The sequence below is a fragment of the Dromiciops gliroides genome, chromosome 6 (genome assembly GCF_019393635.1).
Source record: "Dromiciops gliroides isolate mDroGli1 chromosome 6, mDroGli1.pri, whole genome shotgun sequence".
NCBI classification, from domain to species: Eukaryota; Metazoa; Chordata; class Mammalia; order Microbiotheria; family Microbiotheriidae; genus Dromiciops; species Dromiciops gliroides.
Window position 1 is genome coordinate 250,521,912 of NC_057866.1, and position 144,179 is coordinate 250,666,090.

General features: G+C 39.6%; 1 protein-coding gene across 3 annotated transcripts; it reads left to right on the forward strand.

The window, feature by feature from the left end:
- The first annotated feature begins 288 nt into the window (after positions 1-288).
- Positions 289-66,730, forward strand: GPAT3 (glycerol-3-phosphate acyltransferase 3). Of its 3 annotated transcripts, none has more exons than XM_043970078.1 (12): positions 289-424; positions 9,151-9,217; positions 38,069-38,339; positions 41,267-41,341; positions 47,420-47,509; positions 49,893-49,986; positions 51,045-51,160; positions 57,499-57,554; positions 58,293-58,378; positions 59,187-59,315; positions 59,853-59,932; positions 63,532-66,730. In XM_043970078.1, the coding sequence occupies exons 3-12, from the start codon at positions 38,095-38,097 to the stop codon at positions 63,641-63,643; spliced, it is 1,083 nt and encodes a 360-aa protein (XP_043826013.1). In that variant the 5' UTR covers positions 289-424; positions 9,151-9,217; positions 38,069-38,094; the 3' UTR covers positions 63,644-66,730. The 3 variants fall into 3 exon arrangements, with proteins under 3 accessions (XP_043826013.1, XP_043826012.1, XP_043826011.1); XM_043970076.1 differs by lacking the exon at positions 289-424 and adding an exon at positions 798-1,220; XM_043970077.1 differs by lacking the exons at positions 289-424; positions 59,853-59,932 and adding an exon at positions 789-1,220.
- Positions 66,731-144,179: the final 77,449 nt, after the last annotated feature.

Consider the following 144,179-nt stretch of genomic DNA (forward strand, 5'->3'; position numbering starts at 1 on the left):
GATTTCCTGGCCATATTTTACTTTCTTCCCTGGCCATCGGCATTCCTTGCTCCCCAGAACAGCGCGGGCTCTGAGAGATCAGGACTGCAGGGGAAACAGAGTTTGCATTTGTATCCTCTTCCCGGCTGCCTAAAGTGTCGCGGGTGGACCTGGAGCCTCGGGGTGGGTGAGGGATGAAGCAACCATTCATTACATCCCTGTCTGGAGTTTTCTGGCCATATCTTACTTCCTTCCCTGGCCATGGCATCCCTGGCTCCCCAGAGAGGCGCAGGGAGGGGTCAAGACTGCAGGGGAAACACGATTTGCAGTTGCATCCTCATCCCCGGCTTCCTGAAGTGTCTCGGGGGTGGAGGGTGTCAGGAGCCTGGGGTTCGGTGAGTGACGAAGCTGAGCTGGCACTTCTCCAGCCGGGATCCAGAAGGAGGTAGGTGGAAGGACCTGGGTTCGAGTCCTTCCTCCCAAGTTTACGTCTCTGGGTGGAGTGCGAGCGCTTCCATCTCCGGCTCGGAGCTCCTTGGACCCACGGCTTCGAGTGGTGTGGATTTAAGCTAAATGATCGGGGCGGGTGTGATGGGAATCACCGCTGGGGCCGGGACCTGGGGAGAAGCCAGGGCTTGATGACACGGGACAGCCGCCCACGCGCCCTGCAGTCAATCTTTCCCTTATTACTCGGACTCGGTCACGCAGGGAAGGGCACGGAGCAGCCGGTCTGGGCGGGCGCCCTCCGGGGAGGAGGGCGCGGGCGGGGCCGGGGGCCGCCCCCGGGGGGCGGGGCTCGCCGGGGCCGCTCCCGCCGGCCTTTGGGATCTCTCGCCAGAGGCCCCGGGAGTCCCAGTCTCCCAGCGCACTGTAATTGGCGGAGCGGAGGGCGCGCCGGCACGTGCCTGCCTCCCTCCTGCGCCCCGGGGCTGCTTCCTCGGGGCCGCAGCGCAGGCTCTCTCTCGGGGAGGGGAGGGCGAGGACACCGAGGAGGAGGAGGAGGAAGGAAATCGTCGCAGTCCGAGACTCTCTCCTCCGCCTCCTTCGCTCGGGGCCGGTGGCCACGGGCAGCGCCCACCGCCCCCCGGCCGGCCCGAGGTATGGAGAGCGCCGAGCTGGCCGTTCAGGTCGTGGGCACCTGGCTCGCGCTGGTGCTGAGCCTCATCCTCCTGCCCTCGGCGTTCGGAGTGTCGCTGGGCATCTCCGAGGTCTACATGAAGATCCTGGTGAAGACCCTGGAGGTGAGTGGGCCGGGGACCGGGAGCCGGGAGCCGGGAGCCGGGGGTCGGGGTGGACCTCGGTCCGCCACCATGAATCAGCAGCCGCGGAGGCGGCCGTAGTCGGGCCGCTGCGGAGGGGAAAGGAGCGGGGCGGCAGGAGAGCGCAGGGCTCGTGGTTGCCTCTCCCTGTTGTCTTGTAAAAGGTGACCCCTGAAAGACCTCGCGGTCCTGCCCCCCCCCCCCCCCCGAGTGTCCCTCTGTGATCGCTCACTGACCTGCAGATGACCGCCAGACATTCCCCTTGATTGTGCCGGGCACTGACTTCCACTTACCTGGCCTGCTTTGAAGTTATCCTCGCTTCATGTCTGATGCTAGTCTAGTTCCTCCTTTTCTTCCTGTAAAACACGTCTGAGGTTGACCCGCTTGTCTCTGATTCCGTAATCCCAACGCAAGCTGCGCTCGCTCACTTTATTCCTGACATTCTTCTCCCCTTCAGCCCACTTCCTTGCAGCTTCCTTAGGTGTGTTAGTCTCTTACTCACAGCTCTAAAGTCATTTGATATGTACAATGACCTCTTAAATCAGAGTTTTAATTACTGTTGATCACTTCCTTACCCATACCTGTTTCCCTCACCCCATTCCTGAAGTTCTCCCAGTTTGAATAATTATAATGACCCTTCTCCAAAACCTGCTCCCTCATTTCAACGTCACTGTTTGTCTTTGGTTTTCCCCTTTGTTTTTTTTTTCCTTTTTATTTGTTTTTTAATGTGTATGCCCTTGAGAACAAAATTGTTTTGAGAGCATAGGCTAAGCAATGCCCAAGAAAATAGAGTAGGTGGTATGTGGCACAGTGCCATCCACAGTTGCCTCAGGTGTAAAAAGTACTGCTTATTCCTCGATCAGATGATGAATGCCCAGGTCACAGAAGGCACTAAACTAATGTTAATTGATTTTTCCTCCATTTTTGTCCTTTCCCCACCAAAGTTTCTAGTAATATTGATTAGGGAGGAAAGAGCTTCACATTTTTCATTGGTAGGCAAATTTAATTTGTCTTGTTGAAGATCGTTGTCCAAGACCCCAAATCTATACGAGGCTTTTTTCTCTTTGCTCTGTGGCTTCAAGGGCTTGAATAGCCCAATATATACACTAGCTCAATAATTCTTCTGGATTCCCTTTGCTCCCCACTGTTTTGTCATATCCACCTTCAAAAGATGTTCTGCTGGTTTGCTCATCTCCAATCTGCCGAGTACCTTCTGTAACAGGAGACAAAACAGGGGTTTCAATGTCGGCGTCTTGAACAGGCTACTTTGAATTGTAAGTCGCTATGTGGATGCTAGCAAATTTATTAATTGCATTCGTATGAATTACAAAAGTTTGAAAGCAGCCTGACCCAGATGCCAAAATCAAAACGAGAGATGACAGCTATAATTTGAGTAAGTCTAACAATTTGTCTTTGGACAGTTTAAAAGAAAGGGAAACAGTAATTGAATTCCCAGCCCTTCAAAAAAGAAATTATTCCTCAAGTTTCCATTTAGTTAAATGCTGTGGATTTTAATTGACCAAACAACTAAATACAATGGTGTAGGTATGCATAATAAACTAAATATTAACTTGGTACTATGATATTGAATAATTCAACCGGTTGACAATGTCATGTTTTGTTATGAGACACCCTTCAGCTTTGAAAAAAAGTTATTTTGAAAGTGTGTGGCAGGAAAAATGACAAACCTATTCATTTGGAAACAGTAGTGGGATAGGATTGGATGTGAGCAAGCATCTTCCTTTGGGATTATAAATTCTCTTGAGGACTGGACAAATATCTGTGATGGGTCTTTCAGAAGAGCTTCTGGAGGATTAGTTTGGAGTTCTAAAACGGCTCTTTAAAGGAAATAAAAGGTGTTTGGGCCTTATCTCATTGATTAAAATGATGAAGGCCACTTGCAAATAATTGCTGAGCTTCCTCGGTGGAAGTTGTTTCTGAGTGAGGGGCATTGCATATTTATAAAATCACAGATTTGAACCAAAAAAAAGTTCTAGAAAAGAATGCCCCCAGATTGGTTTCTGGAACAGACTTGTTAACAGCTACAATGCATGTGATTTCCTCTAATCATGAAATATTTTAATCCTCTGTTCAGCTTAACTTCTATGGGGCACATTTTGGAGTTCTTTTTTCCAGTAGTCATGATAGTTTGAATTAACCTGTACTTACTTGGCTGAGCAGGCAAAATGATGAAATAATTGAAGGCTAGCTTTTAATAGAATAATCAATTTTCTAATTGAAGTACTGAAGATTTATAGAACACTCAAGTGCAGGTGGCATGTTCTTAAATGTTTGGTTTAAAATATTTAGCTAAAATATTCCGATATATTTCCGATATATATATAGCCCCTTATAACCCATTAATAATGATAGAAGCTTCTCTTTATGCCATGATACTTTAGGGAGAATTTTAGACAAAGTTTGCTGGTGAGTATTTAACAACTGGCTTTTTGGGCCATGACGTGTTTTTAAGTAATCTTATTTTCTCCATCATTTTCTCAAGATTAGATAATCAATAGAAAAATAAATCAAGTCCTGATTTGTTTTGTTGTTGATGTTTAGTCATTTTCAGTCATGTCTGACTTCTTTTTTTTTTTTTCTTTTTCTTTTTTTTTTTTTTGAGTGAGGCAATTAGGGTTAAGTGACTTGCCCAAGGTCACACAGCTAGTAAGTGTTAAGTGTCTGAGGCTGGATTTGAACTCAGGTACTCCTGACTCCAAGGCCAGTGCTCTATCCACTGCGCCACCTAGCTGCCCCATGTCTGACTCTTCTTGATCCCTTTTGGGATTTTCTTGACAAAGATAGTGGAGTGGTTTGCCCTTTTCTTCTCCAGATCATTTTACAGATGAGGAAACTGTTAAGTGACTTGCTCAGGGTCACATAGTAAGTGTCTGAGGATTTGAACTCAGGCCTTCCTAACATTAGACCTGGCACTCTAACCACTGCACCACTGAACAGCCCTGATTTGGAGCCTTTGCTGATTTCTAAGGTGTAAATGCTTACATTGAAAATTTAAGGAATTCAAGAGCCAAGATAATGGAGTGAAGGCCAGGACCCAACTGAACTCTCCCAATATTGCCCTCCAAACAACTTTAAATTGATACCTTAAATCAAATTTTGGAGTGGCAGTGCCAACAAAAGGTCAGAGGGAAACATTTTTCTAGCCTAACACTGGAGATCTGCAGGAGAGTTTTGTAACACTGGAGTGGGCTCAACACCTTGAGTGTGGCAGGAATACCAGTGCTGGGTCTTAGAGGTAGTCGCTGCAGCAATGCCCACACCCCAAAGGGAGTTGAACAACCATTCAGAAAGAGATTACAGGGCACTCTTTCGTGACTTTGGGTACAGCTGGCACTGATTGGTAACTCTATTGCTGTTCCATAAGCTGTTCTGGCTAACAGTTCCAGAATGGGGAGTAGCGCTTATGATCAGTCACAAGGGAGCAGATGCCTTGTAATGATTGGAATGATACCACCTGCTGGAGACTTACTGTAGAAAAGCTCTGCCATGAAGTGAAGGTCTTGGAGGGCAAGACCAGGAGTCTTTTCTTTGGCGTCAGGAAGTGACGTTTGCTGGTGGGAGGAAGAAGTGGGGAGCCTGGCGCTCTGACTGGGGCTCTTTCCTGGGGACTCTGGCGGAGAGCGGAGCTAGAAATGCACTCTCCCTTTAATAGATAAATATAGGCCTTTCTCTCTCTCTTTACCAAATTCTTATTCTCCTTAATAAATGCTTAAAAGCCTAACTCTTGCCAAAGCTTATAATTTATTGGCGACCACTCATTAGATATTTTAGGCAGACTAGCTAGAATTTTAGCCCTTAACAGCCTTGATCCTAGTTCCAGGGCCAAGAGGAGCTCGAACACTGGTGGCTGCAGGGGAGCAGGGGTCCTTCCTAGGTAAAGACCAGAGCACAGACTGGGAGAACAGTGACCATACCTCTCCCTGGATCACACCACCTTGGAAGCACTGAAAGTTTACTGATACTCCTCCACTGCCCCAGAACTAACTCTAAAAACAGTAGCATGAAAAAACCTGAAGCTTGGGATGGTACCTTCCCACCCCCAGGTGATCAGAGTCCAACTTTAACAGAAATTTCAAAGTGAAGAAATAGGTTGGGAAAATGAACAAGCAACAAGAACAAGAACTTGGTCATAAAAAGCTACTGTGGTGGCAGGGGAGATGAAGACATAAACTTAGAACATAACAGTGTGAAAAGAGTTACAAGCAAAGCTTTAAAGAAAAATGGTAACCAGATCCAAGGCCACTAAGGATTTCTGGAAGCATTAAAGAAAGAGATGAGTGATAGAGGAAAATTTGGGAAAATAATGAGAGTGATACAAGAAAATTATGAAAAGAGAATTAACAGCTTGGTAAAAGCTGCACAAAAAGTCACTGAAAAAAATATCACTTTAAAAACCAGAATTGGCCCAATGGTAAAAGAGGCACAAAAGCTCACTGAAGAAAAGAATTCCTTAGAAAGCAGAATTGGCTAAATAGAAAAAGAGGTACAAATGCTCATTGAAGAAAATAATTCCTTAAAAATAGAATCGAGCAAGTGGAAGGTAGTAATTCCATGTGACTTCAAGAAACAAAAGTCAAAAGAATTAAAAAAAAATAGAAGAAAATGTGAAATGTCTCATTGGAAAAAACAACTGACCTGAAAAAGAGATCAAGGAAAGATAATTTAAGAATTATTGGAGGTGGGGCAGCTAGGTGGCACAGTGGATAGAGTACTGGCCCTGGATTCAGGAGGACCTGAGTTCAAATCCAGCCTCAGACATTTGACACTTACTAGCTGTGTGTCCCTGGGCAAGTCACTTAACCCCTATTGCCCTACCAAAAAAGAAAAGAAAAAGAATTATTGGACAGTCTGAAAGCCATGATCAAAAAGAAAATCTATATATCATATTTTAAGAAATTATAAAGGTAAATTGCCCTGATATCTTAGATCCAGAGGATAAAATAGGGATAGAAAGAATCCACTGATTACCTCCTGAGAGATCCAAAAAATGAAAACTCTCAGAGATATTATAGTCAAATTCCAGAGCTCCCAGGTCAATATATGTATATATATTTATACATACACACATATATGCATATATATGTGTATGTATGTATGTATATATATATCTGTATCTGTATCTATATCTATATCTATCTATATATCTCTCTATATATATCTCAGCCAGAAAAGAAACAATTCAAATATCATGGAGCCACAGTCAGGATCACACAAGATTTAGCGGCTTTCATGTTAAGAGCAGAGGGCTTGGAATGTAAAATTCCAGAGGGCAAAGGAGCTAGGATTACAATCAAGAATAACCTACCCAGAAAAAACTGGGGGGTAGGATTGGGAAAAAATATATTTAATGAAATATAGGACTTCCAAGCATTCCTGATGAAAAGACCAGGGCTGAATAGGAAATTTTACATTCAAACAGAAGACTCAAGAGAAGCATAAAAAGGTAAACATGAAAGAGGAGCTCAATGGAGTTAAACTGTTTACATTCCTATATAGGAAGATGATACATCTAACTCCAAAGAACTTTATCATTATTAGGACAATTAGGGACCATGGGATTATGTTGGGATGATCTCCAAGAAAAGAATGTAGAGGTGAGAAAGAGGGGAGCATTAGAAGAAGCGGAAGGAAGTGGTCCAATGGGGCAAATGTTCTCATATAAAGGAGGTACAAAAGGAGGAGCTTCTAAAATGAGTATTGTCCATCTCACTCTCAATTGAAATTGGTTCAAAGAAAGAAAAATATATATACACACTTGTGTATAGAAATCAATTTTACCCAGTAGATAGATGAGAGGGGAAGGGGGATAAGAAGAAGGAAAAAAGTGATAAGGAGGATGATAGATTGGGGGAGGTAGTGGTTGGAAGCCAGACAGACTTTTGAGGAGGGACAGAATAAAAAGCAAAAGCGAAGGATAAACAGGAAAATGGGATAGAGGGAAATGCACAATTAGTGATCATAACTGAATGTCAATGGGATGAGTTAAGCCATAAAATAGAAGAAGATAGCAGAATTGATCAGAAACCAGAATTCAACAATATGTTGTATTCAAAAGACATACTGGCAACAGAAGGACACAAAGAATTGAAATTAAGGGCTAGAGCCGAGTTCATTATGCTTCAGCTGATGTGAAGGAGACAGGGGTTGGCAATCATGATAGCAGACAAAGAAAAAGCAAAATTAGACCTAATTAAAAGAGATAATCAGAGAAATTACAGTTTGCTAAAATAGATGATGAAGTAATCTCAAAAATTTTACAGCAAATTTCTCTTATAAAGGCCTCATTTCTCAAATATATAGGGGACTGAATTGAATTTATAAAACTAAGAACCATTCCCCAATTGATAAATCATCAAAGGATATGAACAGGCAGTTTTCAGAAGAAGAAATCAAAGCTATCTATAGTCATTTGAAAAAGTACTTTAAATCACTGTTGATTAGAGAAAGACAAATTAAAACAACTCTGAAGTACCACCTTACACCCATCAGAAATGACAAGTGCTTGAGGGAATGAGGGAGAAATAGGTATATTAATGAATTTTTCATGAAGTAGTGAACTAGTCCAACTATTCTGGAGAAAAATTTGGAACTATGACCAAAGGGCTATAAAACTGTATACCCTTTGATTCAGTGATCCTGCTGCTAGGTCTGTATATCAAAGAGATCAAAGGAAGAGCATATGTACAAAAATATTTAGAGCAGCTCTTTTTTTGTGGTAGCAAAGAATTGGAAATTCTGGGGATGCTTATCAATTGGGGAATGATTGAACAACTTGTGGCATAGGATTGTGATGGAGTACTATTGTGCTATAAGAAACAGTAATGGGGGTAGTTTCAGAAAAATTATGGCAAGGCCTATATAAACTGATGCAAAATGAAATGAGAAGAACTATGCACAGTAACAGCAGTGTTGTAAAGGTGATCAGTTGTGAAAGACATGGCTACTCTGACCAATACAGTGGTCCCAGACAATTCCAAAGGACTTCATGATAAAAAACAAAACAAAACAAAACAAAAAACCCACTATTCACAGAGAACTGATGAAGCCTGAGTACTTATTGGAGTTTAATTTTCTCACTTGATTTTTTGCCTTTTTTTTCTGGTGATTTGTCTAATATAGAGATGTGTTTTGCATGATTTCACATGTATAATTGATATATTGTTTGCCTTCTCAGTAGATAGGAAAGGAGGAGAGAATCTGGAACTCAAAATTTAAAAAGGGGGGCAGCTAGGTGGCGCACTGGATAAAGCACCAGCCCTGGATTCAGGAGTACCTGTGTTCAAATACGGTCTCAGACACTTAACATTTACTAGCTGTGTGACCCTGGGCAAGTCACTTAACCTCCATTGCTCCTCAAAAAACCCAAACCCAAAACCAAAACCAAAAAAAATTTAAAAAGAAAAGAATGTTAAAAAATAATACTTTAAAAAATATTAGCAACTGGATCTTCAGTTCAAGCTGATTCCAGTACATCCCTGATTTTTAGAGTTCTTTCTCTACATGGGGTAAAATTAATATTAAATGTCTATCACCAATGCCTACCTGGATTGAATATTTTATACTATAATTGGTTCAAATATGCACTCTGTTTTAATGTTCATTTCACTGTTTTTTCCTTCCTCATTGTTTAAATAGAAAATGAACATTGTTACACTGTCTTTTCCCAAACCTGGTATTTTTGAAAACCTGTGTCATCCTGTATCAAGTAGTGCTAATGAGAGCATGATTTCCTGAACCTTATTCCCTAGGAAGTTCTAAGTATTATGAATAGGAAATCTTTTAAAATGGTAATTGTGCTATTTTCTCTTCTAAAATATTAACTTTAATGGATCAAAATGTATCAAATACATGTAGCACTGTATTGACTTAAAACTTTCTTATTTTTGAACAGTGGGCCACATTAAGAATTGAGAGAGGCTCTCCAAAGGAATCTGCACTTAAAACCTCAGCTTCTGGTGGTAAGAGTATTACTATTGCTTTTATTTTCTCTACAGTTTACTCAAGATACTAGTGTGGTGCAAAGGAAACAATACCTGCCTTGTATAGATGTTATTTTATTTTATTATTTTATTTTATTCTTTGCCATTTTGTTCATAATTTTGTGGGTTGTATACAAAGATAGCATCTACCAATGGGCCACACATTCAGTTTTTTGATTGTAGGAGTGAAAAATGGTTAACTTACCTCTATGATCCCACTGGTTCATCTTGTTTCAAGGGACCTACATTCCTGAGATACCGACTGAACAGCTTACCTACCTGCTAAGAGATTCAAAGCTATGAATGGAATAATATCAGTTTGCTGTGACCAAACGCATATAACTAACCAGCCCCGCATGGCTGTTGTATGAATTTACTATTCTCCTCAAGGAAAGAATTTTTAGAGCTTGTTTAAAAAATAAAAAAAAAGCTCTGTAGGGGGTTGAAATGGTTTGGGGACATACATGGATGAAAAGAGTAACTGGATTTAGCATTTTGCACTTCAATAAAATGCAGTTTTCAGGGGCAGTGGATAAAGCACCGACCCTGGATTCAGGAGGACCTGAGTTCAAATCTGGCCTCAGACACTCGACACTTACTAGCTGTGTGACCCTGGGCAAGTCACTTAACCCTCATTGCCCCACCCCCAAAAAATAAATAAATAAAATGCAGTTTTCAGGTACTTTGCAGAGATGTGATAAAACCAATGGGGGGGGGCAGGGCAATGAGAGTTAAGTGACTTGCCCAGGGTCACACATCTAGTAAGTGTTAAGTGTCTGAGGTCAGATTTGAACTCAGGTCCTCCTGACTCCAGGGCCGGTGCTCTATCCACTATGCCACCTAGCTACCCCCTCTTCCTCATTGTTTAAATAGAAAATGAACATTGTTACACTGTTTTTTCCCCAAACCTGGTATTTTTGAAAACTTGTGTCATCCTGTATCAAATAGTGCTAATGAGAGCAAGATTTCCTGAACCTTACTCCCTAGGAAGTTCTAAGTATTATGAATAAGAAATCTTTTAAAATGGTGATTGTGCTATTTTCTCTTCTAAAATATTAACTTTAGTGAACCAAAATGTATCAAATACATGTAGCACTGTATTGACTTGGAAGTACCAGGCTTAATGTTTCCAGGTTGATTTTACTTCAAAATTTCCTTGACATCCCTTAACCCTGAATATAATTCCTTACCCCTGGTTGCCTTCTTTTGATCTTGCCCAAGCTTTCATAGGTTCCACTAATATATTTCAAGCTCCAAATTCCTAAGTCAGTTTGGGGAAAGTAACAATAGATTTTAAAACAGTGAAGTGAGCCATAAATCTAACTTTAAACAAGTAACTTCAAGTAAAGTAGGTTAGGGAGATCCACAACTTGCCAGGTTTTATTTTTATTTTATTTTATTTTTGGTGGGGCAATGGGGGTTAAGTGACTTGCCCAGGGTCACACAGCTAGTAAGTGTCAAGTGTCTGAGGCTGGCTTTGAACTCAGGTCCTCCTGGATCCAGGGCCAGTGCTTTGTGCACTATGCCACCTAGCTGCCCAACTTGCCAGTTTTTACCCAAGTGATTATAAGAGCATCAGGAATACATGCAGCTGTTCAAGGTTTGATGAATATTTCCCATAATTAGCTAGTAGGACTAAATAGGAGAAACTATTTTCCCTTTTTTGTTGCTTATTTTCCTATGGTGAAGTCTAAATGGCAAAAAGATTCATTGTAATTTCTTTGAGCAGGGTTATTTATGTGGGTTTTTCCCCCCATGTGAAACTGGGCGTTTTATCGGCAGAGAAATGTCATATTCCTCTTTTACCTCATTAACAATCATCTGCCCTTTAGCCAGTGTAGTTGATTTTGTAGCCAGCCAGTCAGCTGCTATTCTCATTCTCCATGTTGCAGTAACAGGCCGTTAACTGAGTGCAGCCTGTATTCAATTCAGTAGTTGTGTCACAATCTTAGTCTGGTAGGGGGTGATGAAATAACTACACTTAGCACACACACTTGACTAGTATAATCTGGCATTCAGAGTAGTGTTACTGAGACAATGCCAGAGATCATCTGGGCAAGTCATGGCTTCTGCTTTGGCCACAGATGGGCCAAAGGCCCTAGAGCTCTGTTGGGTTACCTCTGGGTTTGAATGCAGATGATTTTTACAGGGTGCTGAAGAGGAGAGATGAGATGACATAGTGGGATCATCCAGACCCGCCACCTCCCCCCCCCCATAATGGATGAGAAAAATGAGACCTAGAGATTTTAGAAATATTCTGACTTTTTGATGGTGGATTTACATGTATATCGCAACTAACTCTTGAACTAGATATTTTCTTAACTTCTAAAAACAGGGAAATTGTGGGTCCTTTGTGACTATACTTCTGTCTGTGGCAATATAGTTGTCCCTTCTACATTGTAATTTTCTCTATTGCAGTTTCAGTATATTGTGGGTCAGCATAAAAAATTAAATGGGAATTTTCGGGGAGTTTTGCAGAAGCCTCAGACAACTTGCAAAGGCTAGCCGATGACACAGAAAATGTTTTAAAACTCAGAAGTGCATAAAATATATGCATAGTATGATATAATATCAACATATTTTATCTTTTAACACCATAATAATTCAGATGTCTTTTCTGGTATGAAGGGAGGGTCAAAACATTTTATGCAGATTTTCCAGATTGCTGGGGGTTGGGGTGGGGTGTCCCAGTGCCATAACTTCCTTGAAGTGGAAGGGATAACTGTAATTCAGCTTTTTATTGTTTTAAAGTTTCAAAATGCTTGGGGCAGCTAGGTGGCACAGTGGATAAAGCACTCAGGAGGACCTGAGTTCAAATCCGGCCATAGACACTTGACACTTACTAGCTGTGTGACCCTGGGCAAGTCACTTAACCCCCATTGCCCTGCAAAAAAAAAAAAGTTTCAAAATGCTTCCTAGCCAGGATTCTATATAGGATGTGGGATGCAAGTATTCACTTTTTTACAGGTGAGGAAAATTGATGCTGAGCACTTAAGTAATTTGTCCTTAAATAATCTTTGTGGCTAGTAGATGTGAAAAATCAGTATTTGATCCCAAGACTCGGGATTCTAAGTTAATTTTCCTTCTGCTCTCTTTTTGTTGTTTCTGTGGGACTAAAACCCATTTGAAAACATTTTTGTTGGTTCTTCTGTATTAAGCCTTTGTGCTTCTGTAGTCTGAACTTTCAGGTTAGTAAACTGACATTTATATCTGGCTTTGTTATCTGATGCTGACATTTCTCTTATCCATTGTTTAGCTTTATTCAGGAAGCTACTGCTTCCTGAAATATTGGGTAAAAGTTTACAAGTTATTAAATAATGAGTAGACAGAGAGGCCTGATTTGGGGGCTTTAAGACTTATGTTTACTCAGAGATGGAGAGAGACATGTTGGAGGGAGCTGTGTATTGAAATCAAAGACTAAAGAAGTTCTGACATTTTTGGGGAGTATGGAAGGGCAGAGGGAATATGCAATTTTTCTTTCTCAGCTTGTTTTCCCATCACTAAATGTGCAAGTACTATTTTAGTAGAGGGCTAAAATACTGAAAAAAAAAAGGATATTTCTTTTCCTTTTTGGGTAGACACATAACAGAACTTGTTCCTAGAGTTGGTTTTTTCATATCTTCCTCTTGTTTTTTTCCCCCCTTCTCTCTAACTTTCTCCCCAAATTGAAGGTAAGTAGCCAGGAAAAGGTAGGAAAGGAAGCTTGCTTTTCCCCTCTATTTCTTCATTGCTTTTCCAAATCAGCAAGGCCAAAGTTCTAATAAGGCATTCGAATGCCAGGTCTTTTTGGAAAAAAGTAGATTGCTTAACCTCTCCCTCTTACTCTACTTTGGAAGTCCTTTCTTCATTTGCCATTTTACTGACCATTCATGTGGTGGGTATGGCAGGATTGCCTGAAAATCCTTGAACTCTGAAAAGTCTAAGGAAAGAGAGAAATTCATTGAACGACAAAATGGAAAGAGGGTTCTTGGACTTGGACTTGGAAGTAAGAAGGCCTGGGTAAAATCTTGCCTCTGTTTACTGCCTTGTAACTTTGGATGAGTCACTGGATATGCTGAGCCTCAGTTTCTTTATTTTTTTTTCCCTCACTTTTTTTTTTTTTTTAGTGAGGCAATCGGGGTTAAGTGACTTGCCCGGGGTCACACAGCTAGTAAGTGTTAAGTGTCTGAGGCCAGATTTGAACTCAGGTACTCCTGACTCCAGGGCTGATGCTCTATCCACTGCGCCACCTAGCTGCCCCTCTCATTTTCTTGAAATAAAATGAGGCTAATGATACATGTTGGCCTGCTTTTGTGGGTTACTGCATGAATTCAATGAGAATGGATACAGAAATGCTTTGTAAACTTCCATTCTTTTTTATTTTTGTTTTGTTTTGTTTTGTTTTTGCTTCAGACAGTGAGGGTTAAGTGACTTGCCTAGGGTCACACAGCTAGTAAGTGACAAGTGTCTGAGGTCGGATTTGAACTCAGGTCCTCCTGAATTCAGGGCCAGTGCTTTATCCACTGCGCCCCCTAGCGGCCCCCTGCTTTGTAAACTTCCAAACCTATACAAATGGAAGGTGAGTTGTAGTAGTTATTACCCCGTTATTCTAGAAGTTTTTCAATAATTAGCACCAAAAATGTTGAGAAAAGTTTTTCTCTTCTTATGTAGATGATTTCATTGTTGTTGTGTCGTTTCAGCCATGTTTGACTCTTCAGGACCCCTTTTGGGGTTTTCTTGGTAGAGATACTGGAGTGGTTTGCTATTTCCTTGTTCAGCTCCTCTGACAGATGAGGAAGAAACTGAAGCAAACAGGCTTAAGTGACTTGCCCAAGGTCACAGAGCTAGGAAGTATCTGAGGCAGGATTTGAACTAAGGAAGAAGCCTCTTTTGACTGCAGTCTTCGTGCTCAATTCACTTTACCACTTAGCTGCACCACAGGTGATTTTATACCTTTGAGTTATACCTAGTCTCCCAACTTGGATAGGGGCTTTATTTACTCTCTGTTGTCCCAAGAGATACTGTAGGTTTTTCCTCATTAAGGTACAGTAATGTGAGATCTGTTAGTGTCTTAACTGGAATCTGCTTTTAGTGCTTGCCTCCTCCTAATCCAGTATAACCTTGGACTCCAAGTGAAATGAAATCACTTCACTTCAGTCCCATCTCTTTTCTCCTACAACATGATGCCCCCAGTGGTGCAAAGCAAAGGGTCAAGGTTACTGTCCAGGCTGTTTAGCCTGGCGTTCAGGGCACTGCTCAGACTGTCTTCAATGTGTCTTTCCAGCTTATCTCCCAGAACTCTCCTTTATGCACCTTATGTTCCAGCCAAATTTACTGTTCCTGGAATAGCTCTAGTGATCTGATTACTTGTGCATCCTCTAGGGTCCCGCTCAAATGCCACTGCTTCCTTCATGTACTCTTCCCCGATTCTCCCCAGTGAAGACTCACCTACTTTGTCGTGCCCTTCTTGTAGCTTCAGTTCAGAGAATCTGAGATTATAGGAATTTAGAATTGGAAGGGATCTTATCGATGAGGTTACTGTAGCCCAGAATAGTTAAGTGATTGGAGATTTAATGACAGCTTTTCTCCAAATTAAGTTCTTTGTGCATATACTGAGAAACAACCTGGTGTAGTCTATGGAGAGCAAGCCTTAGAGTCTGAAAGACTCCTGGGAGTTACCAGCTGGCCTTCCTATGTAAGGTTTACATGGCGTTTTATGGATATTATTTCATCTGAGTCTTCCAACAAGCCTAAGGGAGGGGTTATTATTAGCCTGATTTTACAGATGAGGGAACCAAAGCTCAGGGGTTAAGTGACTTTCTTGGGGTTCCACAGGCTTAATTGAGGTGGGGTTCAGCCTCATGTAAATCCAGTGCTCCCCCCATGTGCCATCTAACTGCCTGAAAACCCTGTGAGAGAGACAGAGAGACAGAGAGACAGAGACAGAGAGAGTGAGAGAGACAGAGACACAGAGACAAAGAGAGACACACACAGAGACAGACACACACAGAGACAGACACAGAGAGGGAGACACAGAGAGAGAGAGAGAGAGAGAGACAGACAGAGAGAGACAGAGAAAGAGAGACAGACAGACAGACCTTGGCCAAGTCACTTAACCACCTAGTGCTCTAGCCAGTGTTTAGGATTATAAATGGCTGAGATGATGCTGATCGGTGTGAGAGAAGGATTTTCCTCATCTAAGAATTTACTGCACTTAATAAAAGTGCATATCCAGTCCCTGTCATCTCAGGGCCATGGATCAGGCCATAGTGGTAACTTAGGTTCAAGACTGGAATGAAATGAAGTGCTTCAAGTTCTTTCACAAGAGTTAATGGAAGGAGATTCTCTTAGCCATAGCGTAGAGACATTCAAGTAGAGAAGGGCTATTCATTGAGGAGACAGCATGGATCCAAGCTGCAACCTTGCTGGTCTCAGGATGATCCCCCATTACTCAGGGTATGCCCCCTTTTCTGCTCAGCTACCAGGGAGTTATAACATGTCTTCAACCTTAGTTCCCTGAACCAGCCAACGTGTGAGGATGATGTCAGAACCTAGTAAAGAAAAACCAGACTTATCTGCATGGGTTTGATCCACAAGTCCAGGGGCTTCTACCAGGTCTCACTCCTAAAGTTCATGGAGAATCTCTCACTTCTTCAGCAGTTTGAGGGCTGACAGAGGCCAGGCCTCATCTTTGCAATGTTAGAAGTCTGGGGATAGACTCCCTGGAAAAGATTAGAAGCTCTGCCCTCCCAGAATGAACGCTTTGACCTTCATTGGAATCTCACACCTGGTTGGGGGAAAGTCTCCCTTGCCTGATTGGTTGCCTCTGGAGCCTGCTTCCCTCTGGCCCTGGTCCCATTCATGCCTTCCTCGCCAGGCCTTTTATTTGCCAGCTGCTTTGCTGCCACCGACTTTCCATAATCAAATCAACTCTGATACTGCTTCTGGAAAGGGGATGTCATTCTGATCCCCTATATAACTCAGCTTGCCATCCCTGTAATATTGCTCTCTTTTTAAAAGTTAAATTTAGTTTAAAAATGTTAAATCTTATAAAAGACTTCCCGAATAAAATATGCTGTGCTAAGTCATATTCTCCTGTAGCTTACAACACAAAACCCACTGCATTAAATACAGGAATACGATAGGCTCAGTGACCTCCATACAGATCATCTCTGTTAGGAGTTGAGTGTTTATTCCCACCATCTTGTATCATGTAATTAACACCCTCAGCAGTTCTTTCTATTAACAGAGCCAAAGGCCAGGCATTTCCATCCACTTTGGATTGCTCTTCCTTCAGAAGCTTGACCCAAGTAACCAGGAGAAGTGACCGCTTGGTGCGAAGTAGGGAAAGCCATCAGTGTGAATTCATTACATATTTGTTGAATGTGGCTATTCCTTTCCTTCCCCTCCCTCTGGGATCTAACCGGTCTGCCCTCAGGCATGACATTCCATTTTCCACTGTTGCTGGCTGTCTGTTATGCCTAGAATACTTTACCTCCTTAGCTCTGCCCGGGAGAATCCCTAACTTTCCCTAAGACTCACCTCTCCAAAATGTTTCCTGATTCCCCCTCCCCCAGCTGCTAGTGCCCCACTTCCTAAACTGCTACCTTGTATTTATTATATCTGTTTGTATAGCTGTACATATGTGTACACACTCACATGTGTGTGCCTTTTTACATGCTTATATATAGTCTCTCCTTTCTGCCTTGAGAGCAAAACATTTTCATTTTTGTCTTAGCATCGTACCTGACCTATAGGCACTTAATACTTATCGGTGCTCTATTTCCTCAGTAGACTCTGTAAAACTTCCCTGAAGGCAGATCCTTTTTTGTTTTTGTCCTTATATGCTTAGCACCTTGCCCAGTAGGAGCAGCTAGGTGGATAAAGCACTGGCCTTAGAGTCAGGAGGACCTGAGTTAAAATATCAACTCATACACATACTAGCTATGAGACCCTGGGCAAGTCACTTAACCACAATTGTCTTAACATCTGAGGCCCTAGTCATCCTGATACATATCTTGCCCCATGGTTGCCAGGCTGGACTAGATGGTTCTGGAGGGGAGAATGAGGTTGGTGACCTTGCACAGCCCTCCCTCACTTAAATCCAATTCAGTGCAAGTCATGACACCACCTCCTGATGTCATGATCCTCTTTGAGAATGAAGGACAAACAACCACCTTGCCCAGTGCCTTGCATGTAGTACATAGTAGGGGTTTCCTAAAGGTCGATTAAAGTAAATTGAGGGGGGGGGGCAGCTAGGTGGCGCAGTGGATAAAGCACAGGCCCTGGATTCAGGAGGACCTGAGTTCAAATTCGGCCTCAGACACCCAACACTTACTAGCTGTGTGACCCTGGGCACGTCACTTAACCCTCATTGCCAGCACCCCCCCCCCAAAAAAAAAAGAGGGGTTGGAAGGTAGGATTTTAGCTGGAATTTAAAAGAAGCCAGAAAAGTCATTAACGGAGTGGAGCAGGGAGAGTACCAGGCATGGGAGACAGCTCCAAAGAATGCCCAGAACCAAGAGATGAAGTTTCTTGTTCCTAGAAGAGCCAGGAGGCTGGATCAGAGAATATGTGGCTGGGAGTAAGGTTTAAGAAGACTGGAAAGGCAGGAGGCACTTGGACTATGAAGGTCTTCAAGTGCCAAACAGAGCATTTTGTATTTGATCCTGGAGGCAATAGGGAAAGACAGGAGTTTACCAAGTGGGGGAGTGACATGATTGGACCTGTGCTTTAAGAAAATAATTTTGGTGACTGAATGGAGGATGGATGGGAGTGGGCAGAGGCTCGAGGCAGGCAGACCCAGCTGTAGGCTACAATCCAGGCGTGAGGTGATGGGGCATGTGGGACATCTGTGGTTAGAGGGTGGGGCCTGGATGAGGATCCAACAAAGGACCCTGAGGAGAGCCAGGGGAGAGTGGGGTTCCAAAAACCTGGAGAGAAGAGAATATCAAGGGCAAGAGGGGGATCGACAGTGGCAAGGGCTGCAGAGCAGACAAGAAGGAGGAGTGACGAAAGGCATTGGATTTGGCAGTGAGATCATCGGTAACTCTGGAGAGAGCAGTTTTGGTGAAATGATGAGGTCTGAAGGAGGTCCTTAGTGCAGCACCCCAAAGATTTGTCCTGGGCTGTATTCACTCAGTTGAATATTTTTTTCCAGATAAAGGTGTCGATGGCATGCTTGGCAGGTTTTCAAATAACAGAAAGTAGGAATCAATCAACAAGGTTTTTTTTTTTTTTTTTTTTTTTGGACAGGGCAGTGAGGGTCAAGTGACTTTGCCAGGGTCACACAGCTAGTGTCAAGTGTCTGAGGCTGGATTTGAACTCAGGTCCTCCTGAATCCAAGGCCAGTGCTTTATCCACTGTGCTACCTAGCTGCCCCCAACAAGTATTTATTAAGCACCTACTTACTGCATGCAGGGCACTGCGTTGGGAGCTGGGAATACAAATACACAGAATGGAACAATACCTACTCACCAAGAGCTTACATGCTAATAGCAGAGACAAGGACATATGGAAATATCTAACAGGAAAATGAAGTTAATAAATACAAATGTCTACAAAGTAATAAAATACAAAGCAGTTTGGGAGGAAGGGCACTAGTGATTGGGGAAATTGGAAAAGGCTGCATGCAGAAGATGGGGTTTTGACTGTGTCTTAAATTAACAGCCTGTAGGAGGTTAGGAAGGAGTGATTGCAGGCATGTGAGAGACCAGCACAAAGGCAGGGAACAGAGTTAGCTTTGCAGAATGGCAGAGTTGGGGCAGGCGAGAGTCATCATAAACAAGGCTGTATTTCATTAGGTGCAGGCTGCAGGCTACAAAGTCCAGGCGTTCTGTTCATTCCAAGGCTCTCTCTCCATTGTGCATGCAAGTTATGGCTGTATTTCCTTTTTTAGGTGAGAGGTGTGCAGGCATGGCCTCTGGGACATGATCCCTCTGCTATTTTCTGTCACCAAGTGCCTCTTGGTAATTCATCTGACCAGTGGGGGATGGAAAGGTTTGGTTTTCATCTTTACTTCATAGTTGAACATCTGTGTTAATCATATGCTTGGCTTGTGAAGTGATCATGAACTTCCATTTCTCACTCGGGTTGCTTTTTAATCCATCCTGAGGGATATCTGTCTTCTATTGGAGAGAAAAATAATGATTTCTTTTCAGGTTACATTCTTCTACAGTGAGAATACAGGGCAAAGCCATGATAACTTAAAAAAGTATATTTGGTATTTTTTTAAACGGCACTATAATTTGTCCTAACCTGTATGTGTGTCCTCAGAATCAGTAGAAAAAAGCTCAAGGGAAGGGAGCCAACTCTGCTGACCTCCAGAGACCTTGAGTATTTTAACCCCATGCTGCTTATAAAACACATTTTAAGATTATTCTTAGTTTGACTTGGGATACAGTCTGCTAATTTTGAGGATGGATTCAAGGAGGTAGGGGTGAAAGGTTAGACCTGAGGAGAAAGGCGCAAAGTAGTCTAGCCTTTTCAGTTTCTCATTTGACCTTATGGATGTAAGCTATTTTAGTTTCAGATATCAGATTATGCAGTGTTACCCACAGTGCAGGAGCAATTGTAGTAGTTAGTAGCAGAACTGTTTCCAAAACAAGACACAGACCTTCCATGACATCTGACAATATTTTGCTATTGGCCCTTCTCCTCATTCCAACCTGATTGTAGGGTGTAGAGGTAAGGAGCAGCGGACAAGGTCTTGACCTATTTCAACAGATAGTATGTGGTGGAAAGTCAGACTTCTAAGTTCAAGGTGGAGCCTTTTCACAGATCTAGGATGAGGGGGTATGAAAAAGGAGGAGGATTACAGTCTTAGAAATAACTTCCTTTTGGTTGGCAGTGGGAATGGGTATCACTAATTCCTTCTCCTTTTAAAAATTTTATTTATTTTTAATTTTATTTTATTTTCACGGGGCAATGAGGGTTAAGTGACTTATCCAGGGTCACACAGCTAGTAAGTGTCTGAGGCCAGAGTTGAACTGAGGTCCTCCTGAATCCAGGGACGGTGCTTTATCCACTGTGCCACCTAGCTACCCCCCCTTCACCCTTTTTAAAAATAATATTTTGGGGCAGCTAGATGGCGCAGTGGATGGAGCACCGGCCCTGGAGTCAGGAGTACCTGAGTTCAAATCTGGCCTCAGACACTTAACACTTACTAGCTGTGTGACCCTGGCCAAGTCACTTAACCCCAATTGCCTCACTAAAAAAAAAAATAATAATGATATTTTATTTTTTCCAATTACATGGTAAAGATAGTTTTAAACATTCTTCTTTTTTTTTCCAATCTTAATACTATTTTTTTTGCCAGTTGCATGTCAAGAATGTTTTCAACATTTGTTTTTATATTTTGAGTTCCAAATTTTTCTCCTTCTCCTTCCTTCCCTTCTCCTCCCCAAGACAGCAAACAATCTGATATAGGTTATATATGTACAATCATGTTAAACATATTTCCACATTAGTCAAAACATTACTTTTTTATATAAGATTTTAAGTTTGAAATTTTTCTCTCTCCCTCTCTCCCCTGCCCCTTCCCAAGATGGCAAGCAATCTGATATAGGTTAAACATGTATAATTATGTCAACGCATTTCCACATTAGACCTGTTGTGAAAGAAGAAACAGAACAAAAGGGGAAACCACACACACACACACACACACACACACACACACACACACACACACACACCAAGAAAAAGTGAAAATAGTATGCTTCGACCTGCTTTCAGACTCCATAGTTCTTTCTCTTGTTTGGGTAGCATTTTCCATCATGAGTCTTTTGGAATTGTCTTGGATCATTGTATTGCTGAGAAGAGTTGAGTCTATCATGGTTGATCATCCTATAATGTTGTTGTTACTGTATACAATGTTTTCCTGATTCTGCTCACTTCACTCAGCATCAGTTCATGTAAATCTTTCCAGGTTTTTCTGGAATCCGCCTGCTCATCATTTCTTACAGCACAGTAGTATTCCATTACATTCACATACCACAACTTGTTCTGTTATTCCTCATTTGATAGATATTCCCTCAATTTCCAATTCTTTGCCACCACAAAGAGAGCTGCTATAAATGTTTTTGTACATGTAGGTCCTTTTCCCCCTTTTTAAAAATGATCTCTTTGGGATATAGACCTAGTAGTGGCACAGTTTTATAGCCTTTTTCGGCATAGTTCCAATTTGCTCTCCAGGATGGTTGGATCTGTTCACAACTCCTTCTAAGAGATTATTTCTCCTCCTCCAGAGTTTTAGCCTTTAACTGGGAGAACCTATGGTGAATATTCCAAATGTGGCCTCTCATCATATACAGTTGCTCTCTTGAAAGCCACCCTGGGTTCAGAATCCACTTTGTCAGCCTCTGCTCAAGACTGGTAGTTCAAGAGTGTTTCCATTGATGTTCTAACCAGAAGATATGTTATAATTTATTTTGCTGTTCTAGTTAATTAAATGTCAAGTAAACTCCCTCTCATACACATGGATTACCTCACCAGTGGGGAAAGGGAACACACCTGACCAGGGAGTATGTGTTGCCAGGGCAACTCTGGGCAAGATCCGTCCCTGCTGAATTGTCATTCTGCAGTCAGCTGCTCTCCCGTAGGGATACTGATGTTATTGGATCGTGTGGTGATGAATTGCAACCTTATGAAAGTGACTCCTTTGCTACAGGGAGGGTCTTATGTCTTTTACCTATATTCTTGGGCCATTCCAGTACTTTTTGATGAGTCTAGGAATACAGCCTATCCTTAGCAACTGCTAGTAGAAGCTCTCAGGTTGAGTTGGTTTTAAATCTTTTGCTTCTGTTTTAGCTGCTACTCCTGGTCTTCTGTTTAACTTCAGGAGACGAGATTCCTTGTCAGCATCCATTGGGTCACTTGGGGTCCACGCAAATCATGACACCAAGGGGACTGCTATGACCTTTTGTTCTGCATCTCCACCATGAACAAAATTGCTGCTCTCCATGTACAAATTTGCTGGTATTTGAATATTTTTGTTTCTCTTCTCTCTGCCCGTTGTGTGCTTTCTGATATCTTTCGACCCCCTTCCAGAGTGCTAAATGTTTTTATTTTTGTATGGGGGAGGAATTAGATTCCTCACTTGTAAAGAAAATATGAGCAGTTTTGCATATAGGGAGAAACAACGGTGAAGGATTGAAGTGACAGGAGTTTTTCATGACTTATCCAGGATTAAAAAAACAACAACCCAACAACCTTGATTTGCTTCCAACCAAGATTTGAGGCAAACAGTATGGTACTAGACATATATAAAGCAGTTAAAATAACTCTATTGTACTTTTCCTTCTCAGCCTTCAGATTCTTAGAATATGCTGGGTTATGATAATGATGTAATCCAACTATGAATTAGGACAGTATTCTTGGTATTATCATAGATAGCATACGAATATACAAGGAAACATGTGTTCGTGCTTATATAAGGGTTTGGGGGGGTTTATTTAGTTTGGCTTTATTTTCTGTGGTAAAAAAAAAATTGTATCTTTAGCAGCCCAATGCTGCAGAGTCAGGGAGAGTGAGACAATTGCATCATTGAGTTATTGCAAAATAGGAAACTGTGGCTGAGAGTAGGTTTTTTTCAGAAATAGCAGAAAAAAAGCCACAATCTACATTGATTTTGGAGAACAATTTCTTATCTCTAATGGATTATATTGATAGCTTTTGGATATTTGCCTCCTCTCTGAAGTGTTTCTTATCTGGGAGGTGGTAAGCTAGTCCTTTAAAAGGCACACAGAGGGGCAGCTAGCTGGCGCATTGGATAAAACACCAGCCCTGAATTCAGGAGGACCTGAGTTCAAATCTGTCCTTAGATACTTGACACTTACTAGCTGTGTGACCATGGGCAAGTCACTTAACCCTCATTGCCCTGCAAAAAAGGAAAAAAAAATCACGCAGAAGAGAAATATGGCAACCACAGGGACACCTATAAAGTATTTACTTGTAGTGTATTTTTTTTAAAAAATCCATATTACACAGAATAAGAGACAAAGTATAAAAGAGTTCTAAGATTTTACTTAATATTCTACATGTTGGGAGAGATGAATAAAAATAGGAACAGTCAATGTTGGAGGGATTGTGGGAGTTTGTACATTAATAGATTATTAGAAAACTATGAATTTATCTCAGCATTTGCTCAATACCCTTTGACCCAGCATCCTTACTATTGCTAATATCTCCAAAGAAAGTCACAGACAAAAACAAAGGTTAAATATATACAATACAATATGTATGTTGTTGTTCAGTTGTTTTCAGTTGTGTCTGACACTTTGTTACCCTATTTGGGGTTTTCTTGGCAAAGATACTTGGGTGGTTTGCCATTTCTTTCTCCAGCTCATTTTACAGATGAGGAAACTGAGGCAAATAGGGTTAAATGACTTGTTCAGGGTCACACAGCTAGTAAGGGTCTGAAATTGGATTTGACCTCAGGAGGATGAGTCTTTCTGGCTCTACGCTCAGCACTCTATCCACTGTGCCACCTAGCTGCACTACAATATTTATAGCAGTGCTATTGATAATGTAAAAGAACTAGAAACAAAGTTAGTGGCCATTGATTGTGTAATGTTTGAAAAAAAGATGGTATGTAAATGTAATGGACAGGTGTTGTAATTAAGAAATGTGAAATATGAAGAAATCAGAGACAATGGAAGATTCCTATGAACTGATGCAGAGTAAAATAAGCAAAATAAAAATACAACATACACAGTATGAAAAAAATGACTAAAAGGAAGCTAAGAGTCTTAGTATCTGAAAAACCAGTGATGGTCCTGGAGACCAGATAATAAAACACACCTATCTTCTTGTGGTAAAGAGGCAGGCTGAGGCTTATTAGGGCAGAATGTTTTACAGTCCGATGAAGTCACTATACAAGGTTTGTTTTTCCTTTTTCTTTTCCAGATATGATTGTGATTTAAAGACAAAAAGCATCTGCTCTTTGTTTTTACATCACAGTCATTTCTGGAAATTCTCCATCCTCCCCTATATTTGAACCTCCCTTGTAACAAAGACAAATAACTAAATAAAACCCTTCGTTAAAGTGATGATGGCTGGTATTGTCTACAACATTTTACCCTAGTAGCCCCCAACCTGAAACCTTGAGGAAGGGGAGAAAGAGTTCTTCAGATGTTTTTTGGGACTCATTGACTTTTTAGTTACTTTAACTTTGGCTTCCATTTAAGTACCTTTTAATTTACACAGTTGTCATTTTGTATATGGTTCATTGGGTTCTACTTAATTCATTCTGAATAAACCCATAGAAATCTTACCATCTTACTCTAAATTCCTCATTTGTTATTGCTTATCGTATGATTATATTCCAATAATTTATCTACCACAATTAAAAAAAAAAGGTTCTCTCTCAGTTGACAGGCACTAGCTTTGATGCCGGGTCTTCTTTACTATGAAAGAGGGATACTATGAATATTTTATGAATACCCTTGCAATATGTGCTTCATATTAGGACTTCTGGGTCAGTTGTTTTGGACAGGTCAGTCGTTTGGCTTGCACAATTCCAGATCGATATCTAGAACAGATGGACCCAAATGGCTCCATCAGCTGTTAAGTGTGCCCATCTTCCCACCGCTCTTCCCAAACTGGCTGATCTTGGGATGGTCCTTCTGATGTTTAGTTTCTAAATTTTCTCCTCCAGAACAAATAGGCAAACTCCAACAAAGTAGCAAAAGTGCCAGACAAAAGGAGACTTAATAATTCATCGTTTGTGTTTGGCCCATTGACGAAGCAAATTATATGAGGCAAGATTTAAATAAATGATTTGATTAAGTAAATGGCCTGTGACTAAGTTCTAAGAAACGCCAAGGCTGTTGACAATCACTCTTTCATTCTTAGCACTTCTTTGTTTTATTCGCCTCTCTCAGTGTAGAAGGTGATCATCCTATGGATATACCACAACACAGGACTTCATTGCAAAACAGCTCGTAGCATAGTAAGAGCAGAGCTCCTAACTCAAAATTGCAATGTAAAGGAACAGTCTTAGAATGAAGAAAAGGATGGGTCAAGGAGGGAACTGGGATAGGATTAAAGGGGACATTCATCCATACTGTTACCAGTAGGGCACACAGAGGTGGAAATCTATGCAACTTTTTGGGCTCTTCAACTAAGATAAATTGGTAAATAATTGGAGTTTTCAGAAGTGGTAAAATTGAGTATAACATTCATAAAAAAATAATGAATCAATTTGAATTCTGTCTGATTGACTAGAGATATGCCTTTAAAGCCCTGGAGAAGTGTTAGGGTAAGTAAGGACAATCCTGGAGGAAGAATGCTAACAGAATGTAATGGAACATGCAGTGTACCTCTTCACCTGATAGACTCTTTCTCTCCTTTCCTCCTCCCTCCCCCCCTCCCATCTTTCTCTCCCCTTCCCTTGTCTCCCCTTCCTTCCCCCTTTTCTTCTCTCTCTCTCCCACTCTTCTCTTTCTGTCTTCCTCCCCTGTTCCTCCCTCCCTCCCTTCCTCCCTCTTTTTGTCTCCTTCCTCCTCCCCCTTTTCTCTCCTCTCCTCTCTCTCCTCCCTCTTTCTTTGGAGTTCAGCCATCATCAACCAGGTGGAAAGCAGCTGTAGCACCAGAGAAGGTTTATTTTCCAAAGCCTGACCCCCAAACATTTTCCACATGTGAGCTTGGTTATAAATAACAGTCAAGTTCCAAAGTACTGTATTTCAACAATGTTATGGGCTAAACAGGTTTTAGGAATAGTCTGTGACCAGACCATTATTTCTGTGGGAAATTGCATACTGAGTTCTTAACACCCACTTAAATTATGTTGTGTTCTCCAAGTTTGGCAATTAAGGAATTCCTTACATATATCCTGGCTCAAGAGATGTTGCCACCCTTGATCTCAGGCACAACTTGAATGTATCAGAATCATAGTATTAACATATTTTGAAAATCTTTATTTATTCCTAAGATTTCTTCTTCTGTTACCTCACCTGATTTAAAAAAAAATGACTTTCACCTTTGCCTTTATTCTTAGAGCACCTTCATACTCAACAGTATCTATGTACAAAAGACTGGCTGCTGGATTTGCTGCTCAGCTTAAGAGAGGAGGGTGAAGAGTGGGTGAGGCATTGTTGCCCTTGTGCCAGACTGAATAATCATTGTTCTGATTGCATTTTCAATTAACTAACCATTCAATCTGCAAGTGTTTAATATTAGGACCAAGCTCAAATGTTTATGACTTGATTTCTTTGTGATACCTTGGGAAGTAAAAACAACAACAACAACAAAAAAACCCCACCAAACCAAACCCAAAACCTGCCATTTCCCACTTATTTCTTAGGTATACATTTTTTTTTTCTGATTAAGTACTGTAATTTGAGAATTTTAGGTTTTTAAAAAATCCCATTTTACAACCATTATGTCCATAATTACTGAACTGATCTTTTATTTATTTGGCATTTGGGCCATTAACACTGAGGCAACTAGCATCTAAATAAGCACCAGAAATGGATTTAGGTGAGTTAAATATTTGACTTGGACTACTTTGCCAACCCATTTTCTGGGAATTAAGTTGCATGCTTATTTCTCATCAAATGACATAGTAGAAGCATTATTTTTTTTTAAGAATTTGACTAATTAGGAAACTCTAGAAGTTTGTATTTCTAGTCTCTCTCAATATAAAATTGTCTCTCACTAAAAATAAGAATAAAGCTTGATAATGCTGGGGGTAGAGAGAGTATTTTCCTTGAATCTTAAGGAGGTAAGACTAGACTCCATTTTTCTTTTCCCTTCTTTTATTTAATAGCAACTTTTGCTGGCATTTCTTTCTTTCTTAGTTTCTTTCTTAGTTTCTTTCTTTCTCAGTTTCTTTCTTTCTTTCTCAGTTTCTTAGTTTCTTTCTTAGTTTCTTTCTTTCTTTCTTTCTTTCGTAGGGCAATGAGGGTTAAGTGACTTGCCCAGGGTCACACAGCTAGTAAGTGTCCGGTGCCTGAGGTTGGATTTGAATTCGGGTCCTCCTGAATCCAGGGCCAGGGCTTTATCCACTGCACCACCTAGCTGCCCTGGCATTTCTTTTATCGGCCCTTCTAGGCAGAGTATCCTTATTCAATTCTCTCCAGTTATCTTTGTATTCTTTTCGTGGAATAACCAGCATTCCCCCAAGAGGGAGAATATATTTGATAACTTATACTCTATTATATATTTGATAACTTTTACTCTATGGCATTTGACCAACTGATTGATCTGCTCATAGAGACATTGCAAATTTTATGAAGCTAATAGGTAATCAGAACATGATCAAACTCTAGTTTCTGTTCCTCCTCTAGTTTCTGTTCCTCTTCTTATTTGGAGTTTAAATGAGATTAGTCACATTAGTCAGTAAACATTTATAAGTACCTACTATTGGGGCAGCTAGGCGGTACAGTGGATAAAGCACCAGCCCTGGATTCAGGAGGATCTGAGTTCAAATCTGGCCTCAGACACTTAACACTTGCTAGCTGTGTGACCCTGGGCAAGTCACTTAACCCTCATTGCCCCACCAAAAAAAAAAAAGTACCTGCTATTTGCCAGACACTGTGCTAAGTAATGGGGAGACAAAAGAAGGCAAAGGATAGTTGCTATTCTCACAAGGAGTTAATAACATGCAAACCACTATGTACAAACAAGCTCTATATAGGAGAGGGAAGGCAGTATAATTAAGGGACATGAGGAAAAAGCTTCCTATAGAAGGTGAGATTTTGGGGGGGGAGGGGGGAATGAGGGTTAAGTGACTTGTCCAGGGTCACGCAGCTAGTAAGTATCAAGTGTCTGAGGTCGGATTTGAACTCAGGTCCTCCTGAATCCAGGGCTGGTGCTGCCCCCGAAAGGTGGGATTTTAGCTAGGACTTGAAGGAAACCTGTAGGCAGAGATGAGGAGAGTTCTGTGGGTGGAGGGCAGCCACTGAGAATGCCCAGTCAGCAGATGGAACCTCTTTTTTGAGGAACAGAAAGGAGGCCAGTGTCTCTCCATGTAGGAAGTGTAAGGTGTAGGAAGATTGAAAGGGAGGGGCAGTGATAAGGCGCCACTGGAGCGGAGGGCGGAGCATGGTCAGGTCCATGCTATTTTGGCCAATGAGTAGTGGCCAGGCTGAATCAAGAGAGGGGATTATGTCAGAGAGACTGCTTTAGTCGGCAGCCTACTTTAGGAGGGCTTGCCCCAGGGTGGTGGCAGTAGCAGAGAGGAGAGAACATACAAGAGAGATGTTATGAAGGCAAACTTGACAGAGCTTGGCCATAGATTGAATATGGCGAAGAGAGTGAGGAGTTGGGAATGACACCTAGGATGGGAGTCTGAGTGACAGGAGGATAATGGTGCATTCAACTCTGATAGGGAAGTTTGGAGTGGGGAAAGGGTTAGGGGGCAGGATGAGGAGTTCAGTTTGGGGCATATTGAGTTTATAGTTTTCCCAGGCCATCCGGTTCAAGATTGAGAATGCTAGTTTGAAGGTCAGCAGAGAGATTAGGGTTGGATAAGTAGGTTGAAAATTAGTAGCACAGAGATTATAATTAAATCCAGGGAGCTGATGAGTTCACAATGTGAAATGGTTTAGAGGGGAGAAAAGTTCAGCAAAAGAGGCTGAGAAGGACCTGTCAGGGAGGTAGGAAGAGAACCAGGAAAGAGTGGTGTCATAAAAGCTTAGAGAGAAGAGAGTTTCAAGAAGAGGGTAGGAAGTGGTATGATGAGTTAATTAGGCATGTAAAAGGATCACCTTGAAGGTGGCCCACTTAAAGTTGTGTAATGTAAAGTTGTAAAATGTAAAGTTGTAGTGGATCTTGTCAGCATGGATTTCTTTCTTTCTTTTTTTATTCATAAAAGTATTATATCATTTTCCACTTACATGTAAAGATAGTTTTCAACATTTGCTTTCATAGGATTTTTTCTGTGTGTGTGTGTGTGTGTGTGTGTGTGTGTGTGTGTGTTTTTGGGGGGGGGGCATGCAATGAGGGTTAAGTGACTTTACCAGGGTCACACAGCTAGTAAGTATCAAGTGTCTGAGGCCAGATTTGAATTCAGGTACTCCTGAATCCAAGGTCGGCGCTTTATGCACTGTGCCACCTAGCTGCCCCCAAACAACATTTTAATGACAAACACTTTGAAAGACTTGAGGAACTCTAATTGACACAGTGACCAATCACAATTCCAGAGGATTCATAATGAAAGACACTGCTCACTTCCAGAGAGAGAATGATAAACTCAGGGGGCAATTTTTTGTTTGTTTGGTGTTTTGTGTGTTTTGTTTCTGGACATAGCTAATGTGGAAATTTGGAAGCAGCTAGATGGCTCACCAGATAGAACAGTGGTCCTGGAGTAAGGAAGACCAAGTTAAAATCTGGCTTCAGATACATACTAGCTGTGTGACCTTGGGCAAGTCACTTAACCTCTGTTTGCCTTAATCCACTGGAGAAGGAAATGGCAAACCATTCCTGGTATCTTTGCCAAGAAAACCCCATGGATAGTATTGACATGCTGTGGTCCATGCAGTGAGTCACGGCTGAAGGACTCAACAATAATGTAGACATTTGCTCTGTTCACATTTATAATGTTTTTTTTTTGTTTTATTTTTTTGCTTTCTAAGTGTGGGGGAGAATTGGGCGGGACAGAATTGGAGGCAAAGATAAAATAAAATTGAATTTTAAAAAGGCCATCTGGTGACTTGGTATCACTTCAGTACTTAGATCTGTGATTTCATGTGGGTATTTTTTTCCCCAGTGATTCAGATCACAGCCCACTTCTGCCTTTTCATCCTGAGTGACTTTCGTCCATATTGTCTGCAGGGGCTCTCTTGGTGTACCAAGGGTCTTCCTCTAGGTTTTGTTTTTGTTTTTGTGGGCCATTGAAGGTTAAGTGACTTGCCCAGGGTCACAGAGCTAGTAAGTGTCAAGTGTCTGAGGTCACATTTGAACTCAGGTCCTCCTGAATTCAGGGCCAGTGCCAGTGTAATGTGAGACAAATTCTGCCTTCTTTTTCAATGTATATTAACTACTCCCCCACCCCTCACGGCCCATAAGGCTCTAGTTGAGATTCCCTGAGAGGACAAGACAGCTCATATTCCCCACTTAAATTAGCAAGGCACCCCCCCCCCCATTAGGAACCTATATAATTCTTCAGTTTGCAGAAGGGGAATTTTGCATTTTAGAATTATTCGAGGCAGCTCACTTTCCCTTGTGGCTGAGCTGTCTGAATAAATCATTGTGGTAGTGGATGAACAAGCCCAGATGTGTGCTTTTGACACATGTTTTGTCAGTCCTTTGTTGTTCCTCTGGCTTCAGGTTTGAGTGTTCTTCTTCTCTCTAAAATGCTAAATCCAAGAATTTTTAAGAAAGGGACTTAGTACAGTCTTCTGCCCATTTCCCACCAGCTATGCAGCCTTTGGACTGCTTTGGACCTCTTTATCATGCCTTTCCTCCCCAGGAAATTCACCATTGGGAACTCTCATTGTCCTGTAAGATTGAATCTGTCCAGTACTCACATCTCATCTGTACCTTTTGCTTCTCTGATTGGACCCTCTATTGCCATTTTACAGATGGACAAACTGAGGCAGATAGTTTCAGTGATTTGCCTTAGGGGACTTACAGCTAATAAGTGTCTGAGGCCAGATTTAAACTCAGGTCTTTACTGCAGGTCTGGTGCTCCAACCACTGACAATTAGTTCTTTTTAAGTTGTTTGTTATCAGCCTGACCCAGTCAGATCATTTGGCAATACTAGGACTCAATCAGTCCTTACAGAAATATAACTGAGTTAATAAGTGCCTAGGCCAGAGGGTATCTAAACTCCTACCCCCCCTAAATTAAGGTGATTCGATTAAAAAAAAATTCCAAATGAGGTTTATATAGGGATATTTTCATATTTATATTTAATATGTATTTATATGCATTTACATATTCTATATTTTACATATTCATATATCAAGATCTTCATATATTTTCATATTTATATATTTCTATTTATTTACATATTCTATATTCTGTTTTCATATATTAAGATCTTCATATATTTTCATATTTATATGTTTATATTTCACATGTATTTACATATTATATATCTCATACATCAATATTTTCACATTCATATATTTATATTTCATGTATTTACATGCAATTATATATTTTCATATTTATACTTCCCATGTATTTATATATATTTACATCTTATATATATATTTTCATATATTAAGCTATCACAATAAAAGGCCTGGTTCTTTAACTTCCTCAAGAAACTAAGCTTCTAGTTACACCATCTACAATAAAGTTTTCTTTTATGTTTTACTTTTTTTTATTATAAACTGAATAAAAGAAAAACATGAGTATTTCCTATACAGAGGACTGAAATGAGGGTTGAATGTTAATAACTTCTACCATGTAGATTAAAAAAAAAGTATATTAAATTTGATACTCTAGACACTAAACATCTTCCTTGTCTTGTGTATCTCTGAATTTCCTTTCGTACTCTTGTATGCATTTTTTTTTTAAAGTGAGGCAATTGGAGTTAAGTGACTTGCCCAGGGTCACACAGCTAGTAAGTGTTAAGCATCTGAGGCCAGATTTGAACTCAGGTACTCCTGACTCCAGGGCTGGTGCTCTATCCACTGCGCCACCTAGCTGCCCCCCTTCTATGCATTTTTAAATGTCTCATTGCCTCTCTTTTCTGTATCACTTTCTCTCCCCTCCCCCTCACTCTCATCCTCCCAGCAAATCCTCTTCTCAACAAAGGATCTCCCTTGTAACAGATAAGGATAGTGAAGCAAAACCTTTAAACCCACACACTGGCTCCTTCTGTGCCTCTAACCCATCATCTCTATTCCAAGAGGTGGAAAAAATGCTTTATAATTAGTCTTGTGAAGTCATACTTGGCCATTGTTACCAGAGTTCAAAGTTCAGTCTTCAGAGTAGTTTGCCTTAACATGACTATAGACAATGTATGAATTGTTCTCTCAGTTTTGTTCACTCTGTTCAGCATCACTTCTTTTTAGCAGTCCTGGGTTTCTCTGAATCTGTCCCTCTCATTATTACAGCACAGTTGTATCCCATTTTATTCTTATATCGAAGTTTGTTTAGAGTTCACGTGTAAGTTCATTTTGTTTTGGGTCATTTCCAATTCATGCTTCCTGCACTTTGGCCATCATACATGCTTCTTACTGGAACTTTGACCTCCTTCTCGGGCTGTGTGACAGATGGACTTTTATCTTGCCTGAAACCAGGTCTCCCAGCCCCCTTACACATGAGGCTATTTTTGATCCCTCTGCCCATCATCTTTAACCCCCTCCAGAACCTTGCGTTCCATTTTTTTTTTCTTTTTTTAGTGAGGCAATTGGGGTTAAGTGACTTGCCTAGGGTCACACAGCTAGTAAGTGTTAAGTGTCTGAGGCTGGATTTGAACTGAGGTACTCCTGACTCCAGGGCCGGTGCTCTATCCACTGCGCCATCTAGCTGCCCCTGCGTTCCATTTTTATTTGGTGGGACAATGAAGGTTAAGTGACTTGCCCAGGGTCACACAGCTAGTAAGTGTCACTTGTAACACTTGTAAGAGTAAGTATAGTCAAGCAAAACAAATTTCAATGTTGATCATATACAAAAATGTATATTTCATTCTGTATATTAGTCCATTACTGTCAGGAGGTGGGAAGAATTGATCAGAGTTCTCAGGTCCTTCAAAATTGTTTGTTTTTTTACAATGTTGATATTATAGATTTTCTGGTTTACGTTAATTTATACATGTCTTCTTGTGCTTTTCTTTTTTTTTCTTTTTTTACTTTAAATTAAATTTTATTTTTTCATTGGGCAAGAGTTTGCCATCCCCCTACTTTACCCCCCCACCAAAAAAAAAAAACACCAAACAACACCCAGGAAATAAACCAAAACTCTTGCAACAAATACGTACAAACAAATGAAACACATTGACACACAGTTTGTGTCTAGAATTCTGCGTCTGTCTCTGCATGTAGTCAGTCACTTCTGTCAAGAGATTGGGCAACATTCTAAATCATCAGTCATCTGGCATTGTGGCTGATCATTGCATTGATGGGAGTTCTTAAGTTCTTCAAAATTGTTCATTTTTACAATGTTTATCTTGTGGTAGAATTTTTCCAGGTTCTTTCCATTTTACTTTGTATTAGTTCAAGTGAGGTTTCAGTGACACTCACTCCCCTCTTTCTTGTTTACATGGATCTACACTTAGTCCCCCAGTTATGGGAGATAAGTTCTTTGTTCCTACTTTTTTCTTCCCCTGTCTGTGTTTTTACTTCCCCTCCCCTATTTTTCCTTTATTCTTTTTTTTTTTTTCTGGGCAACGAGGGTTAAGTGACTTGTGCAAGGTCACACAGCTAGTAAGTGTCAAGTGTCTGAGGCTGGATTTGAACTTAGGTCCTCCTGAATCCCCAGGGCCAGTGCTTTATCCACTGTGACACCCACCTGCCCCTATTCTTTTAAAATATAACACAAATCACTCTCAGGGCCTCCATCTTATTCAGTTCTTGACATCATTGTTCTTTTTCTTGTTTTTCTGGTTACTTATGCATCACGCTCAAAGAGGACCAGAATGATATCATGGGACCTTACGTTTTGCATTTTTTCTATCTTTTGAGTTTGTTTAATATTTCTTGTCGTGTCACGGAGTTTTTACCTTTTGTTTGGTATATTCTGTTTTTCAAGGAATCTTTGGTAAAGTTTTGTACCTCTTGTCTTCCCAAGTCTCTCCTCTCTAGCATTCATTTTTGTTACAGTTCTTTCCTTATGTATTCTCCTCCTTCAACCCAGTCTCACATAACGAGGGATTCCTTCTTGCCACAGTCAACTGCTTGCACAACTGATCGTATTCCATTTTGTCTTCTCCAGCAGATTGCGTCCTCTTTCATTTCCACTTTTATTTACACATCTCCGTGTCTCCTGGCTGCTCGCCTGCTGCCTACAAACATGCCCATGCCCCATCCTCTAAAAACCCTCACCTGATCCATCCATCTGCTGTCTCATATCTCTTCTTTCTCTTATGACTGAACAACTTGAGAGGGTTGTCTAAAATAGGTGCCTCTACTTCCTTTCTTCTTACTCTCTTTTTAACTTTATAATCTGGCTTCCAAACTCATCCTTCAAGCCAAACTGTATTCTCAAAGTTACCAACAATCTCTGAAGTGCCAGATTTACTGGGCTGTTCTCAATTCTTATCCTTCTTGACCTCTCTGCAGCTCTTGACACTGATGATTCATTCTCTTCTCTCTGGGTTTCAGGGATATTACTTTCTCCTGCCGATCCCCTCAGTTTTCTTGGTTGGATCTTTATCCGTTACATTTGTTGTCCCAGAGGTCTGTCCTGGGCCCTATTCCCTTCTTTTATACTATTTCACTTGGTGATTTCACCACTTCCCATGGATTCAGTTATTGACTCTGTGCTGATGATTTTCAAATCAACTCCCCCGTTCCTAACTTCTCTGCTGACTTCCAGAATAGCATCTCCATCTGCCTGTGGGAAGAAAGGAATGAATTTATTTAGTGCCTACTCTGTGCCAGGCCCTGTGCTAAGTACTTTACAAATACTGTCTCATTTGATCCTCATAACAACCCTGTGATTTTGGTGCTGTTATTATTTCAATTTTACAGTTGAGGAAACTAAAGAAAACAGAAAGTGACTTGGTCAGGGTCACGTAGAAGCAAGTGTCTGAGGCCATTTGAAATCAGGTCCTCCTGATTTCAGGCTCAACACATGACTCACGATGCCACTCAGGTGCCATACTGGACATCTCTGACTGGATGTCCCATGGACATCTTCAATTCATCATGGCTTAGGTTCTTCCCACCCCCCAAATCTCTCCTCTTTTGAATTCTTCCATTACAGTTAAGGGCACCCTCCCATTCACTCAAACCTACAACCTTGGTATCATTCTAGACTCCTCACTCTCACCCCTCCATATTTAGTCTATTGCCAAAGCTTGTGAGTTTTACCTTTATAACATTTCTTGCATTCTCCTCCTCTCTGTCTGTCTGTCTGTCTGTCTGTCTGTCTCTTCCTCCCCCCCCCCCGCCCTGGCAGGGCAATGATGGTTAAGTGACTTGCCCAAGGTCACACAGCTAGTAAGTGTCAAGTGTCTAAGGCCGGATTTGAACTCAGGTCCTCCTGAATCCAGGGCCGGTGCTTTATCTACTGCACCACCTAGCTGTCCTCCCCTCTCTGCTCTCACACTTCCATCCTCCTGGATGCCAGTGGCACTGACCTCTTTGCTGTTCCTCAAACAAGACACCCCATCTCTTGTCTCCATTCATTTTCTCTGGCTGTCACCCTTTCCTGTAACACTCTTCTTCCTCATCTCTGCCTCTTGGCTTTCCTGGCCTTCTTCAAGAAAGAAGAATGCTCAGATTTTTTTAGAACCAGAGGGCAAAATGAAAATACAAAGAATTCATTGGCGTTTCCAGAGAGTAGTGTCAAAATGAAAACTCCTAGCAAAATCCTGGGTTAGAGAAAACTGCAGGCAGTCAGAAAGAAAGAAATCAAATACTGAGGAGTGACGATCATGATCACGTACAATTTCACCACCACAATTTAACAGCCTTAAAGGAGCAGAGATTTTGGAATATAATATTCTAGAAGGCAAACTTTCCCCTGTAGGGGAAAAATGGAACTTGAATGAAATATAGGACTTCCAAGCATTCCAGATGAAAAGATCAGTGATGTGAAGAGACTTTCAACTGCAAACACAAAAATCGAGAGCAATAGAAAAAGGCAAACAAGAATGAGCAATTATAAAGGACTAAATAAGTATAAACTGCTTATATTCTATTATGGGGAGATAACATATATCCCCTCTGAACTTTATCATGATCAGTCCTCATAGAGGGAGTCTAATTAGATGCAAGTGGTTCTGTTAAGTCTTCATGATCTTAAAAGAAGAAGAGAAAGGGAGGAGAAGAGGAATAAATAAGTACTCTAGGGGAAGAAAACAAGAGGAATTTGGGGAAAAGTATTTCACATAATTGAGATGTGCAAATAGAAGTCTATACAGACAAGGAGAAAAGTGTTGGGGAGGAGAGGCTGCCGCTTGAACCTCACCCTTATCTCAACAGATTAGAGGAGGGAAGAAAATACACACACACACACACACACACACACACACACACACAGAATTGGCAAAATAGATTTCTCTCAGCAGAGAAATAGCAGGGAAAAGGAAATTGGAGAGAAGGTAGATTGAGGAAGGGGTTAGTGCCAAGTACAACAAATTCTAAAGAAGGCCGTACAAAAATATTTATAGTTTGTTCTTTGCTTTTGCAAAGAATTGGATACTGAATAGTTGCCCATCAATGGAGAATGGCTGAACAAGTTTTTATGTATATGTGTGTATGTATACACACATGTGTATTATAACTTGTGTATATAATATTATAACTTGTGTATATCTTGTTAAGCCATTCCCCAATTGATGGGCAACCATTCAGTATCTCATTCTTTATAAATATATGATGGATTACTCTTGGGTTGTAAGAAATGATGAAGGGAATGGTTTCAGAGCAAAGTGGAAATACTTATGTGAAATGAGCAGAACCAGGAAGACAATTTATGAAATGATTACAGTAAAGGACGTTTTAAAAGTCTTAGTGCAGTTTTATCTTAAACTAAGTTAAGACTAAGTTAGTTTAACAGTCCCCAGTAAGACTTTTGGAATACCTATATTGTAATGATAAACAACTTTTAAAGACTTAGGAATTCTATCAGTGTAATAACCAATTGTGATTCCCGATGACATATGATGCTACTACCCATGTCCTGGTAGAAAAGTGAAAGACTCAGTGAAGAATGAGACTTTTTTTTTTTTTTTGGAAATGGCCAATGTGAAAATTTATTTTGCTTGACTTATACAAGTTTGTAACAGTGACTTTGTTTTTCTTTCTCATTTGGGAATGAGATGGAGGTTGGGAGGGGAGAAAGTGGGTTTTTGGTGATTAAAAATGAAATTTAATTTAAGAAAAGGAGTATGAGACTTGGAGTCAGGATCTGGTTGAAGTCCAATATTTATTATTAATTTGGTGATCTTGTGCAAGTTACAAAGCTTCTTTGGGATCTGGGCTTTAGGATTCAATTTTTTATGATGGCTTCAATTCCATTTTTAGAGAAGGGATTCCTTTTTCTTTGTAAAATGAATGTAATAACACTTGGAGTAGAACCTTGATAAGCTTGTTGTGAGAAAAAACACTATACAAACCTGAAAGAATTGTATGATTATGAGCTGGTGCCATTATTGACCCTTAGAAGGCTAATGCCAGTGCCACATGGACCACATTAATTTCTTAATACCCTAACCACACTGCTTGCCATATGACTGATATCCAGTATTGCCCAGACAGTCCTGACTAGGCACCTATTTCTACCCCTCCGGGAAGGAGATCTCTGCTGCCTTTTGCCCCAGCTGAGGAAATAACTGGGAAGAAATCATAGAAGGGTGGTAAGGGTCAAAGGAGTGTCACAGTTGGGAAGGGTCATCTTAAAGAACCAAAGATTTTGAGCCTTGTTCAATCAGCACCCCCTTCTAAGGGAGTGTTAATAGAGGTTTTGGAATTGTGACCTAGAATTAGGAATCTACAGCATGGCTTCTTCATATATAAGAATCTAAAAAGATCTTTGTGGAAATTAGGATTGTGGAGAATTGTCATTTCACTTGACCTATGCAAGATCATTACAAGGCTGGAGGGATTTGTTTTTATTTTCAAAAACCAGTGAACCACATCAGTGAGTGAAATACAGAACAGTCCCCTCTAAACACCCTAGCATTTACTTATATGTGGTGTGATCCACTCTATAAACCTGTACACTAGTGCATGAACCTCTTTATCTAAAGATGTATCCTTACGCTGTGGTGCTTTCTCATTCAGGTATTATCCAGAGAGATGAGTCGCCTATGGAGAAAGGGATATCTGGACATCGAGGTGGGGACTTTGAGCTGTCTGATGTGTTCTATTTCTCCAAGAAGGGATTTGAAGCCATCGTCGAAGATGAAGTGACCCAGAGGTTCTCTTCGGAGGAGTTGGTGTCTTGGAATCTCCTCACCAGAACAAATGTTAACTTCCAGTATATCAGCCTCCGGTTAACCATGGTGTGGGGGCTGGGAGTTATAGTGCGTTACTGCTTCCTTCTTCCTCTTCGGTAAGCCACAAGGGTATTACTCTGATGGGTTAGACTAGCTTGTGTTTAACTTACATGTTGTTTTTTAATGACAAAAAGCATTTTATGAAATGAGAATGACGAAAGTTGGGTAGAAATCTAATATTAATGGTTAGAGCTGAAAGAGGGGAATCGTCTTTTCCATCAAATCTATGACCTTATTCACCCAAATGCTAGAATTTTTTAGTTCTAATAAGAGGACATAGTATGTTACACTGTGGGTTATAGAATCTGTGTAATTATTTAACGAGAGGTGGTATTGCCTTAAGAAATTATTGGGCTTGTGGGGCAGCTAGGTGGCACAGTGGATAGAGAACCAGCCCTGGAGTCAGGAGTACCTGAGTTCAAATATGGCCTCAGACACTTGACACTTACTAGCTGTGTGACCCTGGGCAAGTCACTTAACCCCAATTGCTTCAACAAACAAACAAACAAGCAAACAGAAATTATTGGGCTTGTGTATGTACTTAAGAAGTATTGGAGAAATTCTTGGATATTAGATAAAAGATAATAGATATATTAGAGTAATACCCATTTGGAGAGTGTTATACTAACTCTTGAAAGTGAGATGACATTATGGAAGATCCATCTTTTATTGTTGTTTGTCTTTTTGTTCTTGAACAGGACCATGACATCATGTCATGACTTGCACTGAATTAGATTTAAATGGGGGAGGGCTGTACAAGGTCACCAACCTTACTCTTTCCTCCAGAGCCATCTGGGTCCATTAGCAAGGTATACATCAGGGCGACTGGAGATGGCTGTGGATGTTTAAGGCAATTGGGGTTAAGTGACTTGCCCAGGGTCACACAGGTAGTAAGTGTCTGAGGTGAGATTTGAACTCAGGTCCTTTCAATTTCAGGACCAGTGTTCTATCCACTGTGGCACCTAGCAGCCCTCCCTCTTTTCTAAGCCACTTCTTAATGTGCTGGATAAACCATGGCCCTGAATTCGTATTGACTTTTCTTATCATATGATCTATTGGAAAGCACACAAAATAAGACCTGCAGTCATGTTTTAACATCATGACTGATAAATTTCATTACTTTGCTGGCCAAGCCTCCTAATGATGTTTAGTAATCTCCCTTAAGACTAGCTTGTGTGTTTCTGTGAAGAAATAGGTAAATATATGTGGTCTAGCTTGACGCAGTCATATGGCAAAAAAAAGTGTAGGACAGGTGGAGCATGGGCATTGTGCACTTCTCAGAAAAGCTCATTCTTGGCTATTTGTCCATAATTAAAAGCAGGAACCAAATAGGTCTTTACGAAAACCTTCCCTGACATAATAGAGGTGAAGACCAGTGTTTCACTTGATTTTTTTCTTATCACTAATCGATAACATACTCTTTGCAGTGTGCTATGGCCACATCTGACCCCAGAGATCACTTCAGAAGAGCAATTTGTGGTATTTTACTATTCCAACTAGAAAATGAATATAGCATAAAGGGTAAAATAAATTAGCCTTTATCTGAGATAAGAAGAAGATGATTCTATGCAGTGTTCCAGTAGAACAGAACTAGGTTTTTCTCAGCCTGGCAAATGTTCTTTCTGTAATCAAGTCACTTTTCTCTTCGTATTGAGTTTTTTTAATCTTATGTAATATAACCAGCTCTCTTGGAGAAAAAGGATCAAGGAAACTTTAAGTGTTTAAGAAAACACTTTTGGTGTTTTTAAACTGCTCCTTTGTTTCTTAGTTTGTAAAACAAAGTAATTTTTCAAAATTAAAACATTTGTTTCAAAAAGTTTTAAAACTTAGATCTTTGCCTCCTGAGCCGTTAATTTCACATTTTCTGTGTTGTTAGGTTTCCTGGGTCTCTGAAAATGTGGAGGCTGTTAAATTTGCATTGCTAAGGAAAGATAAGGAATAGGTGTAATATATTAATTACCCCTGAACCTCTGACATGCTAATGCAGCATTTTGGAGTCCCAGCCTGACTAATTGTGTGACCTAGAACAAGTTGCTTTTATCATCTATAAAATGAGGATATATTTGTGCTACATAGTGTCATAGGCTTGCCTGGAAGAAAGTGCCTTGTCAGTTTGAAGGTGTGATAGACGTATCAGTCAGTAAACATTTATTAAATACCTACTACGTACTAGGCACTGTGCTAAATGTTGCTGATACAAAAAAAGGCAAAAGACCATTGGTCGGGGCAGCTAGATGGCGCAGTGGATAGAGCACTGGCCCTGGAGTCAGGAGTACCTGAGTTCAAATCCGGCCTCAGACACTTAACACTTACTAGCTGTGTGACCCTGGGCAAGTCACTTAACCCCAATTGCCTCACTAAAAAACAAACAAACAAAAAACAAAAAAAAAAAGACCATTGGTCCCTGTCCTCAAGGAGCTTCCATTCTGATGGGGGAGACAACCAAATATGTACAAACAAGCTATATGCTGGATAAACATTAGGAGAGGGAAGGAACTAGAATTGAGAGAGGTTGGGAAAGGCTACCTGGAGAAAATGGGGTTTTATCTGAGACTTGAAGCAAGTCAGGAGGCAGAGATGAGAAGGAAGAACATTATGGGCATGATGATATGACAGACATAGGGAATGGCCAGAGAAAATGCATGAAGCCAAGAGATGGTGTGTCTTATTCATGCCACTAGACTGAATTGTATGTGAGTGTTTATTATGACTCTGAAGATAGTCTCCAAACTTCTTATCCCTTTATACTATAGTTTGTTTTTATATGGCATTTTTTTAATCAGCTGAATTCCAGGATTATCTTTCCTAACATTTCATTTAAAAAGTTTTAAAAATCATACAAAAAAAAATCTGACCCAGAAATGCCAAAGGAAGTAATGTATCAATAACCATGTCAATAACAAACCAGCCACTTTGATCCTGCAGGAGGCCCCTTTGTAGAGGACATGACTAACTTTTCCATGTATTATCTTTTGTTTTATAGCATCACTTTGGCTTTCTTTGGGATTAGTTTGCTGGTTATAGGAACTACTGTGGTTGGGCAGCTCCCAAACAGCAGGTAATGTGTTTTGTCTTCCATTCATACCTAAATAGTACTGACTCTTCGTTAGATGAATCTAGGTAGCATGTGTGATTGTTTTTGCATACATTTAGTGATATCAACTCATTCAAATCTTCCCATTCTTTTCATCTTTTTGAAATTTTCTTTTCACTCAGCAAAACTATACCTTTTCTTCCTTTTTTTCCCTCCTCCCCACTTCTCAGTTGACAAAGAAAGAAAAACAATAGTCAAGCAAAACACATTTCCACATTTGCCATATTGAAAAAAAAATTGTCTCTTTCTTCATCCTGAGTCTTTTACCTTTTTATAAGGGAAGTGGGTAACATGTTTCATCATTAGTCCCCTGGAGTCCTATTTGGTCATTATACTCCTCCACATTTCTAAATCTCTCAAAGTTGTTTTGTCTACAGTATTGTTGCCACTGTATAAATTGTTCCTCTGGTTCCGCTCATTTCATTCTGCTTCAGTTCATAAATGTCTTTCTAGCTTTTTCTCAGACCATTCCTTTGATTGTTTCTTATAGTAATCATGTATTTATGTAATTTTTTTTTTTAGTGAGGCATTTGGGGTTAAGTGACTTGCCCAGGGTCACACAGCTAGTAAGTGTTAAATGTCTGAGGCCGGATTTGAATGCAGGTACTCCTGACTCCAGGGCCGGTGCTCTATGCACTGCGCCACCTAGCTGCCCCGTAATCATGTATTTATATGTATGCGTGTATATATACATATATATACACATATATGTGTTCGTGTATATAGATGACATATATGGGTATACATGCATGTACATGTTGTATGTATGTGTACATGTATAGATAGAAACTTTTTCAGCCATTCCCTAATTGTAACCTCTTAGCATCCGGTTCTTTGCCACAGCAAAAGAAATAAACTACATTTTCATGCTTCCTTATTTAGAATTTATTTTGCTTAGGACTGATCCTTTCTTCAATCTACCCTCTCTCTACTTCCCCTTTCGTGCTATTTCCATATATATGTGTGTGTATATTCTTCCCTCCCTTGATTTGTTCAGATGAGAGTGAAGTTCAAGTGTGAACCATTCACACCACCCTTTCCTCCTTGTTTATATAGCCTCTCAGAGTATTTGCATATTCCAATGATGTGAAGTAATTTTCTCCAAACTTCCTCTTATTTTCTTCTCCTGGAGTATTTATTCCCCTTCCCCTCCCTTCCCATTTTTCTTTTAAGATCACCAAGTACGAACAGAACCACTCTCCAGCCTTCTATCCAATTAGATTTCCTCTATGAGGTCTAATCATGAGAAGGTTCAGAGGGGATACATGTATCATTTCCCCATATGAGAATATAAACAGTTTATCCTTATTTCTTTTTTTTCGTGGGGCAATGGGGGTTAAATGACTTGCCCAGGGTCACATAGCTAGTAAGTGTCAAGTGTCTGAGGCTGGATTTGAACTCAGGTACTCCTGAATCCAGGGCCGGTGCTTTATCTACTTCTCTACCTAGCTGCCCCCTTATTTCTTTCTTTATGATTATTCATTCTTGTTTACCTTTTGGTGTTTCTCTTGATTCTAGTGTTTGCACTTGAAAGTGTCTACACATCTCTGATCTTTCCTTCAGGAGTTCTTGGAGTCCCTTATTTCATTTAAGTTCCATTTTCCCCCCGCTATGATTATACTCAGTTTTGCTGAGTATAATATTCTTAGTTGTAAGCCTATATCCTTTGCCTTCTGGAATATTGTATTCTAAACTCTCTGTTCATTTATTTATAATTGTTGCTCAGTTGTTATCTGTGTGCCCAGGGTCAAACAGCTAGTAAGTGTTTGAGGTCAGATGTGTACTCAGACTCCAGGCCCAGCCCTCTATCCATTGGGCCACCTAGCTGCTTATATAGTGGCGGTTGTTAAATTGTGTATGATTGTGACTGCTACTCGTCAGTACTCGAATTCTTTCTACTTCCTACCTACAGTTTTATTTGACCCAGAAGCTCTGGATTTTGGCTGAGATTTTTCATTCTGAGGTGTTTTTTGTTTTTAGGAGGTGACCATTGGATTCTATTTCTGTTTTGTCTACTGGTTCTAAAAGATCTGAGCAGTTTTCTTTCAAGACTTCTAGAAACATATCTTTTTTTTTTTTTTGGTTGTGGTTCTTGTTGTTTTTTGTGGTAGTAGTAGTGGTGGTGGGGTGGTAGTGTTGAGAGGACTTGCGACCTGGATTGGGGTAAGGGGTTAGCTCACCCAAAGAATTGGAGGCTCATCACAAATCTTGTAGAATAAAAAGACCAGGAACAGATCACCATGGTGACTGTCCCATTGGAGTAAGAAAATACCTGGTCTTTTTTATCTTTATAAAATGAAGGGGAGTAAAGGACAAGATAACTGTGAGAGGATCTTTGAATAATGGGATATCAGTAGGATATGCCCCATCCACCCCTATCCTGCATATCTTCTTGCAGATCTTGATATTGCTTATCAGCATACCAGGGCCATGCTCCTTCATACCTTATTCCTGAGGTGCTTTGCCCTTGGGAAGGTTTTAAGGATTCCTTGGGGGTTGGAATCTTTAGGTTTCTTGGGGTCCCACTGCTGTAGGGCATTCAAATAATCCAGTGATTCTTAAATTTTCTCTCCTCTTTCTATTTTCTAGATCAGTTGTCACATCTTCTTCTATTCTTTCAGTCCTTTAACTTTAAAAAAAAATTTTGCAGGGAAATGAGGGTTAAGTGACTTGCCCAGGGTCACACAGCTAGTAAGTGTCAAGTGTCTGAGGTCATATTTGAACTCAGGTCCTTCTGAATCTAGGGCCTGTACTTTATCCACTGCTCCACCTAGCTGCCCCCTCAGTCCTTTAACTTTTAAAAAATATTTCTTGTTTTCTTACAGAGTAATTGGCTTCTTTTTGGTCCATTCTAATTTTCAGGGAATTTGTTGTTTGTACTAGGTTTTTTACCCCTTGGGCAAAGCTATTAATTCCCTTTCTGATTCTTCTTTTCCTTCCATAGTTCTCAATTCTTTCCCAATTTTGTCCTCTAATAATTTCATTTCATTTATGAAAATATTTTCAAGCTTATTTTTTTTTAAACTTTTGCTTCAAAACCTCCAGGGATTCTGGTTGGACTTTGTGCCCAAGTTGTGTTTTTCTTTTCAACTCTGTTTTGCGGTTGTTTTGGAGTAATTTTCTACTTCTGGGTTTTGTCCTCAGTGTCCCTATCACTAGCTTTTGATAGTGGGGGCCCTCCCTCCCTCTTTCCCTTCTTTCTTTTTTCTTCCAGCCTACTTCCTGGCTTCAGACTTGATGTTAGGGTAAGGAATTCAGCAATGAATGTCGAGGCTATTTCTGCTGCTACTTTCTTGAGTTCATGAGTGTTATGTTACTCTAGGACCTTAAAGGCAGCTCAGATGGGGGACCTCCAAGTTTTTAGTATTCTCTAAATCATCTGTTCCATGGCACAGTCTGCCCCCCTGCTCTGAGCTCTGCAAGTTCCTGACCTGGGTTCGAATTTGGCAGCAGGTCGGTGGGCTTGCCCCATTTGGAATTTCAATAGATTACTACTGCTTCAGTCACTTTCTGCTGCCTGAAAAGTTCTGGTTCGTAGTGAAACAAGAGTCAACTCCCCTTTGGACTGGAATTTCCTCCCCCTGCTTATTATCTCTGCTGGGTAATGCCTTTGAGTGAATAAGTCATTTTGGCTATTATAAATATACAGATTAACTATAAAGAACATAGAGGAAGACACAATCTGCATCCAGAGAAAGAGCTGATAAATAAAGTATGTATAGAATAATTTTACATATACATATACCTATTTGTGTCTAGTGGTAGCCATCTCTGGGGCAGGAGGGGAAGGTAAGAAAAGGGGGCTCAGAGTGGGCTTGAAATGGGACGTACAACCGTCCTCTGCTCGTGGGATCCTCCATCTCACACAGTCGCTCATTCCTTCTGAACCTTCTCTTCTCTGACTATGCAGTCTAGGGCTCCTCACCCTGCTGTGCCACCCCTAATCACAGGCCCCCCTCCCCAGTCCTCCCAAGATCTATGACCTGGGGTTGGCTAGTAAGAGACAGAGGAGACAGATGCTAGTTGGAACCTGTTCCTCTATCCTACGGGAGGTCAGCACCCGCTTCTCCCCACACCCCCAGTGGTGAATCTAGGACCTCTTCCTACCCTGGTAACCATCCTCTCCCTGCCTCCTGGCCAGACCCTATGCCTAGTGTTCGGAGATTTCTCCAAGCCACACAGCCGCTGCTTGATTGCAAGCTTGCTCCTTTCTGGTTACACAGTCTAGGGTCCTTACCAACCCTTTACCCCTGAATGTCATTTCTGGCTGCAGGTCCCTTCCTCAGTCCTCCCTGGATCTGTGACTTGGAACAGGGTAGCGAGGGGCAGAACTGCCAGTTGGCACCTCTTCCTGAGCTGTGCACAAGTTTAATTGCTTCCGTATTGGAGCTGGGACTTCCTTCGGCCCTGGTGCACAGCCTCTCTCTGTGCAGAAATCTCCACATGGCACACTCTGGCTAGATCCCATCCCTAGTGTCCATAGACCTCTCTGTCTCACTTCCTTGGCTGGCCTGGGCTGGAAAAATGCCTCAATGTGATGGTTTTTCTTGGATTTTCTGATCAGGATTTGGTCTAATGTGCCTTCTAGATCTGTGTGCAGGAGGGTTTTTTTTTAGTTCTTTTTTTAGGGGGAGCTCACTGTACTTTCTGCTATTTTGTCATCTTAGCTTCCCATTTCTTTCATTTTTTTAAAAATTTATTTTGTATGAAACAAATTATGGAATAAATATGAAATAAAAAACAATTCCATAACATAGTATAAGTATAATATAAAAGATGATTACATGTGGATCTGCAAATTTGGTATGTACAACTTGCTATTCCTTTAAAATATATAATAAAGTTATCATATGAATGTTTTTTTCCCTTTTTTTCCTGCCCTTCCCCCTCCTACCCCAGAGATGGCTACCACTAGACCCATAAGTATATGTAAAATTATTCTATACATACTTCTATTTATCAGCTTTCTCTGGATGCAGCTAGCTGCTTCTTATATGTCCTTTATAGTTAGTTTGGATATTTATTCATTCATTCATTCATTTATTTATTTGGTGAGGCAATTGGGGTTAAATGACTTGCCCAGGGTCACACAGCTAATAAGTGTTAAGTGTCTGAGGCCAGATTTGAACTCAGGTCCTCCTGAATCCAGAGCTGGTGCTCTATCCACTGCGCCATCTGGCTGCCCCTAATTTGGATATTTATAATAACTAAAATGACTTATTCACTCAAAGTCATTCTTAAAACAATATTGCTGTTTATGTATAAAACATTCTCTTGGTTCTGATCATTTCAATCTTCATTATTTCATTCAAGTCTTTCCATGTTTTTCTAAGATTGAGCTCATCATTTTTTTTTTTCGTTTAGTGAGGCAATTGGGGTTAAGTGACTTGCCCAGGGTCACACAGCTAGTAAGTGTTAAGTGTCTGAGGTTGGATTTGAACTCAGGTCCTCCTGAATCCAGGGCTGGTGCTCTATCCACTGCGCCACCTAGCTGCCCCATCATTTCTTATTAGCACGGTAGTATTCCATCACAATCATATACCACAACTTGTTCAACCATTCCCCCTCCACCCAGTTGACGGGCATCCCTGGAATTTTTAGTTCACTTAAGTCTTCCTTTAATTTTTTAAAATGGAAAGCACATTCTGTCGCTATCTTAAACTTCTTTAATTCCTACTATTAGTATTTCTACTATTACTTTTATTATTCCTACCTATTTTTTTCTATTATCACCACCACATTTTAAATTATCTTGGCATACCTTGAGTGCCACAGAATTAGATGAAGAGATAAGCTGTGCTGCTTTGAAAAAATCATCCTGGGACTTGAAATTGGAATAACAACACCTAGAGTACCTAATTGATGGGGTTGATGTGGAAAAATAAATACAATAATGTCCTTTGTTGAGTAATGTTCAGCACTCTGCAAACCTTGAGGCCTAGCATCGATAGCATTTGTTGCTATAAATAGTAGTAACAATGACCTGTAATCTCTTCTTTAAGTGTATCCTCAATTTCACCCTCAGTTCTTTTCTTCCTGCAGTATAAAGACCTGGCTGAGTGAACTGGTCCATCTCACTTGCTGTAGGATCTGTGTCAGAGCACTCTCTGGTACTATTCATTACCATAACAAGTGAGTACCAGAGAATTTCAGGTCTGATTCTCTGGATCAGAGATTCTTCGCTTGAGGTTCATGAACTTGGTTTGTAAAATATGTTGATATCTCTTTTTTTTGCATATGGTTTTCCTTTTTCTCCTCTGTATCTTTATTTTATTTTATTTTTTGGTGGGGCAGTGAAGGTTAAGTGACTTGCCCAGGGTCACACAGCTAGTAAGTGTCAAGTTTCTGAGGCCGGATTTGAACTCAGGTCCTCCTGAATCCAGGGCCGGTGCTCTATCCATTGTGCCATCTAGCTGCCCCTATTCCTCTGTATCTTTAAAAATGCATTTAAGAGCATTATTCTGAGAAAGGCTCCAAAGGAGGTCTCTAACACACACAAAAAGGGTTCTCTGGACCAGGGCTTCTTAAATTTTTTCCACTCACTACCCCTTTTCACCCTAGACATTTTTATGTGACCCTGGGTATATAGGTATATAAAATAGGTATACATTGTTATTGGGGAAATAGTTGGGTGTTTGGGATAGGGGTTCTTAGGAATTCCTCTTTAAAGAATTACGCCCTCTTGCACACAAATCCAATTAGAATAAAATAATAGTTTATTTAGGGGCTAGGGAAAGGAAACCAAGAGAGATATCCTTGGACTTCTTCTCCTGGGGAGAAGGCATGACACAGAGGCGGGGCTCTGAGATCCCAATCTCTGTGAGCAGAAGACAAGCAGATACTTTTATAGATAGAGGACCTGAGGCGGTCTGATGAGGTGATTGTCTTACTGTGGAAAGTTCCCTTATTGGGGGAGGATCATCCCACTGGTCCTGGCTGGGGAAAGTTGGGTGAGGGGTGGCTCCAGGATCTCTGAAACCATATCTCTCTCCCTCATGCCACAAAGGCAGCAGCCACACCTAATCTTATCTCCCTGAGGGGTGGGGGAGACTAGTTAGGTGTGTCTGTCCTTTGGTTTAGTTTCTCAAGAAGGTTCTTTTGGTTTACCCCAGAAAGGGTATGTATGCTAGGCCCCTAACACATAACCTTTTACCATTGCCAAATGTTTTGACCCCCACATTCAGTTACATGGGTTGCAACCCACAGTTTAAGAAGCTAGGCTTTAGAAGAACCTTGGGCTTTGCCCCTTGCTTGCTTGCTTGCTTATTGATTGATTGATTGACTCATTTATTTACTTATTCATTCATTCATTTATTTATTTATAGTGAGGCATTTGGGGTTAAGTGACTTGCCCAGGGTCACACAGCTAGTAAGTGTCAAGTGTCTGAGGCTGGATTTGAACTCGGGTCCTCCTGAATTGAGGGCTAGTGCTTTATCCACTGTGCCACTTTCATTTTTAATAAAACTTTCATTTTTAATTAATGGAATAAAACAAGCATTTTTATAACACAATACAAGTGGGGCAGCTAGGTGGCACAGTAGATAGAGCACCGGCCCTGGATTCGGGAGGACCTGAGTTCAAATCCAGCCTCAGACACTTAACACTTACTAGCTGTGTGACCCTGGGCAAGTCGCTTCACCCCAATTGCCTCACCATAAAAACAAAACAAAACAAAAAACCAAATAACACAATACAAGAGAAAAAAACCTATCGTACATGAAACTGCAAATCGACTATGCACAACTTGCTATTCCTTTCAAATTTATACAACAAAATTACTATGTAAATTTTTTCTTTTTTTTTTCTTCTTTCCCAATCCTTTGAGTTTAAAAAGTGTGTACAAAGGAGTCTGATGGGGTGTGAATTTCCTTCCTTTGAATAGCATGATAATATAACAGAGGAGGACTTTGTATATGAGAAGTATTTGTTAATAGGTCATATCTCATCTGAAAATTAATGGGCCCTATCAAAATTTTTAATACGATAGAGTTAATTTGTAGTATGGTGTGTTAGAGTATCATACTGAAAGTTTGGACTTCTAGGTTTTAATTCTTTTCTGTTACCAACTAGTTGCAAGACCTTGGGTGAGCCAGTCAATCACTAAGCATTTATTAAGCACCTGCTATGTGTCAGGCCCTGTGCTAAGCATTGTGGATACTAAGAAAGGCCAAAGGGGGCCCTGCCCTGGAGGAGCTTACAATCTAAAAGCACTTAAGCTTCTCTGTAGTTGGTTGGACGGACCAGATAATTTTCAACATTCATTCCAACTATAATTTGTCTATGTTCTGTCTTCTAGCAGAGTTCTGACACATAGTAGGTGCTTAATAAATGCTTAGTGATTGATAGAATACTCTGCTAAGACATTCTAGGGGCAGGCTGTGCTCAGAAAAATGCCTTTGACTTTATTCAAATGGGATGTTGATTATCTTCTTAATTTTTCATTAGACTGATCGGTGGTACCGCTCTATTAAAAGGGTTGGTGGTGATTTTTTTTTTTTTTTTTGTGATTTGTAGGCAGTACCGACCACAGAAGGGAGGCATTTGTGTTGCCAACCATACTTCCCCAATAGATGTTCTGATCTTGACAACTGATGGATGCTATGCCATGGTAAGAGTAACCCACTGCTAAGTCACATACCAGTGTCTTGTTTTGATTTTTGTTTTTGGTGGGGCAATGAGGGTTAGGTGACTTGCCCAGGGTCACACAGCTAGTAAGTATCAAGTGTCTGAGGCTGAATTTGAACTCAGGTCCGCCTGAATCCAGGGTTGGTGCTTTATCCACTGCGCCACCTAGCTGCCCCCTAATTCCATTTTATACTATAGTTTCTTAAATTCGATCCAGCCAGATCTCATTCTCCTACTCAACTCTGGAACCAGCTCATTGCTTATCTGGAATTTCCTATCAGTGTAGTAAGTATATAATAAGTTGTTGAATAATTGCTGTTGGAAAAATTAAATCAGAAGTAGCAGAGCTCAGAGGATGAAGAAAGGTGCACTGTTGTACTCAAGAAATCATAACTTAATTGAAAATATGTTTCCTTATTTCTTATACCAATGGCATCACTGCTTTGGCCGATGCTGCTTTCATGTAGGAATTATAGATAGAGAGATACTTTTGTTTTTTCCCCCCTCCATGTTTAAAGGCTGGATGTTGTGACAATATGACTTAAAAGCCAGTTTTGGTAATTAGAGTTTTTCTTCCTTCCTTCCTTCCTTCCTTCCTTCCTTCCTTCCTTCCTTCCTTCCTTCCTTCCTTCCTTCCTTCCTTCCTTCCTTCCTTCCTTCCTTCCTTCCTTCCTTCCTTCCTTCCTTCCTTCCTTCCTTCCTTCCTTCCTTCCCTCCCTCCCTCCCTCCCTCCCTCCCTCCCTCCCTCCCTCCCTTCCTTCCTTCCTTCCTTCCTTCCTTCCTTCCTTCCTTCCTTCCTTCCTTCCTTCCTTCCTTCCTTCCTTCCTTCCTTCCTTCCTTCCTTCCTTCCTTCCTTCCTTCCACATTAGACCATTTTTGCCAATAGCCATTCCTTTACTAGAATAGGCAGTAAACAAAAATCTGATCTCCATAGGAGAATGTGGTAAACTTTAACTATTTACTAAAAAGCTTCTGTGGGTAGCTCTTTGTATTTGTATTTTTTATTTATATATTTCATACTTATGTAATTATGGGTTGCAGGTCGGTCAGGTTCATGGTGGGCTGATGGGAGTCATTCAGAGGGCCATGGTCAAGGCTTGTCCACATGTTTGGTTTGAACGATCAGAAATGAAGGACCGACATCTGGTGACTAAAAGGTAAGAAATGCTCTTAGTTGTAGTGATGAACATTCAACTTTGATTCTAAGAGGGTTATAGTAGCTAAATGTTAGATCTGTGGTTCCAATAACCTTTCTTTCTAAAAAACTGGAGAGAGAGAAAATCAATGGAATAGGGCTGTGTGTGTGTGTGTGTGTGTGTGTGTGTGTGTGAGAGAGAGAGACACACACACACAGAGACACACAGAGGTAGAGATTGGTTTAACCTATTTGCTATAAATTATTGAGATAAAGTTTTATTACTAGTCAGCAAGTCTGCATGCATTTATTAAGCACCTACTATTCTGTGATAAATGCTAGGGATATAATGAAATGGAAAAACAACCTTAAAAAACAATCCCTGCTCTCAAATATAATGGGGGAGACAACATACAATCATGGACAAACAAGATGGATATGTATGTGTATACATATGGGTATGTACACACACACACACACACACACACACATAAATTTGGGTCAGGTTACACACAGGATAAATTTGAGATAATCTCAGAGGGAACATCCTAAGATAAAGGAAGACTAGGAAAGGCTTCTTTAAGAAGAATGGACTTTTGTTGAGACTTGAAGGAAGCAAGAAAAGCCAGGATGGGGAGGGGAGGGGAGAGAGCACTCCAGGCATGGGCGACAGTTAGTGATACTGCTGGGAGTCAGGACATTCAGTGTCTTCTTTGAAGGACAGCAAAGCGACCAGTGCCACTGGATCCTAGAGTCTGTGGGGGAAACGTAAAGGTTAAGAAGACTGGAAAGGGAAGGAGAGGGGAAGTAAGGTTTATTTTTTTAACTTTTTCCCACATAGGTTTTGAAAATCCAGGTCTATAGTCACTCTTTTGATGGTAGCATAGTGCCTTGTCCATACCCTTAAATACATTTTGTTTTCAATATAAACATGACTGAGTTAATTGTATTAATTGCACAGCTCCTTACTTTTTTTTTTTGCTTTTTCATCTTTCCCCAAAATTTATGCTGTAAAAAAGCAAGGGTACAGGGAGTATAGAGGCAGCTGAGTGGCAGAGTGGGTAGAGTGCTGGGCCTGGAGTCAGGAAGACCTGAATTCAAATCCAGCCTCAGACACTCACTAGCTATGTGACCCTGGGCAAGTCACTTTACCTCTGTTTGCCTTAATCCATTGGAGAAGGAAATGGCAAACCACTCCAATATTTTTGTCAAGAAAACCCCATATGGGATCACAGAGTCGAACATGACTGAATGATTGAACAACACGTAGTATAATATAAACTCTCTCAGGGCATGTGATAAGAGTTTCTAATCTTTTCTTTCCCATGCTACATGTTAAAAAAAAAATAGCATTCTTCTCAAAATGAGCAGCGAGCCACTATCAGAGTTAATGCTCATAGGGTCATGGATTTGAAATTATATCCCGACAAAGGCCCTAGGAAGCCTAACTAACTTTACATGCTTCCTTCACTTTTCTTGATTTTCTCCCGATTTTGTGCATTTATTTCTGTACCAAATGCCTCGGTTACTGGTCAGTGTAACATTTTGGCCCTGACTGCTACTAGATGAATTAAAGTAATGCATATAGGGCAGCTAGATGGTGCAGTGGATACAGAGCTAGACCTGGTGTCGGTAAGATTCTTCCTGAGTTCAAATCTGACCTCAGACACTTAATAGCTGTGTGACCCTGGACAAGTCACTCAACCCTATTTGCCTCAGTTTCCTCATCTGTCAAATTATCTGGAAAAGGAAATGGCAAACCACTCCAGTATCTTTGCCAAGAAAACCCTAAATAGGGTCACAAAGAGTTGCACACAAATGAAAAACAACTGAACAAATGCATGTGTTATTTTCTGTTCCTAAGACATATTTCTTAAGATTTAGCATCTTAATGGGTACACAAGGGAAGGAAGAGTGAGTGTGATTGGAAGGATGGACATACGAACTCAGGATTATAGACATAGAGCTGAAAAGGACCTTAAGAGGGCAGCTGATTCAACTGTGTGGGGCCAGAGAGATTAAGCAACTTGCTTAGGGTCACACAGGGAGGGAGTAGCAAAGTCTGGACTCAAACCCAGATCTCGTGGCTCCAAATTGAATGTACTTTCCATTCTCCTATACAGCCTCTGGTGGTACCCTTGACAGTAATAGGGAAGTTCAGAAGAGGGGTGGGTTTGAGGGGAAAGATAATGAATTCTCTATTAACCGTGTTGTTTGAGGTGCCTATGGGCCACTCAGTTTGAACTATCCAGTGCTGATGTGGGTCTGGAATTCAGAAGAAAGTCTAGGGCTGTGCTTTAGATCTAGAAATCTACATAGAAGAGATAATTGAAGCCATTCAAGCTGATGTTTGAATCACTTACTAAGTGAGATTATAGAGAGAGGACAGAGCCTTGGGTTACACTCGCAGTTAAGAAGCGTGAATTGGATGAAGAATCAGCAAGAAAAGATTGAAAAGTTGTGGTTAAACAGGTAAGAAGAATAGCAAGAAGGAGCAATTAAACAAGAGAAAACCTGAGGAAGAAAAATTGAGAAGGAGGGGATCACCAGTAGGAATTGCTACTGAGAGCTGCAGAAAAAATGAGCGTAGAGGAGAGGCCACTGGCTTTGTCAATAGCAACTTAAAGTCAATAGTGAAGTTGGAAACCATATGGCAGAGGGTTTGGCAGAGAGGTAAAGGAAAGGGAGTAGAAGAACTGATAGGAACCTGGGTTGTGGAAAAGGTAGTGGTGCCTTTGACAGAAACAGGGAATTTTGGAAGAGGATCCAGTTTGGAAGGAAAAATAATGGGCTCCTTTCTAGATATGTTGAGTTTGAGATAACTATGGAACGTCCAATTGGAAATAGTCACTAGAAAGTTGACAAGGGGATTGGGTGAGTATAGCCTGGAGAAGAGAAGAGTTGGGAGGGATGTGATAAAAATGAGTGAATCTTCAGAGGCAGATTTAGGCTTAATGTTTGGAAAAACTTCCTAGCAATTAGGGCTGTCCAGATGAAAGTGCTTTGGGAAGTATTGGCCTTTTCCCCATTAGATGTCATGAAACAGAGAAGCTAAACAGAAAAGACTAATGTTAGGGCTAAAATTCTAGTTAGTCTGTCTAAAATATCTAATGAGTGGTTGCCAATAAATTATAAGCTTTAGCAAGAGTTAGGCTTTTAAGCATTTATTAAGGAGAATAAGAATTTGGTAAAGAGAGAGAGAAAGGCCTACATTCATCTATCTATTAAAGGGAGAGCGCATTTCTAGCTCCCTTCTCCACTGGAGTCCTCGGGAAAGAGAGCGAGGCAGAGTGCCAGGCTCCCCTTTCTTCCTCCCACAAGCAAACGTCACTTCCTGACGTCAAAGAAAAGACGCATGGTCTTGCTCTCAGAGACCTTCACCTCATGGCGGAGCTTTTCTACAGTAAGTTTCCAGCAGGTGGCATCGTTCCAATCATTACACTAAGCATTTGTGAAGTATGTTGACCCCACCGCTTAGCATCATCTTATAACTTTGTGGTGTGATAATTTAGAGCTGGAAGGGACCTCACAGACCATTCAAATCTTTTTTTTTTTTTTTTGGTGAGGCAGTTGGGGTTAAGTGACTTGCCCAGGTTGCCCAGGTTCACACAGCTAGCAAGTGTCAAATGTCTGAGGTCAGATTTGAACTCAGGTTCTCCTGACTCCAGGGCCAGTGCTCTATCCACTGCACCACCTAGCTGCCACAGACTATTCAAATCAATGCCCTCATTTTACAGATGAGCAAACTAAGGCATGGAAATATTAAGTGACTTGCCCAGAGTTATACAGTTACTAAGAATCTGAGGCAGGATTAGAACCCAGGACTTCCCAGTTCTATCTTCACTACTCTATCCCCTATACTGTGCTGCCTGATCATGTTCTTTTTCTTCAAGGAGAAAGAGAGTACCTGAGTTCAGGCTTATGTATAGATGGAGGTGGAAGGGTGCTTGTTGCAAGTACAGGCCACCCATGGCCCACCTAGCACGTAGGTGGCAAGAATAATTAACAGATATAGGAGCTGTTATCCTTTCTATTCTCTTTCTCAGCCAGACTTCCAGAAAAGGACTTCTGTTGCTTTTACTCCTTCTGCTCACTTCAAGGATCTCTTAATGACTAGATCTGATAGTTTTGTTTTTTTCTTGGCCTTTTGGTAGCTTCTGACACTGTTGGACTCCCCCCACCCTCTTTCCCCCTTAGCTTTTTTGGCGCTGCTTGTGAGAGTTTTCAGTCTCCATTGCTAGATCCATGTCTTAGCTCATAACTCTGGGATTCCCACAAGGCTCTGTCCAGGGCTATCTTCTCTCCCCATATACCTTTATGGGTGGAAGAAACAACATGGTATAATGAGTAGAGTACTGGAAGGCTTAAATCCTACCCCAGACACTTACTGTGTGACCTTGGGCAAATAACTTAACCTCTCTGGTCCTCAGTTTGTTCATCTCTCCAGACCTATGATATTATTAGAGTCTGTAACTCCTCGTGACAAAACTTCTTCTGTTCTACCACTTGTGATTTTAGAGAATTAGAAGAGGTGCTCTCAAGTTCAGGCCCTAAGCATCATCCTCAACTTTCCCCTCTCTCTTACTTTCTGTAATCTAATCAGGCAGGAGGCAAGATTTAGTAAGTGCTGATTGTGTAATAGGCACCGTGCTAAGCACGGAGGACACAAATAAAAGCCAAAAATCCCCAACGTCCCTGTTCTCAAGGTCCTTACATTCTAATTGATCCTTAGGCACTGGACCTGGGTAAGAGAAGAAGGGTGGTGGCCTAACAGAAATGCAGAAGATGAAAGAAAGGAATGGGAGGGAATCATCGGCTCTTAGGGTTCAAATCCTCTTCCCCATTTTGCCCAGGAAGAAATGGAGGCTCCAAAGGGTCAGGTGACTTACTCAGGGTCATACAACTGGTAATCGTCTGAAATGGGTCTGCAAGTTCAGGGCCATCCCCAATATGCCCTGCTGTCTCTCTCAGGACATTTGCATTGCAGAAACTTAGAGAAATCTCAGTGAGAGATCTCCAGCAGAAAGCCGGTGATGTCTGTTGGAGCTCAGTAGAAAGATGAGGGTTGGATCTGGGAGTCACCTGCAAAGGGATGATAACTGAACCTACAGGAGCTGAGGTCATCAGTAGCAATAGAGCTAACATTTACATAGTGTTCTGTGGCCCACAAAGACTTTACCTCCACTACCTCAATCTGATCCCTGGGAGGAGGGAGTCATGAGTGTATCTCTCCCGAGAGAACAAGTTGTAGAACAGATTCAGAATTGCATTATCAGGAGAAATTTTCTTGCTAGGAGTTGCTGACACCAGTAACCTCATAGATCTGGAGAGAGAAACAGAGAAATGAGGTGACTTCTCCAAGGTCACAGGACATCGAATACCCAAGAGGATAGTTTGGCCAGGCATAGTGTGGAAAGGCACATAGTAGGAAATAACTCAAGAAGGAAGGCTTAGAGCCAGACTCTTATGATGGAGAACTTCATAGAACAAACTAAAGAGTTTGTATTTTCTCTCTGTGGCAACGAGGAGTTGCTGAAGATTCTGGAGCAGGAGCTGGCATGGGCAGTAAGTGAGAGAGACACGGTTACATGTACTTTAGGAAGGTTATTTTAGCCACTGCAGAGAAAGGAGAGAATAGGAACTAGGGGTTCAATTAAGAGTAGTGTTGATGAGAGTTAGTAATGGCGGCCATAGGAAAAAGACATGGAAGGTATATTCATACAACACAAACATCCATCTATCCATCCATCCATCTTATCTATTCATTTTATCTATCATCTCTGTCTGTCTCTCTCTCCCTATCTGTCCGTCCATCCATCCATCCGATATATAAAGTACTGAGAGAGAGAAGCAAACAAACTCAAACCAGAACTAGTACAATGATTGGGATAATGGGTATCCAGTTTGGAGAACATCTTTCTTTTATTGTGGTAGATTTTGGATGAATCAGAGGGGAAGATAAATGCAAAAACAATGAAAGAGAATAGGATAACATATTTTCATCAGTTGTGGAAAGGAAAATAAAATTGTTCCTGTTAATAAAAGAGGGAGAGAGTAATAATCTGCAAAAATTAATAATTTTATTTCCTCTTTGTCATTTCGAATTCCTCAGTTTTTCTCAGTCCATTGTTTTCTACTACATCAGTAGGGAATTCAGTAAAAGTAGTTCTCAGGAAGTTCCAGTATACAAATAACCCAGACTATTTCATGTTTGTTAAGGAAAGGTGATGCTTCTTTTGCAATCTCTTTGACGTATATCTTCCAGTTTTTCCCTTATCTTTTCCATTCCCCTTACAAAGATTATAGAAAAGCTTTCCCAATTTTTTAAGTTACCAGTTTGATTTTTTTTTTTCTTCTCAGACTGAGAGAACACATTGCGGATAAGAAAAAGTTACCCATTTTAATCTTTCCTGAAGGTAAGAACAAGGATTGCCTACTATGCTTTAGTTTACTTAAGGACCGACTAAAAACAGGGAGGAAAAGTAGAGGTCTGGGGCCCTTGGGAAGTTTCCTTTAGGGAATTCTTGCAACTTATGTGCCTACGAGCTTGTGGGAACAACTGCTTCCTTACTTTCTCACTGACGTCCATTCTGGTTGTGAGCCTTCCATGGGATCTTAGACACATCTTGCTTGGCTTGCTGAGTGTTACTTGAGAGCTTTTGAAGGATGCTGCCTTATGATCTTTTAAGTTTCCTTTCTTTAATGGTGTGGAGAATGTAATTTGTGCCAGATGGGTTACTTTTGGGTTTTTAGGTTCTTTTTTTGTTTGTTTGTTTTAATTAATATGATGCATCATGATGCTGAAATAGCTGAAATGTAGAAGAAATGTTGCTTCTGCTTACTTTGCTCTTTAAACAAGACTTGACTTATATGGCTGTGACAGTATATAATGTGTGCTCGTCTTGAACAAAATTCACTTTCCAGGAAATACTTGGGTAACTTTGCTTAAAAGCATGAGTAACAGGGGGCAGCTCGGTAGCACAGTGGATAGAGCACGAGCCCTGGAGTCAGGAGTACCTGAGTTCAAATCCGGCCTCAGACACTTAACGCTTACCAGCTGTGTGACCCTGGGCAAGTTACTTAACCCCAATTGCCTCACTAAAAAAAAAAAAAAAAAGCATGAGTAACTTCTTTTTTGGATATCTGTTTGGCAGGAACCTGTATAAACAACACATCAGTCATGATGTTTAAAAAGGGAAGTTTTGAAATAGGAGGAACTATATATCCAGTTGCAATAAAGGTATAGTATATGCCACTTTTTCAATGAAAGTGCTAGTTCTTCTGAAAACCATGCTTTTGTGAAAATGACTCATTTTCTTTGCTACAATTTTACTAAGGTAATTACACTGTGCTTTGTATGTGAAAAGGAATGTTCCTGATTCTTTCAGAAGGGCCTGTAATCTCATGTTTACCACTAGTGGTGATGGCTTAAATGAAGGCAGCCACACATTCTTACCTGAGGACCATTCTACTAAACTAAACTTGATAGGGAATGGCAGAAATTGATAAAAACAACCAGCTGAGCTTTGTGGTTCTCTCTGTATCTTAGAACATCTTGGGGCAGCTAGGTGGTGTAGTGGATAAAGCAGTGGCCTTGGATTCAGGAGTACCTGAGTTCAAATCTGGCCTCAGACACTTGACACTTATTAGATGTGTGACCCTGGGCAAGTCACTTAACCCACATTGCCCTGCAGAAAAAAAATAAAATAAAAAAAAGAAATAGAACATTTTTACTTTGGGAAATCAGGTGGCTTATCCAGACCCTGCTTGCAATCTTGACCTCAGTAGGATTATTCTCTGAACAAATGAGGGTGTCACCTTGGACTTGGCTTTTGGTCACTCTTGTCAAAAGAAAGAACTTTATATTTTTTTGGCCCCTTCTTCACAGTGTTTTCTTTTGCAACCTCAGCAATTCAAATCACTGAATCGATTGTGTTGTGTATTTGAATAGTTGGTGGGGTCAGGTGGAAGGCTTTGGCTGCTGACCCTGAAGGGAATTAGAATTTGTTCAGAAGTATCTAAGACTCCATTTTGTTCTTCTCTTGCAGTATAACCCTCAGTTTGGTGATGCCTTTTGGAATAGTAGTAAGTACAGCATGGTGAACTACTTGCTTCGAATAATGACCAGCTGGGCCATCGTCTGTGATGTGTGGTACCTGCCCCCGATGACCAGAGAGGTAGGAAATAGATAATGCTGGATCTTTGCTCCTCTGACAAGATTAACCCTGAGAAACCTGAATGAGCCTTTTTGCCAAAGCTGAGCTGCCCAAATGCATTCTCAGCAGTTCAAACTCCATGATTTAATGGTGGTTTAGCTACAGCCCAATAAAATCAGACTGTGACATCTCAAGCCATTGAAGATAATGAGAATCTTGTGATAACTTAGCTTCATTGACCTATGGACCTATTATTGAAAGTTGTACTTTGTCTAAGACCATAAATGAAACTCAGTCACTTTCCTATAGCTAGATCTTTCTTCTGCAATTTTATTGCATGTCTAAATGAGGCAGAAGGTGAATGGATGCTTATATCTAGTGTTATATGTCCATGATTGCAGAATAGAGCGTTTTCTATGGTTGACCCAGATTATAAATTAGGGAGATAAATGTTGAAGTTGACTTTTTTGACAACAACAACTGTGTAAATAATTCACTCTAAAAGAAATCTTGTGGAATAATCCTTTCAGCAATGTAACCGTTGACCATCCCTTACAGGTCAATGAAGATGCAGTACAGTTTGCTAATAGGGTCAAATCTGCTATTGCCGTGCAAGGAGGATTGACCGAGCTTCCCTGGTAAGACATACAGTGGTCTGGGAGTGCTCTTTCAGTTCTTTCTTTGGATCCTCTCTTAAATTCCTGTGCCAAGGCCTCCTCCTGGACTAGTGTGAACCCTGAATTTTTGAAGATTGTTCTAGGGGAACACTGTATGTAACCCCTACCAGATTTTGGAAAGGTTTTAAGTGGGGTCCTTCAAGAGAATATATATAGATATATCTTCTCTCACTTAGCCCAGCTAAGTTCAGAAGCCTGATTCTTACCAGGAAGTGAAAATTTTTTTCCTCACAAGCAGGTCAAGAAGATGGGTTGGTTACAATCTGTATCATTATAGGACATTATAGTTTCCTGGGGATTTATTTGAGGAGAATAATTCTTTAACTAAAGTTACTTTTAATAAAAGCACTTAGTGGCTTTGATTAAAATCAGACTAATATGGCCAATCTCTCTCTCTTTTTTTTTGCCAGATGTCCTCTAATCATGAGATTTGGAAGTGGAAAGGACCTTAGAGATGAGTTCCTTAGTTCAATCCCCACGATTAGACCTTAGTTCAACCCCCTCTTTTTACAGATCCAGAAACAGGGGGGTCCTGAGAGGCTTAAGGACTTGCCCAAGGTCCTCATGGGTAGTCCCATGGGGAGCCAGGTTTTCTGGCTCCAAGTTCATTATTGTTCCTACCACACTCCACCGCCTACTTTGGGAGCACAATATCTGGGGCTACCATTATTGGCAATTGACTTACTTGCAATAACTTGGAAAAAACTAGACTTACAAATGATCTATCTATCAAAATGGCTACCATCTATCAAAAGTGCACAACTCAACTGCTTTTATACACCCCAGCCAGATGCCCTTTTATTTGGGGAATGATTTGTAGTGTAGCAAACATGAGTGAACAAGAGATTCGAAAGGGTTCAAATCCTAACTCTGCCACTTACTGTCTTTGTGACTTCAAGAAAACAACTTATCCTCTCTGAACTTAGTTTCTTTGGGCATAATAATACTTGTTCAAACTACCTCACAGAGGCACGTTGTAAAGAAAGTGCTTTGTAAACCTCTATAAGCATCAGCTGTTGCTATTGTTGTTCAAAAGCCTTTGGGTTCAGGAAGGAAGAAAAATGAAAAAATGGAAATTGCATAGGAGATCTGACCCTAAGGGGAAATTCCTAGACATATATGTGGTTTATTTGTTGTTGTTGTTTTTTGGGGCAATGAGGGTTAAATGACTTGCCCAGGGTCACACAGCTAGCAAGTGTCAAGTGTCTGAGGCTGGATTTGAACTCAGGTCCTCCTGAATCCAGGGCTGGAGCTTTATCCACTGCACCACCTAGCTGCCCCTGGGCTTGATATTTTTAATATCCTGGCACATGGTCATTGTTTGTAAAGGTGTCATTCATAACTGAGAAATATTCCTTTCCATTCCTATTTAGGAATTGCCTTACAGGCTATACCTTCTGCAGGAATTTCTGAATTTTGACTCGGCTTTCTGGTGCCTTTCCTTAATTTTGACTTTGGCCCCTTTTTTCTCTTCTGACCTCAAAGTTAGCTCTGTCCCTTGCTGAGAACCCGTGTTCTACCCAAATATTGTTGATGATGTTGATAGCAGGCCTCTTGGGAGACCCTGGTGCTGTGTTTTCCAGACTCTGCCCTGGCCCTTTCATTTGCTGTGGCTCAAGCATGAGCAGCCCTCATGCCGTCTGGTCCTATTGCCCGCTCTCATGTGGGTGTCCTTGACCATCTGGCCCAGTCTTTGTGTTTCTGTTGCTGCTGTATCTCTCTTCCTGCTGCCTGGTTCTAGGCACTGTGTTGTCTGGGTGCTGTCTCTTTCTGTGTCTCTGATGGGTTGTCCATTTACCGACCTGCTTGGGTTCTCAATGCCCTGCTCTTGGTCTGGATCCTTCTTTTTCTTATTCCTGTGCAAGCTCATCTCCACACTCAGCTTCTGAAGAAGTCTTTTTAATAGTCTTTTTGCTCAAACTTGGACTAAGTGGAGTTTATTTATACCTGTTCTTCTTTGGCCTCCAGTTTTGTTTTTCCTTTTTTAGTTATTTCTAGAACTTTTCTGGGGTATTTATCTTCCCATCTTGATTAATTCCTTCCAGGTATATACTTTTATAGCTCTTGTGGCCAGGTAATTCTTTTCTCTATGTCTCTGTTGGACTTATGTGGTTACTCATTCCTGGGTTTACCTCTGGGACATCTCTGAATCCAAAGCACTTCATTGTATTGGGTGTTTTCTTCTGTTTAATGATATCTCAGTTTCTGGATTGATGCTTGGTGTTTGGATCATGCTCTCTTCCCTCTCATATTCTTAGATAATTGTGTGTAGCCCTACTTGGTCCTGGAGACAGTGTCTAAGACTAGAGTCTGCTCCCTGCAGGAATTCCTGGGTTTTGATCCAGCCTCTCAGTGCTTCAACATTGGTTTTGGCCTCAGCCTTTTCTCTGTCTTCTTTTCTCTGCATTTTTAGAACTTTATTAGAGTGGTTGTGGAGTATCTGGGATCTTCTAGGTCCCCCACACAGCCACGTTAGTTGAGAGATCATGTTTCTTTTCTTTTTTTCTTTCTTTCTATTTTTTTTTTTTTTTGGTGGGGCAGTGAGGGCCAAGTGACTTGCCTAGGTTCACACAGCTAGTAAGTGTCAAGTGTGTAAGTCCAGATTTGAACTCAGGTCCTCCAGAATCCAGGCCTGGTATCCATTGCACCACCTAGCTGCCCTGAGACCATATTTCTTTTCTTTTCTTTTTCTTTTTTTTAATTTTTGGTGAGGCAATTGGGGTTAAGTGACTTGCCCAGGGTCACACAGCTAGTAAGTGTTAAGTGTCTGAGGCTGGATTTGAACTCAGGTCCTCCTGACTGCAGGACCAGTGCTCTATCCACTGTGCCACCTAGCTGTTCCCGCCACCTAGTTGCCTCCATATTTCTTAAAAAAAAAAAAAAGCCAAAGCATTAAACAATTCCTTGTCAACAAGTGGTGTAAAGAATATAGGGTAAGGGCAGCTAGGGGGGCAGCTAGGTGGCCCAGTAGATAAAACACTGGCCCTGGATTCAGGAGGACCTGAGTTCAAATGTGGCCTCAGACTCTTGACACTTACTAGCTGTGTGACTCTGGGCAAGTCACTTAACCCGCATTGCCTGCCCCCAACCCCCAAAAGAATATAGGGTAATTGTATAGTTGTTAGCTGTGGTTAAGTCTACATGTTACTGATTTTATATTCCTTTTATAATATGAACTGTCTGCTTTTAACTATCAGACCTAGTTGACTGGGACCCACAATATTCCTTCTTCATATAAATAGGAATGACTGAAAGAGTTATATCTGTCTTTATTAATAAGATAAAGTAGCTTTTTACTTTGTGTGTGGCCCCCAATTTTTAGTCTATTGGTCAGTGACACGCACAAATAGTTTCCCTCTGTGGAGGTAGACCTAGACCTTCCTAGCTTGTGCGTAATGCCACATGCTTTTTTGGGGGGTAAAACATGATTTCACTGGAGTGGAATTCACTCCATGAATGTATGTCGGCAGCTTTTGTGTAACTTAAAGATGCGGTACCTAACCCCTTCTAAATGGGTGCTTCCATTGTATCTCGTATTCATTTCTGTTTTCTGTTTTCAGGGACGGAGGTCTGAAGAGAGCCAAGGTCAAAGATACTTTCAAGGAGGAGCAGCAGAAGAACTATAGCAAGATGATAGTTGGAAACGGGTCTGCAAACACCGAATCGGATTGAGTACAAAAACTAAAGCAGCTGCTTTTCCGTGCCGGCGGCAGAACACAGAGATGAATTTTTCATTATAACCTCATTCCATTGAATTATATGGTCGTTTACTGGAATGAAATAGATTCCACTATGGGAAAATGAAAAAGGATTAAAATGGTACTCCTTTGAAGAATTAATATTGGACTGAAGTGCTGATGTAGTCAATCTTGAAAAGGATGCTTTCTAAGGTTTCTTGGAAGTCCTTGTTCATAATAATTTCTGAAGGAATAACCAGAATTCACCTTCTGATTAGCTTTGCTTTCCCCCTCATCCCTGCCGTCCCCAGAAAAAAAACACAAACAAAAATACTCGTTACCTACAGTCCCTCTGGCATCCTGGCAAACTTGAATGCTCTTACCCCCAAATTTGGAGATGGCATGTTTGGGGGGAGGGGGTTTCCAGAAACAAGATTTGGCTGTACAATGCCAGGGAAGTACACATTTTGGGATAGAAGTAGAAACATTATTTGTGGACCTCCACTTGTTCAATGACCCCAACATGGAAAAGTCAGTTGAGTCTAAGAGTGCTTATCAAAACAAAGCACCTTAACCAGTACTCTGTTAGCATCTTTCTGCCTCTTAGTACTCTCAGACCTTATTTTGTCTGCCACTGGTTTGACATATAGTTTGTTTTCATAAACAAATAAACCTTCCCATACTAGGATCAGGAAAAGGAAGTCACGTTGCATATCTTTAATAGAAGCACGAATGCGGAAACTTGTGGCATGATGCCATTGGGGTGGGTATATTTTTCCTGCCCTGACAGTTAAAAAAAAAATTAAAATAACTTCAAAAAACTGAGCCTTAAACAAGAGTAAAAGGGAAAATAAATATTTCCCAACTCACACAGCATAAGCAATGTTTGTTAGCAACACGATACAGTTCTTAAACACAATGAAAAGTATTATCTATTATTTTCTGATGTAAAGAATGTTAAACTATTCAACAAAAAATAAATTCTATATTTCTAAATGCCTCTCTTTTTTTCCCTCTCCTCTCGAACTGCCTAATTTCTTTAAGTAGGTAGGATTACTTTTCCTCAATTAAAAAAAATTACTTGTTTTGGGTTTAGGCAGAACCTTGGGACAGCCTTGGTAGAGAATTCTTGTGTGTGTATTCAGTGTAAAGAAGTTACACCCATCTTCTTAGTCTGTTCAGTACAAGCAGGGACATCTGCTGCAGACTCTTCCTTTGGCCACTTTGTAAAGGCCGTGACTGTGGTTATTTGGAGATGGACTTTTGAGAGCTCATCTATTAACCACACAGAGGCATCACACCATACTCCTGGGTATGCCACCTTTTCTAGCTTGATCTCAGAATAAGTTTTTGGGCACCTTATTGCATGGAAATTTATTTCACCTACTTCAAGAATCCTTCCTGTTTTTTCTTTTATCTCGAGCTTTAGCTCTAGTTAATCCAGAAAGCTGATTTGTATGAGGGAGGAGTTAATACAAATGGAATTAATTCAATTCAACAAATATTAAGTACTTATATGGCCGTAAATTATTTTTCACTTAAATTAAAAAAAAATCAAATAGAGAAGCTTATACCAGAAATCAAAGTTGTTCAGGTCCTCCTTTTGGTTTCTAATGAAAGCATTTATTAAGTGATGATGTGCAGAGCACTGTGCTAAGTCCTGGACTGTAAGCAGAAAAGCATTCTCTGATCTTAAGCAGCTTACTGACTTTCTAAGAGAGGGAGACAACGCAGATTTCAGCCTCAAGTCAGATAGAAAGTCCCTGTGGTCTTTAGGTTGCAGGATGGTAAAATGTCTTATTTACCATCATTTCCTTGAATAAAGTCAAATCTGTTGCTGAAATTGTGTCCTTTGACAGCGCAAAGCACTTTAGTGATGAAAACTTTGCTGGGTCTTTAGTAAGAGGCTTCTGGGACAATTGCCAGGTCACATCACAAGGGTTGTTTCTCCAGAAAATGGCTGGCTAAATGAGCCTGTCTGGAAATACGGCTGGTGCAGGGAGAGGGTTGCAGTGTTATTCCTGGGGCTCTAGGGCTTTATTTGCCCACTGGTGGCCGTTGGTTTTGGTGGCAAAGGGGATGGTGAGCCTGTTTTTCTTTTTTTTTTTTAACCACTGAGAAGCTGACAGGTTCATTGACTGACTTTCTCTGTAGCTTTTGCTATGCTCAGTCGGTGATAGCTGCTTGCACCGGGTTGGAAGTAGGAATTGGGGAGAGAGGAAGACGTGGCTCTTGGCCTGAGGGTACTGGGCTGTCTCTATTGGGAACAAAGCAACTATGAGGTTTCACCTCATACCCATCTGATTGAGAAAGATAACAAAAGAGGAAAATGACAAATGTTGGAGAGGCTGCAGGAAAACCGTCGTAGTAATGAAGTGCTGGTGAATCTATGAATTTTTCCAGTTATTCTGGAAAGCTATTTGGGACTATGTCCTCCAAATCACTAAATTAGACATACCCTTTGACCCAGCCATTATTAGGACTATACCCATCTCCCCAAAAAAAAGGAAAAAAAAGAAAAAGGACCTGTATGTACAAAAATATTTTATCTCTTTTCATAGTAGCCTCAAAATGGAAACTAATGGAGTTCCCACCTATCAGGGAATGGCTAAATAACGTGTTTTTTTTAATATGATGGACTATTATTGCACTATAAGACATGGGGAAATGGACAATTTCAGAGGAAACTGGCAAGACAGTTGTAAAGTAAGCATAATTAGGGAAACAATTTATACAATGACAACAACATTCTAAAGAAAAAACAAGTTTGAAAGACTTTAGAACTGTGATCAATGCAATGACAAGTCACAATTCCAGAGGACAGAAGAGGAAGTAAATTACCCACCTCCTACCAGAGAGGTGATAGATGTAAAATGCTGAATGAGATGTATTTTTTGGATATGGCCAATGTGGGAATTTATTGTCCTTGACTATGCACATTTTAAATGAGGGTTTTATTTTTCTATTATAATTGTTCAATTGTGGGGGTTAGGGGAGGGAGATAATAGGAGGGAGAGAAAATACTTGTAAAAAATAAAAATAAAAATTTTTCAATAAAATTGAAAATTAAGTTACTTGTAAATCTATCTGGTCCTGAGCTTTTTTCCCTTTGGGAATTCATTTATAGCTTATTTGATATACTGAGATTGTGTTATTTCACTTTCTATTTTTTTTGTTAATCTGAGTATTTAATTTTTATACCTATTCATCCATTTCATTTATTAATTTTTTGGATATGTAAGTGCCTAAAGTAATCTAATTAATTTTATTACCTTTTTGTGCTAATTTTCCTTTTTGGCTTTCAATAAGAATTGTTTAGCTTCTCAATCTTTCTCATTAAATAAAAAAATGAACTTCTAATATTATTACCTCTTTTCTTTTAATTTCATTAATCTTTTATTTTAAGAATTCCTAACTTGGATCTTAGTTGGGTTCTTCATTTTCCAGTCTTTTTTAGTTACATGCCCAATTCATTGATATCTCTCTCATTGATTAAAGTATTTAGAGATATAGATTTTTCTGCTAAAGATTGCTTTGGCTGCATTCCAATAGTTTTAATTTGTTGTCTTTCTAATAATAGTAGCTAGCCACTTGCTGGCCCTGGGGACTGGGGTACTCTGTCAGCTCTAGACCCACGCTGAGTTGATCTGGACTGGGTTCAATCCTCGAAGAGTCTGGCCTCTGATAAGAAGGGGGCTGGTTTCCCTCTTCCCTACATATTTCAGCTCATTAAATTCCCATGTTGATGTCCCAATAAAAAGTTATTTAAACTTAGTGTGGAGTCATGTCTTGTGTTTCTCGATTACAATATAAGTGTAATATATAATATAAAGCAAGATTGGGAAAGGTATTTATTTAACTCTTTTTTCCCCTGGCTACTTGAAGTGGTTTTTTTTTTTTCCGCCTGTCTTTGGAGCTCTGAATTTTGTTTATGACATTACTGGATATTTTCATTTTGAGTTTCTTTCAAGAAGTGATGATTTTATTCTTTCTCTTTTCACTTGGCTCTTCCCTCTTTTTGCCAGCAGAGAAGAAGAAAGAAGCCATTTCATAGCATGCTAGTCTCCTAGTCTTACCTCTTCCCACTTGCAAGGTACCCTTCCCTCCTTCAGGGGCCAGAGATGCCATTCCATCCTACTCTGTGCCCGTCTCTTGCTCTGACCTGATTAGAGGAATAGGATAGAAATGCTATTCTGCCAGCTTCTCTCATGGGTCTTCTCCCCCTCTCCTCCAGCATAGGGGTAAGATGCTAACTACCCTGAGGCCATTAGTGATGTTTATAAGCCTTCTGAACTCATTTGGCAATGGTTATTTTTGCTGGTCGTTCCCTTTCTTCCTGAATTCTCATAGATCATCATCTAAACTCCATTCCCCATCCCCCACCATCTATTTCTTTATTCCTGTAACCCTTGGCTCAGAGAGCTAATTACATGGGACTCTCTCCTCATTGGTGGAGATGGATTACTCAGTGCTCTGCACCTTTGTGAGGGGCAGGCAGACTTGGTGAGAGCTGGACAGAAGCAGAGTACAAGGGCTCTTCTAGCTTCCAGCTTTGAGAGAGAAAATGTATAATTCCAATGTCTCTTCAGGTCTCTGAAGAGAAAGACCCTGAGAAGAAACTGACATGTAGAGAAGTTGACAGTTGCTGTCATAACTCTACCTCAACCTTATTACCATAGAGAGGTGCCTAGGGACTTTGTGGAAAATTATGGAGGATGAGATCCGAGACTTTCTTGGTTTAGCTCTCTCCTAATGGGAGAGTTCATTTACTCTGTGTACTTTCTGGCATAAATATTCTCTGATGGATAATTTCTCTGCTTTCTGTTTTGCTCTCAACTTGGATTAGGTTTATTTGCCTTTTGCTATGTGTGTTTACTGTGGAATTGACATTTGGTGAGAAAACTGTCAAGTCTTTGATATAGAGCTTAGGGACCTTCTTTCCCCATTAAGGAACAGTGATCAAGAGTTTAGCTTGAACCTAAAAATTATATCCCTTAGACAGACAATAATATTTAAGAGAGCAGGTAGATAGAATTCTAGTCTAGTTTCTCCAGCCCCCAGGAGAACAGAGTGTCAAGCATCTGGCCCCAGCTGCTTGCTTCCTCTCTTGCCAGGAATGAAAACCTCTCTTGGAGAAGGATAGGGAAAGAGACACTTTTCTCCCTGAGTCACCTTTAGACAGACCTTAGTGATTAATAATGGTTTGCTTTCTAGCACTGGTTGCATTTTTACTCATTTTCCTCTCAATTGCTGGTCAAAGTGGGGAAGTTTGGAATACCTTCTACTCTCTGTGGCCACTACTAGCCTCTCTCTACCTCCATCATTCAGTGATATCTCTACTTTTGAAGCTTTTTGAATACATATATACCACCCAACTTCTGGTAGTGGTTGTCCACCAACTTTTGGAACACTGCTTCTTTCTTCAATGAGTTAAGTGCCTGGCTCATAGTTTTTCTCTCCTCAACTTCTATCTTCATTCCAGAAAATCTCAAATATGTTTGTCTTGAGTTCCTCACCTTACTTGCGGACCTACTCTTCCACTCTACCTAAGCACACACAAAAATGATCTTACTTTTGATATTACCATCACCCACAAATGCTCCACTTCCATGTTGGGAATTCTGAAATTCTCCTATAAGAGCAATCTCTTGACATTACACCTCAAAACTTCAAGAAGTCCTCTTCTTCATCCTCACCACAACCTCCTCTGCATTGATCTTTTAGCTCTTTGACCAACCTTATTCTCCATTCTCCTTCTTGAATTAATGATTCATGTCTGTCCTCTTCTCATAAGAGATCTTTTGCCCATCTTGCCCTGCCAAGACTCAGCCTTGGACCACTCCCATCATCCACTGTCTTTGCTCCTAGGCATGTGCTGCTGAATGAAGCTGGAAAGAATCACAAAACTTATTTTTCAACCTTCCTCTGACTGCTTCCCTGTTGCCTAAAGATATTCCCATGTCTCTCACATCCTCAAAAGATCTTCACTTAATCCATTCATCTATGATAGCTATTGTGCCATGTCTCTTCACTCCCTTTCTGGCTAAACTGTGCTTACAAAAGGTAGGAGGCAAGTTTCCTTTTTCTTTTTCTTTTCTGCAGGGCAACGAGGGAGGGTTAAGTGACTTGCCTAGGGTCACACAGCTAGCAAGTATCAAGTGTCTGAGGCCGAGGAGGCAAGTTTCATCACCAGTCCTATGAAGTCAAGTTTGAACATTACATTTTCATCATGGTTCCGAAGTTTTTTTAAAAGTTCTTTTCCTTTACTTATTGAAGTTACTGTGCAAATTATTTTCCTTATTCTGCTCTTTTCACGTAAATCTTCCTAAGTTTCTCTGAAATCTTCATATTTATAATTTTCTATAGCACAATAACAACAGTCCCTTATATTCATCTGACACATTTTATTTAGTTGTTACCCAATTGTTTGGCAACCACACTTCAGTCCTCTGCTGCCACAAAAAAGTTTCACATTTCAAATTTAAATTCTAGAACTACAAACACAACTTGATAAAACTATCATTCTTATGTTATTTCCATCCTTAGAATATAAACTTCATAAAGTTAAATATTGTTTTATTTGTTAGTGTATCTACAATGCCTAGAACAGTGCCCAGCACATAGTAGGTACTCCATGAATGTTTGTCAATGGATTGATCTTTGGATTTTATGGTTCTTCCTTTTTTCAAGTCCTGAGCTCTATACAACACATTTGCAGCACTGATCAGTAGGTTGGGGAAAGGAGAAGAGAATAAACATTTATTAAGTTCTTATTAAGTGCCAGGCACCATGCTAAGTCCTTTGTAATTATTTAATTTGATCTCCACAACTCTGTGAGGTTGGTGCTATTATTCACCTCATTTTATCATTGAGAAAACTGAGGCCAACAGAGGTTAAGTGACTTGCCTAGGTTCACACAGCTAGTAAATGTCGACCAGATTTGAATTCCAGTCTTCCTGACTTCAGTAGGTAGAATACAGCATCCTCCTTGTGATTTAACTTTAGGAATGTTGTGCTACTCCAAAAATCTTCCCTCCCCACCAAATGCCACAGAACAGGAAGCTCCCTTGTTAGACAGGCATTCCTATAGATATGCAGGTGTTCTCCTTAAAAATACAAAGAATAGGGCAGCTAGGTGGCTCAGTGGATAAGGCACCAGCTCTGGATTCAGGAGGACCTGAGTTCAAATCTGACCTCAGATACTTGACACTTACTAGCTGTGTGACCCTGGGCAAGTCACTTAACCCTCATTGCCCTGCCCCCCCCCCAATACAAAGAATAACATCTTTGAGACTTGTTCATGATCACAAGCAAAAGGGTGTGGGAAAATTCCCTACCAAGAAGCTCTAGACTCATAGAGCCATGGATGCTGTCTTGGGGGACCCTGATCTTGCCACAGGCACATTATGCCTTCATCCAAGAATCCTAGGGGAAATAAAGCTTAATTATGACTATTATCAAGCCCCCCCCCCCCCCAGAAAAACAACAACAAAAATAATTAACAAGGTCCCTTCTAGAAAGGTGCTCCCTATTCAAAGTAACAGATATTAGCTATTTCCTCCACCATAAAAGAAAATGTAGGGCAGCTAGGTGGCACAGTGGATAAAGCACTGGCCTTGGATTCAGGAGGACCTGAGTTCAAATCCAGCCTCACACACTTGACACTTAACTAGCTGTGTGACCCTGGGCAAGTCATTTAACCCTCACTGCCCTGCAAAAAAAAACCCCAAAACAAAACAAAACAAACAAACAAAAAACGAAACAAAATGTAAAATAAAATAAATAAAATAAAATAAAAGAATCATAAATACACATTAGCAAATACTGGAAACATTTCTTGGGACTGCTGAATGGGTTACTTGTGACCTAGAGACTCTGGTTGTACATGCCCTTTAGTGAAGAGCTGGAGTGCTTCAATTCAGCCCCTGAAGATACTAAGAAAGTGTACTTCACCTGTAAGGTAGGAGGGTACTTTAAGGTGTGGCTCTGATCAGAGTGAGATTTGGAAATCATTATCACACCAGATGTTTATGTAGCCTGGAGTGGTAGGATGAATCATTCATTAAACAGTGTTCATCATTCATTCAGCAAATATTTATTTGGTGCACATTATGTTCAGAGCTATCAGGAAAACCCAGGAAATAGTGGGTGATTGCAAAAAAGGCAAGTGAATGAAACACGAAGGGAAAGAATCACCTAAACTGTATAACCACTTTTGGGTCCTAGACCCGAAACCTATTGGACCCTTCCTCAGAAAAACTTAAAAAAATCCGTAATTGAAGGGAATGGTAAATCTCAGTTAGAGGTTAACAAAAATAAAGATATCTTTTCTCCCCATCCTACTTCACAGACCCCCTGAAATCTACAATGCCCTTATCTGAAACTGAATCAGTATCATTAGTAAATGTGAAGTTTAGGTGCCATCTTGTGGTGAATTCTATGAATTAATCCATTACAAGTACTCTTAATTTGTCATTCAGTTGTGTTCCAAAGTTTATAAATTGGTTGTTGGAAATTTGAGGTGAAGTTTCCCATAGAAATCATGTTACAATTATGGATAGATTTCCAGGCTTTAACCATATAACTTATTTAATTGATAAGGCACTTGAAGTATAATAAAAATAAAAAAGGTCGATTTTTAAAAAAAATCACCTTCATTTTGGGGCAGCTAGGTGGCACAGTGGATAAAGCACCAGCCCTGGATTCGGGAAGACCTGAGTTCAAATCCAGCCTCAGACACTTGACACTTAACTAGCTATGTGACCCTGGGCAAGTCACTTAACCCTCATTGCCCAGCAAAAACAAAATCACCTTCGTTTTAACTTTTTCTCTACCCAAGGTTCTAGCTCTTTATAACAAAGAAATTTTAAAATGAGAAAAAAAGGCTCTTCAACAAAACTAACCAACATATCAACTGTATCTGGCAGCCTATGCCATATTTCACACTCATAATCTTTGACCTTCATAATGAGGGAGGGAGCGAGATGTAATTTTTGTACTCTTTTCTAGAACCAAACTTAGTCATTATAATCACACAGTCTGTAACATCACTTCTTTGGGAAAATGTACCTCAATTTCCAACTTAGAATATGAGGAATGCATCTCTACCTGGGATGGATGGGCACCATTGTCAGTGCACCATAGTGATAAGAACACTGGATCTCAAATCAGAGGATTGAGGTGAATGAGTTTCCCTTTACTATCTGTATGACCTTGGGGGAATGATTTTTTCTCTGAATCTCCATTTCCCCATTTTTAAAATAAGAGGATTGTACTAGATGACATTTAAGTGTCTTCCAGCTTTACTTGCTATGCCCCTAAAGGGGCAGTTAGCTGGCTTGGTGGATAAAGCACTGGCCCTGAAGTTGGGAGTATTTGAGTTCAAATCTCACCTCAGACATTTACTAGCTGTGTGACCCTGGGCATGTCACAACTCCAATTGTCTTAAAATTCCGGGGCCATCTCCAGTCATTCTGATGTATATTTTGCCACTGGACCCAGATGGTTCTAGAGGAGAGAGTGAGGCTGGTGACCTTGTACAGCCCTTCCTCACTCAAATCCAATTTACTCCAGTGTCATGGTCTTCTTCCAGAATGAAAGACGGGGGTGGGGGGGGGGTGGCGCAGTGGATAAAGCCCTGGATTCAGGAGGACCTGAGTTCAAATCTGGCCTCAGACACTTGACACTTACTAGCTGTGTGACCCTGGGCAAGTCACTTAACCCCCATTGCCCCGAAAAAAAAAAAAAGAAAAGAGAATGAAAGACGAACAATAACAACAACAAAGCTATCACCCAATAGCCATGGTCCACTGGGCAGCTGGGCATACTAGAGAGAGTGTTGAACTTGGAATTAAGAAGATCAGAGTTCAGGTCCTGCTTCTGATCTCAGAGAAGCCACTCAACCTCTTTGAGAGTCAGTTTTCTCATCTGTAAAACAAGTTTAATAATAACTATCATTTATACAACCCTTACTGAGTGCCAGTAGCCACTTCACAACTATCATCTCACTTGATCCTCCTGACAACCCTGGGAGAGAAGTGCTATTATGATCTCCATTTGATGGATGGGCAGGCTGAGGCTAATAGAAGTTAAGTGACCTGCCCAGGGTCACACACCTAGTAAGTGTCTGAGGCTGGATTTGAGCTCAGTTCTTCCTGGCTCCAGGTCACTGAGTCGACTAATATAATAGTAGCCATAGTGAATGATAAGATTGTTAGGAGACTTAAATGAAATGCAATATGTTAGATTGCCTTAAAAACCATAAATTCCCTCTGAGACCACCTTCAAAATACTCTATATATTTTGTATGTATTTATTTGTCTATTATATTTGTAGGTATCTATTTTGTAAATAGTATTTTATTTTTTTCTAATTCAATGTAAAGATAGTTTTCAACATTCTTTCTTTCTTTCAGGGCAATGGGGGTTAAGTGACTTGCCCAGGGTCAAACAGCTAGTAAGTGTTAAGTGTCTGAAGCTGGATTTGAACTCAGGTACTCCTGAATCCAGGGCCAGTGCTTTATCCACCGCACCACCTAGCTGCCCTTCAAAATTCTTTGTTGTTGCTGTTGTTGTTGGACAATGAGGGTTAAGTGACTTGCCCAGGGTCACACAGTTAGTAAATGTCAAGTGTCTGAGGTCATATTTGAACTCAGGTCCTCCTGAATCCAGGGCCGGTGCTTTATCTACTCCACCACCTAGCTGCCCCTGTAGGTATATATTTTGTATGCATAGTTATCTCCCCCATTTGAATGTGAGCTCTTCAAGGTTATGTTTTTGCCTTTCTTTATACCCTCAGTGACTGGTACCCAGAGACCATTTCAGAAATGCTTGTCGACTGACTAAATGTTCACTATTATGATTATCAAAGAAGGTAACACTCTAGTTCAACTATTTCCCTATTGTTCTTTTTTTTTTTTTTGTGGGGCAATAGGGGTTAAGTGACTTGCCCAGGGTCACACAGGTAGTAAGTGTCAAGTGTCTGAGGCGGGATTTGAATTCAGGTACTCCTGAATCCAGGGCCGGTGCTTTATTCACTGTGCTATTGTTCTTAATTAGAAGATAAAGAAGATTTGACTGAAATAAAATCTTCAGAGACAGATTCCCCTCTGATCATGAGTCATTTTAAAGTTCCATGTTCTAAAGTCATGGACTATATAATATATGGTCAAGTTACAAGTTCCAGTCACTGCCACACCCTGCTCTGACAGCTTCCTATGGGGCACATGTTGGGGGAGGTTTTTATTTTAGCTGTTACCGGCTTCAGAGATCTGTATTCACCCCACCCAATACATACATGCCCTTTTTCAAGGAGCAAAGTCCCCGCCCATCTTATACTTTAATAGGATTGCCTCTGTTACACTCTCTCCTCAGCTGAATATTTATCATCCTCATCAAATAAAAGGCGTTGGAGGGGCATTTGGCGTAGTTTTCCACATCCCCAATTCTAAAAAGTTCTTAGAGGATATGGTGAAGATTAAGAATTATTCTTTTGCGGTCAGCTAGGTGGTGCAGGGGATAGAGCACTGACCCTGGATTCAGAAGTGCCTGAGTTCGGATCTGGCCTCAGACACTTGACACTTACTAGCTGTGTGACCCTGGGCAAGTCACTTAACCCCCATTGCCCCCCCCCAAAAAAAAGAAATAAAAAGAAAAGAAAAAGAATTATTCTTTTAAGTACCTTCTCCAAGTATCTACCTTAAAGAGTCTCACCAAAGTTCACTTGGCAAAGTGCCATCCTAGCAGTCAGGATTTAGATGATCCTATAATTAACAGTCTTGCGGGAAAGGCAAGAAGGGCTACAAAATCAATCCCCAATACAGAGTAAGGCAAAATTGACAAATACCCAACATATTGTTAAGTTCTCATTTGCAATGGACCATTGTTTTTAAGGACTTGTGCCAACATAAAGCAACTTAGAAAGAATACAATTCAAATAGAAATAAAACAAATAACTAAGAAAATTGAAAAAAAAACTATAGATGAAAAAGAGATGAGTTTCTCTTTTCAGAGAAAAAAATCCAATCCCAAAAGAATTTCTAGGGCATCTGGAGATCTTTCACTAGTGATTTAGGAAGCTGGGGTTGTCTAGAAGTCCTTTCTCCTTCTCTCATACTCAAGTACGAGGTCTTGGGTAAAAATATTTCTTCTGAATGTAGGTATACCAATACATTTCCCCCAGTGGATCTTCTGTCAATTCCAGCAATGACAAAAGTCTAAACATGGTGGTGATCCCATGTGTTGGCTCAGATGAAGCCTGAGACTGACTTCTAGACCATGGCTCTTACCTCTTGTTTCTTTCCCTGAGCACAATTGAAAGAACAGTAATTCTTAGAGATGAACTGATCTTGGCTATCTTGGGAGTTCAGGATTCTTAGGATTCTCAGTCAGTGTCATCTGCCCTGAAGAAGGTTACTTCTGAAAACAAAAAACAAACAAGCAAACCTCTGAGAAGAGATGATTGGTGCCATGAAAATGACCCCAAGCCATGCCCCATCTTGCCAGAAGATAATGGACCTAGAGTGAATTGCTTGGACAATGCAGAAGCAGGTGAAAATGAAATGTCTATTCAGCAGTACCACAGCCTATTTTATGTTTTAATATTTGAAGTATCAGCCTCCTAGGAGAGTATAATAGTGGGTTACTGTTTCATGTTTAAGTGTCAATGTGTGCTTATGAGTATTTTGTGTTTGGAGCATTTTTTTTTTCTCCAGTGGAAGAAGTTTTCTCTCCAGACTACTCTGAAGGAAGTCCTCTAAACTTTATTGTTCAGAAAATGGTGAGTGAAATGTTTTTCTTCTTAAAATATTCTAGGTGAATGGCTCCTTTGGCTCAGTCACCAATTGGCTTCAATACCTCTCCTCCACCAAATGGTTGGTGGGGAGGATGGTACATGGGGATCAACCAAAATGAGAGGGGAAGGGAAAGAGAATAGACATCTAGATAATGCCTACTATGTGCCAGGCACTGTGCTAAGCACCATTTAATCCATTTAAGCAAGACAGGTCCTTTTATGATGCCTATTTTAGAGTTGAAAAAACTGAGGTAAGTAGTGGTTAAGTGACTAGCACACACAGCTATGCAGCATCTAAGGTCAAATTTGAACTCAGACCTTCCTGATTCCAGGACCAGTGTTCTATTGGCTGTCCCATTATCTGCCTTCAAAAAAGTCTCTTTGCTATCTCCCATTGACCTAAAACACATGATTCCATGGAAACATGAATCCTGATGGATCTATAATATTATCATTTTGGGAAATTGCTTGCTCTAGCCACATAAGTACTTCATCTTTTTTTTCATATAATTTCTGGTGACACCTTTTACTTGTATTTTTCTTTTTTCTTTTTTTTTCAGTGAGGCAATTGGGGTTAAGTGACTTGCCCAGGGTCACACAGCTAGTAAGTGTTAACTGTCTGAGGCCGGATTTGAACTCAGGTACTCCTGACTCCAGGGCCGGTGCTCTATCCACTGCGCCACCTAGCTGCCCCTTGTATTTTTCTTTGGCATTTCTTCATTTGTATGTTACAGCCTGCTTATACCCACCAGGTGCCAGCATTCCTGTGGCTCTCTGGGTGATCGTCATTTATAGTTGTTTGGAGACTTGCATTTCAGGTCCTACGACCATATAGCAATACTACAATGAAGCTGGGATTATGAACATGGGCCTTTGCTTTCATGGATAGCTCAGGGGCTGTTAAAAGATCTTTGACATTTCCTAAAAGCAATATAGATCTCTCCTGGTGAACTTCCTCCTATTAAACTGAGCTCAACAAATTGTTCATCTGCGTGTTGTAATCTAGGCAATGGAGGGTCTCAATGAACTCATAAATAAATAAACAAATTTATTAGAAATAATAAAAATTAGAAATAAATTTATTAGAAATGCAAATATTTTTTTCTTCAGGACCATAGGATGAGGATGATACATTTGGAGATAAAAGGGACTCAGCGAACTTCTAGTTCCACATTTTGCAGATGAGGAGATAGGTTAAGTGACTTGCCTACAGTCACATGGGTAGGAAATGGAAGACCTGTCATTCGAACCTATTTTGCTTATTGGATTCTGATGTCGGACTCTGATTCCTGAAAACTTCTTGCCTTTGATAAAGGAGAAAACCATCTTTCCTCCTTTTTAATAGAAATTGCATGCTGGAAACAGTTCCAGTTTCAGCAATGGAATAAAAGCTCTAATGTGGTTAGTTTTTTTCTAATTTACATTGATTTTAACTGACATGTATTAGGTCCAAAGACTTTCTACTTGAGGATAAAATAATTATTTTAGGCAGCTATTAGTTCTTGGGGGGTGGGGGTGGGGGTGGGGGAGGACATAAAAGGATAGAGATACCACCAGGTGGCGCTGCTATACAAAATATAGCATTTGCTATGTGGATTTGGGCAAGAGGTAGCTTGTGGTTATTAGCATTAAGAAACCATGAGATGAGAACATTAATCACTCTGAAGCCCCATAGTGAAGATTGTCCACTTATTTAGTTTCAGCAGTCATTGGGAAAAGGGGATGGGAGGGATTATATTTTTTGGTAAAAATTTGAAAATAATCATTTATGATGGGAAAGGAGAAAGAACAATTAGAATAAACCAGGATTCAGCCCCAAATATGTGCATCTTGGTTTTTCTGGGACAGGCCCAGTTTCTGATAACCACTTTTTTTTTTAAATGAGAAAATGTTTCCTAAGAAGTACCAGGACAAATCATTCTGTAAGGTTAAAGGAACTCCTAAGGGTAAAGCAAATTGTGAAGTACATGGGGCTATTTTTTTGTAAATTGCAGTGCATCAATTATGATAAATATAATCACTTTCTTTTGTACAGCACTTAAAGGTTTACCAAAAAGATCTTTACATGCATTATCTAATTTGATCTTTATATTTATACTATGAGGGAGGTAGTACAAGTATTTTTGGTCTCATTTTAGAAATAATTAAACTAACACTGAGAGAAATTAAATGACTTGAAAAAGTTATGCAAATCCAAATACTTTCAGAGATCTATGAGTTCAATGATTTGGAATATCCCTTCAACAATGTAGATTCCAAGCCATTCATGCTTTCCAATAATGTGTAACTGTTATCCAAGTAAAAGTTTACCACAAGGGGTCCACCCAATTTGCTAGATGCCTTTTTTTCCTTTTTTCCTCACATTAGGAGAATACAAATTTAGCACTCTGGCTGTCCACCTGTCATACTGTTCTTCTGTTCTATAGTTCCTGTTACAAACATAAAAAGTCAAGGAAAATAAATCCCTACAATGGCCATGTCCATCTCTTCCTCCTCACCTCTCCCACCCCACCCCCAGATGTCTCATTCTGCACTCTGAGTCTATCACCTTTAGTATGTTTTATCACATATATTCTGGAATTGTGGTTGGTCATTGTGTCAGTTTGAGTTCCTAGGTCTTTAAGAGTTGTGAGTCTTTACCAGTATTTCCAGGTTTCTTTAAAATCATCCCTATTATTATTATTATTATTATTAAGCATAATAGTACTCTATCCCCTTCCATTTCCTAATTCAGTTTCCAATTCTTTGCTATTGCAAAAAGAAATAATATAAATGTTTTTGTACGAGTAGGTCCTTTTCCTCTTTGATCCCTTTGGGGATACATGTACAGGAGTAGCATCAGTGGGTCAGAGAGTATATGCAGCTTAATAGTTTTCTGGGGGTATAGTTCCAATTGCTTTCCAGAATGGCTGAATTAGTTTACAGTTCCATCAACTGTCCATTAATATAACTAGGGATTCCCCATCTTGTTTAATCACATAGAAGTATGCTGCGTAGACAGAAAGTGTGTTGGCTTTGCTTGGGCTATCAGATCTCCTGGAATTTTCTCCTTTCCTTTTGCTCATTAAAGGGAACTCAGCATGCAGCCTTCTGCTCACCTTTTAAAAAATTTAATTGTGGGATGATTAACTTCCTGGCTTTGTTCTACCTGATGGGGAGGGAAAGGATGAAAAGAGACATTCTCAGTTGCCCATCAAAAGTGGTCAGCATCTAAGTTTTTGTTTCTTGTTAATTTTCCAGTTCTTAACAGAATACTCAGCACATATGAAGTGCTTAATAATTCTTGTTGACACACTGACTGTGCCCCAGGGTGGTCTCCATACTCCTAGTGAAAGTTTGTACTGACAGAAATAGTCTCAGTTTGAAGAAGCTGACCTGAAATGAGGAATTATGGGAAGATGCTGGAATAATAACACAGGGAATTATCTGGCTCTCCCCTGCCACCCCAAATAATTTAAAATAATACCTCAAAGTGAATTTTAGAGAGGCAGAAATAATTAAATGTCTGGGTAAAATAGTCATCTATCCTAAGGAAGATGTTAGGAAAGCTCTGACCTCCCAGGGTGGAGGTCTGTGCTGAGTGAAGTGAAGATTTTGCAGTGTAGATTCTAGTGAGTCAACTACTCACCATCAAATGGGAAGCCCTGGGGACAGCTGTGGCAACCTCAGATTTGGGAACTTTTGCTCCACTAACTGTGTGGGGGTCAGGTGGCTGATCAGGGGAAGATTGTGCGGGCCTTTCACCTTCACTGGTACACAGACCAATGGGGTCCCCTGTTGTGGCTATGGGTGAAGAGGAGTGAGCACATACCTGTGAATGTGTGGTTACAGGGTGTGGGGTCCTGCTGGTTGTAATCACTGTCAGAAGAGTAGAGTCCCTGGTTTCAATTCCAAGGCAGAAGGGTGAGCTGAAGCCTGCAGCTCACAGAGGGACTGCAGGTAGTAAAAATGCAATGACAGCATTTCTGGGGGTCCTGGCCTCATCTCAGGGGTGGAGAAGAGTACCTGAGGTTACTCATAGATCAAAACATGAGCTGGAAGAGCCATGACCACATCTGGCCTTGGATTATAGAACAATGAAAGAACCAAGAGGTCAAAGGCCCCCAGATAGAGCTCAGAAAACAAAAGCACAAAAAACCTAAAGCCTGAGAAATTATCCCTCATACTTCAGGTGCAGAGCCTGTCCCCAAAAAAGTTAACAACAGAGAAAAAGGTCATTAAAATGAGTAAACATCAGAGAAAGAACCCTACCATAGTAATCTCCTATGGTGATAGAAAAGATCAGGGTTTAAATTCAGAAGAAAACAGTGAAATCAAAAGAGCTACTTTAGTTAATTGTAAAGTTTCAAATAAAACTGTAAAATGGTCACAGTTCCATAAAGAGTTTTTGGAAGAGCTTGTTGTTTGTACTTCATTCTTTTACATAAAAGTATTTTATTATTTTCCAGTTACATGTAGAGATAGTTTTCAACATTTGTTTTTATAAGATTTCTAGTTTCAATTTTTTCTCCCTCCCTCCCCTTCCTCCCCCCTCCCCAAGACAGCAAGCAATCTGATATAGGTTATATATGTACAATCACGATAAATATATTTCTGCATTAGTCATGCTATGAAAGAAGAATCAGAGCAAAAAGGAAAAACCTCAGAAAGAAAAACAAAAGAAAAATAGAAATAGTATGGTTCAATCTGCATCTAGATTCCATAGTTCTCTTTTTTCTGGATTTGAAGAACATTTTCCATCATGAGTCCTTTGGAATTATCTTGGAACACTGTATTGCTGAGAAGAGTCAAGTGTATCACAGCTGATCAACACACAATATTGTTGATACTGTGTACATTGTTCTCCTGGTTCTGCTCATCTCACTCAACATCAGTTCATGTAAGTCCTTTCAGTTTTCTCTGAAATCTGCTTGCTTATTGTTTCTTATAGCACAGTAGTATTCCATTACATTAATATACCACAACTTATTCAGCCATTCCCCAATTGATGGGCATCTCCTCAATTTCCAATTCCTTGCTACCACAAAAAGAGCAGCTATAAATATTTTTGTACATGTGGGTCCTTTTCCCTTTTATATGATCTCTTTGAGGAAAAGACCTAATAGTGGTATTGCTGGGTCAAAGGGTATGCATAGCTTTATGGCCCTTTGGGCATAGTTCCTGATTGCTCTCCAGAATAGTTGGATCAGTTCACAGCTCCACCAACAATGCATTAATGTTCCAATTTTTCCACAGCTTCTCCAACATTTATTATTTTCCTTATTTGTTATATTAGCCGATTTAAAAGGTGTCAGGTGGTACCTCAGAGTTGTTTTAATGTACATTTCTCTAATCAATAGTGATTTAGAGCATTTTTTCATGTGACAATAGATGGCTTTGATTTCTTTTTCAGAAAACTGCCTGTTGTCCTTCATTCTTGTTTTTTTTTTTTTTTTTTTTTGTTGTTGTTTTTGTTTTTTAGTGAGGCAATTGGGGTTAAGTGACTTGCCCAGGGTCACACAGCTAGTAAGTGTTAAGTGTCTGAGGCCGGATTTGAACTCAGGTACTCCTGACTCCAGGGCCGGTGCTCTATCCACTGTGCCACCTAGCTGCCCCTGTCCTTCATTCTTGAAGAGGATCATGACAGATGTCATGACTTGCAATGAATTGGATTTAAGGGAGGAAGGGCTGTGGAGTCACCAGCCTCACTTTTTCCTCTGGAGCCATCTGGATCCAGTGGTAAGATATATTAACAGGACAACTGGAGATGCCCCCAGGTATTTAAGGCAACTGGGGTTAAGTGACTTGTCCAGGGTCACTTAAAAAGGATTTTAAAAATCAAAAAAGAGAGGTTGAGGAAAAATAAGAAGAATGCAAGAAAATCCAGCAAAACATGAAAAGAAAGTCAACCAATTAGAAAAGGAGATCCAAAAACTTAAAAAGAAAACAACTCTTAAAAAATTAGAATTTGCAAGAGGAAAATAATGACTTCATAAGATATCAAGAAAAAATTAAAGAAAACCAAAAGAAGGAAAAAATAGAAGAAAATGTAGAATATCTCATTAGAAAAATAACTAACTTGGAAGGAAAACATATCAAGAAGAAATAATATAAGAATTGTTTGACTTACCTAAAAGTTATCATTAAAAAAAGAACACCATACTTCAAGAAATTATTAAGGGAAAAACAGAAATTGAAAAAAAATCCACCAATCACCACTTGAAAGAGACCCCAAAATGAAAACTCATGGGGAGCATTACAGCTAAGTTTCAAAACTCCCAGGTCAAGGAGGAGATATTACAAGCAACTATAAAGAAACAATTTAAATATTGTGGAGCTATAGTTAGGATAACACAAGATTTAGCAGCTTCTACATCAAAAGACTGAAGGGCATGTAATATATTCTAAAAAGCAAAGGAGCTGGATTTGCAAGGGAAACAATAGATATTTAATGAATTAAAGAACTTTCAGGTATTCTTTTTTTTTAGGGGAGCAGGGCAATGAGGGTTAAGTGATTTACCCAGGGTCACACAGCTAGTAAGTGTCAAGTGTCTGAGGTCAGATTTGAATTCAGGTCCTCCTGAATCCAGGGCTGGTGCTTTATCCACTGTGCCACCTAGTGCCCCCAACTTTCACATATTCTTAAGGAAAAGAGCAGAACTGAACAGAAAATTTGATTTACAAGAATCAGGAAAACAGAAGAAGTTAAACACAAGAGACTAATTATAAGGAATTTAATAAGGTTAAATTGCTTGCTTCATATATGAAAATGTTATTTATAACTCTTAAGAATGTTATCATTATTAGGGTATTTCAAAAGATAATACATAGCTAGACAGCTCAGGGTTGAGTTAATTATGTTGGGATTATCCTAAAAAATAAAATTTGATAGGGAGAAGTAAAGTGGAGCAAATAAATTATCTCATACAAAAGAGGAATGAATGGAAGAACTGTTGTAGCAGAGGGGAGGATAGTGTGCAGGGCAGGTTGTGTGGGAACCTTATTCTCACTGAAATTGGTTTAAAGAAGGAATAACCTATACATCGAGTAGGGTATTAAAGTGTTCTTAAATTACAGTGAAACAGGAGGGCAAAGGGACAGGATAAGGGAGGGACTCTTAGGAGGGCATGGGGATTAAGAAATAGGAGGGTAAGAGTATAGATAGGATAAGGGAATAAATTTTAGAAGGGTGTGATGATTAGAAAGGCAGTGGTCAGAAGTAACTTAGACTTCTGAGGAAGGATGGGGTAAGAAGAGAGAAAGATAGTGAGGAAAAATAGGATAGAGGGAAATTGCAACTAGTAATATAAATTTGAATGTGAATGGAATGAACATAAAATAGAAATAGCAGAATGGATTAAAAATCAGAAATCGACAATATATTGTTTACAAGAAACATTTGAAAATGAGAGGCAGGAAAAATAAAGGGCTGAAGTAAAATTTATTATGCTTCAGCTGATGTAAAAAAAAACAGGGATAGCAATCATGATCTCAGACAAAATTAAAGCTAAAATAGGTTTAATTAAAAGAGATCTATGGGGGCAGCTAGGTGGCGCAGTGGATAGAGCACTGGCCCTGGAGTCAGGAGTACTTGAGTTGAAATCTGACCTCAGACACTTAACACTTACTAGCCGTGTGACCCTGGGCAAGTCACTTAACCCCAGTTGCCTCATTAAAAAAAAAATTAAAAAAAATTGAAAAGGGGGCAGCTAGGTGGCACAGTGGATAGAGCACTGGCCCTGGAGTCAGGAGGACCTGAGTTCAAATCCGGCCTCAGACACTTAACACTTAATAGCTGTATGACCCTGGGCAAGTCACTTAACCCCAAATGCCTCAGTAAAAAAAAAAAAAAAGAGAGAGAGATCTATGGGGGGCAGCTAAGTAGCGCAGTGGATAAAGCACTGGCCCTGGATTCAGGAGGACCTGAGTTCAAATCTGGCCTCAGACACTTGACACTTACTAGCTGTGTGACCCTGGGCAAGTCATTTAACCCTCATTGCCCTGCAAAGAGAGGGAGAGAGAGAGAGAGAGAGAGAGAGAGAGAGAGAGAGAGAGAGAGAGAGATCTATGGGGAAATTACATTATGGTAAAAAAAAAAAGTACCATAGATAATGAAGTAATATCAACAGTAAACCTATATGCATCTAATGCTATAGCATCCAAATTTTTAGAGATAGGGCAGATTAATGAATTGGGTATTTAATTTAAAAAACTAAAAAAAAAAAGAATTAAAATGTCCCAATTAAACATCAAATTGGAAATTCTAAAAATTAAAGGTGATATTAATAAAATTGAATATAAGAAAACCTTTGAATTAGTAAATAAAACTAGGAGTTGGTTTTTATGAAAAACCCCAATAAAATAGACAGACCATTGGTTAATATGATTTTTAAAAAAGAGAGAAGAAAACCAAGTCACTAGTAACAAAAATTAAAAGGGTGAATACACCACTAATGAAGATGAAAATAAAACAATTATTAGGAGTTATTTTGCCCAATTATATGCCAACAAATTTAACAATTTAAGTGAAACAGAATACTTACAAAAATATAAATTGCTCAGATTAAAAGAAGAGGAAATAGAATATCTAAATAAACCTATTTTAGAAAAAGAAATTAAACAGACCATAAATGTGTTTCTGAAGAAAAAAGCATCAGGACCACATGTGAATTCTGCCAAATATTTAAAGAACAATGAATTCCAATATTATGTAAATTATTTGGAATAATAGGCAAAGAATGAGTCCTACTAAACTTCTTTTATGAAACAAATGTGCTGATACCAGGAAGAGCAAAAACTGAGAAAGAAAACTATAGACCAATTTCACTAATGAATATTGATACAAAAATCCTAAATAAAATACTAACTAGGAGACTAAAACATATCACAAAGATTATACAGACTGTGACCCAGTGACATTGTCTGGGATCATTGTATTATCAAAAATAGTTAAATCATTCACAGTTCTTCATCAAATAATATTGCTGTCACTGTGTACAACATTCTCCTGGTTCTGCTCACTTCATTATACATCAATTCATACAAGTCTTTCCCAGACCTTTCTGAAACCATCCTGCTTGTTATCTCTTATAGAACAATAACATTCCATTACAATCATGTGCCACAGCTTGTTCAGCCATTCCCCAAATGCTGGGTATTCCTTTGATTTCCAATTCTTAGCCACCACAAAAAGAGCTGCTATAAATATTTTTTAAAAGTAGGTCTTTTCCTCTTTTTTGGGATGTCTTTGGGATATAAACCTAGCAGTGTTATTGTTGGATCAAAGGGTATGCATAGTTTTATAACCCTTTGGGCATGGTTTCAAATTGCTCTCCAGAATGATTGGATCAGTTCACAACTCCACCGGCAGTGGATTAGTTTCTCAGCCCCTCCAACATCCAACATTTTTCTTTTTTGTTATATTTGTCACTCTGAGAGGTCTGAGGTGATATCTCACAGTTGTTTTAATTTTCATTTCTCTGATCAGAGCATTTTTTATATGACCACAGATAGTTTTGATTTCTTTATCTGAAAACTGCCTGTTTATGTTGCTTGACCATTTATCAATTGAGGAATGAGTACCTAGTAGTTTTAATGATTACTGCTTTGTTGTATAGTTTCAGTTTTGGCACTGATAGACCTCTTTCAGCCTATTTCCTTTATTATTTATTTTGAGATTTTTGACTCTTTGTTCCTCCATATGTATTTTTTTTGGCAGGGCAATGAGGGTTAAGTGACTTGCCCAACACAGCTAGTAAGTGTCAGGTGTCTGAGAATGGATTTGAACTCAGTTCCTCCTGAATCCAGGGCCAGTGCTTTATCCACTTTACCACCTAGCTGTCCCTCCATATGAATTTTATTATTACTTTCTAACTCTATAAAATGATCCTTTGGTAATGATTGTTACAGGACTGAATGAATAATTTAATTTAGATAGTATAATAATTTTAAGCTTATATTTATTCACATTTTTCCTGTAATAATTACCTTGTGTCGAGTTTCTTTGACTTTTCTCTTTATGCCTTTCTTATAGTTAATACATTTAAAAAATTCTTTTCTTGTTTATTTTATGTGGTGGTAGTGGCAAGAGAGGTGTTCTCTAGGTTCAACCTCACTCCACTATATTCTCTGAATTTCTCCTGATTAAAACATTATTGATGTCTTTTATTTTTATGTCACAGACATTTCTGTATATATCGTTCCATTTTAGCCCCTGACGTGAGCCTTCTCTTTAAAGAAGAAAAATATTTAAGCAAAATATGCACATGCAACATTCGATACCACATTCCTCATATGATACCAGTATTCATAAAATGATAACTTTGCAAGCAAATAGCCATGTCAATTGTGAGCAAACGATGCCAATTAGCCAGTTTATTTGCTGTGTTTGGGTGGTACCGCAAGTGTTCACTAGGGGACAGGCAAGAGCCATGGCCAGAGAATAGGATACACCTATTTAATGAGATGCCAGCTGGATTCAGCAAAGGACCCCGGGCCAGAGAATGGGTTTATATACAGTTGCAGTTTGTTTAAGCCCAAGGTCAGCACAGGGTCAGGATCTAGGAGGATGTGGACAGGTCAAGAAATTCTAGAAGACATGAAGTGGTGGGACACAAAGAAGAAACTAGCAGTTCAGATTACAAGAACATTCACATGTATCAATCAGGAAGCCTCAAATCAAACAATGAATTAATACACTGGGTATTAATGCATATATTGTGCCGGGGTGGCCAGATTCCAAAGAGAAGGTCAGAATATTGGCGTATCAGAGCCTATATTCAGGAACAAATACCAATTGCAGAAGGATCATAGGGTGGTTGGCAAAGTGCTTTGGCAAAGTCAATTCTGACTTCTCCAAGCTATATTGGTGACTATTTAAGCAGCCCTTTACCTATCAACTTTAAGGAGTTGTAGGGTCTGACAAATCATGAAAACCAGCTCAGGACACAACAAAGTTGTTTAATCCCCTAGGGGACCTATTTTATCATCAAGGAGTGGATTGTCCCAGATCTCTCATGTAGGTAGTGACATAACAACTGTGAACACGAATAGAGTATTCATCTGAGGGACTTTACAAAATCGTCTGTCTTCAGTACCCATAAGTTTCTTGAGAGTTTACAGGTATTTCTCAATGTTTTGCCATAAAATAATGTTATGGAAGACCAAGTTTTGATTCTTTGAGGATAGTTTTGGAACAAAATGAGTAGGAATTAAGTAAGAATGAAGTTTCTAGCTGTTCTAACTCTCTGCCTGGTCCCACTGAAATATTTTCAAGGCACGTCCCTTGTTTTTATTACCCTTGCATTAACAGGTCCACTTCAAGGAACTAACCATGACCCAGGAAATGGAAGCTGACAAAAAATGGAGGAGAAAGGACAAGGAGACATAAAAGGAATTTTATGTTCTTTTTTTAAGGAGTCATTAAAATAGTGTAAAATAAAACCTGGGGGGCAGAGGGGGGAATCTACAAAGTGGTGAATAGATAGGACTCAGGGATGGCCTCAAATAGACTTGTGGGGAAAAAAACCCACAGAGGCAGTTCAGAATAATAAGTGGCATCCTTAACCATTTGGGGTAGGGCTAAGGTTAAGACTCAAGGTAATGTTATTCTTTCAAAACTAGGAATAGTTTAAGTTCCAGTGCCTGAATTTTCAGATTTTAAATTTGTTTTTATGTGGCAGAAAGATGTGTGTATGAGTATGAGTGAGTACGTATGCCTGTATTCCATTCATTATTCATTCTTTTTAACTTTGGTTTTATATATTCTAGTATTAGCCACATATGTGAAATGAGCTATTTAGGTTCCTTTATGAACTTCTAACGTATCTATTAAAACATTGGGGGGCAGCTAGGTGATGCAGTGGATAGAGCACTGGCCCTGGAGTCAGGAGTATCTGAGTTCAGATCCGACCTCAGACACTTAACACTAGCTGTGTGACCCTGGGCAGGTCACTTAACCTCAATTGCCTCACAAAAAAACCCCCCAAAACAAAACAAAACCAAAACAGCCTAGACACTTAACACAACAAAATATTGTCAAACCATGGAGAAACTACTTTAAAATTCAAAGGAATAAATAGTTTAACTCATTAGATTTGGAAGGGGCCTTAGGGCTCATCTAATTACCCTCCTTCATTTTATGAATGAGGAAACTGAAGCCTATCAATCAATCAATCAATCAATAAACATTAGGAAGTTTAAATGAAGTATTAGGAGGCAAAGTCAGGGATTAAACCCAGGTTCTTTGCTACCAAATGCAGAATTCTTTCTAATAGCTGATGCTGGACATTTAACATCCTCAAAAACCACTAAATTATTGTCCTTGACATCAAGAAAAGTGATTTTTTTTTGCAATAACCTAAAATGGCTTCTTCTTAGTCTTCTTAATTTTATTGAGTTCTGATTCTTTTTGAGTCAGAGATGCTTGTCATCAAATTTATTTTGTTATAGGCTTAGCCAGGACAGAGACTCACCCTCCTAATGCCACCTCCTTTTGCATTAACAGTGGGTCAAAAAAACCCCACCAAAAACACCAAAAAAAAAAAACCCAGTGGGTCCCCCAAGCTTGGGTGTCTATATCTTCCTTCAGTGTCCTACAGGTAATCCTGGGGTCATTTGATTTCTTCTAACCTATAAGTTTGAGACTTCATTCTGATGTTTTCTTTCTAATATCAGTCACCAATAATCAGTGCCCCAATAACAACTAATCAATAAACATCTTTAACAATTTTGACAATTTTTTTAAAAACTGAAAAGATACAGCAAGAACCAAAGGAAAAATAAAAATCATTCCTCCAAAGCAGGGCTTCTGCCATCTTGGTCCCTGTGGAGAGAGGATATGAAGTGGCCATTGCAGATCATTTACTGGACCAAGTTCACTTCCAAAGGCTGGACAGATCACTTGTTGGACATAGCATCTATCGGGACTGCCCGAGCCACAAATGACCAGGCTGCTCCTCAAGACTGTATCAGCTCATTGGGTTAGGCTAGCACCAAAGTGTAGAATGGACTCCAGTTCCTGGGCCTTTGGTGATTCTTCTGAGCTTTCGAAACTCAAAAGGTCATTTTGTCTCCAATACTCCTTTCCCTAATGACACAGTAATTAGACAGTACCACCATGAGCTCCAGAGTTCATGGCAACTGTGGGAAAAAGAGGCCCCTTACCCACCTGGAGGCCCACAGCAATTTAAGTCCTGTTTGCCAGCAGGGAAGAGGGGCATGAATTTCTTCCTTGAATGCACACTCAATTCTAGCTAGTTAAAAGATTTTTCATCCTCATGCAATAAGCAGAAAGGAAATAGAGAATACCTACATGCATGATCTGGAAAGAAGGGTAAGCCCAAGGATCTTCCTGGGTTGGTACCAGGCAGAACAGACTGAGAAGGCTTGTAAAGCTGGGACTTCATTAGCAACTTTACCTATTATACTCTCACCCTTTCATTAAAAAATTTGTGGTCCTGGGCAAATCAATCAGGGTTTTAACAGTTTGTTCATGTAGCTAATACAGAACTGTCCTTTGGGCATGCCAAGAAGGCATAAATATTATCCTTTCACTTATTCTCCATTGCCGTGGTCCATGGGGTCATGAAGAGTTGAACATGACTGAACAACGAAGCCATATAGGAATGAGTACCAAAATAGTCAACATGATACACAATGATCTTATACAGTCCTCTGTGAACAAGTGAACATTACAATTACCCCCAAATACAGAGTTAGGCAGATTCAACAAAGAACACTGTATAAAGTTTAACAAGCTTTGAATTACTGCTTCCCTAGGATTTAACAGGGGCATGTCTTGATTCTGGAAGTGACTTTTGCTTACCCAAAGGTTGTAAAGAATAGAAAAAGGCAAAAAAAATCCAGCTTCCTATATCAGAAGGAAACCTGCTCTCACTAAAGCTTCCCTGGCTATGGGGAATCCTTTCTGCAAAGATTTAGGACTTAGTGTTGACTGGAAGGCATCCCCTTATCATAGTTGAGGAATCAAATGGCTGTGGGTGGAAACTCTTTCGTGATTCTTTCAGTAAATGGGTACATCTTAAGTGAATTCTGGACAAAATTTCTAGGTATCCATATATACACGTATACATACATACATACATACATACATACATACATACATACATGTATATATATATACACACACATATATACATACATAACACATGTATACATACGTGTGTGTGTGTGTGTGTGTGTGTGTGTGTGAGGAGCACCAAAATTTTTCCAGGAGTCCTTAAATGATGGACAAACTTTTAAAAAAGCTCAACTAGATTTCTTCTGCAACCTTATGCTAAGAGCACTTGTTATTTCTCCCAACAAATTCTTGCCACAGCAAGGACAATCCTAATGGAATTCCAGACTCATCCAGTAATAGGACAAGCAGGTTCAGTCCAAGAGCAAAGAAACAGCATCAGATATATCTCAAATAAGTGTGAGGTTCTGAAAAGGGATTAAGCACCTGGGGTTGATTACTTGGGTTTCTAGGACACAGATAAACTTCATCCTATGAAACTATAGACTACAGGGATCTCATAACATAGCAGGCATTTTATGTCTCTTTAAAAAGAGAATATATTACCCAGGCAACAACATTTTAGGGATGCAAAATTCACATGTCTCTTATGATGAGCCTCAATATCAATATATTTAAAAGACTGAGTAACACAGTACTTAACCATTCAGCTATGTTAGTCATCTCAGAAGGAATTGCAATGATTTGCAAACGAAACACCTTGGAAAACTGACTGCTGTATATACTTTCAGCCTAAAACAAAGAGAAAAACAAATTTCTAATTGTTCTCTAGTGGATCTTCTCCAAAACAACAGACTTCAATAATGAGAATCTCAGGGAGGCAGAGCCAAGATGGCAAAGTACCAGGAAGAAGTACACTGAGCTCTTCCTCTTCCCCCTAACTCTTCCAAACAGATCTAGAAAATGCACCAGGAGGAATCCTAATTGGGAAATTCAAGAAAAGGTCACAGTAAGTACTTTTTTCTAGGCCAGGTTGTCAAAGGAAGATAGAGATTTGTGGATACTGGGGATGGGATATTGCCAGGAACTTGCCTTATGGCACTCCGGCACAGGGAGAAGCTGTACACCAGGGCAAGAAGACACCCCTGTACCCAAACTGGGCTCCACAACCTCTTATGGAGTATAAGAACATATGCCAACTGTCATCTTTCTCTACCAGTAAAAGTTTTAGGTCACAGATCCAGGGTAGATTGGGGAATGGACTTGTGCCTTGCAGGTGACATTCTGGGATAAGAAACAGTGTCGGATTCTAGGTAGGGTAGCAAGAAAAGAGCAAGTTCAGAATTAAGAAGCAGCAGTGTGATTCAGACCCCAGAAGAAGAGCTGGGTCTCAGATTCAACTTTTATCCCATCATGAAGGAATCTCAGACCAAAGGGCAGCTTTCAGTTCTGCCTCTATGAACCAGCAAAGCTTCCGCAGATGGCTGATGGGGGCTGAGTTCAGCGGCAGTCTGTTCTTGCTCAGATCAAACCCAGGCCTGGAATTTGCAGAGCTCAGATCAGGGACCCTGGATCAGGCCACTTTGGAAGCAATGATAGCTTGCAGGTCATCAGCTGGAGCTATCCTTGGGGTCTGAGACTACCATAATACTCAATATCCAGAGAGAGCAGATACAGGATCAGCCTAGACCCTCCTCCAGGAGTGAACAGAGCCCAGCCCCAACATCAAGTTGGAAGTCAGGAAGGAGGGCCAGAAGAATGAGCAAAAAAAACAACCAAAAAGAATTCACCATAAAACATCTTATTATGGGTAACAGGGACATTCAAGAAAGAAACCTAAAAGATGGGAATGACTTCAAACATCTACAAGCAAAGCAATCAGCTAGAGCAGAATGTCCCAGGTGGTGAGTTAACACAAAAGCCCCGTTTTCTTTTGAATTAGCTTAACTGGAAGCAAGATGGGGATTAGGTTAGAGCGAGGAGAATTTATCTGTATTTCTTTTTCCCTACTTCATTATCTTTGATTTTTATTAATTTCACCTTTGTTGTTTAATTAATTCCCAAGTAATAAAACCTGATCCTTTCTTGGAAAAGAAGCGGTAAGGCTCCTTTCTTACTGGCCTGGGAGAAATATCTAAAAGGGCAGTTCAGAGGGGAGGGAGCTTTGAACCTAGAGGTTCCTCATTATTTCTGGGACCCCAATATTTCAGCGAGTTACCCAATTAACTCTCCATATATTAAATTTGACCCCCACACCTTCGGATATCATTTTGCTCATCATTTCTTTTACAGTTACTATTGCTAACTGTATAACCCTCCATCTTATTCCCTCCCCTTGATATTTAATCTATTTTCTATCTTCCTTTATCCTATCCCTCCTTGAAAGTGTTTTGCTTTTTATTGCCCCCACCCCCAATTTTCCCTTCCTTTCTTTGCCACCTATCCACCCCCCCCCCATCTCCTACCCTTCCCACTTTTCCTCAGGGCAAAATATATTACTATACCCACTTGAGTGTGTAGGTTATTTCCTCTTTGAGCCAATTATGATGAGAGTAAGGTCCACTCACTCCCCCACTCCTTCCCCATCTTCCCCCTCTACTCCATAAACTTTTTCTTATTTCTTTTATGTGAGCTACTTTCCTCCCTCCCACCTCTCCCTTTCCCTTTCTTCCAGTGCATTCCTCTTACCCCTTAACTTTATTTTGAAGATGTCATCATGGGTTAGCCAGGTGACACAGTGGACAAAGCACCATCTCTAGACCCAGGAGGCCCCAGACATAAGCCACCCCACCTTACCTGCCCCACAAAAAACCAGGATAAACAAAAAATAGATGCTTTATAGATATCATCCCCTCATATTTAATTCACACCTGTGCCCTCTGTCTCAGTATATTCCTTTCAGCTGCCCTAATACTGAGAAAGATCTTATGAGTTAGAAGTATTATCTTCCCATGTAGGAATGTAAACAGTTAAATCTTTTAATATCCCTCATGATTTCTTTTTCCTGTTTACCTTTTTATGCTTCTCTAGGGTCTTGTATTTGAAAGTCAAATTTTCTATTCAGTTCAGGTCTTTTTCATCACAAATGCCTGAAAGTCCTCTTTTTCATTGAAGTCCCATTTCCCCCGAAAGATTATACTCAGTTTTTCTGGTAGGTAATTTTTGGCTGTAGTCCCAGTTCCTTTGCCCTCTGGACTATAATACTCTATGCCCTCCAGTCCTTTAATGCAGATACTGCTAGATCTTGTGTTATCCTTACTATAGCTCCACAGTATTTGAATTCCTTTTTTCTAGCTGCTTGTAATAGTTTCTCCTTGACCTGGGATCTCTGGAATTTGGCTATAATATTCCTGGAAGTTTTCCTTTTGGGATCTCTTTTAAGAGGTGATCAGTGGATTCTTTCAATTTCTATATTACCTTCTGATTCTAAAATATCAGGGCAATTTTCCTTGATAATTTGTTGGAAGATGATGTCTAAACTCTTATTTTGTTCATAATTTTCAGGTAGTTCAAATGATTTACAAATTATCTCTCCTGGATCTATTTTCCAGGTCAGCTGTTTTTCCAAAGAGATATTTCATATTGCCCTCTTTTTTTTTTTAATCAATTGGACTTGCTTTACTGTGTCTTGGTTTCTCATAAAATCACTAGCGTCCATTTGTTCAATCCTAATTCTTAGGCAATTATTTTCTTCAGAGAGCTTTTGTATCTCCTTTCCCATTTGGCTTTTCAAGCTGTCAATTTTTTTTCCCTCATGGGTCTCCTGCATTGCTCTCATTTCTCTTTCCATTCTTTCCTCCATCTCTCTAAATCTTCCTTCTATCTCTCCTACTTTCTCTTCAAAGTCCCCTTTGAGTGCTTCCATGGTCTGAGATGAATTTTTATATATTTTTTGGAAGCTTTGGAGGTTGGTGCTTTGACTCTGTTATTATTTTCTTCTGAGGGTGTATTCTGGTCTACCCCTCCCCCAAAGAAGCTGTCTATTTTCTGCTGTTTTCTTTCCCTACTCATCTCAACCTGGAAGTAGATGTCTGATTGAAATCTAATTCTCTATGGTCAGAAGCTTGGTATGCCCGTGCCCCTCCTGCACTGGGCTGCCACCATTTGATTTGGTCCACTGGTTCAGAACCAGGGTGCTTTGTTCCAACTCCAGCAGAGACTGCAGCCATCTCACCCCGGCCAACCACTGAACTCCCTCACTGGTCCACGTCTCAGAAGAAGCTGCTGGTGCAAAAGACTCTGGGGTGCTGGAGGCACCGTCTGTTCCTGCCTGGGTCCAGACCGTATGCTGAGCTCCTCTATCAGCCTGATCAGCAGGTAATCCAAGTTGCTGCCTTTAGTTGGAAAATAGTCTCATTCTGTTCTTATGTGAGTTACATTACTCTGTTTTTTTTTATGGCATTATTTGGCAGTGAGTAGATGGGTTTTTGGGGAGCTTGTGGGAGTCACAGGCCTCATCCTCTGCCATGTTGGCTCTGCCCCCAAATATGGTTAATTTTGAGGAAGAGATATATGCTTCAAATCAGTTTCTGTCCCATTCATACTGAGAGGTAGAGTCTGTTTCATGGTCTGGTACCATTTTTTACTAGCAGAAAATCAGAAGACCCCAGTGATTGAGACACCCACTCCTGAAGGCCTGTCAACTGTTCCACTGTGGCTTCTGGAAATCAAAGCAGCTGCCGGGCCTGGGCCCATGCATTGGTCCCACAGTCAACTGTGCTGCCTCAACACTTGGCATTCCCATTTCTATGCTTAAATTGCAGAAATTCCTGCTAGAGCTTCTCCTTCTGTCATTTTCTCCCTGCCTCCCTCCTTTCTTCCCCTTCTCTCTCCTCCCTCTCCCTTCTCCTCTCCTCTCTCCCTCTGTCCCCTCCCCCTCCCCCCTCTCCCTCTCCTCTCTCCCTCCCCCCTACCCCCAATTCTCTCTCCTCTTCTCCCCCCCCTTGCCCCCCTCCACCCCTCTCCACTCATAGCTTTGCCCAACTCAGAACTCAAGAGTGTCTCATTTCCATTCAGTACCAGAACAATGCTGTTCACCTGGACTGACTTCCCAGAAATTCATCTGATTAAGTCTCTGAAGATCTTTGCCTGTGGATTATGTCTAAAAGCCTGCTATATTTGTATGTGTGTATGTGTACGTGTACATGTTAGGTCCTTGGTCAAATAAGAAAATACTTAAAAAGCTCTTAGCACAGGGCCTGGCCCTGTGTATTCCCTTCCCTTCCCCTTTCCTTGGGGGCAGGGACTGTTTGACTTTTGTTTTTGTATATTCAGTGCCTTGAATAATGCCTGGCACATAGTAGGCATTTAATAAATGTCTCTTGATTGATTAATTGGTATTTAGGTTGCCTAAATTTTAAAATTTGAATCTTTACTTTTACTGATGATAAAATTATAGGAAGAAATAGTGGAGTTTTCAGGCTGAAAATATGGCCTTGTCAAGCAAGGCAGATTAGTGGAGAAATGATATAGTGAAAGAGTCCTTTGGTCACATGGGCTCATTTTAAAGGGTGGCTCATCAGACAAGCTATACTTTAAAATAGGCATTTATTTTTGCATTTGTAAAATCTGGGCTGTTTTATACATTTGGGGATAGATCCATGAAGAGGTACTCATTTCCTTATTTTCAAATACTGGGTAGATTTTCCTTGCTTTGCTAGTTTTCAAAATTGAAACCAGAATGTTTTCATCACCTTTTCTCTTCTCTCTTGAGCCCTTGATTTATGTTGTCCTTCTCCTGACCCCTGAAAAGAAGCAGGAGGTAAAGCAAATTATTTCTTCTGTAGACAATTTGCAAATTATTCCTCTATGAACTTATAACACATGACCCAGAATAACATGGTGTTCCATAATGTGACTTTTCAGACTCAAAATATAGGCACAAAATCAATACAGTCTAATCATTAGGCTGGGTTTCTGGCACAGAAAGGGAGGTTCCAAAGCAGATAGAGAGATATAGCTTTTTGAAGGGGAATCATAGAAGGTCCAGAGTTTGAAAGGACGTTAGATGTTTTGGTAGGAGTAATACCTGCTATCTCACCCCTGGGGTCATTTTTCCCCACCTAGAAAAGTAGGGGTTGGTCCCTTGATTGGTTAGGGTGTTAAGGTATGTGTTGTTGTCAAAGCTTCTCAGTAGCTCAGGGCAAAAAAAGCCAACTCACAAGAGAATAGTACCCTTTAGACTTGGCAAATGTCCCACTGACCAGTGAGTCAGCACAGCCAACACACCCTGCTGAATGAACCCATTTCCATATGGGGAAAAGGGAATGGGGGGGGGCTTGGTGTGGAGTACATGTGAGTCAGTTCTTTGTCCTAGCTGGATATCCTTTATGTAGTGTGCTGAAATAAACCTTTTTTTTTTTCTTTTTTGTTTGTTAGGTGGCCCATCTGTCTTTTATTTTTATAATCTCACCCAGACCTGCAATACTAGACTGGCATGAGTCAGGCCTAGAGTATATAGTAGATATCCTCTAGTTCATTCTGATGATTTTATAAAAAAAATCAATCTCAGAGTCAGTATTGCTCATTAATGTGCTAGATAAAAATAATTTTGGGCCATCTCATATTTTTAAAAATTAAAGTTTCTATCTACAGTTAGTTGTGCTTGGTCAGGTATGACTTGATAGTCCAGTAGTTCAGGTTTGAGAGTGAAATGAAATGAGATGCTCCTAGCTCATCTAACAATTAGTAAAACAAAGTTTACTCAGCTATATCAGGAAAAGAAATATTCAGCAAAGATAAAGCATTGGTTCAGTTGGGCATAGCTTCCCTGCCTCTGTGTTTGTCTATGCTGATCTGATTGTAATAAGACTCAGGGAAGAACTGCTTACTTCTCTCAGGCTGACTTTTTTTTTTTTAGGGCAATTTAGGGTTAAGTGACTTGCCCAGGGTCACAGAGCTAGTTAAGTGTCGTGTCTGAGATTGGATTTGAACTCAGGTACTCCTAAACCCAAGGCCAGTGCTTTATCCACTGCACCACCTAGCTGCCCCCGACTTTTTTTAGACTACCAGGAAACAATATTGATGAACAGAGCTAATTAAATATCAAGGATGGTTTTTAAAAACTTTTGAATAAAAAGCTAACCTGGCCTATATGTCCTATGTCGCTCCTACCACACCCTACTCTTTAGTAGTAAGATCCTAAAGGTCTTCCTCAGGACACTCCATCATTTAAATGGATTTAGCATGATTACTAGACACCTCAATATGCTGGGGACAGAAGAGGTCTGGCATACCCAGCACTAGAAGAAGAGAATAAAAAAGCAAATGAAAATAGCAAACTATGTAATGACCTCTTGAAGGAATTATAGAATATGGAGGAAAACAAAAAAAATGAATTTTGCCTTCCTCCATCTGAAGGGCTGAATCTAGTATCAGATCTAAATAATCTCATCCATGGGGTGGGCAGTGCCAAATCTTTGCAGTGCACAGTGGTTTCCCAATGTAAAATGGTGATGACAAGCAGGAGTAGCCAGGAGCATTGGGGTCAAAGTGGAGATGATAACACTTCTGGCTCATTAGCTGCTCCTCATAATGAGCTGAGGTCATCTGTAGGTCATTATCCTTGGGCATGCAGGCTATCCTAGAACAATGGTCTACACTGAGCACCATCTTGAACCACCTCCCTGGTCAATCAATCAGGACCTCTCCTTTCCTTAGAGGCCCATGGAGGTCTATACATACCACATCTTTACCCCTTTAGTGGCTTATTTTGCAGGACTAATCCTTCTTCTGTGGGGGCTTGATAGTCACTTTCACCTCTTCATTGTATCCAGAGTAACACCTCCCCACAGCATTGCTCCTTGTTCATCCAAGCCCTTCCTGGAGTTGTCCAGTAACCACTGGCAGTAATGTGGAGAGGTCCATCAGTGTCTGATTACAGGGGACAATGGGCTCCACTGAGCCTGCCTTTGGGGTTGCTCATGCCAGAACTTTCTTTGTTGGGGCCTGAGACATTGCTCTTTCCACTTCTTGCTGTTGCTAGCACCTGTCCCATCAGCTTCTTTTAGTGCCAGAGCACCAACCCTCCTGTGTTGGTCAAACTCTGAGAATGCTGCCACTTTCTGAGGCCTGAGTGCTGCCCATCTATTGTGGAGCCTAGCATTAGCTATGACGGGCCCGAGTCTTGCTGTCTACTTCAAGTGTCCCTCCTGCCATGCCAGGTAGAAGCACTACTGTGGATGTTTTTCCTGCCTCCTTGTGCCAAATACAGCTGCATCTGGGGCCTAAGTCCTGTCCCCCTGGGCAGGGTTGAGAGATACCGTAGGCACTACCACTGCTGGGCCTTGAGCGCTGTCCCTCTATGCAGGGTGGATCTTTGCCCCAGTAGCTCCCATTGCTTTCTGGTGCCTAGTCAAACACTGCCCACCTAAGCTGGGGCTTGCACTGGGGTCAATTTCTTAGCACTATTCCCATGATCTTCATCACAAGTCCCAGAGAGAAAGAGTGTCACAGTTTTATAGTTTTCAGGAGAAAAAGTGGAAGCTGTCTCTACTTTTTTAAACTTTTAAAACTGATGCAAGAACCTTCCCTCTCTCCCCTCAATCCCTGCAGTAAACCAACTATGGTGCACTTTGCATTTTTCAGGTAAGTGCTGGAGGCAGCTCAAACCTGCTTTGTGGATTGTTAAATATTTAGTATGAACATTTACACCTCTGAAATTGGCAAATGCTACAAACCAGCGTTTGATTTATTATTTTGTTGATTGTCTAGACTTAAGTGATGAAAAAATGCTAATAATGAAGATTAAACTTAAAAAGATGTTGTTCATTCCCCCCCCCCCCAAATTGGTTGTTAAACATTTACTAGACATCCCTGGTTTCAGAAAAGTCTCTGGGTCCCTGGGAATAATCAACTATTTTTCTTTCAAGCATCTCCTTCTGAAAAGTACCAAGAAAATACATGCAGTATAGTACCCAGTGGTCTCCCAAATGCTACAAAAAAAGTCCCAAGTAGTTCTTTCAATAGAATTTTAATTTTTTTAAATTTTATTTTAAAATTTCTGAACATAACACAAAAGGATATTTAAATATACACAGAAGACAGAAAAGAGGATCCTATATAAAACCATGACTCTTTATTCCACATTACTTGCTTTTTTTTTTCTTTTTAAAGTATATAAACTGTTCTACTTGTTTGTGCTTTCTTCTGAACTTCTTTTTTGATCTCTTTTGTACTTGAAAAAGTTTCAATTTTTCTTTTTTGGCGTTGCTATTTCTACCTCCCCTCCCCACTTCTCTTTCTCCCAGTTAACTGAGAGAAAGGAAAAAACAACACTTGTAACAAATAAGCATAGGCAAATAAAACAAATTCCTACCATGAATGTGTCCAAAAATAGATGTCCACACTTTGTGTCCAGCACCTCTCTGTGTGGTAGGTAGGCCACGTACTTCATCATAGGTCTCCTGGAGCCATGGTTACTTATTGTTTTGGTCAGTGTTCTTTTTTTTTTTTTCTTGCGGGGCAATGGGGGTTAAGTGACTTGCCCAGGGTCACACATCTAGTAAGTGTCAAGTGTCTGAAGCCGGATTTGAACTCAGGTACTCCTGAATCCAGGGCCAGTGTTTTATCCAATGCACCACCTAGCTGCCCCTGTACCACCTAGCTGCCCCAATCAGAGTTCTTAAATGTTTAAAAGTTGTTTTTATTTGCAATAATTATTCTCCTGGTTCTGCCCACTTCACTCTGCATCAATTCACACAATTTAGGTTTCTTTGAAATTGTCTTTTTAGTCATTTTTTACAGTTACATTCATAACCCAAAATTTATTCAGACTTTCCCTTTTCCTTTTAATCCTGCCTAAAAGATCAAGAATTTTCTTTAGAATTAGACTATTTCCTTCCCAATATTATTCTCCCTCGTAACCTTCTCTTCATCTCATTCTCCCTATCCTTTTGATTGTGTAGCTCTGGGGTGGAAGAAGTCACTGGTTTCTCATTGGATTTCTTGTTCCCCGTGCAACAGTGCTCTGCACATAATAGATGCTCAATGAATGTTGAATTGAGTAGAACTCAACATTTCCATTATGGGTCTATGCCACCTAAGGGAAATGAGCTTGTTTTAGTATGAAGAGTTCAGATGAAGCATAGGAAATGTAGAAAAGAAAAGTCTCCATTTAGGTTTTCACCCTGATTAACGAGGCAAAACTCAGGACAAAGAGAATGAATTAAAAGGAATTTATTATAAGTACATCAAGGTAGCAAGATGTCAATGGGTTCATCACTGGAGATGCCTTCAGGGTGAGGTCAGCTTTTATTGGTAATTTTAAGGCAATTCATATAGGTCAATGTCAAAAGAAGAAATTGGGCTCTTGCATCTCAGTTCCTCCCAAGGTAGCAAGGACATGACAATTAGCAGGTAGGAGTGCAAAGGTCACAAGTGAGGGGGAGTGACTTGGCTATGTGACAAATATAAGGGACCTAGGTGACACTTTCCCCAACACTGATAAGCAGGATTGGGAAGAATGGATCACTGAGTCAATATAACTTTCAATAGAAAGAATGTGGAATAAGAATATTAAGTCCTGAAATAAACCATTGAAGAGAAGCTGGAATGTTTTTGTCTTGAGAATTTTTAAAAGAAGGAGAAATAGGAGATTTAAAAAAGGCTTCACGAAGGAGTTTTGCCATAAATTCTCCAGTCTTTCAAGAAAAGGAAGAATATTTTTATCATAAGAAATTTTTAGTTTTTCTGGAATCTTTTTTCTCTTCCATTGGGGATTTTTTTCTTTTCTTTCTTTTTCTTTTTTTGGGGGGGGCAAGGCAATGAGGGTTAAGTGACTTGCCCAGGGTCATACAGCTACTAAGTATCAAGTGTTTCAGGCTAGATTTGAACTCAGGTCTACTTGAATCCAGGGCTGGTGCTTTGTCCACTGTGCTCCATGATAAAGAATGGAAGCTAGAGAGGTTTACCAAGTTGAAGTATGTAAAAAACAATATTGAAGGCCTGTAGAAGTAAGGTCGGAGCCACTAGAGCAAGAATCAAAATACAATATACAAAAGAGAGAAAGAAATGTAAATATCAGCTCTATCCAGGATGAACAAGATGTTTCTTGAGTTCTTGTGGGTGGGGGTGGGAATGGAGGGAGGAAGAGAAAGAAGTTAGAACACAAAGTTTTAAAAAATTGATGTTAAAATTTGTTTTTACATATACTTTGGAAAATAAAATTCTATTTAAAAAAAGATGTTGCATCTTTCTTTTAGGTAGGGAAAGACAATGATATGGATGCTAACAGAAAGGATCATGTCTTTAAACTTTTTTTTTTTAAATACAAGTCTCTGTCTTCTTGAACTGGGATCTAGAAGTAGGAGCAGGCAAAATGTAGATTGGATGGCCCCTCTGGAGTAGAGGAAGATTCAGTGATAGACTACTGAAATACAAAATGATCTTTAGATACAAATTTGCATGCTCTGATGATTTGCATCCCAGTGAGAGAAATGATCATTTCTCTCATATTAATAATCAATTACTGAATTAGGACCAGGATTTATTCAGAAATATGTAGGTTGGGGGGCAGCTAGGTGGTGCAGTGGATAAAGCACTGGCCTTTGATTCAGGAGGACCTGAGTTCAAATCCAGCCTCAGACACTTGACACTTACTAGCTGTGTGACCTTGGTTAAGTCACTTAACCCTCATTGCCCCACAAAAAAAAAAGAATATGTAGGTTGTTCAGGACATTGACCTTTGAAGGAATTGTTGATGGATGAGATTGCCCAGTATCCTTGGGTATATGCTTTTCATCCTGGGTGGGAGACCCCACTCAACTAGAGAACCTTACAAAGAATTTAATCTAAGGTAAATTCTGCCACCACTGTGTTCTATTCAGGCTTAAGTGTGTGTGTGTGTGGGTAGATCCTTTGTCTAGATTGCCCTGGGCTGGGAGCTAGAATGATCAAAGTCATCCCCCCCCATCCCCTCATTAGAATATTCCTACCACTTATTATAATATTCATTCTCGAATTACTTGTTAACCAATCAGAATTTATTTCTATCCTCAGGAACACTCACTCTTCTGGGGGCATATAAACATTGAGTGAGTTCCATGAAACATCTTTAGCATTTGAGAGTGTTATTGACCCCTTTTATTAATTATTGGCTAGCCAAATTAATAAAATGATTAATTACCCAGAAACTATGTCTCTAACATTTTATACATCATACCAGGTTACTAAAAGAATTGACTGATTTTACATTTTATAAATTTGATATGAGTTACCAGTTTGTAATATAAACTGTGAATGTTCTATTAAATGGTGTTAACAAGGATGTAAGGGAGTGACTCAGAACCCCTTTCAGATTTTCTTCTGTTCAGCCCTTGAGTATCCTTCCTTAGTGTCCTCTTTATACTTTGGAAAGGGTGTGAAGCTTTAAGGGGGCTTATGCATGTGAAACACATCTGGAGATGGGTAAAAACAATGGACTTTTCTCTACTTCCTTACTGACAGGAAATAAGGAGAATTTAAAAGCAAAAGTACAAACTGTTTAGAAGCTGGGATGTAGATTGAGTTGGAAAGAGTATTTGAGAATCTGGTCCCCGAGCTGCAATCCTGTTTGGGAGACAGCAGATTCTGGAGGCTAAGCTACTGTTGCTCCTAATGAATGTTTATGAAAGTGAATGACAGTACCCTAGGCCAGGATATAGATTGAGCTATATGGTGACCACAACACATTCATTAGAGATGTGTCCGGTGGGAATCTGGTAGAGAAGAGAATGATATCAGTGGGACCATTGTGAAGATATCATCTGCCTACATCAATTTCCTTTCAGCATCAGAAGTGTAAACTGTGTCTCCTTGACTGTGGTCCTACATGTTCTCTATATTCGTACCTCTCTACTTGTAAATTCTATGTATACCCACTTCCCCCACTGATGCTGTGTATTTATGGGATAATGTGCCACAGGTTTATGGTGGAGATGTTCTATTGCTACTTTTCTTATAATATAATTTGAGTAAATGACTTTATTTTTTTTCCCAGGGCAATGAGGGTTAAGTGACTTGTCCAGGGTCACACAGCTAACAAGTGTCAAGTGTCTGAGGCTGGATTTGAACTCTGCTCCTCCTGAATCCAGGGCTGGTGCTTTATCCACTGCGCCATCTAGCTGCCCCGTAAATGTTTTTATTTTGAATGAATTGTGACCTCAGGTTGAATAGAGACAAGTTAAACACAATGGTGGGGGCCTGTGAACTAGTTTTAGGAGTGGGTAGCCACAAAGTACATTGAAACTGATTTTGTTTTTCACTGAAGGACCCAATCTGTGAGTACAAGTTGAAGCTAAGAAGTAATTCTTCTACTAACTTTGGCACTGGTGAAATCTTCATTTGAAGTACAAGTTCTAGTTTAGGTTTATTTGGATGGAAATGTGAAAATCATGAAGAAACTCAAGAAGAAAATTTTTAAAAGGGAGAAAATAGAAGTCAAAGGATGGAGAGAAAAGAGCCAAAGGCTAAAGTTAGGCAGAGGAATATATATAAAGTCTGAGCTCCTAAAACAATGAGATCCAGAGGACCAGCCCAGAAAGTCATATTTATTCTGGGAAGCAAAAGTGTTGCTTAGGCAGTAGTTATATCTCTGGTTAAAGGAGTTTGGTTAGCCTAAAAAAAAGCTAAGGAATAAGATGAGTTATCATGAATAGAGTTAGGATTGATTTTCTCCATGTAGATAAACGCAAGGAAATGACTTTAAATTGCACCAAAACAGTGTGGTTACTAATATAGAGCCCACCATCCTGGAGAGTGAAGTCAAGTGGGCTGTAGGAAACATTGATAACAATAAGGCTAGGGAAAGTAATGAGATTCTAGCTGAATTATTAAAATCCTAAAAGATGATGCTGTTAAAATGCTGCACTCAATATGGCAGAGCATTTGGAAAACTCAACAGTGGCTTCTGTATTGGAAAAGATTAGTTTACCTTCCAATTCTAAAGGAGGGCAATGCCAAGGAGTTTTCAAATTACTGAACTATTATACCCATTCAAATGCCAGCAAGGTTATGTTTAAGATTCTGTAAGCTAGGCATCTAGGTGGCACAGTGGATAGAGCACCAGCCCTGGATTCAGGAGGACCTGAGTTCAAATCTGACCTCAGACCCTTGACACTTACTAGCTGTGTGACCCTGGGCAAGTCACTTAACCTCAATTGCCTCACCAAAAACAAAACAACAAAAAGATTCTGTAAGCTAAACTTCAGCAATATGTGAACTGAGAATTGTCAGAAGGTCAGGCTGGTTTTCTAAGAGGCAGAGGAACTAGAGACCAAATTGCCAACATTTTCTGGATCATGGAGAAAGCAAGGGAGTTCCAGAAAAAAAAATACACATCTACTTCTGATTCACTGATTACACTAAAACTTTTGACTCTGTGGTTCAAAACAAAATGTGCTAAGTTCTCAGAGATGGGAGTCCCAGATCACCTTACTTGTTTCCTAAGAAACCTATATGGGGGCTAAGAAGCAACAGTTAGAACTAAACATCGAACAACTGATTGGTTTAAGGTTGGAAAAGGAATTTGACAAGGTTATTTATTCAACTCAACTGCAGAGTATATCATACAAAGTACCTGGTTGGATGAATCAAAAGTTGGAATTAGGATTGCCAGGAGAAATATCAACAAACTCAGATATGTAGACATTACTACTCTTATGGCAGAAAAGTGAAGAAGAATTAAGGAGAGTATAAAAGCTGAAACTTAACATACAAAAACTAAGATCTTGACAACTGGTCCCATAACTTCTAAAAAATAGAGGTAAAAGAAACAGAAGCAGTGCCAGATTTTATATTTTTAGGCTCAAAGATCATTGCAGATGTTGACTGTAGCCATGAAATCAAATGTTGCTTGCTCCTTGGAAGGAAAGCTATGGCAAATCTGGACAGTGTACTAAAAAGCAGAGATGTCACCTTCCCAACAAAGGTCAGTATAGACAAAGCTATGGTTTTTTCAGTAGTAATGTATGACTGTGAGAGTTGGACTATAAGGAAACCTGAGTGCTGCAGAATCGATGTTTTCCAATTGTGGTGCTGGAGAAGACTTTTGAGAGTTCCTTGAACAGCAAAGAGATTAAATCATCCAATACTTACATAAATTAATTCAGGGTATGCATTGGAAGGTCAAATATTGAAGTGAAAGCTCAAATACTTTGGCCACATAAAGAGAAGACAGGACTCATTGGAAAAGACCCTGATGTTAAGAAAGATTAAAGGCAAAAGTAAAAGGGGATAGCAGAAGATGAGATGGATAGATAGTGTCATGGAAACAATGAACATGAACTCAAATAGACTTTGAGAGATAGTGGGGGATAGAAAGACCTGGAGTGCTATGGGTTCATGGAATCACAAAGATTTGAATATGACTGAATGACAGAATGGCAACAATGAAAGAGAGCTTCCAGATCTCTGATGATAGAGTTCAGAGGGGGCTCATGTATCATTTCCCCCTATTAGAATGTAAGCAATTTGTCCTTATTAGTCATTATTGTTCATCTCTCTTTTTTGGGGGGGCAATGAGGGTTAAGTGACTCGATAATGTTGGGCTTCTCTGTACTAAACTAGCCCACTTCTTGGATAACAAACCAGGAATCTGTGAGAATCTGTCAGAGTTCACCTTTTTTTTTTTTTTTTCTGCTCTAAGTTCCAGTGACATAGCAAGTGGCCTTGGGCTGAGGTAGAGTAGGGTTCAAGTTTTGCCTCTGATCTAGTCTAGCTGGGAAACTCTCCACAAATCTTTTAACTTCTCAGTGCTTCCTTGCAAATACCTAAGTTGCAGAGTGGGTGCTGACCTGAATTGGTAGAGGGAGTTTCTTCACTGGGAGGTCCCAACACTGCTGAAAGCCCAGGCTCCACTCCAAATTTTCAAACACTTCTGTATCACAATGAGGCACCAGAAGTAGGACTTTAGTGGGGGGAGGCTTTGCATAGTTGTATTAAGTTTGTAAAGGTGGTGTCAAAACAATCCTCCCCCATTTTTGCTTAGATACCTTGACTGGTGAAAACATATTTCAATCATGTAATCACTCATTTAATCAATTATAGGTCTTGAGAAGAGGTACAAAAGTCTTTGAAAGCCATTTGATGAGGTGAAATGATGACCAGATAAGCGTTCTAATTAGCTGGAGGATTTTGTTCTGCTCAGTGGACCATACATAAAAACATGGAGTTAGATGGAAAAGGGAATTCTAGAAATTGGAGTATGTGTGTGACCTTTTAGCTGAACTCCACCCCTTGGAAAGAACCATCCTGGGGGAAATGAGAGGCATTGATGTTAACCTTGGGTAGGTCTTCCTGTCCTCCCTCTCTTTGGCAGGAAGAAAATCTTTTGAGCTCCAAAGGAAAATTTAGGCTTTCCATTTTTCCCACTGGTGTCCTAAACTGTGTCCCTTTGATCAGTTGGTGGCAGTGTTTGCATTCAGAGCTAAAGACACACTACTCTCTATAGGGAACCTAGCAAAGAATCTACTACATGCCAGTGTGGTCCACAACACTCCTGAGATTAAAATGTAATTGGGAAATATTTTAAAAAAATACAATAGAGCATAGATAATATTTTTTTGTTTGGGTTTTTTGTGGGGCAATGAGGGTTAAGTGACTTGCCCAGGGTCACACAGCTAGTTAGTATCAAGTGTCTGAGGCCAGATATTTGAACTCAGGTCCTCCTGAATCCAGGGCCAGTGCTTTGTCCACTGTGCCACTTAGCTACACCTGAGCACAGATAATGTTAACAATATTATTATCTAAGTCAACACATGACCCTCAGCGATCCACATGTATGGTTTGTTTAGTTACCCCCTTTCTATTTTGGTTTAACACTATAGCCCAGGGGGAAACTTTTTGAGCAGCCCATTAAAAATACTTCCATAAAAAGGGAGTTGTGAGTTATCCCTGTAGCACGTGTGCAAATTTGGCTTAGACTATCTTCTTATGGACTCTGTATTTGTGGGGGAGGATGTCACAGTGTTTTGTGGGGATCTTTTGTACCGACTGCTCATGTTTACCTTACTAAATAACCCTTTCTCAAAGCTACTTAAGACATGCGGATTACACCATTCTCAGCTGACAATATTTTTCTGGAGAAGGGGGCAATGAATACCAGTGGGAGCTTGTGCAGATGTCCCTAGAGAAAGACACTTCTGATCCTGAGGCATAGATGCACCTCCCCAAACTCTGATGACTTGACTCATGGGTGAGGATGGATGTTGTGGGAAGGATCAGAGCTCACATAGACTACAAATGCAAGCGATCATCAGTGAACTTTGTCATGTTTGTCGGATTTCGTCAACTAGACTGGCAATTGTAATAGGTGGAATGCTAGGTGTCTAATATTTTTGCCTCGTGAATTACTTTAAAAAATATTTTAAATTTATGAAATAAAATGAATATTTCCATAAATCAGCACAATAATAATTTATTACTTATTACTGAATTACTTAGGGCAGGAACCCACAGTAGGCTCTGAGCAAATGTGTGCAGAATGAAGGAATATTTGCCTTTTCCTTGCTTCTGTCTGAACAACTGCAAACTTGGCCAGTTGTTGTGCAGACTTACGCAGCTAGAGGCCAGTACCAGCTCACGGTTGATTCTCTCATCCTGAGGTCTGACTTTTGCTGCTCTTGGAAGAAATTGCGACTCATTTGTGTGGCACACCATTTGCATACTCTAACAAGATGGGCTATAATTGGCCTTTATTGATTTTGTTTTCATTGAGCTAAAATAGAGTCAAAGCTTCTTACACTAGAAGAACTGATTGATTTGTGGTAGAATTCAGGACTATTCAGTTGAAGAAATAATTATGTTCTTATTTAGGAATCATCAGGGCCCAAGTCTGCTACTCAGCAAGTGTACTTAGGAGAATTTGACTTGGTGAAGATAAGACTTGCCTTGAGGCAGCTGTTTCCATAGGGGGAATGGATCTCTTGCATATAAGCATTGTTTTAAAGAAAACACCACCACTTGGGAATACAGTGGCAATTCTGGAGAATTCCAGTTCTGAAGTTTACTGTCTTGGTAACTTTGGGCAAGCCATTTAAGCTATTAAAATGAGAAGGATGAGCTAGTTGGCCTCAGAGGATTCTTTCAGACCAATTTACAAGTTCCTCAGGACTCCTGGGTTTCAAGAGAATTTAGGGAGTTCTGGGGGAACATTCCCCAATTCAAATTTGGGGGAATGACATCTCTCCATTTTTTTTCTCTACCTCTGGTGGTTGGTCTAGTTCTTACCCAAACCTAGAAATCTTAGACCAGTCTTGAACTGGGAATCTGGGGAAAAGAGGGGAGATTTGGGGGCTTGGCTAGGTTACTTCCAGATGTTTCAGTGGAAACTTGCTTAAAACCTTTGACTAAGGATTCTAACCTACATTGATTTCTTTGTTCTCTAACTTCTTTTTTTTTCCTTTTAATCCTCTTCTCACCCACCATACACTTCTCTGCTGCTCTCTGGCATTCCTCAGATAGCAGTGACATATAATGTGGGGTGGTGTTGTGATGGTAAGGAGGGATATTCATTCCTTCCTTCTGACCCCTAGGCTCATGTGGGCAGTACCACTAATTTCCAGATGCTTCCTCTGTCCTTCACATTGGGCACGGTTCCCCCCCCCCCCTTTCTTATTGCTCCTTCAGTTCTATCCTTCTGGAGTGGGTTTTTTTAAAGCTTTGTGTCATGGATCCCTTTGGTAGGCTGGTGAAGTCTCTGGACTCTTCAGAATGATGTTTTCAGTTCATAAAATAAAATACATAGGTGACATGTGGGTTAGGATGACCAGATAACAGAACAGACATATCAAGGAGTCAAGGGACTATTAAAATTTAAACTGGCCAACTAGCTATCAGGACTGACACACCTTAGAAGTAAGGGGAGATAAAATTCTATAGCAGGAAAGTCAGGTAGGTGTGGCTACTACCTGTGCTAGGAGACAGAGGTTAGGACTATCATTCCCCCCCCCCCAAAAAAAAATCCCCCTGACTCTCAGGAATCTTTCCCCACCCCACCCCACCCCAAAAAGGAACTTTCCATTTTCAGGTGGTCCCCCCATCTATCCTCTATAAAAGCTTTTCCTTTCTTCTATACTGGGAGGAAAATGTTTCTAAGCCATCTCTTTCCCTTGAGGCTAAGTCTTCAACTTTCTTCTTGGTCATTTTCTCTAGCATCCAATAAAGGGCCATTTTCATCCTAATTAGACTGTGTTCAAGAGCGTAATTCTTTACCTAATACCTAAGGATTCTCAGCACCTTTTCCAGTTGAAGTTCCTGGACCCCTTGCAAACTATACATGACCCTCCTGAGGGTCCATGGAACTTCAGGTTAAGAATTCATGCTCTGTAGGAATAGCTTTCCTTTCCAAACCTGGAAAGGAAAATGCCAGGGGTACCACTTCTCACACCAGTTCCAGTTAGATACAGCCTTCCACCTACAAACCCTGCTGACTCATGCTTACTTAGTAAGATCTGGGTCCATGGTTTTTTCCCTGCTCTGGGACATTATAAAAAACAAATCAATAATTCTTTTTTATTTAACTCAAGCCCCCAGCCACAAAAAATTGTATGGACAAATGTAAATCACAGCTGTGGTATTTCTCCTTGGAACCCTACCCCGATTGTCCTTCCCTTACAGCCTTTGAATAATAAAACAATTGAAGAAGCAAAGCAATGGTTAACCACATTTATCTTAGAGAAACTGACTTTTAAAGCAAAACTGAAATGGTAAGCAAACACACTATTTTTTTTGGTGGGGCAATGAGAGTTAAGTGACTTGCCCAGGGTCACACAGCTAGTAAGTGTCGAGTGTCTGAGGCTGGATTTGAACTTAGATCCTCCTGAATCCAGGGCCAGTGCTTTATCTACTGTGCCACCTAGTTGCTCCAGTAAAGACACTTTTAAGAAACATAGTGGGGATTGGGGCAGCTAGGTGGCACAGTGGATAGAGCACTGGTCCTGGAGTCAGGAGTACCTGAGTTCAAATCCGGCCTCAGACACTTAACACTTACTAGCTGTGTGACCCTGGGCAAGTCACTTAACCCCAATTGCCTCACTAAAAAAAAAAAAAAAGAAAGAAAAGAAACATAGTGGGGAACCTTGTCTAAGAAGAGCATGAGGAATTACCAAGTTTGTTCTTAGCAGTTTGAATAGTGTCAGCAAACCCAGTGGCTGTTTCACGACTGTGGTGCATGGCTTGATTAGTTCATGTTCTGAAGCCTGGCATCATTTCTTTGGCTCTGTGGTACCCCAGAAAAGTGGCTGGAGTGTTGGTTTCCCCATTCCTTCTCCTCTTCATCCCTCTATAGCTGACAGTCTGGTAGCATTCCAGGGCATTAGAAGTAGAATTCTAATTTTCTCCTCTCTCCTCCTCCCCCCTTCTCCTCCTTTCCTCTCCCCTTTCCCCTCCCACCCTATTTTTCCCCACAAGCAATGGTCTCAAGAATTTTACTACACTACTCTTCAGTTCTTTGAAATCTATCCATGAACCTCTTGGGAATTTGTGGAACACTTTGATAACCCAAAACAATCCTGGTAGAATACTGGTTATTTAAAAAACAAAACTAGGTCTTTATTTCAGGAATAAAATTGGAGTCATAAAAACCAAACAAACAAACTTGGCAATGTCCCAAAGGCAATTCAGTCCATTCCCCTTCTCTTGTTCCATTCTGTTCATTGTCCATTTACAGTATCTGTCCATTAAATATACAACTTATATACTGTTATCCATTTCTTTGGATATCATAACATGAAAAATAGATTTTCTTTTTAAAAATGTTCTTTTTTATCACTTGACAAATATCTATGAACATGATCATTTTTTTATATAAAGAATTTAAAAAATACCCTGTTTTAGGGGGTGGCTAGGTGGCACAGTGGATAAAGCACCGGCCCTGGATTCAGGAGTATCTGAGTTCAAATCCGGCCTCAGACACTTGACACTTACTAGCTGTGTGACCCTGGGCAAGTCACTTAACCCCCGTTGCCCTTAAAAAAAAATACCTTGTTTTAAAATAGTTAATCTGTTATAAATCACTTGGTTTTTTTTTATGGTCAACACAGAAGTTCCCAAAACTGTCCTACTTTTTGGTGTCTTCCTCTGAATTTCTTCTGTTTTCTTTTGTGCAATTTAAAAATATTTTATTGATGCCTTTTCTTTCTTTCTTTTTTAAAAATTTCACTATTACTACTTCATTTCTCCACCCCCTCCCCATAAGACTCCCTCTGCAAAAAAAAAAAAAAAAAGAAAAAGAAAAAAAAGAAAGAAAGAAAAAGGAGAAGAAAAAGAAAGAAAAGCCCTCCAATGTAACAACAATAACAACAAAAAAGAATGGTCAACTAAAATAAATCCACCCATTGGTTGTGTCTGAAAATGCATGTCACATTCTATACCTTTAGTCTATTATCTCTTTCTTAAGAGTTTGGAAGCATCAAGTGTTCTAGAGTCATTCTTCCCTCCCCCTCAGATAATAGGAATTCTTCATCCACTTTGTTTTTATAGTTTTTATGATTAGGTTAAAGTCTTCTTAGAGGTTATTTTCTTTTCCAGAGGTCTCTTCAGTGTTCTGCGGCTTAATGAAATCTGCACAGTGTCATTTTCAAACAAACACATCTGGAGTACTTCAGCATATTTAGGCAATCTCATTTGGACTCTGTGCTGAATCATTGCTCCATCACAGTGCTATACCCTCTTCATGAATATAAATCTTCCTACTTCATGCCTCACTTGAATTGATGATCAGAGAACAAGATCAGGTCTTGTTCATTAAACAAGATTATTTATTACATCTTGAAATAAATCTTATATAATTTTGACATATGCACAGAGACATTTTGTTAGAGGAGCATTTTAAAATGAAGTTTTGAATGACCATATCAGATACTCCAAAAAAACACAAAGTTAACAATAAGAACAGTGAGATTTGTACTTCATTATACCTTCCCGTCACATATATGATAGTGTCACTTGCAAAAGCCTACCTGTTCCCTTCTAATTACCTCATAAAAATAACCTAGATGTAAGCATAGATTAATTTTATAAAACATTTATATGCATAGGAAAGTTGCTGATGTTCTCATGGTAGCCTTTTTGAGGTAGTAATAAGATTTTTATACACCTTTCACTTCTTTCCCTCCTTCCTCTATTTTGAGAATCTATGCCTCAATGCCCTTGAAATTGTGTTGCCTTTTAGTAAGGGTGTCCTCAAAGAGTATTTGCTTTTCTCATCTTTGTTTCTCCAATACCATTTTTACCTTCCCTCATTTCCCCATGGATGGTGATTTTAAAATTCAAGTGTGGTGTCATTATTCTCCTTTTTGGTGAAATGAGTTTATTATAAGAGTATTTGCATATTTCCCCCACATTTCATCTGCTTTTAGTCTTCCAAGGTCATCTTCCTTGGGATGACTATACTTAGTTGGGTCACTCACAGATATTTCTCTCCCCCCCCCCATTGCTTCTTATTTTGGAAGCAATGTTGTTCATAATCTTCTACTTTTTTTTTCTCCCCCAGGAAGATTTTACAAATTAATTTATATTTCAAGGCAGTGTTTTCTTGGCTGCCACCTCTCACTGACTGTCAAATGTTCTCTGATTAAGGTGCTTTTTTGGCTATTTTGTTCTTTTAATTATGGCAATTGAGTTATATCAGTTAATTTTCCAAATATAATTATTGAGATAGGTGTCATTGTTCTTTCTTCCGTTAGTATCTTATTTTCAGGATCAATAACTAGATGTGATTATAGTTGTTTTAATTGTGTGCCATGTCTCTTAAAATCCTTACCCTTTTTATTAGCTTTGTATCAATTTTGATTTTTGCTCTAACAATTCAGTGGTCTGACTAAACACAAATAGCTGATTCAAGAATAATACCCACATCAGTAATGAGTCATTTCCTGTCTATTAAAATAGAAATGATTTCATTTTAATAATATTATTCAGTGTTTACCATGTCCAGCACCGCCTGATTCTTTTCTTCAATATATAGACAATGAAGCTAATACTTATATTTTAACAAGTCTGCTCTGTTTCATTCTTTGTTCCTGTTTCAAATGTTTTTCAACTTTTGTTGTTGAATATTGACAATATTATTGGTGTCTATACCCATTTCCTTGTTGAATATTGACAATATAGATGATGGTGTTGTCTCTACCCATCTTCACAAAGAAGTCACACAGTCACAAAACTGGAAGGAAATTTCATTGTCTAATTTAACTCTCACTTGAAAAATATAAAACTCCTCAACACAACATACGTGATCTTTATGCCTTTGCAGACCTCCAGGAAAAGGAATGTACTACCTATATACCTCGATTAGATTTTTTTTTAAATTAAGCTTACATTTGCCTTTTTGTAACCTTCACCAATTGGTTCTGCCCTTTGGGGCTAAACATAATTAGTCTAGTGTGTCTTCCAGAGGAAGACACTTCAAACACTTGAAGACAGCTATTAAATACCCCTTTGCTACTTCTCCAGGATAAACACCCCATTACCTTTACTGATTCTCAAATAGCTCTTAAGACCCTTGACCATTCTGCTTGTTTTCTATTTTACCAATCCCTTCCCCAAACTGTGGTGCCCAGAACAGAACACAATATTTTAGATGTGGTATGATTAGGGCAAAGTGCAGAAGGACTATTTTCTCCTTATTTTGGGAGCTAAGTCTCTCTTAATTAAACTCAAGATTTTATTATTTTTTTTTTCAGCTACCATATTGCACAATTGGTACATATTGAAAATTCTTAGATCATCTAAAGAAAAATTGCAGCCTAACCTTGCCTTTTTCATCCTATACTTGTGAAATAGATATCTTGAACTTTTTTTCCCTATTAAATTCCATCTCACTGGATTCAGTCTAATTTTCCAGATCTTTTTGGATGCAGATTCTGCCTCTATTTTTGTGTCATCCATATTGGTGTCTTCCTCTGAATTTCCTTCTGCTCTTGTTTTTGTGCAATTTAAAAATATTTCATTGATGCTTTTTCTTTCCTTTTTGTATCATTATCCCTACCTCACTTCTCCATTTCCTACCCACAAGTCACCCTCTGCCAAAAAAAAAAAAAAAAAAAGAAAAGAAAAAAGAAAAGGAAAGGAAAAGAAAAAAAAAGAAGAAACCCCTTCCTTTGTAATAAAAAAAAATAGTCAAGCAAAAATGAATCCACCCATTGTTTTTGTCTGAAAATTTGATGTCAACTATGCCTTCATCCAGGTGAATAATTAAAATGCCAAACAATAGAAGGACAAGCTCAAACTCCTGGGTCACTCCACTGAAGATCAAGAAGACATTGAACCATTAATGACAACTCTTTTATCCTGGCCATCTATTTTTTTGGTGTAAGAATAGTATGAGGGGGCAGCTAGGTGGCACAGTGGATAAAGCACCAGCCCTGGATTCAGGAGGACCTGAGTTCAAATCTGGCCTCAGATACTTGACACTTACTTGCTGTGTGACTCTTGGCAAGTCACTTAACCCTCATTGCCCCACCAAAAAAAAAAAAGAATGATGCTAAAATCTAGGGAAACTATAGCTACAACATTGCTCTGATTAATTAGCTTTGCAATATTAACAAAAAAGAAAATATAGTTAGTCTGGCTTGACTTATGCTTGATGAAACCATGGTAGGTTTTTGCAATAATTACTTCATTATGAGAGTACTAATCAATAATCAAAACATTTTCACTTCTGAATTTTCCCAGTGTTCATAGTCAAGGTCACTGGCTTACATTTAGGTCTTCAGTGAAAAGATCCAGCGATGTGGACTTCTGGCTTGGCATTTTTATCACTGATCTGGATCAAGGCATTTTCTTTGATTTTTGAAAGATTGGGTGTGTACCCTTCTCAGGGTCTGAGGTGCCTCTCCTATTTGATATTTGAAATATCATTGATAGCTGTTTTAGGAGTCACATTTCTTTCAGTACTCAAACATATAATTCATCTGCACTTGATGACGAATTCATCAAGGGTAACTATGTGCTTTTTACTCTCTCCTTACTTAATTGCTAAATCTAATGGTCTTTTCTTTTCAATCTTTGTTTTTAGGCAGCACATGACAATAATGATCACTTTTCTTCCCTCTGCATTTTTGTGATTTTTTTTTCTCTTGGTTCTCCTATCTATCTGTTTATTTCCTCTCAGTCTTCTTCACTGGATATCCATCCATATCAGACTTACTAACAGTGGTTTGTCTCCTGAGGTTCTTTCATGAATCCTCTTCTCTTTTCTCTCTATGCTATCTCAGGTGGTGATCATATTGGTGATCTCATCAGTCATTTTGGGTTTGATGATCATTTCCATGATAATTATCATATCATTATCATATCCATGTGGATGACTCCCAGATCTATATATCCAGCTCTAGTCTCTCTTCTGACCTCGAGTCCCAAATTACTATTGGACCAGAAGAGCCATAGACATCTCAAATTCAGCCTGTCCTAAACAGAACTCATTTTTCCCCCCACACCCTCTCCAATTCTCCTCTGTACTATTACCACAGAGGCACCACGATCCTCCCACTCACCCATATTTAAACACTTTGGTGTCCTCAATTCCTTATCATATAAAGTTCTTTAGGGTTTCTACTTCACAATACTTATTTAATCTTTGGGTATTTCTGTGAAAACATTTGAGGATATTTGTTTTGCAACTGGCTTCTCTCTTGGATTTTGTCTCTTCTGAGCTTGTGAGTGTCTCAATAGCATTTTTTTCTACATTGTAGTTATTCTCTATGGTGTCTAGCTTGGTCGATCGGGGCAATTCATCCATCCTTTTCCTCATCCATTCTTTTTAGTTTGAAACTCTTTTTATTAAATTTGTAAGACACCAGGTAATCACATTCAAACTAGCCTTTGCTGTTAATGTTCCATCCATGATGGAATATTATATTTTAAATTTTGACCCAGAAATTCAAACCTATTCTCACATGCTATTTTTGGAACCAGATGCTCACTTCCCAAACCAACTTATTTCTTCTGAATCCCTTATCTTTATTGAGCAGCAATGATAAAAACATGAACAATGCCCTGTAGTCTTCAATTTTTTTTTTACCATGTTTCTCTGGTAATGCTTTCTCGGTCCCTTGGGGTAGTATTATCTGTGCCATCATGAACCACCCGAAGAAAATATTCATTCATCCATTCCTTCAAATTGTTGGGTATACACACACACACACACACACACACACAGAGTATATGTACATATACACAGTACATATTTATGTATATACACACATATATGTACATATACATACTACATATTGATGTATAAATACACATCCATGTACATACATACACAGAGACACACATAGGTATGCATGTATAACCACACATATGTATGCATCTATGTACACATACATGTGTACATACACACAAATGCCTACACATATCAAGAATGCAATGAACTCTGTATTATAGCCATTCATAGTCATTTAGTTCTTTTATGTTTTATAAAGCCCTTTACATACATTATCTCATCTGATCTTTTGATACAGCAACGTTGTAAGGTAGGTGCTGTTATTATTGCCATTTTATATATGAGGAAACTGAGGGCCTGAGAGGTTAACATTCTTGTTTAGGGTCATACAGTGTGTGAGGTGGATTCAGATCCAGGTCTCCCTGACCCCAAGGAGATACTTTTGTCACTATGACATGTTGTTGTAATCAGTTAGGTAGAGAATTAGCTCAGCAGGGACTTAGCAGTGCTGCTGTTTTCTTCTTTTTACCCTTGAAGGATGTTCTCCTATGTTACTGCACCTGTGCATCTGTCTCCTTGTTCCCTGGAGGAAAACCAGCTGTTTCCTCTTTTGAGCATTTCACCCTCCTCTCTTCAGAAAGAGGCTTAAGTTTGTTTCTTAGTCCCAATTGTCCCTTGATCTTTCTTGTCGTATTCCTTTGCGAAATCCAGATCAGGTCTTCCCTCTCAGTCTACTGATCTTCCCCCCCCCCCCTTTTTTAAAATTATAAAAGTATTTTATTATTTTCCAGTTGCATGTAGAGATAGTTTTCAACATTTTAAAATAATATTTCTAATTTCAAAATTTTCTCCCTCCCTTCCCTCCCTCCCCCCCTCCCCAAGACAGCAGGTAATCTGATATAGGTTATATATGTACAGTAACATTAAACATATTTCTGCGTTAGTTGTTATAAGAGAAGAATCAGAGCAAAAAGGAAAAACCTTAAAAAAGAAGAACAGCAGCACCAAAAACAAAAGAAATAGTATGGTTCCATCCGCATCCATATTCCACAGTTTTTTTTTTTTCTAGATTTGGAAAGCCTTTTCCATCATGGATCCTTTGGAACTATCTTGTACCATTGTATTGATGAGAAGAATCAAGTCTTTCACAGTTGATAAACACATAATATTGATGATACTGTGTACAATGTTCTTTTGGTTCTGCTCATCTCACTTCTCCTCCTCCTGATCTCTTGCTACCTATTTTCTCACTAAGTAACTTTCACAATTTTAAAAGAAATACTACATTCTCTCTTTTAACCTTGGCTGTGGCAGAAATAAAAGCATCAGAGACTCAATAGTATTTCATTTTTTTTCCAATTACATGTAAAGATTGTTTTCAACATTCATTTTTGTAAGATTTTGAGTTCCAAATTTTTCTTCATCCCTCCCTTCCTTTCCTCCCTCCCCAAAACAGCAAGTGAGCTGATAAGGGGTTATATATGTACAATCATGTTAAACATATTTCCACAAGCATCACACACAGTGAAATTCAATGAAAAATTTAATTTCTTTTCTCCAATCTCTTGTTCTCTATTCTTTTGGTAGCTTATACCAGATTCAACACTTTTACACCTTTATTTCTTTGTTTTTAGCTCCCTTTACAAATCTTCTGTCTTTTATTCCTTTTATGGTGCTACTGCCTCCATCAGGACTACTTCCATAACTGTCTTGATTCTCTTTTATCAGCTCTTACTCGGTAGTTATATCTTTTCCTACAAATTTATTTTATTTATTAAGATAAATACTTTGCCTTACCAGTTACCTCTTCTTTCTTCTTGAATTTTCCATTTCCTTGAGTCTATTTCCTCAATTTGTTTCCTCCTTCAGTTGGAGCTCTCATTTTCCCTGTGAGGGCCAAAATTAGATATACTGAGTGTTATTAATATTGGGGTCCCGGAAATAAGAGGGACCTTTTTTTAGGTTTAATCTCCCCTCTGAACTATTCCTTTTAGATATTTCTCCCATGCCAATAAGAAAGAAGCCTCTAAGCTTTAATTCACAAAAGGATCAGATTTTATTACTTGGGAATTGATTAAACAACAAAGGTGAAACAAATAAAAATCAAAGCTAAGGAAATGGGAAAATAGAAATACAGATAGATCTCTTAACTCTAAACTTAGCCTAAGTTGCTTCAAAGGAATTTAGGGTTTTCTGTAGGTAAGTCACCCAAGCCTGAATAGCCTGCCAGACTGAGAACCAGCATGCCACCACCCCAACCTCAGTCAACCGCCAGAGAGAGAGCCTCCAGCATCCTGGAAGTGCCTGAGAGCTTAGCCTATTAGAAGTGCCTTGCCTCCCTTCAGGTTGCGTTCAATCTCTCCTCCCCCAAAAGGGGAGGTCCTTTAAAAGCTGCTCATGGAGAATTCTGCTTCTGACCTCAGTAGCATATGTAATCTCAGGGTGGGCCAGGTGTGGCCCCTCCCAAATGATTCAGCTAAAACTTGCGATATTAATGTTTACCACAAATAATTTTTACCACATCCCCCCCCCCCTTTGTTTCTTTGGAAAACCATAAGGGTTTGCTCAATGAAACAGCAAAAAATAACAGAATATAATGTCCCTTTATGGTCACCAAACTGTGTAATTTAAAATTCTAAATGTGGGTTCTAATCTGTCCCCCCAGTTTTGGGGGGAAACTGAATAAAATCACTGATAAACGAGTTTAGTTTTTTTAAAGGGTTTATTGAAAGATAGTAAAAGAAAGAGAAAGATTGAGAACAGAGTTCCTATAACCTGGTGATCCTAAACTTCCCTAGCTTCCACTTCTGAAGTCCTCTGCCACCACACTGATCTCTCTCAGCCAAAGAGGAAGTACACTCTGGCCAGCGTCTCCTTCCTGCTTCATGTTCCCCTCCCAGAAATGGGGAGATTTTTCAAGCTGATTGGCTAGTGTCATTCAAATTCAAAGTTTAAAGTTTTTTCAGCTTCTGAGAACAATGCTTTCTTAAGTACCCTTAAGTACCAGCCAGATGTGCTTACAATCTAGTAAGCAGTCAACAATCAGTACCCTTATCTAATTCAATCAGTTTAAATCTCCAGGTGGGTCCCTGACTATCTGCTACATCCATTATCTTAACATATCCCTCAGCTAGAGTTGAGCAACTTCAAGTTTTCCTTGTTGGCCCAACATTTTCCAAATTACCCTTCCCCAAATTCTACTCTAGTTTTCTTCATAAATCTGAAGCCTTTCTCTTTAATTTCATTCTTTCTTTCTTCTTCTTCCTACTCAAGTCAAGCTCCCCCCCCCCTTTCCTACAATCTTCTTTGGAAACCATGTTGATTTAATTTGGAGGAAATTAGCAAGTTCTTCATAGTTTTTTTATACTTTTCATCCCATGAAGCATATTAGTATATAAACTGCAATCATTTTCATGTTGATCATGTTTTTACCCAGGATCACACAGCTAGTGTCAAGTGTCTGAGGACAGATTTGAAGTCAGTTCCTCCTAAATCCAGGGCTGGTGCCTTATCCACTGTGCCATCTAGCTGCCCCCAATGGTGATCTTTTTTATAAATATTTGCCATGAGAACTATAATACCAAATGATTGCCTTTGGATCAAATAAGATGATAATTATAAAGTGCTTAGCACATAGTAAGCATGACATAAATGTTTGCTATTAGTGTTATTATTACATCTCACATGGAGTAATGTTTCTTGTTGTCTTTGGGTACATAATAAAGCCATCTCCATTAACTGCTTTATTTGTCTCTCTAAGGAGTGTCTATGCATCATTGTTATACCTTGTATTCATCTTATATATAGTATGTATATACTTATAGGTATATATGTCTTCTGCCCTGTTAGAATTTAAATTTCTTGAGGGACTATTTCATGCTTGACTCTGTGTAATTTAAGATGTATCCCCAACAATTAGCACAGTGCCTGGCGCATATTAGGTTGGATAAATGCTTGTTGATAGATTTTTCACAACTTTATTTTGTCTTCTGTTTTTTATTTTTATAGGGAGAATATTAAGATCTATCTGATTTGGGGCAGCTAGGTGGCGCAGTGGATAGAGCACCAGCCCTGGATTCAGAAGGACCTGAGTTAAAATCCAGCCTCAGACACTTGACACTAGCTGTGTGACCCTGGGCAAGTCACTTAACCCTCATTGCCTCACCAAAAAAAAAATCTATATTATTTAGTTCTGCTATTAATATGTATGGACATTCCAAAACTGGTTCCAGTCTACTAAGCACATAAATAGGAGAAACCTCTTTGATTGGCTGCATAGCTGGAACTAGAGGCACCTTCAAAAGACAATTCTTTTTCTTTAGCTGCTCCATCTTGGTTTGACTCTGTTGAAAAGGTCTGGTGAGATAGAATTCTCTAAGGGCTCTAAGAGGCCTGGGGCCTTGCAGCTGCTCTGCCTGGAGATTGAGGTAGGATAGAGGAGAATGTTATAGTAGACACTATTTTTTGACATCATATAACTTTTGAAAAGTTAAACATAAGATTTCAGTGAGTAATTTTCATTCAGGTGGCACATGTGCTTTTTTCCATCTGTATCCAAATCACCATATCTGGTGGGGTGAGAAAAACTCATGCCTCTTCACAGGAAGTCCAAGAGAGACAGCATCTCCAGACGCTTGACAGATGGGAAGAAAGTTTACTGTACGTGGAGTCATTCGTGAGATCTACTGATTGGGCCACTCTTCCAGGCTCAGTGGATAAACTCCTCTGGAGCATCAAGAGATTGATATGTCATTTCAAAATCCTTTTTGAAGAAGGATGTGTCCCAAGCAGTGGCCAGGGGACCTCAATTCAGGCCTATAAGTGTTCCAAGGATGTTCTCTTAGCAGAGGAGATCAGTTGGCACCTCTGATTACCTTGATTAAGTGATAAAATTTGAAAAAGAAATTTAGTCAACCAAATGTCCTGGATTGACAGAGGACAAAAGAAGACAAGATCACATTTCATTTTCTTTTCCAAGGTGATTGAGTGTCCTAGGTACCTCTGTGACTAGGCCAGGCTATCCAAGTAATTAATTAATCTTATTGGACCAGTTGCCTTCTGTTACAGGAGACACTAATTTTAGTGCTCTATGGTTTTTGTAAGGTGTGGTATAAAATTTAGTTCTTTTGGATTTTGATGTAATATCATAATTTTGATTGAAATGCCCTGTTCTAGGGGGCAGCTAGGTGGCACAGTGGATAAAGCACTGGACCTGGAACCAGGAGGACCTGAGTTCAAATTTGGCCTCAGACACTTGACATCTGTGTAACCCTGGGCAAATCACTTAACCCTCATTGCCATGAAAAAAAAAAAAAGAAATGCCCTGTTCTAACATCCTTCAGACTGGATCCTTTATCAGTTTGCTTCTGCCCATAGGTGCTGGTAAATACCAAACATTTCCTTGTTATTGGTCCAGTGCCTATAAGTTCAGTGCCTATGGTTCCTTAAACCTATGAGAATTAGGCCTTATTGAAGTCCATTTCTGCTACTCATTGATTCTCCTAGTCATTATTACTTTAGGTCTGAAAATTTTTTTTTTAAATAAAGTCTCAGATATAAACAAAAAAGTCCAGGTCTGCAATTTCATTCTTATCTCCTGAGCATTGACACTTGTAATAAATTTCTTTCTAGTCATGGAAGAAGTCTCTTGGATGGTACTAAGCCCTCTTTTATTAAGTTTTGCAACAGACTTCCTCCACACCTCCCCTCCCATTCAAGTTCAATATCTCTTTAGTCCTTTAGATGCATAATAACAACAATAATAACAGTGAGCTTCATAGTCAACAAAGTGCTTTAAAATTCACAATCTTATTTGATCATCACAGTAACTGTGAGATAGGGAAGGGAAGAAAGTAAATAACTTGGCCAGGCTGACACAGAACTCAGACTCCAAGTTCAATATCTGTTCTGTACACTTTCCAAGGTTTCTCCATGTCTTTTGTTACAACTCTGATAAGTGGGTGATAAGGGTTCACATTACTATTTACAGGTATAGAGGGCTATATAGCTATACTTATATTCCCCATTTGATAAGCCCATGAGACATTAACCGGAGTGGGTTAGCCATGGGCCAGGTAAACATAGTTTTTTTTTCTTTTTTGAAGGTCAATGAGGGTTAAGTGACTTGTCCAGGGTCAGACAGCTAGTTAAGTGTCAAGTGTCTGAGTTTGGATTTGAACTCAGGTCCTACTGAATCCAGGACCAATACTTTATTCACTGCGCCACCTAGCTGCCCTGGTAAACATAGCTTCCTCTCTCTCTCTCTCTCTCTCTCTCTCTCTCTCTCTCTCTCTCTCTCTCTCTCTCTCTTTTTTTTTTTTAGTGAGGCAATTGGGGTTAAGTGACTTGCCCAGGGTCACACAGCTAGTAAGTGTTAAGTGTTTGAGGCTGGATTTGAACTCAGGTACTCCTGACTCCAGAGCTGGCGCTCTATCCACTGCGCCACCTAGCTGCCCCTTAAACATAGCTTTTTAAGGAAGACAGAGACTAGATAGCTATCAGAATGAACGTAACTTGTCCTCCCCATCCAGCTCCTTTCCTTTGATGACTTTAGTAATGATGCTGCTTACTTTGAGAATGAAAAGTTCAGGAGCCAAGTGATGAATTTATGTGTTAGCGGAGGAAGAGGCATGGTCAGGCTAGGTAGGCTAAGAGTTTATGTAGAGCAGAAAAGCAACGGTGGTGGGAGTCAGTTGAAGACCTATAGTTTGAAATCTAGTCAGGAACCTGTGAGCCTCTTGAACCACAGGAAAGGGGAGGTTTGAATCTAGTGCCACAACTGTGTTTTTGTTTTGTTCTGTTCTGCTTTCTTGTCAAAGCAGAGAAAAGTTGCTTGATCTAGGAATGAAAAGGATCCCCAGACAACATCGACTACTCTCCTGTATTCCATTTTAAAAATTGCTATGCTTAGTAAACTGTATATGCTTGTGTCATGTTGTATAGATTCCAATAAAATCAGCAGGGATGAGAAATAGAATTTTTCCAGCAGATGGAACGCCATGATCTGAGAGTCCACACATACTAATTACTTATGCCAGTAGGTAAAGAGTTGCCACCCACAAAAGGGTAGGGCACACAACTTTTAGGGATGCCCATGTTTTTGACGGTACTTTTTATTGAACAAGATAAGAAAACTTAGTTAAGTAATGTACCCTGGTGTTTAAATATTTAAGAAAGCTGTCCCATAGAGTAAATGAATTACTTAAGGTCAGATGGTAAATTTGTAGCAGAACTGGGATTAGAATCTAGAATCTAGGTTCTAGACCTCTTGAATTCTAATCTATCATCTATCTGTATGTATATTATACATACACACATAACAATATGCATACACATACATGCATGCACACATACATATGTACACATCTCACAACCATATATAGGCCTGGAAAAAAATAGTCTTTAATTCATTGTACTCCTAGAAAGTCTGCCTCACTATGAACACCATAGTCAGCTTTGCTATCATTGTTCCTCCCTTCCTCCCTTCCTCCCTTCCCTTTTTTTCCTTCCTTCCCTTTTTTTCCTTCCTTCCCTTTTTTTCCTTCCTTCCTTCCTTCCTTCCTTCCTTCCTTCCTTCCTTCCTTCCTTCCTTCCTTCCTTCCTTCCTTCCTTCCTTCCTTCCTTCCTTCCTTCCTTTCTTTCTTTCTCTCTCTCTTTCTTTCTCTCTCTCTTTCTTTCTCTCTCTTTCTTTCTCTCTCTCTCTTTCTTTCTCTCTTTCTTTCTTTCTTTCTCTCTTTCTTTCTTTCTTTCTTTCTTTCTTTCTTTCTTTCTTTCTTTCTTTCTTTCTTTCTTTCTTTCTTTCTTTCTTTCTTTCTTTCTTTCTTCTCTTTTCCTCTCTTCTCTCATTCATTTATTCTGTCTTTCTCTCTCTCTCTTTCCCTTCCTTCCTTTCCTCTTGTTTTTATATTTCAAAGTTCCTACTCAACTCTGATCTTTTCATCAGAAATTCTTGAAAGCCCTCTATTCAATTAAAAGTTACCCCCCCATAGGATTATACTCAGTTTTGCAGAATGTTATTTTTGATGTATGCCAATGTTTTTGTTTTTCTTTCTTTGTTTCTTTTCCTTTCTTTCTCTTTCTTACTTTTTTTTTTGGTATAGTACTTATTTTCAATGCCACACTTTTGGCTTTTTTTTGCAGGGCAGTAGGGGTTAAGTGACTTGCCCAGGGTCACACCTAGTAAGTGTCAAGTGTCTGAGGCCAAATTTGAAGTCAGGTCCTTCTGAATCCAGGTCTGGTGCTCTATCTACTGCACCACCTAGCTACCCCCTCTTCTTTTTGGACTAGTCTATTCCAAGATCTCTCATTTAGCAGAAACTGTGGTCCTGACTCTGGTTCATTGGTACTTTAACTGCTTCTTTTGGTATGCTTGCAGTATTTTTCCTCTCATGTGGGAGCTCTGAATCTTGACTATGATACTCCTGGAACCATTCCTTTTGGAATTTTGTTTAGAAGGTGATCAGTGGATATTTTCTAGCTTCACTTTGTCTTCTGATTCAATTAGATCTCAGCTATCTTATTCATGATTTCTTGAAATTAAGTATACAGCCTTTTTGTTTTATCATGGTTTTAATGGAGTCCAATCATTCTCAAATAATTCTCCTTGACCTGTTTTCTAGGTCAGGGTTGGTTTTTTTTTTTTTTTTTTAGTGAGGCAATTGGGGTTAAGTGATTTGCCCAGGGTCACACAGCTAGTAAGTGTTAAGTGTCTGAGGCCAGATTTGAAATCAGGTCCTCCTGACTCCAGGGCTTGTGCTCTATCCACTGTACCACCCAGCCCCCCCTGGTCAGGTGTTTTTGATATCAGATATCTTAATTTTTTTCTGTTTTTTAATATTTTGATTTTGTTTTCAATGTTTCCCACTGTGCCATGGAGTCACTGATTTCTGTTTAGACTATTCTAACTTTCAGGAAGGTTGTTACATGCATTAAGTTTATAGTTTTTTTTGTCCTGAGCTATTAATTTTCTTTCCAATTTCTTCTTCTAGAGATTTAATTTCTTTAAAAAATATTTTGCCTTATTTCTTCTAGGTATACATAAAAATAATAATCTCAGTGTTTACTCTTTTGGGGGGGGATCTCTAGACCTAGAATAATTATTTATTCTAGGTTGGAGTTTTGTGTAACTTACTTGTCTCTCTAGCTTTAGGTCATGAGTAGGGTTACAGTGCCAGAATTAGTGCCAGCACCATGCTGCACTTCTGGGTGGGGTGGTCAGCCCTGCTTGCTCTGACCTATGTTCCCTGGATTCTTGTACTGATCTCCACCTCCTGGATCTTTGAGGTACAGAGCACTGCATTTCCAATGCCCTCTATGGCATGTCAGGGCAGAGTACTAGGGATCTTTCAGGGTAGTTGTGCTCTTCTGGTCTGAACACCTCCCCCTAACTCTGGTCCTCAACTCCCTGGGACATCCAAGGTTTTTATGATGGGATTTCCTGGTTTTCCTGAGGATTTCTTACAAGGGCAGGTGGATATTCCTCCACTCTTGCTACTTCCAGATGAGGAACCTGATGGCAGGCTATAGATATTTCTGGACTGGTTCATCTATGTTGGTGCTGGCTTTGATCATGGCCTTGTTTCCTTTGAGCTTTTGGCTGACTTTCTATGCAGCTTTCCAGTAGAAGGAGTCACTTATTATAGTTTTTTATTGGATTTCTTGAGTATTAATAAGTCAGATATGAACACTGGGGTTTTGTTGGAATAGGTGTGTGGGAGCCAGGTGGACTGCCTCACATTTACAACTTTGGGGGGGGCAGCTAGGTGGCACAGTGGATAGAGCAACAGCCCTGGAGTCAGGAGGATCTGAGTTCAAATCTGGCCTCAGACACTTGACACTTACTAGCTGTGTGACCCTGGGCAAGTCACTTAACCCCAATTGCCTCACAAAAAAAAACCAAACCAAACCAAAACAACAACTTTGGGAGCCTATAGTTGATAAGGCAGGTAGGTATGGGATTGCCAGCAACAGAGTATTTGCATGTGAAAAGGGTCAGCAGTTCTCACTAGAGATTGAATAAGTACAAATTTCATGATTTTTCTTCTTGTTATTGACTGGACTCTGAGTTATAATGAGATCCAAGGGCCAGAATTTTCAGCTAGGTCGTGTCCTATGGTAGTTTGATGTAGAGAAACACTAATAGGGTGTCTTTATAAGCCTATATAGCCTTTATAGTAATTATAAGAATTTTTGCCCAATTTTGACTGAGAGGTGATTTTACTAGTTTCTTCAGGAATCTATTTTGTAGTAAGATATCTCAACACCAAGACATTCGAATTATGTTAACGTCAGTTACTAGGAACACTTGTCTTAAAACAAAATTAGATTGAAATGAAACAATTGTGTGGTTTTGATCCTTTCTTGCAACTTTATCTCCAAACATTTGTTTTCCAGAGGAGATAATGGAGGGTCTTTTAATTAACCTTAGGAAGAGAAGAACTTTGAGGAAGTGGATATCAGAACAACTGCATGATTTACTCTGGCTTACCCTTCACCTTCAGCACTCATATTAAAAAAAACCAAAAAATTTAAAAAAAAGCCTAGGAATGATAAATAGTGCTTATCTTTTATATTTATGTTAATCGATGTTTAGGTTTGATCGCCTTTCTTCAGTCGATGGAAAGACATGATGGAAAAAAGCCTGGGCTAAGGACATCAGAAATATAAGGAGAGAGCTAAGGGGAATGTTGCCAGTGTCACTAATGAGATTGCAAAAGAGAAAACTATCACCTGCCTTGACTAAAAAGCAGTCAAGACAGAGCTCATAGCACTTTTCCAAGTCAGGTGATTTAATTAAAATACAATTGCTGAATGCTGAACTATCAGACAAAATAATAATATAATAACTAGTATTTATATAGTGCTTTAAGGTTGAAAAACACTTAAATATCTAATTTTATCCAATAGCTCTGGGAGGCATTATTGTGGCTGTTGTTGTGGCCATTTTAGAGATGAGGAACCTGAGACTAGTTATCTCCTCTAACATTATTCATGTAAAACTCGATCCTCATTTCAGGGAAATCAAATGAACCACAAGATCATGTCTTTGCACATTCTGTGGTTTCTATGGATCATCCTGATTGCTAAAATGTTTAGAAAAAAGGGGGAAAACCAGGTTTTGGACAATAAATCAACCTTTATGGGTGTGCATATTAGTTTACTGGTGGAATTTTGTTAATTCCTAAATAGCTTAAGATAGAGATGTAGCTTGATAACATTTGTTTAGTGATGATTTCTAGCTCAATATGACTGGAATTCTCTGATACGCTCTCTCCCAGAATGGAGAACTTTATTATTATAAGTTAACAGTTTATTATAAGTAACAATTTCCTTTTTTTGTGTCTGTCTTTTTTTGTTGCTGTTGGTGGTGGTGATGTTCTAGCCAGATACCAAACCTTATATTTTTCATAGTAATAAAGAAAGAAAAAAATTCTGTTTGTTAAATTTCAAATTCCCATCCCCTACTTCAATTATCTTTCTCAACTGCATATCATGTCTCATAAAATGATGAACACTTTCCAATTTACTGAAACAGTTGTTCTATAGATAACCAATATGCTTGAGTGACTCAATACTGACATATCTTCATCATCCCTAGAAAGAAGAGTATGTGTGCTCATAGGTGCACACACACACCAGCAAACATGAATGCAGGCAGAATGAAGAAATATGTGGACCGGGCAGAAGAATATGAGCTTTTTGCACTCCAAAGACAACATTTATAGATTGTATCAGGAACAGATTTTATTAAAATTGTGACAAATTTTGTAAATCCTTTGTATGGTTCATTAAGAGAATGTTACCTTAAATTATGATTAATTAGATTAAACTTATGAAAATGTGTTATTTGTTCAAATCAAAAGGGTGGGGAGAGATGATGGATGATGGAAGAGTGTGATAAATGAAGAAAGCAGCTGAACTAAATTGAATGTGTATTCATCCGTTTTCACTTCATAACTAATGATAAATTGAGCATGTCACATTTAACAATACATGTCTGAGCTTAAGCACACAGCTTTAGATCCCGGACTCTAATGCCTTGTGTCAGGTAGTTGAGTCGCAGAGATTGAAATTTTGCTTGTTGGAATCTGTGCAGTTCATTATCTGCCTCCCTATTAACCACTGAAAACAAATATGAAAACTGTCCCCTGGCTTAAGTTGGAAAGCTAAAAGGCCTGGATGCTTAATAAATAATCAGGAAATATGGTAGAAATACACTGAACGTAGGGTTTTGCACAAAACTCCCATGAAACAGATTGGGATGATTAGGTGGCAGAGGTGGAAAATACCCAGGGATAGTAGAAAAATCTCTTTCAAATGTGGTCATGTTTACTTTGACAGGTGTTAAGCAGGGGGAAAAAACCCAAACAAATAAGAAAAAAACCCTTCCTCATATAGACGTAGTTTGGGAAATTTCAAAGTGATAGTTAATGTATAAATAGTTTCTATTAGTTTCCTGAAATCACAAGGGTTTCTCACTCTTTTCCCCATGTTTCAAGCCTGATTGTCTCTTTCCAAAGCAGCAAAAGGGCATCAGAAATCTTGAGTGAAGGGATAGGGAGGGAATAGCAAAGGAAATTCCTGGAAAAAAGATTTCCTCTCCTTTCTGCTTCTGGTCAGCTTAAAATTAAAATGATTCAGTCTTGCTTCAACAAGTTAGGGATGATTTATAAAGCTAATGAAGAATTGTTTTGAAAATTCACTTTTGCTGCAAAAATTCAAGCTAGTTATACTATAAGAACTGACACAGAGGCAGTATTTCAATAAGCTTTAATTTAATTCTTACTGAAATCAGGGCAGGGCAATGGGAAATGGGGGATGTTTCCTGAAAAGGTTACTCCAACCTTTTATTTTATTTCTATTTATCTATTTTTGGAGCCCTTTGAAAGCATTTGGTTCAGATTCATTTTGAGTTGTGGTGAAGGCTTCTAGTCAGTTTTGATTTTTATTTAAACCTCTCCAACAAGCACTACCTCAAAGCCTATTTTAATATTCTTAGCTTGACATTTCTAAGAACAATAAGACTTTTAATGGCTTGAATCTCATTTGATAGTAGCCTCTGGAAAATAGTAAGCAGAAATTCTGAATAAGAATTCCTTCATTCCTCAGATGGTCAATTAGATGAAACAGGTGAACCAAGATGTTCTAGAAGATGGAGGGAGAAACAAACAGTAGTAGCTCAAGAAGTAATGAAGACACACTGTAAGTGGGAGGTAGTGGTGACAGGCAGAGTTATTTACTTTTAGATGTATTGCCAGCAGGGATTCCTAAGCTAAGGGATGAACATGAAGCACTCCAAAGGCCCAAACTTGAGACAGAGAGCCAAAAGTTATTGTAAGATAGGATTTTTATAGATAAAAGTGAGTGGCAAATTTTTATTCAAAACCAAACAATACACATATAAGAATACATTGATACTGTCCTATACGGAGCCACAATTCAAGTCACCAGGTGATTACAAGACACTATATGAAGGGGGCAGCTAAGTGGTACAGTGGATAGAGCCCTGGAGTCAGGAGGACCTGAGTTTAAATTTAGCCTCAGACACTTACTAGTTGTATGACTCTGGGCAAGTCACTTTACACCAATTGCCCCTCCCCCCAAAGAAACCTGAAAAAGACAAACAAAAAAGACTCTATATGAAGATAAATTCACTATAACATGGAATTCAGTTTTAAGGTGGCTTCCTCTTGGACACCACACAAGGATTGTTCCTGAAATGCTAGAAGAATATTAATAACATTTTACAGAGACTACAGATATTATTTCTACATCAAATTCCATGCCCTTCCTAAGTTAGTACATTATCCCCTTTAATATAAGGGACATCTTTTAAAGCAGTTGCTTATTATCTTTGGAAAATGATGTCCTTTAGTTGGGGGAAGATGTTTAGGGTTATTAGCCACACTTCACTGTTGAATGGAGGAAATTGGGAATTGCCTCACTTATTTCTGATGTAAAAGTACATTTCATAGCCAACGGCAATTCAGCTGTTTGGCTTCTGTTGGAGAAATATTTACTGGAGTTAGGGTAGAGGGCTTGAGTGATAATCATACTGCAGAAACTTCATTGAAATCAATGAGGAAATTGAAATCAGACTGCAAAAGCTTATTTGCTGATAAGAAAAAGGGACTGATTCTTGTTTAGAAGAAAAGGTATAGAAAATCCTAACTGGAGGAAGTGATTATGGGCACAGAAAATAATTATAGAGTTTTATGTAGCTCTAAATTTTCTTAGTGTAACACCTGTTTTTAATATGTATTCCCATGTGGGATGTTACTGTGTTTTTAAGAGAAAATGGAATTTGGGGAATTACAATTTATCATCTTTGAGGAGTCTTTGAGAAGACTGACATTGTGATGAGACTGAGCTTAGAGATAAAGGACAAAGAGAACTCTTTTCCTGAAAGAGAGTATGTGAGATACACACACACACACACACACACAGACACACACACACAGACACACATACAGAACTAAAACAACTTCTTTTCTGAAAGACGGAGTTCATTTTCCCTTATCATGTGAAGAAACATCATGATGAGAATTCTTGAGAAGAGACTTTAACTGGCATGCTGAGAAAGCTCAATCAATGGACTATGGTCTGTGATGGTCTCAATTGTAATACATATGCCTTTGCATTGTTTGTTATACTGTTAGTAAATTGTATAGTATATGAGGTCAGTCATTGTTTTTTTCTAAGTGTATAATCTAGGATTTAATATAGAAAGAGATAAGTGAAAGCTTATAGGAAAGAGACCTCTCTGGTTTAATAATAATCAAAAATTGTAATGGGGCTCAAAGTTCATTAATTAATTAATGAGATTTTTCCATCTACATTAATTTGTTTTTTAAATTTTAAAAACTTATTTTATTTAAAATTTTTGAAATAAAACAAGCAAAATTGTTTTTACATGTAACTGGGGAAAAATAAAATACTAAATAAAGAAAAAAATAAAACAAGCATTTCCATAACATAGTAGAATTAAAAAAAATGATTACATAGGAAACTGCAAATCTATTTTATGCAACTTGCTATTACTTTTAAAATATATAATAGTTATCATGTAACTTTCTTCCCTCCCCTGTTTTTCTTCCCTCTACCCTGAGATGGATACCATCAGACACACACATATATTTGTTTATATATACATACACATTTATATATATGTGTGTGTGTGTGTGTGTGTGTGTGTGTGTGTGTGTGTGTGTGTGTATGTAAAACCATTCTATACATCTATTTAGTTATTTTTTTGTGGGGCAATGAGGGTCAAGTGACTTGCCCAGGGTCACGCAGCTAGTGTCAAGTGTCTGAGGCCAGGTTTGAACTCAGGTCCTTTTGAATCCAGTGCTTTATCTACTGTACCGCCTAGGGCCAGTGCTTTATCTACTGTACCGCCTAGCTGCCCCTTATTCTATACATGTATTTATCAGTTCTTTCTTTGGATGCAGATATTGTCTTTCTTCATAAGTCCTTTGTACACAATTTGGGTATTTATAATAGTCAAAATGATTTAGTCACTAAAAGTTGTTCTTAAAATTTTATGAAGAAATATCCCTGATTACCTTCAAACCATGGATAATTAATAAAATAATGTCAAGAAATGGTATAGAATTTGGTGTGGTTGCTTAAACTTTCCATCATGTAGGCTACACATAGGGGCAGTTCAACCCTTCTATATTAGTAATAATAACCACCATGATTATATCGGTATTGTACATGAGTCATGAGTCATAGACAACTGATCTCCAAAGTTGATCACTTAGAGGATAATGGAAAGGTGGATACTCGGTAGGTGGGAGCAGACTACAGTGTAAACCAAATGAGGAGCTACAAATAAAAACCAAAGGCGATCAAATAAATGTATGTTCTAAAACAAAGATGAAAGATGGTAAGAGCAAGGGATAGCCAATAGAAAACCTGAGTGTACCACTGGTACAACTGGTATAACTATACATACAACTGTGGCAGGATGCAGTTGGTCTGGAGTGCTCTCCCTCTCTTCCACTAAGGGTCCTTCTCAGATCCTTTTTTCCTCAGAAGAGAGGTCAGACTTTTAAAAAATTTCACTCTAGGCTCCCACCTAAGAGCATAGGGAAGAATCCCTTTAATCTTAGGTTTAGGTTAGGCTTTCCCCAAAGGGTTGGAGGGGAGAGTAGAAAAGAATTATATATAGAATGTAGGTCAGATATACTGCAACTACTTATTTTCACCCACACACAAAATAAATGCTAAAAACACAAAAGACATATACAAGCATGCAGGTCAAAAAACCAAAACCAAAAACAAGACTTAAATAAGCAGCAGTAACTTAGAGTTGCTGTGATATGCTCCCCGGAGGTTGAAATTTAATATATTATTCCACAAAGCATTTTTTTTTTTTGGTGGGGGTAATGAGGTTTAAATGACTTACACAGGGTCACACTGCTAGTAAGTGTCAAGTGTCTGAGGCCAGATATTTGAACTCAGGTCCTCCTGAATCCAGAGCTGGTGCTCTATCCACTGTGACACCTAGCTGCCCCTCACAAAGCATTTTTAAAAATTGTTGAATCTTCTTTGACTGCCTTGTTTCTGAGCTGGCGAACCAGGCTTGAGATGGGTTCACTCTCTTGCGGGGGGTGGGGGGGTGGGGGGGTAGGGGGGTGATCCTCTCTAAGAAACTGTAGTAATTTTGAAGCAGCTCCTCCTGAAATATAGTCAGTCTTGATTGAGGACCCAGGAGTTCCTAACCTCTGGAGCTCACAAGGTTGCCTCCAGAACTTGAAAAAACCATTTCACGATTGTTGCTCACTCATCTATAAAGAAGAAGATAGAAACGAGGGCTTTTTAATCTAGTCTCAAACTCACTTAGTTTGGCTAACAGCTGGCTGCTGTATGTGAGTAAACATTTTTGCCATTGTGGAGGGGGGGTGGTTTAGCCTCTTCTTCCCTCCTTCGGAGAACACCTCAAAGAGTACTGATACTCTCAGTAGATGGGAGGAGAGGGGAGTCATTCACGTTAAGGTCCCATGAATTTTCTCTCCCTCCTGCAGCCTTGGGTGCAGGATGAGGTGGTGGACGAGAGCTAAGTAAACACTCAAGGCTTGTTGCATTGTTTCCATTTGAACAGCACCATGCCACATGTTTCCATGGATGTCAAGAGAAAGCAAGGAAGGCTCCCAGCATGTTGGGTAGATTCTTCATGCTGAAATTATGGGATGATATGGACAAGAGTCCCACAGGATGTGCAGGTGAGTATGGGTTTTTGTTGTTCTGAGGAATAAATTAATTGACAGTTATTAACCATCCATAATGTTTCCAAGCATTGTGCTAAGCACTAGGATGCAAAGGCAAAGACAATACAATCTTTAGTCAATTAGGAGAGATGACATCCACATGGGTATTCATTATTAAATAATTTCTTGCATTTGTAGGCTGCAACAGACCACCTCCTACCTCCTGGCTGGGCATCTGGGGATTACAGATTGGGACAAATTCCTGCCTCCTCATTAGGCATCTGCATCTGCCGGAGGATATCACATAGTCAGTCTTTGCTTCTGGGCTTCCGGGTTGGGACAAACCATTTCCTGCCTCCTCCCCTTTGCCAGGCTTCCCATCCGGACAGAAGTAAGGGCCACAACCCCACCAAGCTCATCCTACTTCAGAGCTATAGGGTAAGATGAGGCACCTGAGATTTGTGCTGACACAAATCATTGACCTTGAACCTTCTAAACCCCTACTTCATCAACAGACCTCATTATTACTCTGCCTGGATTCATTCAACAGTGGTTAGCATATTCCACCTTCCCTCCCTATCCTTGTGATACTGAATCCCTGAATAAACTCACTTCTCAGGCTTCAGCTATTTTCTCCCACATTCCTATCCCTTTCTTTTCTTTCTTTTTTCTTTTTTTCTTTTTTGTGGGGCACTGAGGGTTAAGTGACTTGCCCAGGGTCACACAGCTAGTAAGTGTCAAGTGTCTGAGGCCGGATTTGAACTCAGATCCTCCTGAATCCAGGGCCAGCGTTTTGTCCACTGTGCCACCTGGCTGCCTCCTCCTTCCTATCCCTTTCAGTGCAACTCCCCCACCCCCCTCCCCAGTGTCTTATTTCATGTGAGTACACTTTTCTGCTGTGCTTTCTGGAATTTTTGGTGTTCTTCAGTCATTTCAGTTATACCCAATTCTTTGTGAACCCTTTTGGGGTTTTACTGGTAAAAAAACTAGAATAATTTTCCATTTCCTTCTTTGGCTTCTTTTACAGATGTGGAATTGAGGCAAACAGGGTTAAGTGACATGCTCAGGATTACATCTATATTAAGTGTCTGAAGTCATATTTGAACTCAGGTCTTCCTGACTCTGGGCCCAGTGCTCTATTCACTGCTTTGTGGAATACCTACTCCAGATTTAAACAGATGTAAACTATTAAGCCTTTTTCTTTTAAACTCTTTTTATATTTCAGCCTTGTTCACTCAATTAATATTGTTCCAATTTTTAGTACTGTTTGCATTTCATTCATACTTCTTACTAGCTTTGCTGAAGGAGACAGAATGGTTCTTGCTTCCTGTTGCATTTTAAAAACTCTCCCTTTGTCACCATCACTCAGCAAAATCTCCTTTGAGGTTCATTTAACCCAAATTTATTATCCCAAACCAGCTTCTAGTAACTATTATCTATTGACCCCTTGAGATATTTTCCTCATTGTTCAGTAAGTTCAGTGTTTGGCTCAATCTTCCTTTCCATCCTATTTCCTTTCCCAATTCTAAGGAATTCAAAGTATAACATATTTACACGCAGATATATGTACATATATACATCTATCTATATCTATCTATCTATCTATCTATCTATCTATCTATCTATCTATCTATCTATCTATCTATCTATCTATCTATCTATCTATCTATCCATCCATCCATCTATCTATCATCTATCTACTCTAACTTCTCAGTTTCTCAATTAACAACTTCCATGACTTACTCTTCCCTTCTACCCCAGCTATATCCAGGGATGGTTATATGCTTGATCATGTGCTATATCACCCACAAATATTTGGCCTTTCTATTTAAGAATTCTGAATTTTCTTTCTTTGACCATAATATTCTCCAATCTCCCTATGCCTCAATCTTCTCATTCTACTTCCTCATCATGACCTTCAATCTTTATCCCTTGGTACCATCCCAGGTCATCACTCCTGTTTCATCTATACTCTCCTCCTCCTACAATCTTGGCCACTTGGTGAACCAGTTCAACCCTACGGTATTATCTATATTAGAAATCCTTGCACCCTTGTCCAACTAACAATCATGCTTTGCCAAACCCCCATTCACCTCATTCAAACCTACTCATACTGCTGAAGGGAACTGGAGAAAATAATAAAATTGTGTTGCTATAAGTATTTTCATGTATATGGAAACTTTCTTCTTATCAATGACCCCAGGAAATAAATCTAGTAATGGAATCTCTGGGTCAAAGTATATGGACATTTAGCCACTTTATTTGCCTAGTTTCAATTTGCTTTTCAAAATAGTTTACTTAGAACTCCACCAACAATATACTAGTGTGCATATCTTCTCACAAACCCTCCAGCAGCAACTACTCCCATCTTTTGGTATCTTTGCCAATTTGCAAGTTGTGAGGTGAAACCTCGGGTTTATTTCCATTTTCATTTCTCTTGTTGGGTTGTTAGTACTTTGCAATTCTTTTAAGAATTGTGTGTTTCCTAATGCATTGTTGGTGGAGCTGTGAGCTGATCCAACCATTCTGGAGAGCAATTTGGAATTATGCCCAAAGGGCGATAAAGCTGTGCATACCCTTTGACCCAGCAATCCCACTTTTAGGTCTTTTGCCCAAAGAAATCATGGAAGGGGGAAAGGGACCCACATGTACAAAAATATTTATAGCTGCTCTTTACGTGGTAGCAAGGAATTGGAAGTTGAGGGGGTGCCCATCAATTGGGGAATGGCTGGACAAGTTGTGGTATATGAATACAATGGAATACTATTGTGCTGTAAGAAATGATGAGCAGGAAGAGTTCAGAGAAACCTGGAGGGTCTTACGTGAGCTGATGATGAGTGAGATGAGCAGAACCAGAAGAACATTGTACACAGTATCATCAACATTGAGTGTTGACCTACTGTGATGGACTATATTCTTCTCACCAATGCAATGGTACAGAAGAGTTCCAGGGAACTCATGATAGAAGAGGATCTCCAAATCCAAGAAAAAAAAAGAAAGAAAGAACTGTGGAGTATAGATGCTGATTGAACCATATTATTTCTTTTGTTTTGGGTGCTGTTGTTTTTTTTTTTCTATTTTGAGGTTTTGCATCACTGCTCTGATTCTTTCTCTTGTAACAGGATTAATGCAGAAATAGGATTAATGTTATTATGTGTATATATATGTGTGTGTATATATATATCTATATGTATATGTATAGATATATATAGATATAACCTATATCAGATTACCTGCTGTCTAGGGGAGGGGGGAGGGAGGGGAGGGAGGGAGGGAGAAAAATCTGAAATTGTAAAGCATGTATAAACAAAAGTTGAGAACTATCTTTACATGTAACGGAAAAAATAAAATATCTCAAAATGTAAAAAAAAAAAAAAAAAAAAAAAGAATTGTGTGTTTCTATCCTTCAATCACTTAACTATTACAGGATGGCTTTTGGTTTCTCTCTGTCTCTGTCTCTGTCTCTGTCTCTGTCTCTCTCCTGTCTCTGTCTGTCTCTGTCTCTATCCTGTCTCTCCTCCCCCTCATACTAATCTGTTCATTGTTTATATACCCTGAATATCAAACCCTTATCAAGGAAATCTGATAGAAAGATTTCCCCCATTTAATTGCTTCCCTTTTAATCCCAGGCATATTAATTTTGTTTGTGCAAAATTTAAGTTTCATATATCAAAGTTATCTATTTTATCTTCTGTAGTTGCCTCTATTCTTTGTTTCATTAAAAATACATATTCTACCCATGGTGGTGAGAAATATATAATCTAATTTACTAGTATGTTCTTTTATTAAGGCCAGATTCCCATTTTGAATTTATTGTAGAATAGAGTTTAAGTTGTCAGTCTAAGAATAATTTCTGCCAGACTACTTTCCATTTTTCCCAGCAGTTTTTTATTATAACAGGAGTTCTTTCCTAAGTAATTTATGGCTTTTCTTTTCTTTTTTCTTTTCCTTTTTGGTTCTGTTTATTGAACACTGGGTAACTGAGTTCCATTGTTTTGAATTCTCCCTCACCTAGTCTGTTCTATTGAACTATCTCTTTATTTCTTAAACTAATACCAAACAATTTTGATGACTTCTGCTATTTAAATATTTGAAGTCAGGAAATTCTCTTCCACCTTCATTATATTTCCCAATATAATCCAGATCTTTTACTTTTCCAAATGAATTTCATTATCATCTAATTCCCGAAATCAATGGTATTAAACTTAAATAGAAACAAATCCCTGCAAGAAGCACATTAACTTACAAAACCACAAATTAACATTATCTATGTTGTATTGCATTTTTATTTATTTTTATTAATTTTTTTTCCAGTTACATTTTAACTTGGTTCAGGCCACATATAGTTCTGTAGGCAGTGAGTTTAACACCTCTGCTATAAAGTAACCCTTGGATAGTTTGATTAGCATGCTACTGAAATTGTAAATTTGGGGCAGCTACGTGGTACAGTATATAAAACACCCTGGATTCAGGAGGACCTGAGTTCAAATCCAACCTCAGACACTTGATACTTACTAGCTGTGTGACCCTGGGCAAGTCACTTAACCCTTAATTTAACCATAATTTCCTTCTGTGTGTATTCCCAGTCTATGTTTTAGCCTCACAAAACAATACTGATAGGTAGAGTGTGGTGAGATTTATTTAATTCATGATGTTTCAGGTCTGTTTCTTCCATATAACTTCTTTTTCTGCTCTCACTCCTATATTCTTGTGTACTTTTAGAGAGAAATCTCTCAATGGTCTTTGCTATTTTGTTGTTGTTGACCTTGAATGCAGCATTTGTTTACCTCTCTTATAGTCCTGATATCTGGAGCATGTAAAAAGCAAGGAATTTGTTCAAGCCTGATTTTTTTTTTTTGGCACGGGGCAATGGGGTAACCCCCATTTGCTAACCCTAATCCTATCCTGCAACCTAGCTACCCCCTTGATTTTCTTTTGAGGAATGCTTCAAACACTTAAAAAAAAAGTGGGAGGCAGCTAGGTGTCCCAGTGGATAAAGTACCCCCCCCACCCCGATTTAGGAGGACCTGAGTTCAAATGTGGCCTCAGACACTTGACACTTAATAGCTGTATGACCCTGGGTAAGTCACTTAATCCTTATTGCCCTGCAAAAAAAAAAAAAAGGAAAGAAAGAAAGAAAAGAAAAAAAAGTAAAAAAGGTGAGTGCTCATTTCTTTTCATTAATAGTTAGTCTCAGGTTTTCAGGGTATGTCACATTAGCTGTATTCTGAGCTCCTTTGCTCTTCAAAACTCTTCCCTCTGATAATTTTCAAATTTTCTTTCCTTTATACTTGAAGGTTTTTCTCTTGGTAACTTGCATAACTTGTTTCTTTGAAATAGCTGAATTTAGCTATGTGTTTTGGAGTTTGCAGCATAGTTTTATTTTTTTCTGCATTCAATCTTTGGATTCTTATAGTTGGCACTTAATTTTCACTTGAACTATCTATTGCTTTTTTTAAAAAAACATGTTATTCTGGATTCAATTTTTTTTTGTGTGTGGGGGCAATGAGGGTTAAGTGACTTGCCCAGGGTCACACAGTAAATGTCAAGTGTCTGAGGCTGGATTTGAACTCAGGTCCTCCTGAATCCAGGGCCAGTGCACTGGATACACTGAAGATGCCTATAATTCTTCTTTTTGTTTTGTTTTGTTTTTGTTGGATGCCTATAATTCTTTTTTTTTTTTAAGTGAGGCAATTAGGGTTAAGTGACTTGCCCAGGGTCACACAGCTAGTAAGTGTTAAGTGTCTGAGGCCAGATTTGAACTCAGGTACTCCTGACTACAGGGCTGGTGCTCTATCCACTGCGCCACCTAGCTGCCCCAAGATGCCTATAATTCTTAACTGGACAGCCAGGTGGCACAGTGGATAGAACACTGGGCTTGGAGTCAGCAAGGCTCATCCTCAAGACTTCAAATCCAGCCTTAGACCTTACTAGCTGAAACCCTGTACAAGCCTCAGTTCTTCATCTGTATGATGAGTGGGAGAAGGAAATGACAGACCACTCCAATATCTTTTTTTTCTTTTTTTCTTTTTTGGGTGGGTGGGTGGGGTAAGGCAGTTGGGTTTAAGTGACTTGCCCAGGGTCACACAGCTAGTAAGTGTCAAGTATCTGAGGCCAGATTAAACTCAGGTCCTCCTGAATCCAGGGCTGGTGCTTTATCCACTGTGCCACCTAGCTGGCCCACACTCTAATATCTTTTCCAAGAAAGCCCTAAATAGAGTCATGAAGAGTGGGACATGACTGAATTGATAAACAACAACAAAATTCTTAAATTGTCTCTACACACCCTGTCTTCAAGATAAACATGTTTTTCTTGTATGGAGATCAAACTTTCTTTTAACATTTTTACTTTTTTATTTCTCTTCTTCCATGTTGTCCTCTGTTTCAGTGTATTTTCATTCCTGATCAATCCTTTCCTTTGTTTCTTTGGTGAGATTTGTGACTGTGGATTTAAGTTTTTCCATTCTGCAATGAACTTTGCTGTTCAAAACATAAATTGTAGTTTCATCATTCTGCTTTCTCATTTGACCCATTCAGAAACATCGTGTTGTGGCTCCGTGCTTTCTTGTGAATCCACAGGGTTTTCTTCCCTGTCAGATTTTTAATCCATTTTCCTTGGTTTGGGGGTATTTACTCATAGTTAGCTAAAACAGACATCTTTTAGCTGAGCTAAAGGCCATATTTCCTTCTGTTATTGATATCTTCCCAGTGGAGTTTTATGCTTGTACTCAAGGTCTAATTGACTCTTCTTCCAGAGATATTTAATAATTTATGTGTTTTCTTTATGTCTTATTTCCCATTGCTCACTTTCTGATTCCTTCCCCTTTGAAGGTGTTTTTTTTAGGGGCCTGTATCTTTTTATTTTATTTTATTAGTAAGGCAATTGGGGTTAAGTGACTTGCGCAGGGTCACACAGCTAGTAAGTGTTAAGTGTCTGAGGCTGGATTTGAACTCAGGTCCTCCTGAATCCAGGGCCAGTGCTCTATCCACTGCGCCATTTAGCTGCCCCTAGAGGCCTGTATTTTAAAGCTGTTTCTGCCTTTTTCCATATTGGTTAATTTTTGTCTCAGTTGCCTGAATTCTAAGGGCATAGAATTGGTCCCAACTAGATGCTGGGATCTTTCCCTCAGGCTTAGTGGAGTGCCACACAGGTATATACACATATGTCTTGTTCCATTTTGCTTAGTTCCTCAGTTCTCTGGCTGAGTTATGTTATAGCACAGACAAGCTGAACAAGCTTCTCCTTTTTGGTTTTCCTTGGTACTGGAAGGAGATAAGAGTTATTTGTTGTAAGCCTTGGGGGCAGCTTGCGAAGTTGTGCCAAACACTTTGGCTCCTGGGGGAATGAGTGAGTTAGGGGGTAAGGATCAGCTTTCTCTGCTTTTAGTCCACCAGGTTATTGCCTTCTTAGAGTTGCTTCTCAGAGCATGGAGGCTGTTAAAATTGCCCTATTTCTTGTGCATAGTTTTTATTTTGGAGAGATTTGAGACATTGTGAAGACTGGAGAAAATGTCTAGTCCTCTATCTCATTGTACCCATGACCTAGGAAACTTCTACTTATTATTATTCTTCTCTCCTTTGCAGTTCCGGTATATATGTATACATATATGTGTATGTGTATGTGTGTGTGTGTGTGTGTGTGTATTCTGTATATGTGAAATATATACCTCTCTAAGATGCTACTCAAATAGCAGCATGTCTTAGAATTCTAAAAAGGTATACCTGTAGAGTTTAAACTTTGTGGAGTCTGACTAAGCCAAAAGGGTTTGGAGTCTTTGGCTGGTGATGGACTGTTTGTCTTTCATCTAAGTCTAAACTTAGCCAAATTTTGAGAGGCTCAAAGTGATATTGCTATAAGGGGATAATTTTGGAGGGAGTCATAGTTGCTCATGAAGACCATATTACAAGGTGAGTTTGAAGTGCAATTCATATGGGTCAAGGGAGTACCCCCATATAAGAAATCAATGATACTCAAAGTATTGAACTACAACTCTCTCTTTCTCTCTCTCTGTCTCTGTCTCTGTCTCTGTTTCTTTGTCTCTCTGTCTCTGTGCGTGTGTGTGTTTGTCTTCTGCCCTGTCTACTGGTTTCCATTGAACAAGATGGCCCTTCCAGGATAAGCTCATCACTTATAAACTCAGTACCCTGCTGCTAATTCAAGTCTTGATTGATTCCTCAGCCTCTTCTTTCCTCTGATTGGACTCCTGGAGGGTGGAGTACCAAGCTCCTCTCAATGTCTTCCTTTATAGAGGCAGAAACTGGACCATCAGCTCATTCCATTTTGCATCTGCTGCTTTGCCTGATTTCAACTCCATGGAACAAGATGTCCCTCAGCCAAATATTCTCCAGCATCTCATCCTTCTCACACCTCATCTTCTTGCCTCCTTTTGTATCTTATCTTCCCCTTTAAATTTTGAGCTTCTTCTTCTTCTTTTTTGGTGGGGCAGTGAGGGTTAAGTGATTTGCCCAGGGTCACACAGCTAGTAAGTGTCAAGTGTCTGAAGTTGGATTTGAACTCAGGTCCTCCTGAATCCAAGGCCGGTGCCTTATCCACTGTGCCACCTAGCTGCCCCTAATTTTGAGCTTCTTAAGGGCAGGGACTGTCTTTCTTTTCATTATTTGTATCCCTAGTATTAGTACAATTCCTGACAAATAGTAAGTGCTTAATAAATGTTTATTGGATTTTGTGTGTGTGTGTGTGTGTGTGTGTGTGTGTGTATGAGAAAGACAGAGACACAGATAGAGAGATAAGAGAAAAAGAGGAGAAGAGGGAAGATAGACATTGCATTCCACTTCAGGACCCCCAAACGTCTTGCTTTTTTTGATTCTTAAATATCCATAGTTTCAGTTTTCTCAGGGCCTTCCTTCCATAGGCTTTTGTGATTAAAATGTGACATGACTAGATTTTTTTCTCCTAATATATGATTTCTGGTTGATAGATTTTTGATCAACTAATAGCATGTAATGGTAGAGGTCTTGTAGACACAGCACCATCTAATTAACCAGGCTTTCTACTTGCTTTCTACCAGAAGAATATTTCTATCTCTCCCACCTCCCTAAGTTCCAGGCTCAATTCCTTTGAGTTTTTTTTTTTGTTGTTGTTGTTTTCTTTTTTTGCAGGGCAATGGGGGTTAAGTGACTTGCCCAAGGTCACACAGCTAGTAAGTGTCAAGTGTCTGAGGCCGGATTTGAACTCAGGTACCTCTGAATCCAGGGCCAGTGCTTTATCCACTGCGCCACCTAGCTGCCCCCCCCCACCTTTGAGTTTTTGCTTAATCTGAGTCAAGAATCATGGCTATGAAGTAGATTAGAAAGTCTGGAAAGGGGTTATAACTATTCCTAAGCATTTTCCTTCTTTCTCTTTTTTACTCAAGAAAAATTGCCAAGGTGATGGGGAGTCAGTCTTGCTAGTGGTACTCTTGGAGTGAAATGTAAATGAGTCATCTTCATTAAAGGGGAGGTAACAAGATGCTTTGGTATTTAAGTCTGTGTAATGATTAGAACTTCCTGTAACAGTTATGATGATGATGAGATTAGATGAATTGAACATTCATTCTAGGTTAATTCATATCCTTTTAACTAATTAGAAGAGTTTTTTTTTTTTTTTTTAAAGATTAATAGACTCCATCCACATTTTCTTGGCACTTCTTTCTCCTTTTACACAGAGCTTTCCTGTTGTGAATGAAATTCTGGTCTAATCTGACTGTGTAGCTCTAATTGCCACCAGGCAGGATCTAGGTTATGAGATTATATAGATCATACTATCATAGAGCTAGAGCTAGGAGAGACTTTTAAAATCATCTAGTACAATATCTGCAATTTACGGATCAAGAAACAGAGGCACAAAAAAGTAAAATAATTTGCCCAGGGTCACACAGGGAATAATCAACAGAAGGAAGATTCTCAACCCATGTCCTCTGACTCCAAATTTATCACTTTCTGTACTTGACCACGTTAAAGCATTCCACTTTAACTACTGGGAGTAAGTGATGTCTGGTTTTATTTCTGAGGCCTGTTGACTTAGTCAACACTTAAACTGGGGCTTTGTGCTACCAAAACAACTTCTCAGTTGAAAGAAAATAAGTGGTTTGTCAAGCTGTAGGAGACAAAAGTGGGATGGTTTGTATATTATCTCTTTTAGACAAGAACACATGATAAATTACAAATAGGCACAATTCTTTAAGGTATATCTGATCAAAACTAGGTTTTTGTTGTCGTTGTTGTCCTTTTTAGGAAAATCACTTTACTACTCTTAATTTATGCTTTGGTATAGAGGTCTTGAGATTTTTACCTTAAGAGTTCATGGTATTGTGAACAGGAAGGAAGGAGGGAGATAATAATTTATTAATTACCTGCTATGTTCCAGGAACTTGGTGCTTTACAAATATCTCATTTGATCTTCATATTACGATTATTGTTTTATGGT

Coding starts and splice junctions, on each gene's coding strand:
- GPAT3 (XM_043970076.1), top strand. CDS start 1,080: ATGGAGAGCGCCGAGCTGGCCGTTCAGGTCGTGGGCACCTGGCTCGCG. Junction 49,987..51,044: donor CTGATGGATGCTATGCCATG/GTAAGAGTAACC, acceptor TATGGGTTGCAG/GTCGGTCAGGTTCATGGTGG. Junction 57,555..58,292: donor CATTTTAATCTTTCCTGAAG/GTAAGAACAAGG, acceptor TCTGTTTGGCAG/GAACCTGTATAAACAACACA.